The sequence below is a fragment of the Plasmodium gonderi genome, assembly GCF_002157705.1.
Source record: "Plasmodium gonderi DNA, contig: Chr11, whole genome shotgun sequence".
NCBI lineage: Eukaryota > Apicomplexa > Aconoidasida > Haemosporida > Plasmodiidae > Plasmodium > Plasmodium gonderi.
This window is the reverse complement of record NW_021628936.1, coordinates 2,081,565-2,225,743: the sequence shown is the minus strand read 5'-3', so window position 1 is coordinate 2,225,743 and position 144,179 is coordinate 2,081,565. Positions and strand designations below refer to the sequence as shown.

The 144,179-nt window shown below is 28.0% G+C and overlaps 25 protein-coding genes across 25 annotated transcripts; 10 read left to right on the top strand and 15 right to left on the bottom strand.

Annotated features, from left to right (window-relative positions):
- Positions 1-7,137: 7,137 nt before the first annotated feature.
- PGO_114620 (Plasmodium exported protein, unknown function) lies at positions 7,138-8,066 on the bottom strand (the record flags this gene model as incomplete). The annotated part of the gene is made up of 2 exons (XM_028688796.1): positions 7,138-7,815; positions 7,977-8,066. 2 exons carry the CDS (start codon positions 8,064-8,066, stop codon positions 7,138-7,140), a joined length of 768 nt encoding a protein of 255 aa, XP_028544597.1.
- Positions 8,067-11,748: 3,682 nt separating this feature from the next.
- PGO_114610 (variable surface protein) lies at positions 11,749-13,424 on the bottom strand (the record flags this gene model as incomplete). The annotated part of the gene is made up of 3 exons (XM_028688795.1): positions 11,749-11,964; positions 12,170-13,132; positions 13,416-13,424. 3 exons carry the CDS (start codon positions 13,422-13,424, stop codon positions 11,749-11,751), a joined length of 1,188 nt encoding a protein of 395 aa, XP_028544596.1.
- Positions 13,425-24,048: 10,624 nt separating this feature from the next.
- Positions 24,049-25,446, top strand: PGO_114600 (Plasmodium exported protein, unknown function; the record flags this gene model as incomplete). Its single annotated transcript, XM_028688794.1, has 2 exons — positions 24,049-24,183; positions 24,391-25,446. The coding sequence occupies 2 exons, from the start codon at positions 24,049-24,051 to the stop codon at positions 25,444-25,446; spliced, it is 1,191 nt and encodes a 396-aa protein (XP_028544595.1).
- A 3,713-nt stretch (positions 25,447-29,159) lies between these two features.
- PGO_114590 (hypothetical protein) lies at positions 29,160-30,080 on the bottom strand (the record flags this gene model as incomplete). The annotated part of the gene is made up of 2 exons (XM_028688793.1): positions 29,160-29,684; positions 29,994-30,080. 2 exons carry the CDS (start codon positions 30,078-30,080, stop codon positions 29,160-29,162), a joined length of 612 nt encoding a protein of 203 aa, XP_028544594.1.
- A 3,377-nt stretch (positions 30,081-33,457) lies between these two features.
- Positions 33,458-34,308, bottom strand: PGO_114580 (hypothetical protein; the record flags this gene model as incomplete). The annotated part of the gene is made up of 2 exons (XM_028688792.1): positions 33,458-33,946; positions 34,258-34,308. The coding sequence occupies 2 exons, from the start codon at positions 34,306-34,308 to the stop codon at positions 33,458-33,460; spliced, it is 540 nt and encodes a 179-aa protein (XP_028544593.1).
- A 4,698-nt stretch (positions 34,309-39,006) lies between these two features.
- On the bottom strand, positions 39,007-40,122 carry PGO_114570 (hypothetical protein; the record flags this gene model as incomplete). Its single annotated transcript, XM_028688791.1, has 3 exons — positions 39,007-39,407; positions 39,544-39,691; positions 39,979-40,122. The coding sequence occupies 3 exons, from the start codon at positions 40,120-40,122 to the stop codon at positions 39,007-39,009; spliced, it is 693 nt and encodes a 230-aa protein (XP_028544592.1).
- Positions 40,123-48,943: 8,821 nt separating this feature from the next.
- On the top strand, positions 48,944-49,363 carry PGO_114560 (hypothetical protein, conserved; the record flags this gene model as incomplete). Its single annotated transcript, XM_028688790.1, has 2 exons — positions 48,944-49,135; positions 49,346-49,363. 2 exons carry the CDS (start codon positions 48,944-48,946, stop codon positions 49,361-49,363), a joined length of 210 nt encoding a protein of 69 aa, XP_028544591.1.
- A 4,061-nt stretch (positions 49,364-53,424) lies between these two features.
- On the bottom strand, positions 53,425-55,697 carry PGO_114550 (hypothetical protein; the record flags this gene model as incomplete). The annotated part of the gene is made up of 3 exons (XM_028688789.1): positions 53,425-55,201; positions 55,437-55,492; positions 55,656-55,697. 3 exons carry the CDS (start codon positions 55,695-55,697, stop codon positions 53,425-53,427), a joined length of 1,875 nt encoding a protein of 624 aa, XP_028544590.1.
- A 4,427-nt stretch (positions 55,698-60,124) lies between these two features.
- Positions 60,125-64,450, bottom strand: PGO_114540 (hypothetical protein, conserved; the record flags this gene model as incomplete). The annotated part of the gene is made up of 1 exon (XM_028688788.1): positions 60,125-64,450. One exon carries the CDS (start codon positions 64,448-64,450, stop codon positions 60,125-60,127), a length of 4,326 nt encoding a protein of 1,441 aa, XP_028544589.1.
- A 7,851-nt stretch (positions 64,451-72,301) lies between these two features.
- On the top strand, positions 72,302-76,836 carry PGO_114530 (ATP-dependent RNA helicase; the record flags this gene model as incomplete). Its single annotated transcript, XM_028688787.1, has 2 exons — positions 72,302-76,419; positions 76,701-76,836. 2 exons carry the CDS (start codon positions 72,302-72,304, stop codon positions 76,834-76,836), a joined length of 4,254 nt encoding a protein of 1,417 aa, XP_028544588.1.
- Positions 76,837-78,730: 1,894 nt separating this feature from the next.
- Positions 78,731-80,064, top strand: PGO_114520 (hypothetical protein, conserved; the record flags this gene model as incomplete). Its single annotated transcript, XM_028688786.1, has 3 exons — positions 78,731-79,287; positions 79,505-79,622; positions 79,963-80,064. 3 exons carry the CDS (start codon positions 78,731-78,733, stop codon positions 80,062-80,064), a joined length of 777 nt encoding a protein of 258 aa, XP_028544587.1.
- Positions 80,065-81,438: 1,374 nt separating this feature from the next.
- On the top strand, positions 81,439-82,359 carry PGO_114510 (liver merozoite formation protein; the record flags this gene model as incomplete). The annotated part of the gene is made up of 1 exon (XM_028688785.1): positions 81,439-82,359. The coding sequence occupies one exon, from the start codon at positions 81,439-81,441 to the stop codon at positions 82,357-82,359; it is 921 nt and encodes a 306-aa protein (XP_028544586.1).
- Positions 82,360-83,446: 1,087 nt separating this feature from the next.
- PGO_114500 (elongation factor G) lies at positions 83,447-86,870 on the bottom strand (the record flags this gene model as incomplete). Its single annotated transcript, XM_028688784.1, has 4 exons — positions 83,447-83,523; positions 83,736-83,828; positions 84,021-84,108; positions 84,243-86,870. 4 exons carry the CDS (start codon positions 86,868-86,870, stop codon positions 83,447-83,449), a joined length of 2,886 nt encoding a protein of 961 aa, XP_028544585.1.
- A 1,138-nt stretch (positions 86,871-88,008) lies between these two features.
- PGO_114490 (geranylgeranyltransferase) lies at positions 88,009-89,124 on the top strand (the record flags this gene model as incomplete). The annotated part of the gene is made up of 1 exon (XM_028688783.1): positions 88,009-89,124. The coding sequence occupies one exon, from the start codon at positions 88,009-88,011 to the stop codon at positions 89,122-89,124; it is 1,116 nt and encodes a 371-aa protein (XP_028544584.1).
- An 862-nt stretch (positions 89,125-89,986) lies between these two features.
- PGO_114480 (hypothetical protein, conserved) lies at positions 89,987-95,136 on the bottom strand (the record flags this gene model as incomplete). Its single annotated transcript, XM_028688782.1, has 5 exons — positions 89,987-90,176; positions 90,496-90,971; positions 91,243-91,506; positions 91,812-92,164; positions 92,403-95,136. The coding sequence occupies 5 exons, from the start codon at positions 95,134-95,136 to the stop codon at positions 89,987-89,989; spliced, it is 4,017 nt and encodes a 1,338-aa protein (XP_028544583.1).
- Positions 95,137-98,460: 3,324 nt separating this feature from the next.
- On the bottom strand, positions 98,461-99,786 carry PGO_114470 (hypothetical protein, conserved; the record flags this gene model as incomplete). Its single annotated transcript, XM_028688781.1, has 1 exon — positions 98,461-99,786. The coding sequence occupies one exon, from the start codon at positions 99,784-99,786 to the stop codon at positions 98,461-98,463; it is 1,326 nt and encodes a 441-aa protein (XP_028544582.1).
- A 928-nt stretch (positions 99,787-100,714) lies between these two features.
- On the top strand, positions 100,715-102,940 carry PGO_114460 (hypothetical protein, conserved; the record flags this gene model as incomplete). The annotated part of the gene is made up of 1 exon (XM_028688780.1): positions 100,715-102,940. One exon carries the CDS (start codon positions 100,715-100,717, stop codon positions 102,938-102,940), a length of 2,226 nt encoding a protein of 741 aa, XP_028544581.1.
- A 404-nt stretch (positions 102,941-103,344) lies between these two features.
- On the bottom strand, positions 103,345-105,327 carry PGO_114450 (hypothetical protein, conserved; the record flags this gene model as incomplete). The annotated part of the gene is made up of 2 exons (XM_028688779.1): positions 103,345-103,744; positions 104,048-105,327. The coding sequence occupies 2 exons, from the start codon at positions 105,325-105,327 to the stop codon at positions 103,345-103,347; spliced, it is 1,680 nt and encodes a 559-aa protein (XP_028544580.1).
- A 2,959-nt stretch (positions 105,328-108,286) lies between these two features.
- PGO_114440 (hypothetical protein, conserved) lies at positions 108,287-109,852 on the top strand (the record flags this gene model as incomplete). The annotated part of the gene is made up of 1 exon (XM_028688778.1): positions 108,287-109,852. One exon carries the CDS (start codon positions 108,287-108,289, stop codon positions 109,850-109,852), a length of 1,566 nt encoding a protein of 521 aa, XP_028544579.1.
- A 1,468-nt stretch (positions 109,853-111,320) lies between these two features.
- Positions 111,321-112,865, bottom strand: PGO_114430 (hypothetical protein, conserved; the record flags this gene model as incomplete). The annotated part of the gene is made up of 1 exon (XM_028688777.1): positions 111,321-112,865. The coding sequence occupies one exon, from the start codon at positions 112,863-112,865 to the stop codon at positions 111,321-111,323; it is 1,545 nt and encodes a 514-aa protein (XP_028544578.1).
- A 3,294-nt stretch (positions 112,866-116,159) lies between these two features.
- On the top strand, positions 116,160-117,602 carry PGO_114420 (mitochondrial chaperone BCS1; the record flags this gene model as incomplete). The annotated part of the gene is made up of 1 exon (XM_028688776.1): positions 116,160-117,602. The coding sequence occupies one exon, from the start codon at positions 116,160-116,162 to the stop codon at positions 117,600-117,602; it is 1,443 nt and encodes a 480-aa protein (XP_028544577.1).
- Positions 117,603-118,250: 648 nt separating this feature from the next.
- On the bottom strand, positions 118,251-119,927 carry PGO_114410 (dihydroorotate dehydrogenase, mitochondrial precursor; the record flags this gene model as incomplete). The annotated part of the gene is made up of 1 exon (XM_028688775.1): positions 118,251-119,927. The coding sequence occupies one exon, from the start codon at positions 119,925-119,927 to the stop codon at positions 118,251-118,253; it is 1,677 nt and encodes a 558-aa protein (XP_028544576.1).
- A 2,666-nt stretch (positions 119,928-122,593) lies between these two features.
- PGO_114400 (trophozoite exported protein 1) lies at positions 122,594-126,001 on the bottom strand (the record flags this gene model as incomplete). The annotated part of the gene is made up of 1 exon (XM_028688774.1): positions 122,594-126,001. The coding sequence occupies one exon, from the start codon at positions 125,999-126,001 to the stop codon at positions 122,594-122,596; it is 3,408 nt and encodes a 1,135-aa protein (XP_028544575.1).
- A 4,398-nt stretch (positions 126,002-130,399) lies between these two features.
- PGO_114390 (cation/H+ antiporter) lies at positions 130,400-131,725 on the top strand (the record flags this gene model as incomplete). The annotated part of the gene is made up of 1 exon (XM_028688773.1): positions 130,400-131,725. One exon carries the CDS (start codon positions 130,400-130,402, stop codon positions 131,723-131,725), a length of 1,326 nt encoding a protein of 441 aa, XP_028544574.1.
- Positions 131,726-132,889: 1,164 nt separating this feature from the next.
- Positions 132,890-140,991, bottom strand: PGO_114380 (ARID/BRIGHT DNA binding domain containing protein; the record flags this gene model as incomplete). The annotated part of the gene is made up of 2 exons (XM_028688772.1): positions 132,890-133,039; positions 133,372-140,991. The coding sequence occupies 2 exons, from the start codon at positions 140,989-140,991 to the stop codon at positions 132,890-132,892; spliced, it is 7,770 nt and encodes a 2,589-aa protein (XP_028544573.1).
- Positions 140,992-144,179: the final 3,188 nt, after the last annotated feature.

Genomic DNA, 144,179 nt, shown 5'->3' with positions numbered 1-144,179 from the left:
AACATTTCATATAATGATTATTTTTTTTGCAGTTATGTACTTTTCCATGTTAATATTGTGTCATTATATATTTTTCAAAGTGATGTAGCTATTGTTGCATGCAATAAGTTGTTTGTTTGTGTCATTATATTATTATAAACACACAATTAAGTGGTAGTAAAACTAATAATGTAAGGTTAGCTTCAAAGAACTGTTCATTACCCTATAAATGAATAAAATAAGAAACGAAAAAAAGTAACTTTAATGTATTATAATAAGTATATTTAAAAGTAATCGTGCTTACCGTATAATGAAAATTCTGTATACTGTCATAAAAGTTATAGCAAAGTAGTAAATGAAAATATTAAACTATGTCAGATAGAAAATGAAGTGATACGTGTATATTATAATGTACCAATAATTAAATTTTTAAAAAAGTAAACTTCCATTTGGAAACAAAAATATTCAATATATATATTGCATAGAAAATTCCAAGTATTACAAAGAAATTGCTAAACATATATTTAAAAAATTTATGTTTAAAAAAATACTATTCTTATATATTCTTCAATTAGAATTTTTACATTAAGATATTTTCTATGTATTTACAGATCAAATCCAATATGCACACATTATATTATTCCCATTGATATCTAACATAATAGACGCAATTTTAAGTTTTTGTAAAAATTTCTAAACATTATAATTTCTTATATAATAAAGAAAAATTTAGTTTTTATAATTATGTTTGAATCATTTGTAAAAACTTTTTGTGAATATATAAATATTGTAGACTGCCATATTATTAGATACATTTTAATGTACGTTGGTGTAGAATAATTTATGAAAATATATGCATGAATAATGTTAAAATATTCTACAGGAAACTAATAATATATATAATTAGCATAACCATCGTTTTATTAATTCCTTTTTTTTTTTTTCCCCCATCTATAACACATTATTTTTGATATAGTTTCTTATTTTATCATGTTATTAATGTATATAGGAAAAGATTTTGATTGTTAGAACTACTTATACATATAACTCTCAATATACCATATGAAACTATAAGTGATATGCTTAATACATATGTATTATTTAAATTGATTTCAACTTTTTTTGTTGCTATATTGGAGTTAATACATATAGCAAATCTTACATAATATTATTTATTTCAAGTTTTCATATATACATATCTTTATGAGCAATGTTCCCTATTAATATTTGAACTTACATAATTTCTATTTGTTTATGTAATTATCCAATAAAATAAAAACACTTTATTAATTTTAATCTAACTATTATTGAGACTTATTTAATATTTCTTTTCACGTATTTAATAGTTATCAACATTTTCGCTCAAAATTTGGCATAAGGAGGATAATAAATATGTTTTTACGGTAATCATCATTGTATCATATTTTTGTTTTCTTTGATTTGTTTTTGATTTTAAAATAAAATGTTTGTGTATCTAATAAAATTTGGAAAAAAAAGATTTTAATGAAAAGTCAACTAACCTACTTTTTGAAATTATAATACCATCGGTTTATAAGTAATAGAAAAAAATATTACAATAACTCATAAAGCTACGTATATCTATGTCTCCCTTGTGTAAATGCATTACCTTGAAAGGGACATTTTTATAATGAAAATAAAGTATATTATAGATAATATAAAATATAAATATATTAAACAAAATAATACATATATGTTGTGTTAAAGAGGTTTTAAAATAAAATTTATGGCTAAATAGATACACTTGTCTATGGTACATGTTCATTTTTATGGTATTCTTAATATTTTCTTTAATGACAGTTATAAAGATTTATAAGTTATTCTATAGAACAAACAATAATAACTATCAGTTTATTGTAAAGAATGATAAATAAACCTAAATTTTATATAATTATATTACAATAAATAAAATATTTTGTCCTTAATAAGCAATAATAGAACAAAATAGTCTTTTCCAATTAAAGATGTAAATTTGTGCCAAAAGTAAAAACACAATTTACATACTTTTTTTGTACTACTATTATGAAATATCGAATAAGATATTATAAAACGAATGATTTTTTTTTTTTTTTTTTTTTCTATAGTTATAATTAATTTCCTCATCAGAATATTTGTTGTAGCATGAGTAACAAACAGGTTGAAAGTTACATATAAATTATAAAGGAAACATTATAATATATGAACTATCATTATTATGAACCTCTCAATTTTAAAACATAAAAATTAAAAATTGATATCACCTTTTCTATTTCAAGCAACTTACTTAATATTGCGAAGTTTCCATTAACCTAATTCTAAATTTTTCTTAAAAATATTTTTTTATTAATACTTAAAAAATGCTCTAATTGGAGGTTTTATTAAAAAAAACCCAAAAAACAACAAAAAACATTTTTTGAAAGGATTTCATAAAACTCCTTATTTTTAAAACCACATTTATTAGTGTCTTTCTCAAAAGTATTTATTTACGTATTATAAATAATTACCTGAAAATGTTTATGAATTTTCTATGATAATACATGTTTATTCATTTAATCGGTTTTGCACTTTGTAAGTTTTTTTTTTTTTTTTTTTTTTTTTTTTTTTACTCTATATAAAATATTTATTTTATTAAAAGAAAAAAAAAAATCATTTATTATTGGTTCCTTCTTTAGTATATTATTTTTAACGTTCTAAAGTTGTTTTACTAATATAAATAATTAATTTTTTATATAATTTAATAAAATGTATTTATATGTAGTAGGTGGTAAATTAAAAATATAAAATTTTCATTATTCTATAATATATAAAAAACTTATTACATTTTTTTTTATGTCTTTATGAATTTTATAATATATAATTATAATTAAAGGCATTTTATAACTTTTATTTTTTATATATAGGAACCAATAATGTTGAAAAAGATTGTCTTTATTTTCCTTTGACAACATTCAAAATATTGGGGTTCTTTAGAAAAAATTTCATTATGACGCTTAAATGTTATTTTAATTAAATGAAATATTATTTTTTACTTTTATAAAACATTTATCATACCTGATAGATTATTTGAATTATACATATACCATTTTATTCCATTGTTTAATTGACAAATATTTCATGTGGCAATTACATAACTTACAATTTATTAAACTAATAATTTATATATTCAGAATTTGTACATGTCAGTTTAACTATATTTAATTGAAATCCTCTTATACATAAAAATAATTTAAGCATGTTAATTTTGTCAACTTATTTTAAAAGATATTCACATCTATTTTTATTGCATTAAAAAAGAATACATATATACGTATATACATATATTAATAAGCTATTAGAAAATTATAAGAACCTTGTTTATATCATTGTGGAAAATAATTAACTAATTGCGAAATGTTATATTTAAAATATATTAATATAGATATAACCATTTCTTTACATAAAACATAACAAAACAATATTAAGAACAAGATAAGATGGTGAGAAGTATTAAGTTTCCTTTTCTTAGTAAATTTTCCACATTTCTTCTTATAATTTCGTTATATCTTTATCACAATAATGATGTAAAATTAGATTATTTTAAATTTATTCTCATATTTAATAATTTTCTTTGCTTTTAAATGTAATTATTTAATGCAGTAAAACCACAGATTTGTGATTAAAAATTGTTATTTTTATTATCATTTCTTTAGGATTCTCTTAATGGGGCTATTAATGTAGTAAAGAAACTAGATAAAACATTAGATTCAAGAACAAGTCGATTATTATCAATGCATGGTGTAATGTATAATCCAAAGCATGATTACTTAAAGGGTGGACAATTGAAAGAAATGAACTTTACCAAAGGAATGTGTAATTATGAACCAAAAGGAAAAAACATTTTAAAAAAAGTTGATAGACACTTTGAAAAGCGATTATTCAGAAAAATTAGTGAAATAAGAAATATGTCAAAGAAAAGCAATATTAAGGAAAAAAAAATTTTTATAATAATGTTCAAAGACGCCGTTGCCTTATCGGTTATACTATCGATTGCAAATTTTTTTGGATCTTACGTTTTAATGAAAGCCCCTTTGTTTTTTCCAAGTTTAATTCCTATAACAATGATATTTCCTTTTTTACCCATGTGCATTGTTACATATATTTTCGCAAAAATTTTAAAGCATAAGTTAATATTAAAAGGTATATTAAAACCAAAATTAGCTGATTACATTTCTTATTTTAAACAAGAATATAGAAAATCTGAATATGACTACGGCTCTTTATGTTACATATAGCATTAAGTATTATTTGGATTCATGCTTAGTATCTGTAAAACAATATATATATATAATCCTGTCCAATCTGTCAATAAATTTATTAAATATATTTTTATATATAATTAAAAAAAAATGTGTATTCTATCAAACTCCTAGTTATATTATTTGCCGTTTTTTCAGTATAATTCATTAGATGTACATTTATAAATACATCATGTTTTGTAGAGTTTAATATTATTGCACACGTTTATGTGTGCAGACAATTATGAAAAATATGATCTTCATATATATATATATGTAACTATTTAAACAAGCTGTTAATTGCTAATTATTATGTTGATTAGATAACGATGTGTAAAAGATAGTTTTCTTAAATCATCGTTTTTTTGATTACATCTATTTTAATAAATATTGATTAATTTTTTTTTTTTATGTTATGATGCACTTCATTACATTTGAGTTGTAATAAAGTAAAAACTTTTCATTTGTTTTAAAGTAAATGTAAAAATGTCTAATTTGGTTCTTTAAAAATATATATAATTCATTCATATTTTTTATTCAACTTAAGAATAAATATAATATAAATATCTCTACAAACTTTATTAACTGTAAATCATTTAGACACATAATACACATGTTAATATATTTTAAAATATATTAGTCAAAATAAAGGTTATACCGAATCTCCCATTTTTCGTGGCATTGATTCGCAATATCTAAAGTTAGTTGGGATTTGAATGTAGAAGTATTTATTTAAAATGTCCTAAATATTATAAAAGTTCTTATAAATATTATACATATTAATAGCAATACGACGTTAAATGATGTATTGGCATAATAAAAAAAAAATCAATGGATTCATTAAATCAAAATGAAAACATAAAATTAATTCACAACCACATTACAAACCCTTCAATTATTAAAAAATTATATTAGGGATAATTCAAAATAATAGAGAAACATCCTAAATTATATCTACATTTATATTCCTAGCTCGAATTATGTCATATTTTAACCCGCTTGAATATGCTTTATAATATTAATATATTAGTCAGTTGTACATAAGCATATGTTAATTATACTATCTCTATTAATAATATATTATTGCTATATACTAACGTTTTTAAATATATAATTATTTTTTCTTATTATTAATAATTTATCTATTTTAAGGTCTAGGTATACACTAGTAAAAATCAAAAAAAATAAAAATAAAAGGGGAAAAAAAAAAGGACATGATGTACAATCGACTTAACAAACAATTTAATCTATTATGGATCTTTAACAATATAAAAATGTACCAAATCATTTAGCTCTTCAAACAGTGTAAAATATAATAGAATATGAAACATAGTATTACAATTCCTGTGATTTTTATTTTAAATTTGGAGGAAAAAAATTTTTTATAGTACTATTGATACAAAACTGCAAGTTAAAACATCTATATAATGATAATATACAATTGTCAGTTAACAAAATTTAACATTAGCAGTTTAAATTTATATGTTTGTAGAGAAAAACAAGTAGATGTGTTTTTGTTTAAAATATTCATACGTACACTAATGAATAACATGTCCATAAGGTGTCAAAAATATTTTTATCCATATGACAAATATTCACTAATTTTTCACTTTCCTGTTGTTTCTGTGGCTTCTTTTTTTCGTGTTATTTAAGAATATATAAATTAACCTCATAGTTATGATTTCATTTATCTTAATAGTTTTTTTTTTTTTCTTTAACTAAAAAAAAATACTTTCTCAGAAATTTCATCTCAAAAAAAATTTCACACACTCTTTGTACCTTTTGGAAAAATAAAAATTATATAATAATAATTCTTACTAATCAATTAAAATATTTTATCACCACTATGTTGTAAGTGCCTTAGCATTTACAGCTCTGCCGAAATTTTCTGTGATGTCTTATCAAATACCAACAACATATACCTACTTATTAAAATTATGTATTCTCTGTTTTATAGCAAAGGTGTGTGATGCAGTATGCGGACTTAATAAATCCAGAAATAATTTCTTCTTCTTTTTAAGTATATGTGGATGCTATAATTTTATCCGTCGCAATATAATTATAATACACTATAGTTCTGTATATATTTCGAAATTATAATATTCCTTTGTGGCTTTTAAATAATAGTAATATGTAAGAGTTATAAGAATTCATATTAGAAATGAAAATAGGAAAACTTATCGTTTCATAGGTTGATATTTTTTTATACCAAAGTATAGATGTTTATGTTCACATATATATTACTGCAATTATAACACATCAAAAAGCAAATGACATATATATATATATATTTTTTTTTTAAGCTAAATAACTACATCAAACAACAATTTTACACAAAAAAAATCAAAAACAAAATTTTACTTTTATCATATAAAAGCTTTAATTAACTCATTAATTATATTTAACCCTATAAACTGTTGCCACAATTATTAAGCATAATACCCATAACTCATATTTTTCATAAAAATATACAGATATATGAAGAAATTCGTTATGTGTAAAAGAAATGATACATGCACACAAATTTTATGCAATGTCAAATTATTCACTTGTATCAAAGAACAAAATTGCTTGCGTAAATGATATATTACGTCAAATTAATAATTCCATTCAAAAATATGTTTTAAATTAAAACATGAATAAAAAAAAAAAAATTATAATTTTCGTAAACTTAATGATATATTTGTGCATATATATATGTGTGTGCAATTATTCTGTGACAAAATAGTTAAAAATATTTATGCCACATTTGTTATATTGTAAAAATTAAGTATTCAAACATAAGGCATTATCCTTCTTTTCCATTTCATGTTATGTGTAAAATGTACTAAAATTTTACAGTTTTGTGATCAATCCTTTTACCAAAATTAATTTAATCGGTTAAACCTTATAAATCATGTCTTCTTCCATAAGAATTTTTGTTTTTTTTTCTATAAGCATATCCTATCACACCACAAACGGAACCAATAAAAGTGTAAAACAATAAGGTAGACGACATAAATAGTGACAATATAAGTAGTGGAGATAATGCTGCTACACCGTGCGCAGTCAATTCTTTCATAGAATTTTTATTTCCACTTTTTTTCATGATTCTTTTATCCACCCAATAATATCCTTCATAATTGTCTAAATCATCCAGTGAATCAAAAATATTATTTTCACTAAGATTATGATTTTTTTCATTTCTATTAGAGACATGTTTTTTATTTTGAACTTTCTTATTTTTTTCTCGTTCATCATGTAGTCTACCATTTCTTGATGATGATCTGTGTTTTGAATTCATCTTTTCACTCTTAGGTGTGTCCATGAAATCGTATTCGTGTACTTCATATCGTGATGATAGATAATCATCATCTTCTTCATCATTATCATATCGTGACGTCATATGATCATTGTAATCAAACACTTCTCTCCCTCGACTATGATGATTACCTGCTAACAAGTCCTCAACTGAATCTGTAAATATTGAATCTCTTCTCCTTTTATTCCCTGCTAATATTCTTTGAATCTTAACACATTCGCCATTCCTATTCACATTTTTATTTAATGATATACTAAAGATATCCTAATAATAAAAAATACACAAAAAATTTTATTATTTACACAGACATAAGCGTCAATCAATTTCTACATTGTATCAGTACTGTTTTAACTAGTAAAAATGTTAAGTTAAAAAAAAAAAAAAATATATACTAAATAGTATTTTTATTGTCATTATTATATTACCGAATCACCATAATTCTCACTTTTCCAAACTAAAATGATGATAGTTGTAGCAACTTTAAAAAAATTAAGAGATTTTATGTTTTCCATCATCGCACTCTTAATTGATAATACTTGAATATTCTCTATATTATTTTAAATTAAAAATATATATTACAATACTAATATATAATAAAAAAAAAGTATAATAAGAATTAGCAAATTCCTTTGATTTATTCGTTTCTATGTTTCTTTTTTAAACCACATAAATTCTTCCCCACATATATATAATATTAATGAAAAAACTACAAAAATACCCAACTAAAAAACAATTTATAATCAATTTTACAAAAATGATTCGTAAAAAACTAAAAAAAAAATTAATAAGAACTTGGGAATAAATATTCAAAACACTCAATTTTTTCAAAATATTCAAGTTCTTCAAAATATTCAAGTTTTTCTAAATACATAAAATTAATTCTTTTGTCTCTAGGATATGTAAAAAAACTTTTTTAAATATGTTGTTTTGAGAAAAAAAAGGAAAGCAAAATAATAACCAGTTTCTAAAAACATTATAAAATTATTTGTAACATGGAGAAAAACAAATTAATAAAAGTGATATATATCCCTCCTATATTCTTTAAATCAATAATTTCGGGGTACAGGCTTCCTTACTTTTTCTAAAAATTATATTCCTAGAAAATTAATTCCGTAGCAAAACACCCCATTTATTCCTTTATACATATAATTAATTTTAATTATAATAAAATAATAATAAATCAGAAATATAAAATTTAAAAGAAAATATTTTTATACTATAATAGGCGGCACAAAACATTTAAAAACAGTAACCAAAAAAAGTTATTGTATGTTATATTCATTATTTATAAATTGTAGAAAATTCAATGATGGGTAAGAATAAAGTTTTAAGGTTTTGACTGTAGTTAAATTAAATGATTTATATTTTTAAATTAATGCCTCACAAAGTAGTGTTTTAATTCTGAATTATAATTTTTGAAAGCTTCATTTCTCATTTTATTCAATTTGAAAAAAAATTTCTTATTAATAAGGCTATAAACAAAAAGATTTTATAAATCTCTATATATTTTTTTTTTATTAATAAAAAAATATATAATATATAAAATGTTGCCCCTAACATAATTATTATAACTTCTTAAGGGGTACTTTTATAATATTAAAACTTAAAAGCAGAATGATTTGCTGTGCACAAGGTATAATTTTAAAATTAATTTACTGATTTAGTTTTAATATTGATAAATAACTGATGCTTCATATCAGTTTTAAACATATATATATTATACTAAATCTTATAACAGCTGAGCCACGCTTTTATCATACATCACAAAAATTTTTATAATAATATAGAAGATAATAATAAAATTTCTATATTTTTGTAATTAAATTTTTCCCATAAAAAAAAAAAAAAATGTAAATAACAATATATTGTATATTTATTATAAAATATACTATGAATGCCTTAAATTAATAATTAATGAATTAATTAATTAAATGAAAATGTCAACAATACAAAAGTGTTTAATATTGTTAATTAAAAATCATTATATTTCAAATAGTGATGAATAAATTAAGCAAGGAACACCAAAAAAAAAAAAAAATAAAATAAACAAACAAATAAATAAATAAAAAATTATTTTTTTTTTTAATATGTACAATAAATTAATATAAAATATGCAAACATGTTTATTGTCTATACATATACAATAATCTAATAAAATGTCTGTAGAGGCACGTAATATCTAAATATCTTGTACTAATTTTTATAGAATTTTATTAATTCAAAGGAATTTTCAATAATTTAACCCCCAATAATGAGCACGTTTTAAAGCATTTCAATTTAATGTACTATTTTTATTAATTCATGAATTACGGATTCGTCTTTTCCTTAAAAGTTACCCAATAAATTATTAGTTTCTTCCTACCGTTTTCAAATATTCTTCAATTAAGTGTATCTATTTTGTTTTCTTGAATATTATGCATAATTACACATTGTGCTATTCTTCTTGCTCTTAAACTTTATTCATTTCATTCTTTGTAAAAAACACAAAAATAGGTCAAAATATTAGTGAGGGTGAGAGCCCAAATTAGTGGTTTTTAACATTTGTTTAATTTTAATAATTAAGATAAATTATTAATACTGCCTTTGAATAGCAAAACTTAACATTCCACCATATTATTTCATGTCTTAACATATTCTTTATATTTGTTCTCATAAAAATATATTCATATTTTCTCCAATATTTCAAAAGAAAAAAATAATATTTGATTCGTGCACAATAAAATAAAAATTTCCCACAGAAAAATTTCCTCACTTTTTTTTTTCATCTTCTATGTAACCACAATTCATTATATTTTCATACGAAATGATGAATTTAATATTTACTAAATCAAATAGTCACTATAATGTTAATTATAAAAAAAATAATAATAATAACTGTTATATTTAATATGTGTCATGGTCTTTGCTGTAGTAACTTTTGTGTAAACGAACTCAGAAAAAATAAACATCACAAAAGTGAAATCTAGTTTATAATGCATAATTTTTCGTCCACATTTTTCACGAATTCATAAATATATTATAGTCTATTTAAAGGTATGTATCATTTATCTGATCATCAGAGGAACGCAAATTTCTCAAATTATATAATGTGAAACTTTTATTTTGTCATACGTTATAACATCTTTTTATAGTACCCTTGTGTCAATACACTTTTCAAAACCCTATAGAATGTGCACTAACTAATGTTCCGTCCCTCGGTTACAATTCTGTGCGATAATATTATCAGCTAATCAATGAGAATTATATGTGATATGCCTTGCATAAATTTCCTATTTATATATTTACATCTTTCTGTAACTTTTCATAATGTCCAATATATTGCCATTTTGCACAATTGCTAACAATCCATAAGCTTATTATAATTGAATCGTCAATTTTTACTAAGCCTATTCCAGTATACTTTATTGCAACAAACTTATATAACAATATTACATAATCATATGTGTGTTTTTGTATGAACACGATTTACAGTTTTATCATGATGACTTATAAAAGTATACGATTATTTGATGTTGTTTCTACCCACAAGGAATTTCTTCTGTTTACCACAGAAATTTATTACTACCACAAATTATTTGTAAGCGTCTCCTTTAAGTAATTTCCTATGCAAACAACAAAAAAGACAATATAGGGAAATCAATTCGAGCTTATATTTCCAATCCATTTCAGGTGTTTCTTTCTATCCCATGAGAAAGATAATCCTTTCTTTTAGTATTTTTCACATTGCTGCTTAGCAAAAGTGTGAATCAAAGGGTAATTGATGACACAAGGGTTGTGTTCCTCTCCCTCTTTTGGCATTCCGTTCTGTTAACTTCAAATTATTTATTCAGAGAATGTGTTTACGCATTTTTAATTTGCATGTGTGCTTCTTCTTTTTTTTTCTCTTTTTTCTCAGCCCACGTTCTGCATCAATGTCACCATAAAATGTTCTCTACATTACTATAGATACCTTAAATTGAGGTGAGTTTGCATAAAGTATATATAGATATATATATATATATATATATATAATGTGTACAAATATATACAGTCTCTTCATTGTTTCCATTTATCTATTTTATAAACATTCTTTTTAATTTTGAACTTGAAATGTTACTAAAACTTTGCTCTCATATTATAATAATTAAAACTGTTTTTCAGCTAAACTTATACTCCATTTGGTAAATCTGCATTTGATCTTTGTGATTTTATGTTCCCCTAAGAAAGACTCTTTAATGAATCCAAACTTTCACTTGATGATTTCATGCTGCTGTCATCATCATCATCATCATCACCATCATCATCGTCGTCATCATCATCATCATCATCACCATCATCATCGTCGTCATCGTTTTTATCATCATTTGTGTTTTGACTTAGTTTGCTTTTTATTCTCCCGTGGGTATATAATATAGATTTCCCAATTGGAGTAAACTATGAAAAAAAAAAAAAAAAAAAAAGGAATAAAAAGTTAATAATAATTCATATTTATTCTATTTCACTCAAGTAAAAACATAGTAATATGAAAAGTTCAATGTATAAATGTAAATTTTTTCACAAATAAAATAACATCATATATACACATTTATTTTATTTTATTTATTTACTTATTTTTTTATTTATTTTTTTTTTTTTTTACCTTATACAAGACATATATAAATAAAAATAGGCTCAAAAGTGAAACACTCAATGGGGCAACCATTCTGAGCACATAAGAGTTGAATTGTTTTAACACAGTAAATACTGAAGTAGCTAAAGCATTAATGCCAATTAACATGTTTCCAGGTTGGGATGTATCACTTCCAGATTCTGCTAAAACCCTACCCCCTACTTTTACTATAGAACTGTCAGGTTGCCCTGTTATATTTCTATGCTTAAGTTCAGTACGTGGAGGGATTTTTTCTGCTTCTGAAAACAGATTTATAATATTTTGATAACATTCATTAAATATGGATGAAAACGCAAGACTTGCTACAGACAAATTTTGCAATACATTTTTAGGATTATATTTTGGATACTCATCAATATATTTTGTACATATATTCTCTTCCTCCATTGTGCATATTCCACTCCATTCATAGTATAAAGGGACCTTTTCTTTAAGATGATCAATATACTTATAACATGCACTATTGGTATCCTTAATAGCTTCAGATTTAATGGTAGAAAAATCTTCAATAAAGTCAAACAAGTGTTTAACATCTTTTAAATAATGCATATCAGTTAACGTCTTATCAGGGTAGCACAAGTTATTTTCATTGGGGAATTTGTCTTTATTTATATCTGACCATGCATCTTGAAGACCGTCAATAATTTTATAAAAATTTTCATCATTTTCATTGTTATTAAGATTTGCATACACCTGTTCATATAACCAATAGTTTAAATCATAACAATGTTTCTTACTTAGATTGTCTTCAGCACGACTTTCATTTATTTCAGTTAAATTTCTTTCCAGTTTAAAAAAAACATCGCGAATCCATGGCGTTTCTTCAAACGATGATTCTATGGAGTTCCAATATGCATTTTCATCATCTTCAACTATATCATCATTCAATTTATCGTAATATACGTAGGAAGGTAAATGGTGATATTTCGAGTCCTAATGCAAAAAAAAAAAGGAGAATAATATTTTGGATATTACAAATAACAACACATTCGTAAGCTCATTAATAAATTTACATTCAGACGAAATTGTAACACTAGGTGCCTTTATCCGAAAAGCAAATTCATAAAAGGGCTGAGACACTTAAAAATGTATGACAAACACAATCATAAAAAATAAAAATGATAATAGTTATATGCATACGGATACTAGCAAGAACAAATAATGCATATAATGGAAAAAATGGAAATACAATGTTATGCAATAAAAAGGGGCTTACTTTTTCCATTTATGAATGGTCCTATTGTAAATTTGGATATACATGAATTGTATTTAAATGAATAACATTTGTAAGGCATTAATTGTTTATTTCTAATAAATAAAAAGCCTTCATTTATTGAGACACACAGCTTATAAACACAATTTTTTTTTTTTTTTTAATGTATATAAGTAATCATTTATAAAACAAAAGAATTGCAACGTAATATGTCCATTGCGGAATAATCCATTACAATATTAAAACTATACTAATCATTACACAACTAACAGGGGTATTTTACATACAAAATATAGCTTATTTAAGTAAAACAAAGTGGTAAAAATTTGTGATAAAATCATACCTTAAAAAACATTTAATAAAATCTTTATACACATTTATGAAAAAAAAAAAAATCACATGGCTTCTACTTTTAAATAAGCAGATTTACAATTATATAGATGTATATATATAAATAATCCGTATATCATCAGCTATTCAAATGGATTATTTCATAGAAATCTTTATATATATATCTACATAAATATATAAATACTATTTTAATCGTTGTTATAAATGTTTTATTAATAAAAAAACTGATATATTTTTTTGTTAGTAACAATAGAAAGACGTAAAATTATTATATCTTCACGATAAATGAGTTATTCGTTTATTTTACATTATTACATATATATATGTAACTATTTTTATACAATCACATTCGTAAAAATTAAATAGTGCCGTTAATTATGTTAAAATAACATTATTTTAATCTTTATATATAATAATAATTAAATTTAAACTTTTTATATAAAATTAATCGTTACATACTTATAAACACAAAAAAATTTGTAGAATATTTTTTTAAGCACTATATCAACATATATATTTTATTATAAAATACATAAAAACAGGGAGGGGATATATAATATATATTATTATAGGCTAAATTTTTATTTTTTACCAAAGCAAATTTTCAATAATTTATTCTATTCAGGACTAGATTCCACCCTGAGAAAATTTTAAATCATGAATCGACTCTTTTTTTTGACCTATAACTTGCTCATTATTATTATATTTTTTATCCTTTGATACTTTTATTTTTTAATTATTTGGAGCCTTTTTTTTTTTTTTTTTTTTTTTTTTTTTACAACGTGCGTTGTTCATTACTAAAGCAGTGTTGCATATATAATATATATATAATATAATACTTGTATATATACGTACGTATATGCTTGCATATATTATACATTTGGGGGGTTCTTAAAACATAAATATGAACCCATACATGTATTGTGCACAAACGCAAGATTTAAAAAATATAAAACAAAATAATTAAACCCATCTTTATTTAAAATATAAATTAACTCTTGTGAATCTATGATGCAAAATCTTTTAAACCTCAATTAAATTGGCACAAAAATTTAGAAAATTTGAATATTCTGGTTAAGCAGCGATATATATATATATATATATATATATATATATATATTTTATACCACAATTATGTATGACAAGAAATATAAAAATTGTTATGCATTTAAGCACGATAAAACAAGAGACTAGTAAATAAAGACTTCCTATTTTTTTATTATATATATATAAATGAATAATTTTACATAACACTAATTTTAAATGTCTTATATATATACATATTAGCTAGGGAAACATATCTAATAGTATACTGTAGGCTATATACATTACTTAATTATTTTATACTCACATCAAACAAACAAAATATTGTTATTTCACTTATATACACACGCAAAAACGTCTCATCCAATAATACATTAAAATGGATGGACTAATAACATTAAATAGATATTGTGTTACACTCACTAGTTATTAATTATATTTTTTTTTTTTTTTTTGTACTAAATTGAGAATGGGGTAAATATCATTATATAGTACCGTACAACATCATAAAATTAAATAAATATGTATTTTGGTTCCTTACCTAAATATATACATATACATAAACCGTAAAAATGATTAATTTATTGCAAAGACCAGGGTGGTGTACACATAATTCTATAAAATGGGCTTGCAAATTCTTTTAAAATAAACGATTTAATACATTTCCATGCATGTAATGAATATTTAATCATATCTTACAAATGTATAAAAAATTTTCATAAATTGAATTTATGAAAATTCCATTAAATAATATGTAATTCCACGTTGGCCTCGTAATTGGGGGAATTTATTTAGTTTACGTGTTACGTTCGCTATATTTACTACATTTGTCATATTTTCTAGATTTGCCATGTTTGTCACACTTACACTAATTTTTTTTAATTCTTTCCCATTTTGTTTACCGTTGTGGAATGTAATTTTAAATATTTTTTTTAAAGAAAAATAAATCCAAGGAGTGAAGAGTAGGAGCCTCGTTATAAGAAAATATAGGGTATATTTCATATAATTCCACGAATAATGGGTGTAAATCTTTTAATAATTATTAATGTGCATAATATAATTTTTTCAAATTATATTTTTTCTGAAAAAAAAGTTTACATATGTGCATATTATAATTACTGGATCATGGAATTTTATGTCAGTTAAGCCTAATTATTTATGTGTACAAATTTTAAATTTATCATCCGTTTCTCATTTTTTACACGCTTGGATGTTATTTATTTTGCTTAATGCCCTCTTTACTAATGAAAGTTTTTTTTTTTTTTTTTTTTCTTTTTTTGCATTATTTTCTACGTAACAATTGTTAATAAACGGGGAAGCACTATTTTTTATGAAATTTACTATCAAAATATAATGTTATATCGTTATTAAAATAACAAGTTGGACATTTATAAATTTTTGTTTTTCTTTTTTTCATAACAAAATTCACTACTTACAATTTCGTGCATCTCTTATTATCTGATTTATGACGATGTTTTTACTAATGATTATTCCATTTTTATTCTTCAAGTGAAATAGACATTTTATGATGATGGAGTCTGCTAAAGACATATTAATTCAATTCCCATTAATACATGCTAATGTGACATGATAATAAATATTTTAAAGCGCTTAGGACGCATTCATTTCAAACAAATCACAATGTTTGAAATATACACATATAAATAAGAATGAAGAAAAGGGTATTTAAATTAAATTTTATTATTTAATGAAAACCACAATATCCTAAAGAACAAGTATCAATGGCTTAATAATCGATTATATTTCTCCCGTGGAAAAAACTAAATGATTTCACGTTATAAAAAAAAAAGGTCTTCTTCGAAAAGCACCAAACTGTTCTTAATTATAACAAAGAAAAAAAAAAAAAAAAAAAAACAATAAAAAAATATAATAACAAATTATATAGTTATTACTTTTGTTTTATAATAATCAAATAAGCGGAAAGGATTTAAGATGAAAAAGATAAAACGATATTTTTTTTTAATTATATATTCTTTATATAGCCATTATGTATGTTCCACATATTTATACCTCTGAGAACGTTCTTTACGAATTTATGATTTTTATTTTACACTTGTGTAATAAAATTATAAATATTAGAATCATAACAAACCATATGTTTACTATTAATGTCCTAAAGCCTTTAATACCATTTTCATCGCAAACAATTAGACTGTTTAGCTAACAACTTTAACTATGACAAATTAGATGAGAAAGTACGTCTTTAATTACTTCCTCTACTAATTTTACGATAATCCTTTTTTTCTTTTTTAAATTCGCCATGTCAAGTGAAATTGTAAAATGTTCAAAGTTTTCCACACTGACACATTATTACAATTTTTGTGAACACATTTAACGCTATACAAATATAAGAAGTTACTTTTAAAAATGTGTAAATTTTTTATGAGAATATATTTCATATATGAAATATTTTTTTCACGTAACCCATTTAACGACTTTTCATATATTACAATTTTGTGCACATGTGTTTTTTTTAATTTTCTGGTATACTTTCTAATAAACACATAAGATAATAACATGCATGTGTAAATTAATAGATATTTGATCACTAGGTGATTATTATTAAGCTCTTATTCAGTAATAATTTTATTATTCTAGTAATATTGTGCTGCATTAGCTCATAAGGTAAATAAGCTTAATACTTATACATTAGGACATCCTTATAACATTTTACAAAACACCACTAGAGGGCCCATGGCTTCTTCATTTACCGTTATTATCGTCCCATGTGGTTAATAATGTATGTTCAAATTGAGTCCATCCTTTTTTGAATGAACCCACAGAAAAATAGCATATGTTTTTCATACGCTATTTATGTATATACTATTTACACTTACTCTCAAATTGTTCACACGAATTAGAATTATTTTTAAATAATCACAATAAAGTAAAATCATAATATTTATAACTTTTCACCAATATATTTAATTAGGTCTATTCTTTAATTACATTGTTTAATAAAAATGTTTCATACTGAGAAAGAAGGAAATTTATCATCATTTATACAAATATTTTTCCATAAAAAATTGATCTATCATGGATATTTTGTTCGTCTAAGAATATATTATTTTTAGGAATTACAATATGTTCAATGCTTTATTATAATATTATGTTTATGCTTTGTAAAAGATAGTGCCAGTAGCAAAAAAAAAAAAAAATAATAATAATGATATAATAATAAAATAGTTATATATTCACCACTACTCAGACATAGTTGCCATGACAATTTAAATTTTAAATGTTTATTTAATTATGCTACACAGAATAAAAAGTTAAATATTATATATATATATATATTTTTTTTTTTTTTTTTTTTTTTTTTTTTTAACGTAACTATTTTAATTTTTTATTTTAATTTTCCTTTATAATATTTACTATTCCGAGACATAGGTCACTTTTAGCTACGTCTTTAAAAAGTTCAATAACTTGTACACTACTTTTGACAATGGGTTTTTTATGCAAACTTATACCTATAGTCAGTACAACTGTAATTACTAACAGATTTGTTAAAATGTACTAATGTTTTTATAGGGTAAACATTATTATATATATTTCCCTATTTCACTAATTTTTCTGCTAAACTGTTAGATTATCAACTTTCACTATATAGAACTGCTTACAACTGAGTACATTTATTATTATTTTTTTTAACTTTATTCGTAATGTAATAGGATGACATCTAACATTGTTTTTACAAAGCTATGCACACATTTATTAAATTTCACAAATGTTTAAAAATAGTTTAATATTTTGCTCATAAAAATGTGTTTAACTAGTGTCCTGGTTTTGCAACATTATTTTAAATTTGCTTTGAATTTCATGTCAATTCTTGCTCTTTCACAAGTTAAGCGTAAAATAAATGAGGACCATTTCTTTGAATGGATGAGCAAAAGTCAGTGATCCTTTTTTTGTTTTTTATTTTCCTTTTTTGCAACATTTTCAAGCATATGCTTACCCTTACACAATGTAAAAATTTGTAAAAAACAATAATTACAAATTATAACATGCCATATTATGCGATAAAAATAATAAAATGAAAAAAATAAAAATTTATCACTTTAGCTAATTTACTTATTTCATAGGCACATGTAGTTCATTTTATTTTTCATATTTTATTATATACTCTAATGTAAATAAATACAGGACGTTTGCTCCTCTTATTAAATGATGAAAAAAAAAAAAAATAATTTCATAAAATATGACTAACACATAAATGCTGATACCCATTTGTACAATGCCCTACGAGTAACAGAAAATAGAAAAATCTTATATTTTTGTTAAGGAATATTCCAAATTTAAGTTATTTTTAAGTGCTCATTTATGTTTGCGAATTATATGCCTCATTTCAAAGGGCTAATAATTTTATAAGTACTTTTTCCCAGACACTCCATGAATATTTTTAAAAAATGCTCACTATTTGTCTATTCTTTTACACTCCAGCGCACTAAGTGGCTTAATATAATTTTAAAAGAGCTCCTAAATCGAGTTGAAGTATTTAATAGAGTTATCCTATATTCTTTTAAATATTCGAGCAGTTCAAAACAAGTATTTTTACAATGCTCTACAATTATAATATAAATCGTAATGAAAATATAAATATTAGAATAAGTATCAAAGGCTAAAAAAATATATGTTTAAACAAAATGAAAAGCTAATAAAAAGTTATACTTAAAAAATTACAAAAGATTGAATAATGAATAGATAAAGAATTTTGTTTTTTCTGCTTATTCAAGAAAAATAAACAAATTAATTTTCTTAAAGCAGAATTATTTATTGTGGACATACTGTATAATAGAAACTTAACTAAATTTAAAAAAAAAACTCCATAGTACCAGTAAAATTTTTTTTCATCTAATATTTGTCATTTTTTTTTTTTTTTTTTTTATTTCTTCATCATATGTGTATGTACATGCGTTACGTCCACTTATTCATGTGTATCTTTATATATGTATGCGAAACATAAACAAGAACTTGTTTCAGAATTTTCTGTCGCTTCAGATCACTGAAATTCCTCTAAATTCCATTATTTTCTATAAATTAAATTCACAACTAAAGTGCATAATTATACATCGTTGCTTTACCAGTTTAAACTGAAAGTAAGATCTGACTTTTACTAGTTAATAATAAAATTGAGAACATTTTTTTTCTTACTTTACACATTATTATATTTTTGTCATTATTATGTGTTCTCAGTGCTTTTACAACAGATCTTTGTCATTACTACACATGTCAAGGTCACCTCCATTTAATATTCACTTCTAATATGTTATAAAAGAAAAGGTTCATGCACAGCAATAGATGTTGATATGTTATATATAAAATTATTAATCCCTTTATCCATATACCTTTTCAATTTTCTTATAATTCGGAAAATATCTTTTATAATTAGTAAGTGAAAATTGCATTGAAATGTAACAAATTATATTAATAAACTACAATTTGGTTTATTTCAAAGGCATATTCTTACTCCTTGTTTATAAGAATTCATTAAGCATAAGCATGAATTTAATTTAGTGCTCTTAAAAAAAATTTCATATCATTAAGCTCCATTTTTCAACAACCTTTAAACCTTATTCAGCATTAACAACAATGTTATCAGTACTAAGAACGTGCATTTGCTTGAATACAATTAAATCGTGTATATCATTAATAATATTCAAGATATATGTTTTCTTTCAGCTTTTCCTGTAACTCACCAAGATAGGTCTAGTTACATGCTTCTATCTATTTTAGATTCTTGTGTAGAGACGAAAATATCACCACTATTTTGAGTCTCTAAATATATATAACAATTTTTATAATCTTCCATGATTAATGTATAGCAGGCATTTAAAACCCGTCATATTTGATGTCTATATTATGATTTGAGAGCACTTTATAATACATTTTTCCTATACTTCACATTTATGCACTTAAAAATTATGAAATGCATTTAGAATAATTCAAATATAAGGCTATAAATATGTACATATGTATACATCCAAAATAATATAGTTTTTTTTTTTTTTTTTTTTTTTTTTTTTCTTTTAACATTAATTAGCTGTGTCTTAATATATATTGAATAAAAAAAAACACATGGCAGACTTGGACTGAGCACTTGTAGAAGCAAGTGCTATTTTATAATAACTATATTGACGTTTTTTCTGAGGAGCACAATTTTAACTAATCAAATAATATCTGTGATCCCCTCAAACGTGTGTCTTCCGTAAATAAAATATGAAACAGTTATTACAAAAAATGAATCATTATGAAGTGATATTTGCACAAGAATGAAAGACAAATCTTATAATAAAAATGGCATTTTTAATAATATTTCATATACTCGTAACTAGAAGAACAAAATTAATATTTACATTTATGCTATATATTACTAAGATACAAATAAAATAAATAAAGAATTGTTTATAATATTATATTTTTTTTTTGAAAAAATACTAAAATATAAATGAAAAAAATTGAAAAATTTGGTTACTCTTTAGTACATTAACATATGCTTTTATTTTTTTTTATTTTTTGTGTACATATTATCCTTTTTTTGTTATTACGGATCTGCGAAAAATAATTATATATAAAGGGATATTCTTCTGATCCACAATAGAACCTAAGAAATCTAGTTAACTTCTTTTGAGTTTAAAATAATATTACGTGTTCCTCCCATTTATACTTTTTATGGGGTTCTGAGATGTACTTGTGTTTATTTAACTTAATCTGCATCCCTCAAATTGTTACACATATACATATTAAAACATTATATAGTTTCAGTGAAAATACATTAAGAAATTTAAAAAGGTATTAACCTAGAACCATCAAATATAATGAAAAGATAAAATGAAAAGTATTTGTTATTAAAAACATAGTAGCTCTAATATTTATAATAGGGAAAACTGAAATTTTAATAAAAAATGTTACATAATAGCGCATTTTGAAAGGTTCCACACACCAATTTATATGTAATTATTCTAAAATTATGGAAAAAGTTTATGAATTACCCGAAATATTCAAGAAAAAATCTAGTACAATACTTCATAACATTTTATGAACTAGAAAACACATATATAAAATATAAGATGTTAATTTTCCATATACCCAAAGGTAAAAGTTATTCAAAGCTTGAATATTCAAAATTATATATATATATGTATGTGTGTATACATATAGGCATTCAATTTTTTTTGTTTTTTAAATAATACTAGCACGATACTCCAACATTAAAATAACAAATTCGGTTTATGCGGAGTAATAACATTCGTTGTCAGAAATACCTCTAATTGTGTATATTAATCTGTATCTTATATATATATTCACTATTACACATGTAGCACATACTAAAAACTATCACTGTAAATATTCTATATTACATAATCCTTTATCATGGGGACCACGTGCAGAGATACAGGAATGTTTTCAGTGCAGTGTTGTTCATCTTAAAGTGTTATTATGTGTGTATAACACACCTGTGTAATACTTTCCAACGACAAGAGCAGCGTGTATTATAACTAAAAAAAAATTAATATTTTAATAGCCATATGTATGCACAATAATTTTCAAAGAATTACATTACATTACAAATTATCATTCTTGTCGTATAATGTGTCAAATATTTTTTTTCTATGTATCATTATTGGAGAATTTTTAATCCCTGTTAATAAGTGTAGATTTTTATTGCTTTTTTATTTTTTTCTATTGAAAAATTATAACTAATTAATAATGTGTTCCACCTATTCATATCTAGTGTGACACAATAATTGCTTTCTTTGTTCTACTATTATTATAATTTTAATTGTTTTTTTTTTTTTATCCCTTTTACTATATTACATTATATAATTTTATAATATATTTTCTTCTGTTTATTGTTTTTTTTTTTTTATAGAATAAATCAAGAGTATACATAAAATAAAATGTGCATAGAATTTCATTTAATTCCTTTTAAAAAAAAATATATATGTGTATAATATATATGTTTATTGTTTCATTGGAAAGTCCTTTTTATTTTATTATCTTTATTTTTTGGCCTGTGTCATACGTAAATTATTTTATGATTCTTTCGCACAACTCCCTTGGATTGAATATGCATTGGGCTTTTCCATCGTCAATATTAAGAAAAAAAATTGTAAATGATATTTATTTTTATATTACATAAATATAACGTTATTAAATATACGTATATCATTGACATAGAAAAAAAAATTAGGATCATTTATATATATAATTTTTTTCTTTTATTTTATATCAATTGTTCTTTTATTTTCAGCTTGAAATACAGAAAAAAAAAAAAAATTTAATTTTAATATAATCGAAATCACAAGTTTTATAAGTAAATGTAATGATATAAATATATACACATAATTATTTTGTTATTTTTTATTTACACCCCTTTATTTAGATTTTTTTTCTTTTCATTACTATTCTTTTATTACATTTTTTTTTTTTTTCACCAAAAATGTTTTTCTAAAAATAATATGAAATTTTTTTTTAAAATCATTCATTTTATTACAATTTTTCTAATTCTAAAAATAAAAATAAAATAATTTCATTAAGTAAAAAAAAAGTATATATATGTTATATCCATTGAATTACTTATTTCCCCTATAATTAATGTAATAAAAAAATTAATATACATGTTTTTATTCCATATAAAAATGTCATTCATTTTATATGTACTTTTTAAAAGAATGTAAATTATATTTTAATAATTTACTATTTCCACAAATAACGCATATAAAAATCACAACTAAAAATTTTGCATTTTTTAGAAAAATAATTATTTCACGCTACATATTAGTTATTAAGAAGCATTTTTTTTCCTAATTTTCATTTATTTCTTAGTAATTTACATGAAACATTATAATAATATATCATTTAATATAATATTCTTTTAGGAAATTTGCTAACGAAAATATTTTAGTTATTTATTTAATTTTTCCCTAATTTACATACATAGTACCCATTTTAATAATTTTAATAAAAGTTTATTTCAGCCCATAAAAAAAAAGTTTGGTAATATATAATAATAAAAAAAAAAAAAAAAAATACTTTTAAAAAGTTTTAAGAAACATTGTATAAAGAAAAATAAATAAATGAAGCTATAAACGAATATACCACATTATATGTATAATATATAAATACATGCATATTAGTTGAATTACTTCATAATTATTCATATACATAAAAAAAAAATTTTGATACACAAGATTTTAGGAAATTGAAGAAATGTCACAAGATGAAGGAACAAAGCAATAAATTTTTTCTTTTTAAAATTTTTACATATAATGCGCTAATATGGACGTGGCAGTATTATTCCAATGGAGTAAACAAAAAAATATTTTATATATATACATCTAATGGCCTAAATGTAGTTTTTGCGATTTCACTTTTTTTATTCCATGAAAAATATATTACATTCAAGTATAAAATAATGTCGTTATATATATTTTTTATGCATTTATATACATGTTCCTACCCTATATGTATGCACACACTTATGCATGTATACCTACCAAGCATATATGGCCCCTAGCTTGTGTACACGTCCATTGTATATATTTTCATAATTTCTCTATAGCTAATGTTCACACTTCTAACACTTATTCATAACACTACTCAGGTGACAACTTGTGGCCAATCATTCGATAACGAGTTTACAACAAACTATGCTATAGATGCCAGAACTGGCAGAATATTAAGAGCAGGTGGAGATGTGGACGTACAAAGCAAGAATAATTCCATACATGGAAGATTAATGGATATAGTAAATGAAGATGATGATAGTCATTTTGAAAGGAGATTAAAATTATTGATAGAAGATGATGACTTCAAAAGTGAGTTTAAATCCTTAATGAGTAGCAAGAAAAATGGAAAAAAATCTAACGCACGCAAATCTCATGATAATAAGAAAGGGAAAAAAGGATCCAAAGAATTCTTATATAACAAAAGTTCGGAAAGCTTATCTGAAAATAGTAATTATTCAAGTAAATCCACAAGATCAAGAAGCACACGAAAATATGAAGATATAGATGAATCTAAAAATTCCTTAGCATCCACCAAATATAATGGTAATGAAACTGCAGATGAATCTGCAAACAATGACGACGACAAGCAATCATCACGTAAATCTTCATATCGTGACGATGATTATTATGATGATGAGAAATCCCATTCATACTATAAAGATTCCGATTATGATGACCAATCAATTATAACTGCAAAAACAAAAAAATCTGCAAAAGGAAAATCAGACATTTTAAACATGTCATATGAAAGAAAAAAAGATAGAGATTTAATATCCTATTTAATGAAATTTTTCAAAAAATCTGATGCTTTGTACGAAACCGAACTAATCAAATTGATGTCTACAGAACATAAGGATCACATCTGTGGTGGACCAGTTTCTAGAAAAAAATATAGCAAACTTTTCGCTGTTGCATCTCCAGTTATAGTAAACATTGTCTTCATAATCATATCCCTACTAATGACATCAAATGTAGGTATGATAACATCTGTAATACTTTTACTTTTATCCGTATTATATGTATCGCGTAAAAGCAGAAAGTGCCGTAGAATGGTATCAAATTATGGTTCCTTTAACGACATGAAATCTGTAGAATATTACTTTGATTAAAAAAAAAAATTAAAAAATTAAAAAATTAAAAAAATTTATATATATATTTCAAGAAATCTTTAATTTGAATAAAATATATTATATTAAGAAGGTCAAGTGTTCCTAGATTTTAATAATATATTATACCAGAAATGTGCATATAAATATACATGCAAATATGCAATTATTATATATATATATATATATATATATATATATAAGAATCACAATCATTTTGAAGTTTTTTTTTTATTTTATTTTATTTTTTTTTTTCATTCGTGCAAGTAAAAAGAAGAAAGCAGAAAAAAAGAAAAGAAAAAAAAAGAAGAAAAATTACATTATGATTATATATATATATATCCTTTAAAATTAAAAGATCCTTTACAATGGAGACTATATATATATATTATTAATTTTGTATAATTTTATCGGCAAGTGCATGTTTTAAAAAATGATTTCCCATGTGTATAATACATTTATGCTTGTATCTAGTATTATGACTTCTTTACCCTTTTGTAAGAAATCCACGAAGATTTATGCTTTTTAATATATATTATAAGTTATTATTATTTATTATACTTTGATTTATAAGTTTATAATTTATTATTTTTTCATAATTTATGTATTTATTTATTTTTACATATTTAGAATTATACATATAAATTTAGAATGATATATAGTCCAATGAGATAATGCATTGATCTTCTTTATCATAGAAAACACGTAGGGAACAAATTATAAATATATAACTCGTGATTTTTGAAAAAAAAAAAAAAAATTTTCAGCAAAAAACACAGTCCAACCTAGTATAACACAATGCACAATGTGAACAAATTGCAGTTAAAAAAAAAAAAAAATTTTTGTAATACTTTTTATCATTCCTTACAACAGTAATACAAAACATATTTTATAACATTCATAATATCCACATTATTCAGCAAAAATATATATAATTTGTTCACACGGATGATCTTACAGATATGTCCTCCTAATCCCCCACATGTGTTTCTACCTTTGAGGAATATCATAAACATTCTAAAATAACGAATTGTTTTTAGTGTGGAAAGTGAATGAGGAAATGGGCTCCACATTAATATTACTCCTTAAAGTAAATACGTATTCAAAGGAATTATGTGGTTTACAATATTTTTGAACCATTTTACATTTGGTGCACGTACATTTCAGAGATATTTTTGGTAGGTTCAAATAATTTTCCCTCATATTATTAGTATTTTTTCGTTATTCTGTTTTTCTGCTCAAAGGGAAAGGGACATATTATTAATATTCATTTAAACGGGAATTTCACAATTGAATATTAGGTTTTATCAAGAACTTTTTTTTTTTTTTTTTTTTTTACCCTTCCCCCCTTTTGTCACTTTGCAAATTATATAATTACAAAAATGAACATATTAGATACTACGTAGGGGTTTTAACCTAATTTGTGTAGACACTTGTTATACGCATAAAACTGGAAGAAAAAAATTCAGACTTTATCTAGTCCATTTACGAAAAGATGTCTAACAAATTTAATGATTGAATAAATATCTGTGTAGTTGTACATGCACTTGTATGCACTATCCCCGTGACAGCCCCTCTTTATTGTAATATGCCTTCTTGCTTACTCAATGTATTACTGCATATTTGTTTAATGGTAAAATAAATAAATAAATTAAATGCCTCTAATAATTTTAAGAAGACTCGATCTAAAGTTAAAAATTTTTAATAAAGTGTTATTTTATTGATTCTGAAGAGTAGACACAATGAAGTTGTCCAATATCTAAAAAAAAATTATATAGGGTAGGAGATCCTGTCAATATTTTTATATAAAATTTGATTAGCTACACACGTAAAATGAAAAAAAAGAATAAAATAAAATACATTTCATTCTTAAAACAGGACCACTTGGGGTGGATACTTAAGTTTTTACATATGTCTGAATAATTAATTCTACAATTTTTATGCTCAGTGAAAAGGTTAAATATGGGAATGTGAAATGTGCATAGAAAGATATACATGCCGACTGAAAGAGGGAGTAGATAATTATTATGCTTTTTTACATGCAAATTTGGGACCATTAAATCATGGACTCATAAAAAATGTATTTAATTCTTCCTCACTTTTAACGTTAAGCTATTACCCTAACTTAAGTACCATTTTTAACCTGTTAAGAAAATTAACACAGCGTAATTTTACATTTCTGTATGTCTCATATTTTAATAAATGGTGGAAAATATTTCATCCCCATCCCCATGCAATTCAAATATCTGTGGAGATTCCTTTCTTCTCTAAACCTCCTTTTCTCTTTTCGCCGTCTTGAACTTTTAAGAAAATATATTTAATAAAAGAATATGCTCAAAGAAAAATAAATAATAACACTACAAAAGTAATATAGAGAGAATTTCTAATTTTTTATCCCTTTAATAAATGAGAAAGACGTTTATCTTTAAATTTCTTTTACACAAAGGATCATAAAAATCGATCGATATTCAAATTTTTATATCGGCGAAAAAAGGAGACGAAAAAAACACAGTTAAAAAAAGAAATGTTGATTTTCTTTAATTATTTGTTATTTAAATCAAAAGAACGAATTAATTCATCAGTTCATAGTGGCCATATAAAACATTGTAAAAATATATGGGAACTAAAATCATTAACACATATAAGGTGCAAGGATTTATACACACTTTACATGTTATATATACACAACAGTTTTTTGTACGTACAAAAACATGTGTTTTGGGGGTTTATCATCAGTGCACAGGAGGTTATATATATGTGTATGGACAGTAATATTAATTAAATAAACACGAATAAAATAACATAAATGCGAATTTACCAATTTGAAAAAAACATGTATATACAATACAAAAAAAAAAAAATTTTTTTTTTTCTAAGTTGAAAATGTTGACAATCATGTCCAAACTACAAATGTAATGAAAAATATATACATATAAAAAAAAAAAAAAAAAAAACTCAATATATAAGCAAAAAAAAAAAAAAAAAAAAAGCTCAACAAGTAAACGTATTATAATTTTATTTATATAACAAATTAAAAAGAATGATGTGCAAATATTTTTCTTAAAAGCTAAAAAAAACCTTTATTTATCTGCAATTCCACACTTCTTCCATTTCAAAAGAAAATATAGTGTAGAAATATATACTCTGCACCACACTTAAAATAAATATATTTAAATTATATATAATACATAACATATATTTATTTTAAAACTGGGTAATTCTACTGTGTTCCATAATGTTATGGGTATTTATTAATAGCAATGCAATATATCTTTTCGTCTAATGTTTACTCTGTGCTTCAGACATTTTTGTGCTTTCTTAGGAATGATATATATATTTAAATTATTATGTCATATATTTTGTTATATATACACATATATGTATATATTTTTGCCAACTGCCTCTATTAATGCCATTATGATTATTTCATGTGTACAAATAGGTATTAAAAAAAAAGGAGAAACGAACATTGCTTTATGCACAACATCTTGAAAATTATAATTATGTAAATCATTGTATATATCACTGTTTGCACATATTTAATATAATTTTGTTACGGATGTTCAAAAATGCTCAGTGCCCAATAACCATGTGTTGTTCAAAGCATTTTCTATTTTTTTTCTTCTTCTCATCATCCATGTCTCGTTAATCACACTTAAAAAAGTACATTTTTGCATATACGATATGGGGGCGTGGATATATAAAACGAAAATCGCTTATTTTTTATCAGAATTATGGCGTTTTTTTTGTTCTTTTAGACAGTATTTAAGTAATTTGTTGGTAGCTTTTTGGGCATTCTTTTTCATTTTCGTTTTTTTTTCATCACTCATACCTTTAGCATATGATTCTATCAATGAATCAGCTAAATTTCCAAATAAATCCTTACAAAAGTCCATATCCAAACTTTCTTCATTACCTTCTTCAAATTTTTTTGCAAACTCTTCCATTTGTCCTTCATACTGCTTTAAATGTTCACCAACATTTAACTTTTCTGATAATTCTTGAAATAAGTTTCCTAATTGTTCCATGTCTTCTTCCTTAACTTCTAAATTTTGTCCACTAGATTCTCCACTCTCTACTGGGAGATTTTCCATATCGCAACTTTTCTTCTTGCACTTTCCTCCTTTTTTGCTTGATTTTTTGCTTAATAATCCGCTTTTTTCTGCTAAACATCTGTTGGATTGTACAGTTTGAATAGTTTCAATGTTAAGTTGATTACTTAAGCATCCATCGTTCGTATTCTAAAAGGGAGATAAAACCATTAGAGAAAAAAGACATGTACATATATATATGTATACATATATTATGTTAATCTATGTATACGTGGTTCAATTATGTAAACAGTACAGCACTTTATAAGACCATTGTATTTTGTAAATAACACACATCTAGCACACTACATGAGTTAGAATAAAACAAAAAGAATTCTACATATACATGATACACTACTTCACCCCATATCATCCTCTCATCCACACAATTAAAACAAATATTCCCCCCCCCCCCTCCCTCCTCTCTCAGCATTGTTTTAGGATTTTTTATTTTCTTACAAAATTAAAAGTATTTAAGGTTCCAACGAAAACAGAAAATATGGCCAATTTCGTAAGTACAGAAATGCCTCTTGTTTTCTTTGCCATCTTTTTGTAATTTTCTAAAATTAGCAATTTTGGTGTTTCCAGTAAAAATTTTTAGCCTTGAGGGCTTATATTTTTTTAAGAAAAATATAGTAGAAAAAATTTTGGACTTCTTTATTTCAAGTTTTGTTTTAAAAAAAAGGTTTTCTTTATCCCTCTCTTCGAAATCAAAGAAAAATAGAAAGAGTTTTAATAATAAGGTTATATTAAATGTTTATAAATAAAATTAAAAATAAATAGTAATTGAAAATTTTTCAATTCTAAAAAAATAATATAATTAAAATAAAAATGTATTAAAAAAAAAACATAAAAAAAAAAAAAAAAATTTCAAATATTCACGCTAAAAAATTTTTTTATATAATACAAACCTAATTTTTCTTTCTAGTGATTTTTTCTTTTTTTTTTTTTCTTTCTGCAAAAAATAAATGGTGCATTTGAATTTTTTTTTTTTTTTTTTTAAAATACGCTAATAATATATTAAATTTGAATTAAAAATATAACAGGTAAGACGTTAAATATAATCTTAAAAAATATTAAAAAACAAAAAATAAACAATGTATGGATGGATAGAATAAGCTAGCTCCTTATTTTCTTTCTTTTTTTTGTTTAATCTGCATTTTATGTTTATTTTGCATGCAATTAGATGTGTGTTTGTATTTTTACCATAGAATAAAGCATGCTTATCGCATACTTTTAAGTGAAGAAAAACATATGCTGTATTTAGAAAGCTTCTGATGTTTTTGTTTATATATTTATTTCAACCGTTTTCATAAGAATTAATAATTGTCCACGAGACTTCTGCTATTACAAAAGGACAACCACAAGAAAAAAAAAAAAAAAAAAAAAAAAAAAAATCAGAACAAAAAGATATCTGTAAAAAATAGAAAACGTTATATTATACTTTGAAAAATAATATGCAATAATAAGAAAAAAAGTAGTTGTATCCATTTTTATAAAAATTAAAAAGAAAAGCCCATTTCTTGTATTATTTATCTTTTGAATGGCGCAATAAAAACCCACTTGACAATTCTTTCATATGTAGGGTATGTTAATAATTGTTAAGAAATAGTTTTCTTTCATACAAATTTTAAGTGTATCTCAAAACCGTATGTTGAGAAGCAAAAAAAAAAAAAAAACAAAAAAAAATAGCTATCAGGTTGTTTCTATAAATCACCTTTTTTATTTGCAAGAGGGGGGGGGGGGGGACCATTGCTGTATTTTTTAGCCCACGATAAAATGCATTACTAAAAAAAAATTCAGAAAAGAAAGTATTAATTTTAATTCCCAAAAAAAAAAAAAGGGAAAAAAAATTCTTCTGCACCGTCTGTCCCACCACGGACTACTCCTAAATCGATTGCATATAAATTGGCAATTAATGCAATCACCCATCCCCATCAATATACATACAAAAATTTATAAAAATAACTTCAACTGATGTATTCATGATAAATATAGAATGTAAAATTAAAGAGTTCAAAATAATTTCTATCATTTTATTGTACCTCTTTGTATTTTATATATATTCTTTATGCTTCTTAATTCTTAAGTTGAGACAGCACTAGAAACTATAGGAAGTTCTAAAACATTACTTCGAAATAATGCTTTTCGGGCTCGTTATTTATTTTATTCTTCCTCATGTTTGTTTACCACTTTTAGAAATACTTATTTTTTTGTAATATTTCAACATATATTTATATGCATTTCCAACCATTCACTCTTCTGCATAGATTAAATCTAGCCTTTTTTTTTTTTTTTTTTTTTTTTTTGAGTGTGTCCATCACATTAAAACCTATTTGAATAGTAAATTTAAAAGAAATTCGCATGTATTAAGCACTATTATTGATTCAACAATCCAAATTATACCTATTCCAACAATTTTAATGTCTCTAATTTTTTAAGAAGTATGTAAAAAACAATGTAAACAATTTACCCAATTAATAGAGACCATTAGTTTCCAATACACAGCTCCTTATAATATTAGTATACCATTTTTCATCACTATTAACATTAATAGTTTCATGGTTTTATTAATATCGTTATTGAAACTTATTATCATGAAATATCTCATTAGTCAAATTACAAAAAGAAAAAAATTAATATAAATAACTTTGTGATAATTCTTACCCCCTTCTTTTTTCCCTCGCCTTCTCATATTTTATTCTTCTTTTGAGTTTCCACGTAAATGTTACTCTATAAAGGAAAAAAAAAAAAAACCTATCCATCAAATCGTCAACCTGTCTTCCTCCATTTTGAACAAAACAAACACATTCTAATTAAATATCAAATTTTCTGTAAATAGTCCTGAATTATTCCTTTTTATAAAATATATATATATACATATATAATATATCACTCCTCCTTGTTTCATTTCCTAGAAATTCATCGTTCTGCCCTCAACGTGTAAAACTTTGTTCAGGTCATACATAACAATTTCATATTTTCTTCGTATTCCCCTTAATGTTTTTAATGAAAAAAAAACATTCCTTCAATTAAATTCTTATACAGATAAATATTTTACATATTCCTAAACAAAAATGGGTCCTTATACTGCTTTATTTATTTATTTATTATTTATTTGTTTGTTTGTTTTGTTTTTTTATTGTGATTTTCTTTTTCTTTATTTTTGCCCTTTCATTATTAATACACAGAGTTAAAACATAATTTAAAAGAAATAATTTTAAAAAAAATATTTTAAATACATCAATTAAAAAAATCTTATTTTTTTATGTAAAAATTGTAATATGTACGTTATTTTTCACATGTGTATATATATATACATACGGCACTGCTGGAATTTTTCTACTGCTACATAATTTTTCTATGTTACTGTTATTTCTAACGAACATAATTGTATGTATGTAAATACATATAAATAAATGCATAAATGTGTGTTCTTGTTTATATATTTTTCCATACAAACAAAATTAAATGTTAAAAATCTTACACAGATAAATTATTTCTACATGTAGCGTCTATAAATAATAATAATAAAATAAATAATACGGTAATAAAACAAAAATAAAAGCAACTAGGAACAATGTATTATTGGGAAATATACACATTTTACTTCGGTTTATTTGATAACTTCTTTTTTTCTATGTATACAAATGAAAACAAGAGGCCTCTAAATAACTTATGTAAATTAAAACAAAACATGTGCATTTATAAAGAAAAGAAAAAAAAAAAAATGTAATGAAAAAAAAAAAAAAAAGTGCATGTATATGTACATATATATACGTCACTATATAATTATTAAGAAGATACTGTATAGCGTATCAAAAATCAATGGATCCCTTTTAATTAAAAACATGATATCTACGATTTCTTTTTTTTTTTTTTTTTTTTTTTTTTTTTTTGCTCATTAAATTGTATTATCCAACTTATTTAACGTAATGGTGAGTATACATTAAAATACCACCAATAGCACCCATCATTAGTAAAGTTTGCATTCCAGTATTTCTTAAAACATAGAATCCAAAAAGTAAAGCTGGGATGATAAATACAGCATTAGTCTTTAATTTTTCAAATAATTCTTTATTGAAGTTATCTCCTTGTGCTAAGTATCTAACGTTGTTATTATAATAATCGGGGGCTTCAGTATTTCTATATACTCTTTCGTACATTGGTGATTCAGAACCATTTTGTTGATATGTATTACTCCAAGCACCACTTTGTGCAGTATAACTTTCTCTACTTGCATCTCTTTGTTCATTTAAGCTATCTCCACTTACATATTGATTTTGTTGATGATTAGAAGTATAATCAGCTCTCATGGAATTTGCATTCATTTCTGAGAGGGATCTAATGTGTCTTGCATCTAATACTTTTCCTAAACCATTTTCGTTCATTGAGAAGTTATATGAGTTGTACTAAATGGGGTACATTTAGGTAAAAAAAAGAAAAAAAAAAAAAAAGGGATGAAAAATGTAAATTCTTATTTTTCTCTTACGGGTACGTATTTATTAGAGAAATATTTATATGTATATAATAAGTATGTAAAAACAAGCAAAAATTAGATAAAAAATAGGAAATCATTCATTCATAATTTTAATATATCATACATATAAAAGCAAACATAGCAGCATGTAAGCACAATATATATGTATATATATACATATATATATATATATATATATATATATACAACAATGATATATATTAAATTATATTAGTTTATTACGATGAAGAGGGTAAATAAGGAAATCCTGGCTAAACAATTTAACATATTCATTTTTTCAGGATGTTAATATATTATATATGTGAATAAAACTTAGTTCAGTTTTCTAAAGGTCTGAGTGATACTATTATCAACCAAGGACACTTGTATGTATATATATATACATATATAGGTTCGGTTGCTGTATGTACGTATCTATTTATTTGATTTTTCGATAGATTCATAAACTATGTTAAACACTCGAAATAAGAATGTAACTTTTTCTTGTTTTATAACAAATTTTAGATGTTTCAAATATATATCTAGAAATAAACTAAAAATTTTAGGATAATTTTTAAAGCAACAATTTTGGGAATAATAAATAATATTTTTGCAGGTTAGGAAAAAATTTATAAATATATTTAGGGCATGTAATCATTTGGAAAAAACAATATATATAAATAATATTATATATATATATATATATATATATATATATATATATATATATATATATATATATATATTTTATACATAAAAACGTAATGAAAATAAATGAAAAATTTTATATGCTACGTATATATAAATTATTAGAATGTTATTTAAATTTTTTTTTTTCTTTTTATACGTAAAAAAATATACTTTCCTCCTTTATTTGTGGAAAAAATATATTGCCATTTAAAAAGTTATATTTTTAAAAAATTATATAGTTTTTTTTTAACATGTTTATATAGTTCATATATACAAATTTGTTCATTAAAACTTTTTTATATAAAAAGTGCTAAAAAAAAAAAAGAAAAAAAAAAATGGCGTTCCCCCAATTTTTCATCTAATTTTTTTTTTTCAAAATATAAAATAATAAATAATTTAGGAAATACGAAGAGGGGTGGAGCGGGCGGTTGAAGCATATATATTACTTTACCAAATTACATATTTTTTCCTAAATTAGTTAATTTGTTTTATTTTTTTTTTTTTAATTAAAAAAAAAAAAAAATTTAAGTTAAAAATAAAGACTTCATTAGAAAATTAGAAGGTTATTTATTTATGTAATAAAACTATTTTTACATAATGGTCTGCTGCATATATATTCATACAATGTTATTTTTTTATCTATTATATAATTATGTTTTTTACAAATTTAAAAATTGGAGCAAATTTTGATTAGTATATATTTATAAAAATTTGCATGTCTTATAGAAAATGCGGTGAAAATAATAAACAAAGATAATTTTATTGTGCTGCTGTATCTGTTTAAATATTTCATTATATAAACATATAATTTTATAGAAAAAAGGAAAATGAATAAACTCAAGTTTTATATACGTAACCCACGCATTAGTAGAAATTGGTTCCCTTTCAGTTAATATGAATAATGGTTTATAACTTTTTATATTTTATTTTATTTTTTTTTTTTTTTTTGTTACAAATATGTCACATTTTAAATATATGTATAATTCATCAAATCATTAATTGGTAAACTTTTAGGTTGAAGTAAAAGAAGTTAAAGTTCTAAAATAAAATTCATGCACGCATAAAAAGATTTGTATACCAAAAATATTTTTGTAGCAAGAAATATGGTTTAAAAAAAAAAAAAAAATTATAAAAACTTTTGCAAATACATTAATTAAGTTTGGTCCATATATATTATTCCAACGTAAAACACAGCGATAACATAACTAATCTTAATTTAATAAAAATAAATGAATTTTCTATTTTTTATTTCATTCAGTAAATGAATAATTTGATATCAAATCATGTTCATAGGACAGAGATTGAGAGAGAGAATAGGAGGAGAGATAGGAAAAGAAGAGGGTTATGCTTTGGGGAGAAGAAATCTCAGGTAAAAATGTTTTCTAAAATTATAGAAATGGTGTTCCATTTTATGATTTACAATTTTTAGTTTATTTTTAAAACTTCAAAGGGAAATTATGCGCACATATTATATAAGTAAAATGTTTTCCCCAAGTCAACTTTTTTTATTAAAAATAAGAAAAAGAGGTTATGAGGGGTTATTACTTATTGATAGACAACCGTTTTTTCATTTCAAAATATTTTAATCTTTATTTGTCTTTTTGTTTTTGTTCACTAAGCGTATTCACAATGAGTAAAATTTTGCGTCGAATTAATTTAAAAATTGGTGCAGTAGAAAATTAGACACAACCCACAAAATAAATGAAGGGATATATATATTCACGTTGTTACATGCATTTGTATTTACATCCATGTAGTTGTTTCATTCAGAAAAAAAAAAAAAAAAAAAAAAAATTCCCCTGTCTAAATTCAGGAAAACATTCATTCTAATCTTTATAGTAAGTAAATCATTCAATTCAAGCATGTTTCCTAATCTATCAGTTTTAATAAATTTCACATCTAACTCCCATTCTTGAATTACTGCAAAAACATGTTTTTTTCCCTTTTGAAATTATTCTTGTACCCTTTAACGAAATGTAAAGAGACGTTTTTTCATTGAACATACGGTAGACACATTTATACAAATACCTTTTCTTAGCTATAAAATGAGTATCATTTTGTATATTAAACAAATTTTCTTATAATATAAAAAAGGATATATAAGTTTTAATAACAGAAAAAAGGTTCCCATTGTGATGTTGCTGATTCGGCAAGTTCTTACCCTGCAGGGGACTCTCTGAATAGCGCTGACACTTCTAAATATTCCTAACACTTCTAAATATTCCTAACACTTCTAAATATTCCTAACACTTCTAAAATTGCTAAAACTTCTAAAATTGCTAAAACTTCTAAAATTGCTAAAACTTTTAAAATTGCTAACTCTATTTATAAGCATGGGCTGCATTACTGAGCCCTTTATAGAAACATTTGAATATACTGATGTGAAATTCGTTTATGGCCCTAAATATAACTTCCCAGCTTTTATATCAGTACTGCCTTCTAAAGCACTCCTAAATGTAGCACATGCAATGATCCATTAATTTAATCAGATCGATTATATTAATTCAATTTGAATTTGTAACAAATGAAATGAGTATATTTCTTCATGTAGAGAAACTAAGTGTTGATATGTCCCTAAAATTTAAAATACTAAAAGTTCAGGCAAATTAGCACAACTATATGTTTTTAAATATGCATAAATAACTAAATATAAATATGCAAAGAAGCATATTATACACTTTTTTTTTTTTTTTTTTTTTTTTTAAAGAGAGACAAAATAAACTCCAAAGCAAATGATATAACACCAAAGTGGCACGTAAAATTCCAAATTTCAGTGCGATAGAGAAACTACCACAATTATGTGCATAAAAGACTTTAAGTGTGTTTGTAAAAATGATGTGTCTTTTCTTCTATACCTCCTTTAAGCAATAAAATCATAGATATTGAAATGTAAAAAAAAAAAAAAAAAAAAAAAAAAAATATACTGTTGTGTTCTAAAAAGATACAATTATTCTGATTCAACATTGCTATACATTCGCTCTTTTTTTTAATTAGTTCATGATGACTATATCAAGATGGTTCTATTGTAATGTTTTTTTTCTGTTTTTTTTATTCTATTTTACAAAAACTCGTAATCTGTTTTACATGCAGTTGACATTCAGCAACCAATTTGTTAATGTTTAAACGAAAGCAAAGGTGCAAACTGTGCATCTGACCTTTTATATATATACCTGTACCGATGGGCATACACAATGCATACCACATTTAAATAAAGGTGCCATTTGAGACTAAGGTAACTTAATTTGAAATGGGTTCTAAATCTTAAAAGGAGAAAAAATATTGTAATTTTTCTAATTTTTTTAAAAAAATAGTAACAAAACATTACACCGAACATTATGTGCTTTAAAATATACTCGGTACATGAACTCAAGTGATTATTCTTTTATAACTTTTATGATTAGTTCTCCTAACCTATATTTTTATATAGTATATATGTGCATGTACTTATTCATATGCATAAAAAAGCTAGGTATTTATGCTTGAGGTATGGGTGCCTATTCTTGATCTATTTTATTATAATTGTCTCTCTTTGTTAATTCAAAATAAATAAGAAATAAAATAAAACTTATAAATAAAAGTGAAATAAAACTAATAAGTATAAATGAAATAAAAAAAAAATTATGAACATGTATTCTGAGGAATATATATATATATATAACTCGAATAATAAAAAAGCATAATATTATTGGCATATATCATTATTTGTATTAAGCACTAGAAAAAAAACCAAAACATGGTAAAAAAGGTGCATGTAATTCTACAGGCCAACAAAATTATGAAATTTGTATATTATATATAATATTAACCTCTTCTATATTTATGTATTGTGAATAATAATACCAGTAAATTGAAAAAAATATATAATAAAAAGTAAATAAATAAAAATATATATAATATGCTTATAAAAAAATTGATTCTTTTTAACATCTAAAAAGTTGTCTTATGTGAGGAACCCAAAATAGTGTACATAAGCTTCATTGCATGTATAAAAAAAAAAAAAAAAAAAAAAAAAAAAAAAAAAAAAAAAAAAAAAAAAAAACTACAGCACATTTTATTTTATACTCTTTTAGCTAATAATATTGTAGCAAATTTTTTTTTATTTTCCATTATTGCATGTTTTCTTTTCTTCTTCCGTATTTTATCCTAGGTGTGAACCTCATTATTCTTTTATTTTACATGTATAATTATTTATTATTCCTTGTATTAAAATATAAATTTTCTCTCTTTCAGCAGAAAGTCATACTCAAATGTATGTACTTTTAAAACACACTTCCTCTTTTTTCCTTTGGACTACACTGAGATTTATTTAACATTTCTTTTAATGTACTTGACTAACAAGAAGATACAGTATATAAATATTACTCCTGATGCGTAGTATTTACCATATTTATATGCAGCAAAAGCAGCAAGGACAGCTGCAACAATGTAGTGGTGTTTCTTTAGAAATCTAGCTATTCTGTGGCTTAATTTTCCTTTTCTTCTGTAAGCTCTTGCATCTCTCATGAAATTCTGTTCATATTCCATATCTTCCATTGTAGTTTCTCCCATTAAATTGCTACCATAGGTGTTGGATTTCGATGATCTTCTTCTTTTTTCAGGTTTGCCACACTTAGATTCTTCAGGATTTTGTACATCACCATGGATTGTGCTGCACAATGAGATGTTTCCAACACTTCCTGGATCAGCATCGTTTTCATCATCAACTATAAATCAAAAAAACGTTATTTTTATTATTAAGTAATTGTGTATTAGTAGTGCTGTGTGAAAGTATTTATATTTCAATCCATCAGTATAAAATTTTCCCCTCTTTTACTTTCATTTTACTTTGTATACACTTACCAATTCCTAATGAATTTGTTGAACCTTCCTCTTCTTCCAATGAGGAAAGTGTTCTATAACCGAAATTTGTTTTTAATATCCTTCCATCTTTTAAGTCAAATGAATTTCCTAAGCTCTTTTCTATAGATCCAGAATTTTTAAAGGAATACTGCGCAGACACATGCACAACAAAAGGCAAAAAAAAAAAAAAAAAAAAAAAAAAAATGATATGAGAAAAGTTCATTCTTCATAATTATAAAAAAAACTTTCTTCTCTTCTACACTGGATGTGAATATATTTGTTTGTGCTTTTCTATATATATACTCTTTATAAGTCATGGATATGTATAATATGCACGTAAATATGAAAATAAACTATTTGTTTTCTAAAAAAATCAGAACACATAGATATACGAGGTGCTTTACTCATAACAAATTATTTTCTTATTATACTCACGTCTTCATTAAAACAATGGATGGCGAAAACTGCTACGCTGAAGACTAAAACTTTGAGGTAATGGTTAATTCCATTCATGCTTCCTGAACTCTCCTTTTTAAATCCAGAGGATGTATTTGAGAAGTTTTCCTTATTGTATGTCATTTTGAAGTTAATGTATAGATTATGGTATATTGTGTAAAAGTTTTATTTATTTTCTAATTTGGAAAAAAAATATATATATATGTATAATATAAAAATAGTTTATTGCATTCGAAAAAGGGAAATTTTAATATATATATTTTTTCTTTCTCTGTGAAATATAGTAGCGTGATGAGAATTACTTGCTAAATATATTAATATATATTTATTCATATCATGTAAATTAATAGAAATAAAAAATATATTACACGAACTCAAATAACTAGTTCATTATATCTAAAAGAAAATTAGCAAAATGAAATATCTATTTCTTTTTATTTATTACCTTTAGAATTAGAGAAAATTGCAAAGATTCAATTGTGATAAATGTTTTTAGAATAATCAGAAAAATTTTAGATAATTTTATTTTATATTTTTATTTTCTATTTTTTATTTATTATTTTTTTTTATTTGTTTATATTATTATAATTTTTTTTTTTTTTTTTTTTTTTTTTTTTTTTATTTTAAAATTTTTTAAGCATAAATGCGAGCGCTATTCCGAGATATTAGAAAAAATTCAATTTGCAAATGTATTAAAAATATATACATATATATATACACATATATATAATATATAAATATATATATAATATATAAATATATTATAATATATACATGCATTTATAATAATTAACAATCAATCATATGTATTTCACCAAAAAAAATTTACATGCATAAATGAGATATATATTTATATATGTAACTCATGTTTATATATAAAATATATATTTTTTTTTTCTAAAATATATATTTTATATATATATATATACTATAAATAAATAATATTATACAGTATAATATAACACGTCACATTAATTAAATAAATATATTGACAAATCAACGATTTTTATTTTTTAACTGTATATATTTAATATTTTAAAGTGTTTTCTTCTTTCAGTTTTTGCAAAAATGCACATTTTTAGTCTTGGCATCAAGAATTTAATTATGTTATTCCCTAAAATTACCCAACATATATAATTCACATACCGGTTTATGTGTTCATTTTTTTATTTTTTATACCCATATGGCAAAATATATTATAGTTCCTAGTATACTATACTAGTAATAAAAATAACGGGTAGATAAATATGTAATCTATCATTATTCTAATTCAATAATTTCTTTTTTATATTTTTTTAAATAATTAATATTAATGTATGACAGGCCAATTTTTTTTTTTTTTTTTTTTTTTTACAGTGATTTGAGGGGTTTTGTGTAATTATATTTTTTAACACAGCATATTTTCCCAAAATTAATAGCAAATATGTTGATATAGTATTTTTGCTGTTTTTATTATTTTTACCATTTTAAAAAATTATTGCAATTTTAATAAACTTTTATCACTTTACTATTTTACCACTTCTACTATTTTGCCACTTCTACTATTTTGCCACTTCTACTATTTTGCCACTTCTACTATTTTGCCACTTCTACTATTTTGCCACTTCTACTATTTTGCCACTTCTACTATTTTGCCACTTCTACTATTTTGCCACTTCTACTATTTTGCCACTTCTACTATTTTACCACTTCTACTATTTTGCCACTTCTACTATTTTGCCACTTCTACTATTTTACCATTTCTCCGAATTCACCATGTCTACTATTTTATTTTATTATTGTTATTTTTTCCGTTTTTGATACTTTTTAATAATAATAAATTTTCATTTGTAATAATAATTTATAATTCTAACGCAAACAAATTTTACTAGGGTAGCGAATTCAAAAGGCCACAATTAGATCAATATAAAAATAAAGCATTAAGTAAAAAATCATTTTTTCCTTTTTGCTACAATTGCTTTAGTATAATGTTATATTGTTGTCTAGCAATTAATGCGCGAATAATAATTTAGTCTTAAAAAAAATATGAAAGAAAAGTAACTTGAAAAATTTAAACCTCCCATTTTAGTAAAAATATGGAACCAGTTCATTAAGAAAGCAAACGGGTGTGCTAAAGAGACGGATTCATCATATCACCATTGCACCCCAATCCTATCCTAATAAAATTTGATTGCAGTTCATGCATATCAAACGGTTAACCCCAGAAGTTTTATTTTAACTTCCAAATAGTGTAAAAAATATAACCTTTTCCTCTGAATGACTCTTATATTATATCGATGAGAAATTTGCACAAAATGGAAAAAGCAGGTTTAAATAAAGGGCGTTAATATTAACGCTCCTATTTTTATGTGTTCTACACTTTTTACAGTTAAAAAAAATAATAAATATATTTTTTTTTTTTTTTTTCACAAAATTTAATTAAACAATATGATTGTGAAAATTATCAAATGGATTGTACACAAAATTTACAACTATCCTGCAATGCGTACGCAACTCCCAAACATGCATATATTCGTACAAGTATGCGTATTAAATATCTGAATATTTTCATTTTGTCTAGATAATCACTTGTAATACATATCTATAGCACTTCTTCTTCAAGAAAAAGAAAAGAGATATGTGGGAAAATAACAAAGAATCTTTCCCAATTGGTAAAGAATATAATTCATTATACTGTGAAAAAAAAACACATGTAATGTGTTTCTCACTAAAAAAACTACCGGAGAAACGTTACATCCAATATTTACCTATTCCCAAATCAAATTCATCAAAGATCTAATCTTGCAGAAGATTATTCAACATGTTAAATTGTTAAGTTTTATCGTGCATGTAAAAAATGCTTCTTTTAAAAAAATTCACATGAATCTTTTTACCTATGATCAGCGTTAAACGCTACTATATCCCATTTTCTTTTATTCTTTTTTTTAAAACATTCCTCATGCGGGTAACAAAGAGATAATTAGAACAAGTCACCCAAAATGGCTTAAAATTTATACATTCCTTATACGAACACTGCTCTTTGTGCACATTGAATTCTGATGTTTACACAAATTTGAAATAATTTCCTTTTTTTAATTTCTTACAAAATTAAGAAATTCTAATAAATTCAAAATATATATAGTAAAACACCTATCCTTATATCTCATCAATTGTTGAAATACAGTTTGTACAAATTCTTAATTTATTTTAATTTTTACGTGAATTTTTTTTCTTCTGAACAAAGAAATTTTTTCCTTTTTTTTTTTTTTTTTTTTTTTGTCATATAAAATGTACTAAATAAAAACTTATAAATCATGTAAATAAGGAGATAACATATTTTGGATTCCTGACTTCCTCGTACATCATATATTTATGACAGCTTCGCCAGTAGATGAAATGGTTATTATGTAATATAGAGCATTATAAAAAACAAAACATATATAGTATGCGATGAAAATGTATGTACATATATACTTACAAGCAGACATATATAATTTGTTTTCCAATTATAAATCATAAGTATGATGCATTTTATATCACTCTATCCTGAGCTTGAAAATAAGTTTAAAGAATCAATTTAATTTTACTTTATTTTTTCAAGATTGGAAGAATTTCAAAATTTTATTTAAGTAATTGTGGCAAATTATACATAATTTAATTCCAGCCCTTCAACTAGTAAGCAAAATGGACTTGATGAAAATATTCATACAAACCGAATATACAGTGTATCCTCCCATTGACAAGTATCCAATTTGGTAGATCGTTTTCATTGCACTATATTAAATAATAATTTTCCTTAACGTGGTGGAAAATCTTGCATTTTGAACAAACTGAAAAATTTACTACACGTCATTTAAAAATTCTACAAATATTTTAATATTCAAGGAAACTTTTCTAAATATCATTACGCCTTTTTTCCATCCCACAAAAACACGAAATTCGAATTTGTTTTTAACCTTCAGATACCTAATTGTTTATTCATTCGAGTACTAAACAGTAATAATTTATTTTTGATTGTCTTTTTCATCTTCTAAACAAACATGTAACATTCACTAAATATTTTTTTGTAACTTTTAACAAAAATACTTCATAAGTTATATTTAAATGATGAACCAGTATTGAGAAGAAAATTTTTTTTTTTTTTCCGTACAAACTTGCTAAAAGGGATGCAGCTGGAATATTTAATTCACAATTGCATGTATGTGTTTATTTTATTATAAGTTTTATCAAAAAACACCAAGGGGGTTTAAATGTGCAAGCGTAAACAAATAATCCATTTGTATTAAAATGTAAACAAATTTTATGAATACAAATTAGCATAAAATGTTAAAATTTATTAATTTAATTTTCATCAAATAAATTTTTTTTTACCAAATTAGATATGTACACATAATTTTGAAAAAAAGTGTAAACCAAATATGTAAATCGATATCAAATAAAAGATAGGTATTGTGAGTCAATTTGTGAAAAATATATAAATAGCTCACCCATATACAAATCTCTACTTATGTACGTTCGAGATATTCCGTAAATGTGTGACAAATTTGTATTTAACAAACATAATGAAAAATAGAAAAATAAAGATTCCCAATACAATGCACATGGGTATAAAAATTTAGCGCTAACCCATGTGTATAGCAAATTTAAAACATACACATAAATAAACTCTTTTTGTGCTACTATACAACATTTTCGAGTAATATACCTTTAAATCATAAATTTTTTTTTTTTTTTTTTTTACGGATACTTAAAAAATAAAATAAAAAAAAAAAAAAAAAAAAAAAAAAAAAAAAAAAATTTTAAAAAACCCAAAAAAAAAAAAAAAAAAAAAACAAAAAAAAAAAAATTAAAATAAAAAAACAAAAAAAAAAATAAAAAAAAAAAAAAAAAATAAAAAATAAAAAAAAAAAAAAAAAAAAAAAAAAAAAAACTAAAAAAAAAAATAATACAAAAAAAAAAACTTTAAAACATAAAATTTTTTTTTTTTTTTTTTTTACGGATACTTAAAAAAAAAAAAAAAAAAAAAAAAAAAAAAAAAAAAAACTACAAATATTTTCAATAACCCTAAAAAATATACATATATATACCCATTAAAATACTTCTTTACTATTTAATCTTAAAACGCCCATAATTCCTAGAAATATATGCAAACACTGCTGCAATCACTAAAACGATTAGAGAATATGATCCTAAAAGTATAAACAAAAGTGTTACCAGACCCGATATAAGAAAAGAACAAAGAAGAATTATCCTGTTCGCTCGCTTCTCATATGCAATAATCGGATTCATGTGACAACCAAATTTTCTCTTTCCAAAAATGGTACACTTTTTGTTTGTATTAGTTTTCTTACACCTGGGTTCAGCATTCTTATAATAATAATCCTCTACATATTTGTTACAACATAGTCTATCCTCATAACTTGATGGGATACTTGAAACAGTTTCACTTGATTCAACATCTCTCCATCTGTACTGATTACATTTTCCTGATAATGATCTTCTATTCCTTGAGTCTGAAATTACTCCATAATGAATTTCGGAGATATCCTAAAAAAATTCCAGCAAAAAATTGAAAGGCTAAAATAGCTGTATAATTCACTATAAAAATGAAACCCATCATAAGCACCCTTAAACATCAAATAAGCACATATATACGAATTTATGAATGCACATAAATGTCTATAAATATGCACCTCTTTTTATACATAAATAGGAACACACAAAATAGCAAAAATAAAGATTTGAAACCCCTTTATAAATGATATATTATTTCTTACATTCCAATTAGAATATACTAATGTGAGCATCAAAATGGAAAAAGTAATAATATTCGTAGATAGACTAAACATTATTATTATAGACCATGGTTTAAAAATTACGGAGATCTCCCTTTTACATTGGTAAAAATATTTTTAGTATTAAATATTATATAACTGTTTAAGCGTTCAATACATACAATCTACGGTTTCACCATGTTCTGTTAAATCCATTAAATTTTTTTTTTTTTTTTTTTTTTTTTTTTCTTATTTTTTCCTTTTTTTTGTAATTGTTTTAAATGAAAATTTAAAATTAAAAATTTTTAAAGCAAAGGGTATAAAAACTAGTGCGTAGAATAATGAATATCGCTACCAGAAGTATAATTTTATTGGTATTATTTTTAGAATATCCTCTTCTCTTTTTTTATTAATTAAAACTCTGATTTCACGAACAGAAAAAAACAATTCCTCAATACTCATATAAGAATATATTACATATATATATATAAATATATATACATCCACGTGGTGGATGTATTCTATAAAACAATTTTAAAAAGTTTATTTCCGGAAAAGTGCACAAATCTACATTATATGAACTGTTGCGTGGTTGAAGAAGTAATTTATAATTTGGGAAATTTTCCTTATTTTTATTTTTTTTTTTTTGCATCTCTACATTTATTATATATGGATAGTGAGACAAAAATTTTGTGTACTTTTTCTAAATACAGCTTTAGTAATATTATAATTAATCTTATTATTAACCTTATTACTTTTTATCTATTTATTTTATTTTTTTTTTTTAATTACATATAATTAATGTGTTCCTCCTCAGGCATCGTTACACAATGGCATGTAGTAGTCCTTTTTTTTTTTTTTTTCTTTTCTTTATTTTATAAAAGAGGAAAATAACTTCTAAAATTCATGCAATGCATGCAAATAAATTAAAAAAGCTAATGCAATAATAATACAGAAACGGGTACCCATTGAGACTCTACTTTTATTACATAGAATATAAGAAAGAAAAAAAAAAAATGTTGCACAACTAACGGTAAACATTGGTATATATATTATTACCCATTATTGTTTCTATATTGGCACTTTTTTTTTAATTTTAAGTTCATTATAAATTTTAAAATGTGTTAAGATATGTTTTCTACTCGAAATAACAAAATGTATCTGTTCATCATGATAAAAAAAAGAAATGAAAAAAGAAGATGACATAAAAATAGTGGTTCAAAATTGTTTAAGAATTTTTATTAAAGATTTCCCTTTACTATAACAAGCACAACGATGTAGCTATATATATGGAGTTGTCCATTTCACTATCCAAAGTGAAAAATAAAAAATTCATATATAGCACACATATATCTGCTCTCATGTAAAATTCAGCAAAATAATGAAATCGATAGTAACAAAATAACATAAAATTTGCTTCATATTTCTTATCCTTTCAGTATCAATTTATTTAGTAGTACACGATGTAAACAGAATAGAGCCCTTTTTATTACGGTGTTAGATTCTTTTTTTTTTTTTTTAATATTTCGAAATAATAAAATATGCATGTAAATTGTAACATAACAGTAGCATAACAATATAAGTAAATATTCATACAGACACATGAACGAACAACATGTCTTTTATTATTATTCGATTCGATAAACATCCAACTTATTTTTTTTCTTTTTTTTTTTCCTTTTTTTGATAAAAACGTAACAGACAACATTAAAAAAGTTCATTTAAAATGAGACAAAACAATAATAATGAAAGTATACCATACTTCAATTGTATTATTTGTCAAAAAAATACATATAAAAAAATCATTTTCTAATGGTTAAACGGTTAGAACATTTTTATTTAAACAAACATTGAATATAAGATGTCTTTGTAGTATATATGTCTCACAACCAATGAGCACTTTTTTGTTTTTTATTTTTCTGCATATCCTGAGAAACTACTATCTCAGGGAGACAATTTCTTTTAAAATTCAAATTTTTCTTTTTTATATTTTTCCAAAATTATTATTTTTTATTTCATGCTTGAAAAACGTGCTTTCTCCTAAAATTTAATTTAACATATACTACTTGTGCATATATAATATATAGTCGTATGTTTAAATAGACCAACATATATATATTTAAAAATTATTCACCTTAATCATTTTTTCATGCAAAAATTAAAAAGGTCTTATATATATGTATTAAATTTTTCCTCCCAAAGTTATAGCATTTTTTTTTTTTTTCTTTTTTTTCGTAAATAGGGAATGTTCATCTTTTTTCTCATTTTTTTTAAGATTTTATTTTTTGTAAAATAACCATAAAATGAAATAGTAATGGGGGAGGAAATAAATATTAAAAATATTTGCTTTGATTTTTAATGTTATTATAATTATATGATATGAAAATGTATTTATTATCATTTGCTCCAAGTATTGTATTTTTCATTTTTTAGCTTTTAGAATTATGCTTGAAAAATATTATTTTTATTCTTCGATATTTCGTAGTTTTTATATTATTAAGGAAAGAAAAAAAAAAAAAAAAAAGTAATATAGCGTGTCCATTGCGTAACATGTCGTAATGTGGGACATAACATAAAAAAAATGAAATTTTTTAAGTTGGAAAAATACAAATCCAAAAAAAAATAAATGCATTTGCAAATAAAACATAGATATTGAAAAAAAAATTAAACAATATTTAAGGAACAATTTTAGAATTCTAAAATTTTCCAAGAATTTTATTATTTTTTAAATTATACAAACTTATTCAGCTAATTAATTTATTTTTTTTACATAAATATTTATTTAATTTTATTACCTTTTTTTTTTTACCCTTCCCTTATGGAAAAAAAATATATAAAAAGAAAGAAAGAAACAGTATTTTTTTGAAAAAAAAAAAAAAAAAAAATGCTCAGTTTAAAATAAAAAATAAGGAATGTTTAGATATATATACAAAAAAAAAAAAAAAAAAAAAGGCAAGTTTTTAAAAAAAAATTAACTTTTTATTTTTGTATTATTACAAGTTTTTAAATATTAATTGCTATTTCTTTTAATATAACTTGGCGTAATTTTTTTTTTTTTTTTTTTGTATATTATTACATATGCAAGCATAATAAAAAAAAAAAAATTAAGCTTAGAAAAATATAAAGTGTCATTTAACCACATCCTTGAAATATAACGTACTGAACCTACTGATTATATATACATAGCAAAAATGGCAGAAAATATAAAAGATATTGATATTAACAATTTTGGACCTCAAATAGAAGCAGTTGTAAAGGAAGCCTTTAAAACTTGTATGGTGGAATCAGAAAGGTCATGTCAACGTAGCTACATACCAGCTGTTGTGGTGGCAGTCTTAGTTTTTAATGCTCTTGTATATATTGGCCACAAATTTGGAAGAAACGTAATATATAAAATTCTTGATTAAAATTTAGCTTATACCGAGGAACACATTATATATATATATATATATATATATATGTGCCAACATTTTTTCATACCCAATTTATGCACCCGTTTTGGAATATCTTCCTTACCGATACATTTCTAAATATGTCTCTTTATGTTATTTTTATTTTTATTTATTATTTTTTTTCTTTTTTCGTCTTCTTAGTTTTTAATCCAGTTGTAGACTTATCCTAGGAAAGTTGAAATTGCAAGGAATATGTAATTCACGAAGGGCAGAAAAATTGACAGTTAAAATTTTTGGTAAAATAGAAAAATACTAATATTTCTTGTATTAGTGAGATATATGCAACATATAAGGAGCAAACATGAAAACATATCCATAGATGCATATTTTAATTCATATCAAGTTATTCGAATTATAGAAAACATAATACATTTATAAGGTTGTAATGTCAGCGGTTCATAGTTACTTTTCCAGCACAAATGCTAATGCCCTTAAACATGAGATACAACATCTTGCAGTGCATTGCAAATATGATATTAACACTTTGGTCATATTGCCTTTTCACCCTTTTGCTTTCAAGGATCCTACACCTCAGCGAATCATTAGTAGAATTATCCCATTCTTAAGGCACTCTTTTTACCGCATATGTACAGATATATATATATGCAAACATATTTGTATTTATATATGTGCATATACACCTCACGAACCCACAAAGGAATTAAGATGGAATTTTGTGCTGTATATCGTAATTGAATTTTCATCAAGGCTTATTCTTTGGGGAATTATGTTTGTACTAATCTGAAAGAAGCGATATGTATTTGTATGCATATTTATACATATACATATTACTTGCCCACTTGTCTTTTATGTATGCATAAAAATATATATTTATATATACATTTCAACCATGATTATTGCCATTCTGCTAGTGGCACTATCTATCTGAATATTATTTTTAAACAGAAAATACTTGTTGAATATCGAAATGTGAAAATTATTAAACATTATTCTAATTGAATTACAATTTTATAATTTTTTTTTTTTTTTTTTACATGGGGTTGAATATGCGACGTTGTGGTTCTCCATCGCACGTCATACACATGCAAAATATATACACATACATGCGCATGCATATGTGTACAAGTGTGTGTTTTTGCAATGTGTCGTAATGTGTCATTTTTGCTTCATTGGGAACATTTCTTAAAAATAGTACTTTATTTTTGTGTATTATTTTATAATTTATAATGACAAATTTGTTTTTAATTTTAGTGATTTTATATATAACATTTTACCAAATTGTAATAATTTTATTGATAATGTATTATTTGATTTCCCCACTCCCCCCTTCCCTTTTTTTTTTATTTACTTTTTCGGTTATATATTTTATACACATGTTTGAATTGTGCATATCTTCGTTAGACACCGTAACAACTTTTATAAGTGTTCCCTTTATTTTTTCTTAATTTTGTTTTACCATTTTTTAGAAATCCAATTTTATATTCATGAAGATATACATACATGCAAATATACCTACATGCAAATATACCTACAAAAATGCATACAAATATACGTACAAATACACATACACAACTTTGTTTTCATTTGTTTGAAAAATTATATCTTTTTACAATTAACTTCTCACATATTTGTAAAGTAACAATTATGAGCGTACTTGTGTTCTGTGTGCATTAGCATATACACAGATACGATGAACAATGTGATTCATAATGTAACCAATTGTATGCACAAATATTACAAATTAAAAAAAAAAAAAAAAAAAAAAAAAAGGAAAAAATTCTGGTAATGAAAAAATAGTGAAACAAGTTTTTGTGAACATGTATAGATCATGTTTTGCATCGTCTTATATTTTTTTTTTTTTTTTTCATTCATAATGCTGGCGAAGAGTCCAATTATTCAACAATGCAACTATATTGTCTTTCCAGAAAAAATAAAATAAATAAAATATTTCCCATTGATGGAAAAATGATATAATTATATAATGCTTATATTTTATTTCTTATACAACATTAATTGTGTTATAAATTAATTTTCTCTTTTTATTTTTTTAAAATTAAATATGGACTTAAATTTTTAACCTACAAACATATTCAATGATTTTTAACATAAAGGGATTAATCAGCTTTAAGACAATTTCAATGTTCCTAAATAAAATCCTTCTTTTATTGATTTATACCTCTAGAACGTGAAGGAGGGAGTGACTGTTTTATCTTCAACATCTACATAAAAGAAATGAATGTTTCTTTTTATCACAATTTCTCAATAGTAACTTCCATATGTGTTTGTCTTGCATTTCGTCAACTTGTGTTGGAGGACTAAATTGCCTTATATCGAAGTACACCATAATTGTATAAGTATGTGTGTAATCTCCTTTCTTCATTTCATATTCTCTGATTCAGCAAATTTTTCGTCCAGTTGGTATTATACAAATTGGGTATATTTTTTTTCTTATCACTTTTATTAATTACATAAATATGAACACCATATTTCCTTGTATGCTCCTCTGTGTTAATACATAATGAGGGGGTGGGGGGTTAATTTATCCCTTTTTAATATATTCACATTTAGTATACTTCCCATATGTATTTACCACCCTCCAGCTTGAGTAATTTGTCATGTCTTTTTTAAAATATTGTAATTGCCGTTCTAACAATTTTATCCACCAAATAATTAACTTAATTTCAGTGCCTTGAAAAATTAAAAAAAAAAACGAAAAAAAAATGAGAAAAAAATAGAAAAAAAATGGAAAAGAAATGAAAAAAAAATGCAAAAAAAATGAAAAAAAAATGCAAAAAAAATGAAAAAAAAATGAAAAAAAAATGCAAAAAAAATGCAAAAAAAATGCAAAAAAAACGCTTTTCTGATTTATTACAAGTACCATAATGTCAATATTTTTTTGTACCTTTGTTTTTCACGTCACCACTTTAGCATCCTGTTCCTATTTTTTTGCTCTTAATTTAGCTTTTTTTTTTTTTTTGCTCTTAATATAGTTTTTTTTTTTTTGCTATTATTAGTTGTTTTTTTTTTTTTTTTTTGCTCCTTATTTATCTTTCTTTTGCTCGTCATTAATTAATTTTTTTTTTTTTTTTCTAAGCTGCAACTTTACACTGCAACTCAGATTATATTATTACAACATCCCCCCTTTTTGACTGTACCATAATTTTGTGCAACTCTTTTTGGTAGTATAAATTTATGCTGAATGATTATTGGATTATATGATTTTCTTAAATCATATATACCCCTTTTGAAGTTACACAACTGTAAGTAGTCCATTAAGAATACATGACTCATTGCTGATATAACCCTCTCTTTTCTTTTTTTTATTTACATGTACACGTTGTTTCTAAATTCTGCGAAAGTGTTCAGTGTTTTTATTTTTCCTACAATTTTGATGTAGAGCCCATTTTATTAATTATAAACAAGGGGAAAACATGATAAAACGGATTCAGAGGGTTCCACAGAGTGATTATCAGAGGGTTCCACAGAGTGATTATCAGAGTGTTCATTATAGTGTTCGTCAGAGTGTTCGTCAGAGTGTTCCTCATAGTGATCATCATCAGAATATTCTCAAAGACCATACCCCTAAAATTAGCGCATAAGAGTCGCATGATTGCTGGAAAAAGACAATTCTAACTTAATTGACGAATTGAAAATATTCGAAAATATGCAAATATCACCAAACAAGCTGTAGAAGCAGTAGAAGCAGTAGCAATGAAGGAGCAATCACGATATTTAAAAAACTTGGAAAACAACCCCCAAAAAATATATTAATAGTGTGCTGATTGGAAAATTATTAAAGTCTTTATAATTTAGAGAAGAAAAAATCAGAATAGAAAAGACAAATAGGAACATATTGCAAAGCAAAAAATATGTAATAAACAAAATGGAGAGTAAAAATTGACTTCTAAAATGTACATCAAACAAATGTGCACGGATATATTCATATAAACATGTACATATACATGTACTTGGGGGTATGTGTACATGTTTATATGAATATGTAGATGCACATTCGATTGCACAAAGTCATATTGATTTGGACATGTTCTCCGCCTTCGTCATCTCCAATGACTATTTTAAAAATCTTGTGCATGTAAATTCTACAATCCCAAATTGGGATATATATATATATATATATATATATATATATATATATATACATATGTGTATGTGTGTGTGTTGGAACGTGAGAAGGCTCATTAAACAGGATTGCAAAAAAAGCAAGTAAATAAATTAATATATATGATACGAAACTAAAATTAATTAAGCTTGAATTCTTTAATTAGACAAAGGTAAAATAAAATAGCATTTTTATTCGAATCTATAGCTAATTTTTTAGATTCTAATTTTTTGGTCCATTCTTTGAGTGCCTTTTCATATGCTTCATCTCTTTTTTCTTTATCTATCTCCATATTACCATAACTTTCCTTTTGCTTTTTTTTTTTCTCTGTAACAATTGCATCATATTCTGCATTGAGTTCCTTTGCTAATTTTAGCTCCTCTATTAATAAGTGCAGTATTTTTATTGAAACTCTATATCTATAGAGAGTATTTTTTATTTGTTTCATCAATTCGAAGATATTGGTATCACTATCTTTTTCTTTCAAATCACAACAATTTCTTTCTTTGATTTCAAAAAATTTGGACATTAAAGGAATCAACTTTTTCGTTTCCACAAATATAGAAGAATCATTTTTCTTTGTTAGATAACCTGACATTCTTCTAAAATATGATATTACAGTTTTAGAATTTCTTTTCATTAAGTTTAATAAATTAAAAAATTCAACAACTTGTTTTCTGCACAATAATTCATGTACAATAATTTTAAATAACTTCATAATTTCTTTTTTCTTATCTGAATTTGATATATTACTTTTTAACATTTGTACATTTTTACCATGTATGTTGAATCCAAAATTGGTTTTCATAAAATCACTAAATCTGGATACGGAAGTTTCTATGTCTTTTTTTTCTTCAGTATATAAAGATTCTATATCGAATAAAAAATTGTTGTCATATACATCCCCTGTTTTTTCACTTGCTATAGCATTCAAAATAACTTCATTTTTTTTTCTTTCTTTATCAAAAATATAGGTAAAAAATCCTAAAATGGATTTCAAATCTCCATAAAATAATTTATTTAACATTTCAAATAATTTATACGTTTTCTGTTCAATAGTTGATTTTATTATATCATTTATTGCTTGCAAAGTTCCATTTAAAAAATGCATGTCTATTCTTGTTACTTTAGATGAATTACCTTTTATCTTCTTTTCCAAATCATAAAAATAATTAAAAAAGTCATCCAAAAATGCTCTTACTGCAACATTTTGAGTGATCTTTATGTAACTATTATTCCAATGCGTGTAATCCAGAGGAAAACGATTACCACCCGTGACTAAGTATGCTTTAATATCCTTTTCAATTTTGTAAACCTTTTTTATATATTCTGAAAATATACTCTCGTTATGATTAAGCAATTCTGTAAAATTCTCCAAAGCATTTTGCGTATTTATGGGAATTTTCTTCGAAAATTTTACTTCCATTATGTAAAAATACACATCTATCCCATTTACTAATAAAACATCTTGATTGCCATTTATATCTAAAAATAAATTCAAATTCGATATAGATTCTAGTTCTTTTTTATCTAAAAAATCATAATTTCCAAATAATTCATCTATATCTCTTTTTGCTGTACTAACCAGTTCTTCTATTTTGTCTTTTATTTTCTCTTCCATAAATGTTAAAGTGCGATAGGTGAAGGTAAAAATCTTCTTCTCAGTTTTTACATGTTCTTCATAATCTTGGTATAAGACAAAATTTGTTATTTCTACAAATAATTCTTTTGTATCGTATAATGATATTCCATATATTTTATTTGCGAAACACGGGTCCCTGTTCTTGCATAGTTCTTCCAATTCATTTATTGTTAATCCTTTGTCGTTCACAATAGTTCCATCATTTCCAGTATCTCGTTCTGTCAAATTCCTGATCCATCTTGTGTTTCCTCTTGCGCTAATACTCTCTCTGCATCTATTAAAAAAAAGCGGGGGATGGGAGGGAAATAAAAAATATGAAATAATTAAAGAATTATAAAAAGAATCTAGTATCAAAAGGGAGAAGAGGGAGAAAAAGAAAAAGAGTACACCAAATTGTGATAAACTTAGACACACGTGGAACCTTATAAATCCGTCTAAAAAAAACGTTTTTCTATTATTATTTTGTAATTTTTTTTTTTTTTTTTTTGGGGTGTGTATGTGTTTGTTACTTTAACAAAAATTGTGAATCTATGCCAAAAATGTGTATACCTAGAAGCACTTCTATCTATAAAGAGTTAAAAAACAATGCAACCAAAAATAAGCACATTGATTAAAATTTAAATAAATGAATTACGCGCTATATGTGCAAAATTTTAGCGTTCCTAACGATTTCTCATAAAAATACACAAAAAAGAAAAGTATATATATTTGGAAGCATTTCAAATTACCAGAAAGTTCAAATAATACAGACAAATTAAAAAAGTGGGCATTTGAAAACGAGATAATTTAAATTAACGGGGGATGAAATGGGGGTCCAAAAAAACAAAAAAATCATCCATAATTCAGTGTATTTTTAAATTACTATCCTAATTTTATTTTATCCTTTTTTCATTTCTTTAGAATGAAAAAAAAAAAAAAAAAAAAATATAATAAAAAAAAATGAACAGTTTTCTACCTACTGGTAACAACTGAACAGTTCCTTATTAATATAAATATATGTATGACTCAATACGTTTTTGTGTATATTGGATAAATTCCCTCACCCCCAAATGTATAGATGTGTGTATAACTTTCGTTAAATAGCATGTTTCAACGTATTTTTTTATTTCCATTAAAAGCTAAAATGAGGAAAAATGTGTTAACATATATTAAATAATAATTAAATGCACCAAAAGTTCTCCATTTGTTTAGTTAAATATTCGCCAGTGTATAAACATCACGGGTAGTTAATTATTCTCTTTGCAAATGTGAAATTTATAATTCCATTAACAAATGTGTGCCGTGTGTTGACAATAAAATTTAAAACACTTTAACCTTTTTTTCTCCTTTTTTTCTTCTTTTTGCTTTTAATTTCCCGCTTTTTTCTTTATTTTCCCGCTTTTTTCTTTATTTTCCTTTTCTGATTTTTTTTTTTTTTTTTTTTATATAATTTATCAGAAAAAAAAGTTACAAAATGTGGTTTCAAATTTCGAACAAATTACGAACAAATTTAAAAAATTTTTTGTACCACCTCCCAGAATGGTACGACAATTTGAGAACACATTTGCACTTTTTTTTTTCTAATTTTGTGTTATAAATTATAATAATTCTATACCCTCAGGGAGAAACATTTCACTTATTGATCTATGTTTTGCTATTTAGTGCTTATATATTAGTGCATGTATACTTTTGTGTACATTTATTTTCACGTAAAAAGGACTCTACCTATCTGTCAACTGAACACACACATGCATGTTACATTTCAACAAATTCATCTCTTGCTATATACTTTATGTTAAAAAAAAATTGTCAAATTCTTGTTGATTTCAATAATGATTACTTTTTTTTTCTTTTTTCTATTATCACTTCTTCATGAGTGTATACTTATATTAAGGAGCAACACGAAACATTACCCTGTAAAATACATTTCAATGACATGTAATAAATTAACTATGCAGCACATATATGATCTTCTACATAATTGTAAACAAATGAAAATTTATTCTGCACTTTTACAAATGCTGCGTGAATAATGAAGCATAAATGAATTAAAATTATGGAAAAAAAAAAATTTCACACTTCAAAAAACAATTTAGAGATTGCTCAACCATTTCTTTTTGCACATGTACAATTTTACCCCTCCATACATATGTACATGTAAAAATTGTGTACCTCAAATATATTTTTGCATCAACATATTTAGGAACATATAAATGCATACACTTATGCATGCTTGGACTACACTACTTCCTGATCTTACCAATACATGTGATAGAATACTCCACTATTTGATTAGCGCACTTTTCACAAATTGAATAATTATATGATGCTATATCTTTAATGGATCTATATGTACATTCCAATTTGGAAAAAAAAAAAAAAAATTGCACTTGTGTGCAAGTACCTGCAAATATTTGTTAGCGTATATACTTTTTTTCGTTTTTTCAGCTTTTTCGTATTTTTCTACTTAGGCCCAACTTTTTATAACAAACAAAAGAACATCATAGGACTCCTCATGAGAGTATCAATTTAAATTCAATCTACCAAACCAGTCACACTTTTACAGTTTTGCTTCTTCCCGTTTTATTTCTACTTCCCTCATATATTCCCTGTCTCAACTATCACCCATGAAAAATCTATATACGATCATGCACTTTTCTTCATAGAAAATAATAATGTTTCAGTTTTTTACACAACACATTCGTTGCTACTATTATCTTGAAAATTTTCCTATTTACAAATTCTTTTCAATATCTTTTTGGAATGTAATCAATATAACTATATTCCTTCAATATATGGCACGGGTGCTATGATCGATTCTACACAAAATAAGATTAACAAATTATTATCATTTTTATTCACTTCTCCACTGCAGTGTGTAATGTCACACTTTTTTTTTTTCTTTCCCCCCCCCCCTCCCCCCCCTTACATATAAGGCAAAAAATATATTGTTTATTTCATCTTTTACTAATTAAACGTATGTATTAATATACACATAATTTTGTATAAAGAACTCTTAATTTAAATTTAAAGCAAATCATATACGAATTGTGTGATTTGTAAATTACGTTCTCATTATAGTAGATCTACATATAATATAACACAGGTATGGATCATATTACCTTTTTGATTATATCTCTTCATTGAGGAGAAGTAATCCTGAATAAGTTACGAATGGCTATACAAAAAAAAAAAAAAAAAAAAAATCAAACCAAACCAAACCAAAGCATAGCATAGCATAGCAAAAACATTAATTATGGGACGTCCATTTTTCCCAAAATATACTTTTTTAAGCAAATACAGACACTCATGTTCATACATGTAGGACTCATAAAAAGGATGATTGTTTACACACACGATACGAATCAACAATGTTCATTTTGTTCTTTCGTTGGTATTTTCTCCCCATTTTTTTAATCTTTATTTGATGCAGCTCGATGTATCTATTAAAAAATTTACATTCACATGTAGTACGTCCTTGAGAATATGCTTATGTCTATTTTGTTTTTCAAAGGTTCCTGTGTAAATATTGTTAAAGTTGGTTTATTTCAAGCAAGGTCTAATTTTACTAAGAGCATTAAATCACAAACTAGTTAAATGAATCTAACGAACACCTATGATAGGAAAGTACCTGTATATATATATATATATGTACATCCCTACACGATCGTGCTGCCGATGGCTTGGTAAATAATTTAACAAGTGCACAAATAAAACAATAAGTCTCAAAAATGACGGATAAATGTAAGTGCAAAATAAGAGGGGAAAAAAAAAAAAAATAAAATAAAATAAAATAATTGTACAACTCGTGGGGGATAAAATAATTGAAATTCATCAAAACTGAATAAAATTTAGCAAATATCGGAAAAACGCCATTAACCGACGCTAACCCATGCAGAAGACGAAATGAATGTGCAATGAAAGCACAAAAAAAAAATATACAATGTGTGTACAATATGATTCCATCTGTACTATTCTACAATGTGTATCATAAAGCATGTGTTATGTTAAACCGTGCTTCTACACACACATGAGAAAATTCACATGTTATTCCACGTAAACGTGAAATTGTAGAGCTCGGGTATAACGTGCATGACTCTTTAAAAAAAAAAAAAAAAAAAAAAAAAAAAACACACATTTATTCATGAACGTTCATATTTACATTAAAAAAAAAAAATAATAAATAAAAATACACACATATGCATGTATATATATATATATATATATATATATATATATATATATATATATATATGCATGCTTCTGTACATATGGGAGCAACAAAACCCAAAATGTCCTTTTTACCACTTTTATAAAATCATCTGTAAAAATTAATAACTTCTATGTTGCTAAAAGGGGGATCGATGATTTCCCTCGGTTTGTTCATTCCACGGGTCCAACTCGATCTCGCATGTTTTTATTTTTATTTATTTATTTTTTTTTTATTTATTTATTTTTTTTATTTTTATTTTATTCTTGGTAGTCATTAATTCTAAATCATACTTCGGTAAAGTTTGAAAAACGAAACAACTTGATTCTCTGTCAAATGCAAAATGGTGTGAGAACACAGGTGGAGCCTGCTCTACATCCCCCATTTCGGATAAAAAAAAAAATTAAAGTAAAAATAACCAAATTGTGTTTTTTCTCTTCTGTCTGGGCTGTAATTTTTTCCAAGCATTAATTAAGCAAAGAATTACACACGAAAATACGTTTTACAAATTTCTGTGGGGCCTCATATGCTTCATAGCTGGGTTCTGCATCTACGTGTGCGTTGGACAAACTAGGGCTACGTATAGGGAATTGTGAGTAAGGTCACAAATATAAGCAAACGAGTATAGATATACGAATGTTTGCACGAGTGTTAGACCAATACACATTGTTATCTGCAAGTGCATCTGCATGTACATCTGCATGCATATTAACACACACACATTCGACAGAACCCTCTACCTCCTCCCGATAAAAAAACAGGCAGAGCAAATTTGCATCTTGCCAAAACAATTTTCAATGAACCATTCGGATCTGTTCTCTAATGTCAAGGAAATCAATTTTTTTTTTTTTTTTCCTTTCCTATTTTTCCTTTCCTATTTTTCCTTTCCTATTATCCCTTCCTTATTTTTCATTTCTTACTTTTCCTTTCCTATTTTTCCTTCCTTATTTTTCATTTCATACTTTTCATTTCTTACTTTTCCCTCCTTTTTAATTTTCCCCTGACGCATTAATCATTTGCCTCTATAGAGGACACTAAATTTTTGTTTTCATAAATGCCACTACAACCTTTGGTGCTAGTCCAATTGTAACTATAAGAATTAATTTTATTCTTATTATTTTCATTTATTCCAGACCCAATGATTATCTGCTTGTATTTGAAAAGTTCCTCCCGTAAAATCCTAATTTGAACTAATAAATTTTTAATTTCATTTTTGTAATGCTTGCATTGTAAACATGAAGGCCCTAAAAAGTTGTAATTTCCAAAAGGGTTGAAATTATTCGAAGACGAATTAAACAGATCATATATATTTGTCATACTCTGTTCCATATTATTAATTGGGTTCATATTATCCTTATATTCGTTAAGATGTTCCTTTGCATAATCATTTGTGGGTTCAAAATTTTCATTAATGCTATTGCATGAGAGAAATATATTCAACAGGTTATTTGTATAATCCAATGATTCATTTGTTTCGTTCTCATATGGGTTGTATTCAAAAGATTTACTAGACTCCACAAAACTGTTACTTTTCAGTGGGTTAAATGACACATCCCTTAAAAAAAAATTTTCGTACGTGTTGTTCGACACATTTCTTTCTATGAAACTATTTTCCTTGTTCGTGTTAAAAATGCTATTCTCATTTCTATTCTCATTTCTATCCTCATTGATATTCTCACTACTCTTCAGTTTATTGTGCATTTCTTGAACCATCCCCTGCATACTCGTACTTGAATTTATTCCTTCCTTCGAAATAAGCTTTGAAGTATTACTTTTCTTATCGAATATTATATTCCCTCCTTTATTACTAACATTTTCAAATGATACTGATTTATTGTCTGGATTCATGAAATTATTTATGACACTATCCATGCTATTTCTTGTATAATTACAAAATATGTTGTCCTTAGGTTGAATAAATTCTTTATTAGAAATGTTATATTCATTCGATTCCTTTTCCTGTGTATTATTTTCTTCACAATTTGTATAATTAATTTGCTCCAAATTATTATTATTCTCTACCTCTTTCATATCATCCATGTGCTGCTCATTATTTAAACTTGATTCTGTGGTTGATTTTCTTGTAATGTTAATCTTATTCGAGGTAACAACCCTATGAATGCTACTGTTGTTGCTTTTATTGTGCTTATTATTTACACTGTTAAATGTTATGTCCTCATTATTTTTTTTTTCCTTCTCTTTATCATTCTTAATATTAGTCCAACTAAAGACTTTATTTGGGCCACTACTACTACAACTACCATTTCTGCCATCATTATTACTCCCTTTCACGTGATTCGTGGAATTTTTAACACTGCAATTTTGGTTCCCTTTGATAACAATATCCCTTGCGCTCATTGGGCTGTTTTTATTTTTCTCATTTGCATTTACACTTTTGCTTACTTGGCTTGTGTTCTGGTTCAAGCTGATTTTTTCTTTTCCACCATTGCAATTGCCGATGGCACTACCGCTACCAGTACCAGTACCACCACTGCCGCTTTTACTTTCTTCTTTTCCATTTCTGCTGTCCTCCTCCTTGACGATATTATCATTCTGAACACTGTGCACACCGACATCACTGTGCTTCTTACCAGATTGGGAGTTCTCACTTTTTGTTTTATTCTTTTGTTCATTTTCGTGGTAACCTCGTTCGAAATTGTCACTTTCGCTGTACTTTTTGTTCTTTGACTCTCCTCCATTATTGCCACTCTCAGCAGAATTCCTTTTCGAGTTCTTACTTCCATTTTTGTTTGTGTTAGATGTGTTATTACCCTTTTTTGTGCCTTGACTTTCTGTATTCTTCCCTTTCGTGTTTTTTTTTTCTCTTTTCTCTTTCTCTACACATGCATTCTCAATACATTTCAAATTCTCATCATTTTTATCCGTTGAACTAAAAATTTTGTTATTTCCATTTTTGTTGTCATCTTGCTCTTTTTCATTGTTACAATTTTTATTCATTTTATTTTCCTTTTTGCTGTTTTTCTTTTTCTCGTTAACTTCGTTCTTCAGTTCAACATTGCCTGAACAGAGGATTTCACTAAATGTGCTGGTCCTCTGGTTATTGCATCCGCTCACTGCATTATTATTGCATCCGACCACCGTATGATTATTCCCACTGTTGCTGTTTGCAATGGCCATAGTGGCATAGCTATTACTACCACTGTTGGCTGCAGAATTTGCCCCACTCTTCTTGTTTTTATTTTTCTTAGACGTTTTATTGGCACCTTTCTTCGGATTCACTCCTAAGGTGGTGCTATTTCCAATATTTGTTACATCGTGGGGTTTTGATTCCTTTTCATCTTTCATAATGTTTGTCTCATTCACACCCTTAATCTCGTGTTTTTCGTTCTTCTCATTCATCTGATTCGAAATTGCTACATCATGAGCGATACTCTCACTTGACACTTCATTCACAACTTTCACATCCACACTACATTCATCATGAGCAAATTGAATCACACTGCTACCCACATCTGCATGCTCATTATTAACCTTAGAATCATTCCTCTCTTCCACATTTTCATTTGGAATCAGAAAATCAGTAACCGTAACAGTAACGCCTTTCTTGTCTATATCATCAAAACTTAGGTGATCAAAGGTGTTACAATTTGATATACTTGAAAAATTGCTTAGCTTGTTATTATTATTTTTGCTCTTGCTGTTGTTGTTATCACTGTTTCTGTTATCACTGTTTCTGTTATCATTGTTGCCGTTAGCATTGTTGCCGTTAGCATTGTTGCCGTTAGCATTGTTGCTACTATCATTGTTGCTGTTGTTGTTACTATCGCTTACATCAAATATAGTTGATAAATTTGCATAATTCTCAAATATAGATGTATTGTTTGAATTGTTTGAAAAATATTTTGAACTCATTAAATCGAAGGTACTATCGGCCCTGTTCCTCGTGTCCCTTATTATCATATCATCCTTAATATCTGCTGGCAGCGTATTTGCTTTTTTGCACAAATTTGAAGTGTCTTCTCTATTTGGAATATCAGTCATGGTTGGAAAATATTCGCAGGTTCTGTTGTAAAGCAGCTCCTGCAGAAAAGGATTCTCCAATTGTGAATCATCAAAACTTTCAGTACACTTGGTATTGCTGCAGATTATATCCCTCGTGCCTCCTTCCATAAATGGATTCATGATACATCCACCCATCTCAACATCCTTATTGCTGCTAATGTTTAATGAACTTTTCATGTCTTCATCCTGAACCTTCGAACCATGTGATAAGAAAGAATTTATTGATTGAATATTCAAAATATCAGAATTGTCACTCCAACCACTTTTATTCCTATTATTTTCATAATCAGTAAAGCAAAATTCGACAACCTTATACGCATTGTTGTCTAACATATCGAAATTCATACCACATTCTGTTGCATTGCTATTGTAGCTCAATGTCTCATCATAGTATGCGTTATTTTTGTTCATAAAATTTGTGTTCACGTGTACTGTTTTGTCATAATTCAAGGTTCCCAGATCATTTAGCTCATTTATCCAGCTTGAGGTGTTACTGCTATTGTTATTGCTAATGTTGATATTGTCATTGTTATTGCTAATACTATTACTATTGATGTTTCTACTACTGCAGTTGTTATTATTTTTCTTATTATCACTCCCGATTTTCAATCCTTTTTTACCACTGTTCATAGGTTTACTGTTCCACGCATTGTTAAAAATAGTTGTGGGGCAGTGGGTTATCGATGCACTCATAGAATTACAAAGAAGGTTATTCAAGTTGTTCATTTTGTTGTTACTACCCAGACTACCACTACTCAAGCCAGTGTTCTGACCGCTACAGACGCTACTGTTACAAGTGGGTGCACTAAAATTGGGCCAAGTAGAATGAAACGATATGTTCTTATTCAAAAACAGGTTGTTTTTATTTGAATTATAGTTAACGTGAGGCATACGTATTTTCAGTATACTCTCTACCTTTCTTCTTATTTCTTTATCATTTTTGTTATGCTGTGTTAATATAGTGTCAATATTGTTCCTCCACTTATCCCACTTTTTTTCCCAAATAGTCCAATTTAAATGCGCTTCATTTTTATCATTTGAATCATGGTAAAATGCACATTTCTGAAAATAATCACAAGCTCCATCTTTAGCCATTTGACATGCTTGTGTTTTGTATACTATAGGATGAAATATTTTTTCCAATTTTGTGTGTGCTAATGGGCAATATGCATCATCACATTTTTTCATGCGTGGACAATCAACAGGCAAATAAAAATATTCGTTTGTTTCTCGTCTATCAAATTTGTTTATCTCAAATGGATACTTCTTCAGTTTATTAAATGATTTTGTTACTGGTACACCGATGCTCATCTTGTTATATTGGCAATTCTTAAATGTGTGGAGAAAGACAGGAAAAAATGTAAAAGCTGTGCAAAAAGGGTTCAGAATCTTGTATGAAAGGTTATCTTCGAATGTTTAAGAAAAATGGAAAGAAATATAAAATTTTTCCAAGTTTTTGAAAAGGGACGGTAATAGGGTGGGTAGAAATACAAAAAAGGGGTAAAAACAGCAAAAATAGAAAAGCGGAAAAAGTAACACGGGAAGAAAAACTAGGAGGGGAAGAAAAACTGGGAATGGAAGCAAAGATATCAAACACAACGAAGGGAGGGGAAAAATGGCAAACATTTAGGGAAGGAAAATTAGAAAAAGCTGTATCAAGAACAATTAGTAGGCAAAAAAAAAACATAAAAAATAAAAAAAGAAAAAAAAAAGGAAAATATAAAAATTATAAAAAGAAATTAATGCATACATATTTATGCCCATTTAATAATAGGATAAAAATAAATGCCCACTAGAATTAATGCAGGTCGTGATTGACTTTATACTAATTTTATTCTTTTTCTTTCTCAGTGTCTTTTAAATTTATTCATTCCTTGTTCCATTAAAATTATCTATCCTTGATATATCCTTGACATCCAATGTTCTTTCTGCTCATATATCTACGTGTAAACCAAATTGTTCCTATAATATTCTGCTACCGTACTGCTTTTCTTTGAAATACGAATAATTTTGCATACACAAAAAAATAAAATGAATAAATGAATAGATTAATACATGAATAGACGAATAGATTAATACATGAATAGATGAATAGATTAATACATGAATAAATGAATAGATTAATACATGAATAAATGAATAGATGAATAAATGAATAGATGAATAAATGAATAGATGAATAAATGAATAGATGAATAAATGAATAAAGTTAAAACATCAACAAACCGGTGATCACATGCGTGTACATGTCTAATAAATATGTGTGTTTACACAGGCATGCTCTAGACGTGTACTTATTTCGTTGATGAGAAAAGTAATTCAAATATGATACAGAGAAAAAAAGGATGAAATAATTCCAATAATTATTCGTGTAAAGAACATGATAGGAAAATTAATACGTGTGCGTTTTAAATTCCCCCTTTTCACAGAACTTTGTTGATTTTGCGGTTTTCTCTTCATAAGCATAAGTGTGTGTGTAGGTAATGTAAACAAGTATATTATACTTGTACACATTTGCACATTTACAATTACACGAATACATACATACACATATATCCTTGAAAATATATGCACACACCAATTAACATACACTTTTCATATCTTTCGGTTTTAAAATAAAGCAAAAATATTGTGAAATACTATATTGTGTGATAGCATCAAGTGCCTCACAATTATTACATGCTAACGCATTATAAAATTTACAAAATACGCATAATTAAAGCAAATAATATGAATTTGTGCTCGTCTCATTTCTTTAACAAATGTTAATAACAGGGGGGGGAAAAAAAAAAAAAAAAAAAAAAAAAAATAATTATTATATTTATTACATTTGTTATTACTCTTATTTACGAATAAAAATGAAAAAGGCTCACACTTTATTTAAATATACACATTTAAAAATGCATAAAAATGTAAGCTTTCTTTATATATTAACAATTTTTGACGATGGAGATCTCTAACATACATGTAATATACGTATGAACGTAGATAAAAACGTATTTATGTGCGTATGTACATATAACAAAATTTTCCTATAGACAAAGACATAAAATGGATATGTAAAATAGGAAAATAAATTTGAATAGAAGAGTTGATAAAATTAGTAAAGAGAAATAAAAAAAAGAGAGAAAAAAAAGAGAGAAAAAAAAAGCAGAGAAAAAAAGGAGAGAAAAAAAGGAGAAAAAAAAAGGAGAAAAAAAAAAAGAGAAAAAAAAAGGAGAAAAAAAAAAAGAGAAGAAAAAAGGAGAAAAAAAAAAACATCATAAAAATAATAAACAATTGCGTTAATTTTTATGTCTTCTATGTAATGAAATGTATTAAAATTCCAATAGAAGAAGCGAAAATGAAAAAAAAAAAAAAAAAAAAAAATTAGCTTATATTTTTCCTTAAAATATACGAACTCAAACAAAATAAGACATTTACTCAAAAAAAAAAAAAAAAAAAATACGCATATAAACCTTATATACACTTTTACACTTACCTAAACGTTTAAATGCTCACTTAAAACAAAACTCACATTTTTCTTTATATATCTTCTCTTATTATTTAGTTTAAAGCACTTTATAAAATTATTCATTACACATACCTTTTTTTTTCTATTTTTTTTTTTTTTTTTTTTTTTGTTCTTTTTAGTTTTCATCTTTTTCAACTAACTCATAGAAAGTTAACTGTTATATATCTTATCATCTACAACAATAAAAAAAAAAAAAAAAAAAAAAAAAAAGAGAAAAAAAAAACAGAAAAGAAAAAAAGGAGAGAAAAAAAGGAGAAAAAAAAAGGAGAAAAAAAAAAAGAGAAAAAAAAAGGAGAAAAAAAAAAAGAAAAAAAAAAAAGAAGAAAAAAAAAGGAGAAAAAAAAAGGAAAAAAAAAAAGGAGAAAAAAAAAAAGAGAAAAAAAAAGGAGAAAAAAAAAAAGAGAAGAAAAAAGGAGAAAAAAAAAAACATCATAAAAATAATAAACAATTGCGTTAATTTTTATGTCTTCTATGTAATGAAATGTATTAAAATTCCAATAGAAGAAGCGAAAATGAAAAAAAAAAAAAAAAAAAAAAATTAGCTTATATTTTTCCTTAAAATATACGAACTCAAACAAAATAAGACATTTACTCAAAAAAAAAAAAAAAAAAATACGCATATAAACCTTATATACACTTTTACACTTACCTAAACGTTTAAATGCTCACTTAAAACAAAACTCACATTTTTCTTTATATATCTTCTCTTATTATTTAGTTTAAAGCACTTTATAAAATTATTCATTACACATACCTTTTTTTTTCTATTTTTTTTTTTTTTTTTTTTTTTTGTTCTTTTTAGTTTTCATCTTTTTCAACTAACTCATAGAAAGTTAACTGTTATATATCTTATCATCTACAACAATAAAAAGAAAAAAAAAAAAATGCAATTCAAATTTTTGTTTTTTCTTACTTGTTCAAAATCAAAAGGGAGCATACATGGGAAATAATACATAATGCGCTCTATACTATTAAGTAAAACCGTGGTGAGCTTTCTCTATTATTTTGTTTTTTATTTCACTTTTTATTTTACTCTTTATTTTACTCTTTATTTCACTGTTTTTATTTCACTATTTATTTCACTTTTTATTTCACTGTTTTTATTTTGCTTTTTATTTTTTCCCCCCTTTTTTTTTCCTTTTTTTTCCTTTTTGGTATCGTTAGTGTGGTACAAAAATGTGTGTACATATTTCATGCACACGTGAGGTTACAAACAAACTCAAACATATACCTACTGGTATACATGCGCTCAAACAAACACATTTTCATGTATGTGTGTCTATACACATGTGCATACTCGAATATGCATGTTTGATCAAGATACAAAATTGTATACTCCTACACGTGTGTATACATGTATAAGGAAAAAATGCACTTAAGAGATTGGCAAAATTTATGGTAACTGTTGAAATCAAACCATATCGACTTTCTAAGGTTTATTCCACAGGTAATGTGATAAACATGCTCATTTTTTTTATACTCACAAAATACAAACTGTTCTGCGCAAAAAGAAGAAAAAAAAATTAATTAAATTAAATTATACTAAATTAAATTAAACTAAATTAAACTAAACTAAATTAAAGGCAAAAATAAATCAAAACATTCTTTTAATAAAAAATAAGTAATAAAGCAAAACTGATACATAAGGTATGTTACTATATGTTCACACGATAATAAAAAGGTACATTAAGGAGAAAAAAAAAAAAAAAAATTGGAAAAAATTGGAATTTGGCTTTCCCCACTTTTCTGTTTGTTTAAAAAAATAGGGAATAACCCCCCACACCACAGATCAGTAAAATAGGTGTTGTTTATGCAATCATTGCATATACGAGAGCTACATAAGATGTAGTTACAATTACTCACGTAATATACACACGTGTCACAAGCCATGCATACACATTTATGCTTCAAGCATGAAGAAATATTGCAAACTTATGTGGCTTTTAAATCTAGGGAAAAAAATTTAAATACGCAAAAAGGGAAAGAAAAAAACATCAAATGGGTAATAATATATAATTTTTATAGAACGCCAACTTTTCCTTCCTCAGGTGTATAATACTAGTTTCTAAACGTTTTTTTTTTTTTTTTTTTTTTTTTCTTTCCTTTCTTTCGTTTTAACAGCTCTACAAACAATTATACAGAACAAAAAAAAATGTATACGTTTATGAGTATGTGTCTATATGGGTCACGTAAACATTTACATATTCATACATTCACATATATAGTTAAACAAACACAAAAGAATATAGTTTGCACGATTTTTAAAACGGAGTTATGGGAATCAGAATGACTTTGGTTTCATGCAAAAAGGGAATTTTACATTAACTGGGAAAGGAAAAAATGGGGTGAACGCGTAAAAATGAGAAGTGTGAAACGTGAAAATGTAAAAGTAAGCATGCACATGCGTAAAAACACAAAAATAAGAAAAAGCAAAAAAATGTTAAAAAAACCTGAAAAAATGTAAAAAAAAGTAAACATGTAAAATAGATTAAAAAATCTAAAAAAAAGTGAACTTAAAAAAAAAGCAAAAAACTAAAAGTCACAACTTCCACCGATTTTCATTTGGCATCCCCATCTCTGGACCACAAAAAAAACTCAAAGAAGTAAAAAACCAAAAGTATCACATTTTATTCAGAAAGATAAACTTGATTACTTTACATAAAAATACGTGGAAATTTCCTTAGCAATAAAAAAAAAAGGGGCCTATATTTTTTTGTAGCACAAGGAACCGTAATGAATTGCCTGTGTGCTTACTAACTTGCATATATGCTTCAACATTTTTTCAATTCAAAAAAAAAAAAAAAAAAAAAAAAGTAAATAAATTCCTTTGGTGTCCATACACTGTTATGATATATCACGTTACTCTACTTTATGTTATGTCATCTCATGTTATGATTTTTTTTTTTTTTTTTTTTTTTTTTTCATTTTTATATTTTCCTTTTTGAAGCATGTCACAAGCCAACATTGTGACGACTTGAGCTTAATATTTTTAATTTCAATCACATTGTAGTATGATCAAAGGGCTTCAAATTCATTTCCACATACGTCTATTCTTACACATGCACATCCGTTCGTTAGCACCTTTCACCATTACATAGAAGTATTTGCAAAAACAAAGCTTCAATAGAATATAAATGAACAAATTCAATCAGTAGAACATGTAAGGCAAGGAACCAGATTAGAATAATTGGAAATTTTTCGAATGAACTTCAAAAAAAAAAGAAACACAACTTTACCCAAATTAAACATAAAATAAATAATCACAATAATTTACCACACACATTCTTTTGCCATTAAGAGCAGGAAAAAGAAAATATTCCATTATAATATGTTGATATAATTATATACATTCATCGTTATGTTCTTCAAAAATAACGAATGAAAAATAGATAATCAATATAATTTCTCCACGTGTAATAAAAACCATACCTATTTTCGCTAAAAATAAAAAATGTGTATTTAATTTAAATATTGTTCATTTAACAAGTAGGTAAAAATTCTCAGGAGGAAACGACCCTCTAAACTTTTCCTTCCCACCTCGAAACCATTGAATTGTTTGGAGGCAAATATATATATATATATATACATATCAAGTATTGGGGCAAGAATATCATTATTCCCCCCCCCCCATTTACAGCCAACGTCCATGGGTTGCACCATTTCGCTAACACAATGCAAAGAATTGTAAGTATGCAGGAACAGGAAAAATTCGTCAAATATCTCAAATTTATTCATTCGAAATTAAAAACATGCGCAACATTTTGTAAAAGATTAAATGAACGTCATATTCTTTACTGTATTATCTATAAAAAAGGGGGAAAAGGTAAAATGCTGAATTGCGAAGGTATCGAAATTGATTTTTTTACCAACACATGGTCTCCTTATGTTTGTCAGCCTTAATCAAGGATTTTTTTTCTTCTTCTTCATTTCACATGTCTTTATAACTCCCATATATACTTTTCAAAACTAATAAAAATTTGCATTTTCCAAAAAAACGATTAATGAGGAAAATCATTTTGAGAAAGGTATAAAAACTGAGCAAACGAAATGCCAAAACGATAGAAGTTTTTTTTTTTTTTTTTTTTTTTTTTTTTTTCCCAACACGATTTAATATTCTTTTTCCCCTTGCTAAATATCAGCTGGATAATTCCTTATCTTTCCATTTAGGCATTCATGCGCATTAAAATAGTGATATATACTGATGCATAAATGTACGTATACCCTTTTTTACGCATACAAATTACATAATACAGTTTTTTTTATTGTCTATTCCTGTGTATAAGAACCTATTTTATGCATGATATGACCACCATATGGTACAAAGTGGCACCATAAAAGAAATATTAGCCCACCGCATGAATCCACGTAATGGGGTAACCAGAATAACTTCATTTTAATTGTGACAATATGTGGCATGGCATGCAAAGCGTTAAAAATGAATGCAATGTACAAGTTCATACATATGTAGACAATAGTGTGCCACTTATCATCACCAACAAATCGATAGCACATTTTTTTTTTTTTAATTAATATGAATATAAATCACACATTCTGTTAAATTAATGTATATACGGGTTCATTTCATTTTAGCGTAAAGAGAGAAAACAAAAAAGTGTATATGTATCACTCATGTGTCCTTTGTATAATTTGGAATTCGAAAAAAAAAAAAAAGCCTTGTTTTATCTCACAACTAAGAAAATAGGAAAATACATAAAAAATTTTGTTTACGACAATGGTATAATATCACACGTGGAAATCTCGAATTGATCCAATGTAAAAAGAGAAAGGGGGGGGGGGGAAAAAAAAAAAAAAAAAAAAAATTCCATAAAATTTTACCTTAACATTTTTTCCATTAAAACATGTATTAAAAAAAAGAGAACATGTTAGAAACGCATAGCCACTTTTTGTGCATTACCCAACCCCTATTTACCCGCTAAACTCCAAATAGTACATTACATTGATATTCTGTATACACAATGCTCCTCCCCAATGCAATTATTAGTACATAGCGTACTATGAAGCCCATAAAAGAAAAAAAAAGTAGTGAACGTTTGGGTATTGTGCCAAACGAGGGAAAAGAATGATATATAATACATAGTCAATTATTTTGTTTTTATTTTTCTATTTTTTATATTCTTTTCCTCAAAGTTGTAACTAAAATAAAAATATGCAAAATGATAAAATCCTTTCAGGAGTATATATATATTTTTTATTATTTACATATGTTAAAAATAAAAAAAAGTACAACGCATTATCAGATCAGATAGATTCGTTTTAATTACTTTATTTTACTTTATTTTTTTTTTATTTTTTTTGGCAAGATAATGAAGAAACGAACAAAATTGTGAAGAAACGCATAGGGGAAGGACATAGAACCAAAAAAGAAAAAAAAAAAAAAAAAAAAAAAAAGCCCACTTAATTTAATACACGTTACGTGTACATACAGTAGCGTCTACAATTTTACCGAATCATTGATAGACATGTTCCTTTAATTACAAATTATACAAACCAGAAATCTCTTTATTCCTACCATCAGAGTGATACTAAGGTACATTTGACTAAACATTTAACCTAGCTTGTATATAAATATATCCCTCACATAAAATCCAAAAAAAAAAGAAAAAAAAAAAAATTGTCACAATTTTAATATGTCTGGAGGCAATATAGATGATCTATTTAACGTTTTTGAGGAAAATGACATAACAGATAATGTTTCTACAAAAAATGGAATGAACGAAAAGAATGATAATAACTCCCAAATAGACATCCATTGTCAAAGTGAAATAAAGAAAAATCATCATCTCAATAAATTACATATAACTGAGAGCACGGCAGAAGAGGAATATCATCCCTGTGTTTCTAATCAGAGAGGGAATTCTAACGACAACATTCTTAATGTACACACGGAAAGAAGTATACAAGATGGCAGTGCACACTCCAGAAAACAGTCTGAAGAACAGTCCAACATGAAATCTCGTATCCCTGGGAGTGAAGAATCGAATCAGAAAATCAACATAGAAAACCTGATTTCACACAAAAAAAGGGATAACAAAGTGCAAAATCAAATCAAGGAAGAAATATATAGTAGCATACAAAATTTCGATGGTACAACCAGAAATGTTAACAACAAAATAAGGAAATTATTATGTGAAGAGAAAAAAGGAAAAAATCATCCAGATATCAGTGAAAAAGTGGAAGAAATACTTATAGAAAATAGTAAAACAATAAACAATGATGATGTACTAGTGTTAGAAGAATTTGGAAACGATGTTAATTGCATTCACAAATGTGTTCGTCCAAGAAGTTATGTACACAACAAGCTTAATGATCCCATCATTCCTGCCAGAACTTACAAATTTGAATTAGATACATTTCAAAAGAAATCTATTGAATGTTTAGAAAGAAACGAAAGTGTTCTTGTATCAGCACATACATCTGCTGGAAAAACAGTCATAGCAGAATATGCAATAGCCCTAGGACTAAGGGATAAACAGAGAGTTATTTACACGAGCCCTATAAAAGCATTAAGTAATCAAAAGTATAGAGATCTAAGTGAAGAATTTAAAGATGTTGGATTGATAACAGGAGATATCTCAATAAATCCTGAAGCCTCTATCATTGTTATGACAACAGAAATATTGAGATCTATGCTTTATAGAGGTTCATCTCTAACCAAAGAAGTAAAATGGGTTATCTTTGATGAAATTCATTACATGCGAGACAGAGACAGAGGTGTTATTTGGGAAGAAACTATAATTTTACTACCACTAATGGTTCGATTTATTTTTCTAAGTGCTACAATTCCTAATGGTATTCAATTTGCAGAATGGGTAAGTAGTATCAAAAGTCAAGCTTGTCATATTGTGTACACAGATTATAGACCTACACCATTACAACATTACATTTATCCAACATCTAGCGAAAGTGTTTTTCTAATATGTGATGAAAATAAAGATTTTAAAAAAAATAACTTTATTAAAGCAGTTAATGCTATCAAAGAAAAAATGAACATGTCAGAAGATAGTCACCACAGTACTAATAATAGACATCCCAAAAAAATGAAAAAAAATATATATGATATTGAAAAAATTGTTCAGATGTGTCATTCTCGTAATTACACTCCACTTATCGTTTTTGCATTTTCTAAAAAAGAATGTGAAGTAAATGCAACATCAATGCATAAAGTAGATCTAACTGACGACACAGAAAAAGAAGTAATAAAAGAATTGTATGAAAATGCTATTCAAATTTTAGCAGATGATGATAGAGCTTTGCCACAAGTTCAATTTATTCTTCCTTTACTCCTTAGAGGTATAGGTATACATCATGGAGGATTATTACCAATTATTAAAGAAATAATTGAAATCATGTTTCAAGAATCTTTATTAAAAGTTTTATTTAGTACAGAAACTTTTTCTATGGGGATTAATATGCCAGCAAAAACTGTTGTTTTTACATCTTTAAAAAAATTCGATGGAGTTGAAAAAAGGTTAATAACATCAGGTGAATATATTCAAATGGCTGGAAGAGCTGGAAGAAGAGGATTAGATGATAGAGGAATCGTTATCATTATGTTAGATAGCCCATTACATTGGAGAGAAGCAGAAAAATTGTTCGTAGGAGAAGCAAACAGACTCGTAAGCCAGTTTCATCTTGGTTATAACATGATTTTAAATCTTCTAAGAATAGAAGGAATTACCCCAGAATTTATGATTGAAAGATCGTTTATTCAATATCAAATGAAGAAAAACCTTTTTCAAAAAATTCTAGCTAAAAAAAAAGTGGAAGAAAAAATTAAAGAAATTTACAACCAATTAACAAGCGTTTACATAGACCAAGATAATAAAGAAATAACCAAAGAAAATATTCTCAAAAAAATTATGTTAGATAATTATGAGCGCACTTCACTCCAGGAGCAGAACCACGAAGGCATCAACATCACGACGAAAAATGAAGACTCAAAAATTGTAGCCAAGGAAATGATGGAACGAGGGAAATCTAACCAGATATGTAATGGAAAAAATGGAAATATGAAAACTATGCCTCTAGGTAGCAAAACAGAAATATGTCAAGGTGATATAGAAGCAACTCAAGTAAGAAATGGTGAAATGGATTACACACATCTAGTGAGTACCAACACACTAAACGGTGAAAGCCATATTCTTAATGATCAGCTAAAAAATTACAACACAGTCTTTTCATGCATATCCAATTACTACATAATAAGAAATAAATTAATCGAACTTGGAGAAGCATATAGGTCTATACTTACGGCTAAGAATAACATCACCCCATATTTATCAATGGGAAGGCTTCTCTATCTTGTTGAAGACGATTTAAAATGGGGATGGGCTATATGCATTGAAGGGAAAATTGTGGAAAAAACGAGTACGGGATTTTCAAATCGGAATGGAAATCTTGGCATGGAGACAAACCCTAGAGATAACGTGCAGAGTGATGACCACAAGAATTACTGGAATAACACATCCACAGATATTCTCCTTGTGGATTGTCTCGTGCCATATATCCAAAACAGAAAAAGAAAATTAGACGAGAATGATGAGGAAGAGGAGGAAGAAAAGGAAGATGATGTGGGTAAGGAATATACCCCAGCTAACGATAGATTAAAGGCAAAATGGAAACTTATGAGTTTTCACATTAAATGCATATACCAAATATCAGCTGTTGTATTAAATATAGAAAAACCATTTGATAAAAAAAATGAAGATGAAATTGAAAATGCAAAAATGAAATACAATACTATGGTTACTTGTTTGAAAGGAGAAAAAAATATCCCAGTCATTAACCCATATCAAATGGATATCAAAGATGAATCATTTTTAAAAGTTGTAAAAAATATTAATTATCATGAAAATTTGTTAAACAAAAATAAATTATTAAATAGTAAAAATTTATATAAATATTATCAAATATATAATATGTATGTTGCTTTACAATTTGAAAAAAATATTTTAGAGTCCAACATCGAAAAGTGTCGATTTATTGTTCTAAAAAAGGAGCTCAAAAATATGCTTGTACTCTTGGAAGGTTTGGATTACATTGAAATCTCACACAATATAGAAAATGTTAAGGACGAAAAGGGCCTTAATTCAGATCCGAATCAGGGAAACCATGTTAACAACCATGAACTGTTGGAAAACTGCCAAAACCAGTTAGACAACCACCAAAACCAGTTAGACAATCACCAAAACCAGTTAGACAATCACCAAAACCAGTTAGACAATCACCAAAACCAGTTAGACAATCACCAAAACCAGTTAGACAACCACCACACTGATACCAAAAATAGCAGTCTCAATACCAACAACATGCATAACAATACAACATCTCCCCATAATGAAGACAAAAGTTATATTGTAACAATGAAGGGACAAATAGCTAGTGCAATCCTCAGTGTAGACGAGTTAGTAATATCAGAATTATTTTTCTCCAACTTCTTCAGCAAGTACAGTTACGATTATATATGTGCCTTCCTATCCTGCTTTGTGTATGATGAATCAACAAATAAAGAAATCTCCATTAACGATCCAATTCTAGTTGAAGGCTACCAACAAATAATTAAAACTGCAACCCATGTTTCAAATAAAATGAATGAATGTGGAATGAATATAAATTTAAAAGACTACTTGGACAAATTCAAGTCTGCCATCATGCCAATAGTTTTGCTCTGGGTTCGTGGTTATTCCTTTATGGAAATTCTTACTGACTCTCAGATTTACGAGGGATCTATAATAAGGACACTCAGGTGAGTAAAACAATCATCCCCATCAACATCCACACCTGTGTTAATTGAAAATTATGTGTCTGCTTAAAAATTCTTTGCAAAGAATGTGTACAAATTTTGTCCACTTCTGTAGACGTGAAAAGTGGAGGGGGGAAGCGTGTTGGTGAGCTAGTATTCCCTACTCCCTCCTCCCTTAGTCCCATCCATTTCCGAGTTTGCACATGTGTATGATTATGTATATACATATCTTCAACATGTAGTTATAGTAACTACACCCACTAACAACCTTCCCAATTATACAGACGTCTGGACGAACTTCTAAGACAAATGATCTGTGCATTCAGAGGAATTAATAACGAGAGCATGTGCGAGATTTTGACAACAGCAACTAAAAAACTGCGCCGTGGTATCCCTTTCTCACCATCTTTGTACTTATAACTGGGTAAATTATTTTTTTGACAAAATATTTGAATGCGTTTAACAAAAATTGTGCTTACCTGTATGCACATTTGTATGTACACCCCAATACATATATGTATATATACGTATGGATATGTATATATTCCCACGAATGAACTTTTTTTTTTTTTTATGTTTTTCAAAGTTCATCCAAAAATTGCAACACACTTTAACACTTCATATTTGTCGTCTCATATTGTTGTCCTTTTTAACAAAATTTTTAATAAAATAAAAATGGGGTCAGAACTGATAACTTGTTCTTTCATATATCTCTTGTTAATAGTTTTTTCCCAGCTTGTCATTATTTTTATTCATATGTTGTATATAGCAACACAAACATAGAAGATATGCTCTTACGCTATAAAAAGGTGCGAAAGGTGACTAGAAAAAAAGGAAAAAAAAAAAAAAAAAAAAAATATACACACACACGTGCTTATTTACGTGGGGGTATAAAAAACTAAACGGGTTGTACTATTCCAATTGAGTCATAAAAAAATACACATTCCCTTTTTTCGCCAATGTGCTTTTCTCTGACTGTCCATTTGATTTGCTTTACCAAATACACACCCAAAAATGTGCCCAAATATATATATATAATATGTACACACATGAGTCTACATATTTATGTGCACATTCTTAACAAAACTGGGGGACAAACACAAGAAAAAGAAAAAAAAAAAAAAAAACGAACAATTTTTAAACAGTTGGTGATGGATGACAAGAACGATCTTGCCACCTTCAAACTTCACCACAATGGAAGATTAATAACTACAGTTTTAAAATGAAAAGCGAAACAATAGTTTTTCCCGTATATTCAAAACAGGAAAAAATATCCGCTTTTTTATGCCAAAGGTGAAAGAAAGCAAAAATAAAAAATGCTAAAAAAAACAAGAAAATTATGAGCACCATATATGTGCACTTTTTTTGTTTTTTTCTCTTTTTTACCTTCCTATTTTTGTTGTTGAAGAAAGCGCTCAGTGATATTGGGTGGGGGTAAGAGCATTTTATTGGACTACCATAACAATAACTGAATTAAAATCACATATTTCCAACTTCTCTTCCACCGCTTCTTTTTCCTTTTTCACAACAATACATACCATACATGTAAAATATGTGTATACAAAAAAAATATATACACATTGCGCGTTATTTACATTTTTTCACTACAATTGCTTCGTATTCTGGGAACGTTTTTTTTTTTTTTTTTTTTTTTTTATAATTTCAAAATTTGTTCAATTAATGCAACTCTATTTAATCGCAACAATGTCAGAAGAATAATTTTTTGTTCTTATGCTTTTTTAAATCCGCGTTAGAAAAGATAAAATATTTGTAACTAATCCCCAACTTTGGCAACCATTTGTGCCTAACATTTTTTCTTTTCTCCATTTTTAATAGCTAAAGCTTGTCAGCATAAAATAGCACTCTTCTTTCAAGTTAACAATTTGTCGATCTTTCACAAGCATGTACATATATAATATATATAGGTTTCCCATGACATTCGCACATTCACCTCCACGTGGCATAACATTTTATAAATATCCTGAATGTATATAATTATGCTTCCATTTGCATTCTACACCTTGAGGTCTATACCAAAATTGAAGAACACACAACTCTTGAAAAAAAAGAACAACAAAAAAAAAAAAATAATAATAAAATATAGAGGAATAGTATAAAATAAAAAGGATTAATACAAAATAAAAAGGAGTAATACAAAAATAAAAAGGAGTAATACAAAAATAAAAAGGAATAATACAAAAATAAAAAGGAATAATACAAAAATAAAAAGGAATAATACAAAAATAAAAAGGAATAATACAAAAATAAAAAGGAATAATACAAAAATAAAAAGGAGTAAAGCATTTTTGGAAAAATGGCAGATGACATTCTCAAATGCATTCACAAAGAATTTAAATACGTTTTGATAAGTAGCGATATAAACAATCAAATAAAAGAATTAACTTTTAGTGGAAGCGAGCAGAAATTTCAAAGTGTTTTGGCGTCCTATTTTAGAAGAATAATTTTTGACGAAAAAGGAAAAAATGAATTAAAAGAATCCATAAAAGAAAAACTTAAAAGTAGTAAAGAAAATGATAATGAAGGAGAAAATAATATAGAAAAAAAAAATTCCAATACAGTAACACCAGATCTAATAGATAATGCAGTGGAATCATCCCAAACCTATCAAATAATACCTTTAACTATTCCTTCAGAAAAAACAAATTATTTTGCTGTTAATTGTTATATTGATGATATTGGACGCATAAAAAAATTGCCTTACAATAGTAGGGCTTCAAGAATATGTAGCACAGAAATTTATGGAGATGCATTCTTATCAAAGACATATGATAACGAGGATTTCAGGAGGTGTGATTTTACAATATCTGAGTATGATGAGTTTTTGAAAAATCCACCCAAGGCAGAAAACAGGTATTATATAAAGGAGCATTGCATGTAAAATAAAAAAAAAAAAAAAAAAAAAAACACTAGCTTTTTTCCTTGTCATTTCCGTTTTTGAACCTTTAAAAAAATTACCCTCAATCATAGTGTCTCGAAGAGAAATGATTGACAGGACAGTCAAATGACCCATCATAAATAGCTCCATGTTTTTATCTCCATTTTTACACCCATTTTTACCGTCCTGTAGGTGGGACCAAGCTCAAGCAATGCAGGACCTTCTACGACAAATGAAAGCACAGAAAGAAGGGGACAGCAGTACCAGTATACAAAATGAAAAGCCGAACGCCTGTGAACATTGTTATACGGTAGGAGTCTAGCGTGGCTGTCTGTCGAACGGGCAACCGATTTCTCCAAAATGAAAAGAGTACCCACCAATAGGGGTAAAAATAAGAGGAGGAAGAGGAGAAAGAAGAGAAAGAAGAGAAAGAAAAGAAAGAAGAAGAAGAAGAAGAAAAAAAAAAAAAAATTATCCATATCCCCAGCTGCATATTATACCATGCCTATTATCTCTATTGCCCCTATTTAACATCGCCATTTCGTGTTTGTTTTATGTGCATGTTCTCATATTTAGCACCTATGCTTTTAGATCACACAAGACTTAATACACATTCCTCCCATTTTAACACCTTTTTTATTTCTTTGCAGGAAAAAAACCTAAAGAGATGCGGAAAGTGCAAAAAAGTATATTACTGCTCGATAGAATGCCAAAGAAAGGACTTTGTTTTTCACAAAAGAATTTGTTTATGAAGAGGTGCATATGTTTATGGATATCCCACTTAAAAAATATCATCTTTTTTTCTCTATTTTGCAATTGTTTGTGAAATTTTTAAGACAACAGATTTTTGTTTTTATTTATTCATTTTATTTATTTATTTTTTTTTTTTTTTTTTTTTTGGTATGTATAAATGGGGTTTACACGTTCTTGCAAATAACCCGTTGCAAATCATCCACGCAAGAGTCTGACAGTAGGGATAAAATAAAGATATTATCCATGCTCATGTAAACCTATACACACATATATATATAAAGGGTATACAACAGATTATTGCTCGTATGTCGTTAGTAATTTTTAATATTCCTTTGGGTTAGTAATTTTTAATATTCTTTTGGGTTAGTAATTTTTAATATACTTTTGGGTTAGTAATTTTTAATATACTTTTGGGTTAGTAATTTTTAATATACTTTTGTGTTAGTAATTTTTAATATACTTTTGTGTTAGTAATTTTTTTTTTTTTTTAAATTCGCATATTTAACCTTTTCATATTAACAAATAAAAAAAAAAAATAAATTAAATTAAAAGTAAAAATAAAAACAAATGTAAAAGTAATAATTTTTTACAACATAAATGATAAATTACTTGACAAACTAAATAACACTTTTAGTGCATTTTAAAATAGGAAACTTTCCTCTCCACCCTTTTCATTACATACACATAACGCAAAGCACGCATGCTCGTACAACCAAACAGGAAGAAACATAAAATCCAGTTGTTCTCATATTTTCCATGCATGTAAAACAGACTTACATTTTGACCTGACCTTTCGTTTTCTTTTCCTTTTAACATTAACTTCCACTCTGTTTGGTACCTTTAAAGAAATTACTCGCAATGATGCAACATCCATTCTTAAACACAACCAATAATGTCGAATGTGCAATTTTTCCTCTCTATCGGACGTGCCTTTTAAGCAAATATAGAAGTTTTTTTTCCCCAGCCATTTACCAAAGGAAATGCCACCTGTACTCACCAGTTAAAGAACATTTTAAATATCACTTAAATGATGAAAAAATACTTAATTTAGAAAAAAAATTATTACACCTCCATCATATGTTCATTTGATTAAAAAAAAAAAAAAAAAAAAAAAAAGGTTAAAAATGGAATAACTACATTTTATCAAATCAACCAAAATAAAAATAGATAAAATTTCACACAGTTATGTATCCACACACATGAAAAAAAAGAAAAATATATAATACAAAACTATTTGAAAAAATAATAAAAAAAAAAAGGATAAAAACAAAATCACATAATTTCACATAGAGAGTTTCGCACATCACACACTTACCATTCATCATAATATCAAAAATACAGATCTTTTATATAAACATCTTTCCACAGTAATTATGTGGAAAATCATTCCCTGCTGCTTTTTCATAGCATGGTGTTCCATTTTCCTTAGAGTATCCCGTTGCAAAAAAATACTCTTCCTAGACTTACTGAATGGGGGAAATATAATGTTTAAAAAGAAAGTACACATAAATAAGAGACCATTGAACAATCGGGAATATTTCTCAAATCATCCTCTACATGTAAATCGAAACGCAGAACAAACAATAACAAAAAATGATGAAACTTCCTACACAACCAACGATGACAGAGATGAAAACATATTGCAACATTATATTTATACCTTATCACATTTAACCATTTTCGATATAGATAGGGAAAAAAATATACCTTTAAATATAGCTCTACTTTTAAAAGCATGCTTAGCATCCCATAACTATATTAAAAATGTTGAAATATTCACATCAGATGTACAGAACAAAGAAGTATGTTCATTTATATATGAAAACAGAAAAAATTTTGAAACGTTTTTTAATTTACATATTATGAAATATGTAGAATTTTTTGAAACCCCTAAAATAATGGAGACATTAAAATCGTATATTGATGATAAGAAGGTGTATGAAAAGGAATTAGAAATTTTTAGACGAATCAATACAAATACTAAATTGAGAAAAGATATCTTACAAGACATACTATTTGAATGTACAAGATTGAACAAAATCATTCAGTATTCCCTAGCAATTAACAAATTAGACTTATTTTCATACCCTGTCATGTTTAAGCTATTTGCTTACTTTAAAAATAATGATATATATTATTATATATTTATAAATAATATCAACAAGATTAAATATTATTATGAAACCAAAAACATAAAAGAAGAAGATAAAAAAAACATATACAAAATTGTAGATTCTTATTTATACATATTCGATCGAATGAATGCCACGTATCAAGGTTCTGATGTATCATGATTTTACTATTCATGACTATGCTCAATCTGGATTGCAAAAAAAAAAAAAAAAAAAAAAAAAAAAAAAAATTAATAAATAATAACCCATCTTCTTGTCGAAGTGCTGCAGGATGTAAGGCTGATACACATATAATCTCTTATTCGCAAATGTAGGGATCACCCATAATATGTTCTACACACTAATGGGGGGAACCCAGTTCCTAACAGAAATTATAAACACCCCTGTGTACAAAGATATTCATGCAACGTATAATTATGTACGAGTTATACCTCCCTACCTTCGTCCAAAACTGAAAATATATTGATAAAATCACTACACATTACAGTTCGTTCAATGGCGTATCACATACGTTCCCAAAGCACAGTTCTACAAATTTTTGCACACAAAAGAACTTTTTAACTGAAACTTGTGATACGTGCTTCGGAAAATGATAAAAATAGAACAGTTAACCCTTTCTACTTCTGTACAAAACGGGAAAAAATAAATACAAGCATAATAAAAAAAAAAAAAAAAAAATGCATTTTACTAAAAAAAAGAACTAACATTCATTTTCTTTTTTTCTTTTTTTTCTCTTCTTTTATTTATTACTATTTATTATTATTATTATTATTATTTTTTTTTTTTTTTGCATGCTATTTGTTCACAATTTCGGCCAAATATGTAACCAACGAAATTGATTTAAAATATAAAAATTTTCAAAAAAATAAAATCATTGAATATTTACTTTCAAATTTTAAAGGAATACCCCAATTCAGTATCATATGTTGTATAATAAATGAGGGACGAAGGAAAAGAGAAAAAGAAAAAAATAATAGACAAAATTTGGTTGAGGGGGGGGGGAAATGAGAAAGCCAACATGTTAACGGAGAATAATGCAACGGAAAAATATTTATGAACAAAAAAAAAAAAAAAAAAAAAAAAAAAAAAAACATGAACAGTTCATATTTTAATTTTGAAATAATTTTTGTTTCAAAAAAAAAAAAAAAAAACGCCCAAAATTTAAAATGAAGAATGTTTCATCTTGTCAACGTTAAAAATGAAGGGGAAAATAGGTTCCAATATTTCAACACATCAACACTTCACCATTTTACTCCTTTTGTAAAATTTGTTCCTGGATATACTGTGGCACTAGGGCATACTTGTGAAGCGTCATGCTGTAGTTGCCTAAGGGGGAGGGGGAAATAAAAAAAAAAAAAAAAAAAAAATTAACAGCTGAAAAAAGATACAAATGAACAACGTGGTGAACAGGATAATACTTTAGCTCCAGAAATTTGAAATCCTCCACAGTGCACACCGAATTTATCCCTCTATTGTTATATTCTTTGTTCATAACTGAATAAGAGAAACAAAAACATTTTAAATGCAAAAGTTGTAACCTCTTCCCTTGGTTATTTTCCTAAGGTCGCTAACGTAGGACAAAATGGAAGCCATGGGTGCTCTTGCAACAATTTCCTTGGTATATTCGTCACCTGATTTGGGGCGTGCACAAGTAGGGGTAAATGAAAGTGTACATATATATATGTATATATATATATATGCATATGTACATGCATGCGTGTGTGTATTTAACCCTTTTTGATGGTTAACTTAGATCATGCCACACATTACACGCAAACATGCACAAAAACTTTTTGGAGCGTCTATCTCTGGGCTTTTCTTACTTTCATCGATATGCTGTATCTTCCCCCTTTTTTTAACCAAATCACTAATGACATCACCCAAGTATTCAGTGGGAACTGACACATTTAACTGCAAAAAAAAAAAAGGGAAATTTCACGAAAAAATGTATATTGTGCTGCTGTATATGAATACTATTTGGAGATATTCATACAGAAGAAGAAGTAGTTCCTTCCATCGTTTATTGAGTGATCATTTCGTTGTACATTCATCATGGGTTCCAACAACCGAACAGACGTCTTTCTGGCCGCCTCCCGAATGGCCATCCCCGCTGCCAACTTGAATGCGTGTTCATTACTGTCAACAGGGTGAAATGACCCATCGACTATTCTAACGATAATATTGATCAGTGGAGAATTTGAGAGAACTCCCAAATTGCACTGTTCCCTTATTCCAGTATAAATTGCATCGAAATATGCAGATGGGATTGCTCCACATGTGATTTCATTCTTAATGATAATGTTATTATTTACTTCGGATGTGTTAATATTCATGCTATTTCTTTCTACACTTTGTTCATCATTTCTACCTTGCTTGTTTTTAAATTTCGCATCATCACCATCGTTTCCATTGATTCCATCCCTTCCATTCGTCCCATCGCTGCCACTTTTCTCCTCCTCGTCATCTTCCTCTGCATAATTATACATGGGCTCAATTTTAATATGCACATCTCCATATTGTCCTCTTCCACCCGATTGCTTGATGTACTTTCCCCTGGCCTCCACATTTTCAACAAAAGTTTCCTTATATGAAATTTGTGGCTGTCCGTATACAATTGGTACATTAAAATCCTTTTGTATTTTATTTATAATAATTTGTAAGTGTAATTCTCCGACACCACTTATTAGTAAGTCTTTGGTATCAGGGTTGATGTGGTAAAAAAAAGAATGATCTTCTTTTTTAATTTTTACTAATGCATTGATTAACTTTTCATACTCATTTTTATTTTTGTTATATATATAAAAACTTATAATTGGGGGAATATCTTTAATCTTTTTTAATTCTGCTCTAAGAAAAACATTACTAAGCGTATCGCCAATTTGTGTATCTTTCAGCCCAACCAATCCAACAATATCACCTGCACGTGCATTTTCCAATTCGTGCTTTTCGCTTGAGTGAATAAAAAAAATCTTTGAAATTTTATCACTCCTTTTTGTTCTATTATTAAATATATAATCTCCTCTATTTATTTGTCCTTCATAAATACGAGCATAATTAATGTTTCCTAAATGTTGATCATTCATAATTTTGTATATTAGAGCTACAACTTTTCTCTTGTAATTTTTTATGTTTACTTCATTCAATTCTTCAGAAATCAAATCATTCTCCTTTCCACTATTAGCACAAGCATCATTCTGTTGGATGTTGTTATTCACTCCTTTTTTAGCCCCTACTTCTTGCGTACATTTCTTCTCCTGACTCTGTTCCCCTCCGCCACCACTACCTAATCGGTTGCTAATGTTCTCTTTCGTTTCATCACTTAAATGAGAATTTTTCAACATGTTATGGGTTTCTTCCTTCCTATCATTGCCATGTTCCTCCTCCTGTCCAATTTTTTTTCCGGTTCCTTCAGTACACAAATGGAGTGGAATGATTTTTTCTCCCCTTTTGTTAACATCATGTTTATATATAACTTGCTTCTTGTAATTCTGAATTGAATCTATAGGAGATGGTAAATACTTAACAACTAAATCTAGAAGCATATGTATATTTTTGTTTTTTAGGGCTGAACCACATATAACAACATTGTATTTTTCTTCCACTACTAGTTTCCTAATGTAATGTTCTACTTCTTCAATTTTCATAACTCTATCGTTTAAATAATTATCGAGAAAAGAATTAAACTTTTCAGCAATTTGTTCATATAATAAATTTTTATATTTTAAAAAAATGTCATAATATACCTTAGGAATATTTTCATATACGAATTCATGAGAATTTTTATATACAATAAGTTTTTCTCTTAATATATCAATTGTGCTTATAAAATTATTCATTTCAAAAACTGGGACATATAAAATGAGAATTTTTTTATTTAATTTCCTTTTTATTTCTTCTATACATGATTCGAAATCAGCCCCGACTTTATCTAATTTGTTAAGGAATATTATTCTGCTAATATTATATCTGTTCGCTTGCTTCCATACAGTTTCAGATTGGGATTCAACACCTTCACTACTATCGAATACAACTACTCCTCCATCTAAGACTCGTAAACTTTTTTCTACTTCAGCAGTAAAATCTACATGCCCTGGTGTATCAATAATATTTATCCTATAATTTCCTAGATTCTTTTCACTTCCATTCCAATAACAAGTAGTAACAGCTGCATTGATAGTTATTCCCTTTTCTTTTTCTATGTCTAAATAATCCATAGTTGATAATCCCTCATGTACTTCACCAATTTTTTTAATCACATTTGTGTAATATAGTATCCTTTCTGTCGTTGTTGTTTTTCCTGCATCTATATGGGCAATTATACCAATGTTTCTGTAATTCTCTAGTTCTACATTTTTCTTAGCCCATGCATTGCTACTTAGCTTCAAACGAAATAAGTTAACTTTACTTCTCTTTTGTTTTAAATGGTTAAATAAAACATCTTTTGTGTGCCTTCTACCAATGAAAAGTGGTTTCACAGATGATCCAAGAAAATGGAAAATTCTCCCACCTCTGGTCCTCTTTCCTACATTTTCACGCCCAAAAATATGCACATCACTTCTATTACACTTGCTCAAAGTCCTCACAACTGCATCTGTATCTCTGTTCACGATTATTAATAAAAGGACTAGCACTACTAAAGTGTCGTATCTTTTTTTTAAAAATAGTTTAAGCATTTCTGTTTTTTCAGCCTTTCATTGTTTTAATTCATTTGTGCTTTGCATAAGTGTTATATATGGTTAGGTTTTGTCACTTTTTTTTTTTTTTTTTTTTTTTTTTTTAAAGTGTTGTTGGGGGAGAGGTAATGAAAAAAATGCCTAGCACAAATTATATCAATTTTGGAACAATATAAACATTTTACTGAAGAAGTCCTATCATATTCACAAAAAAAAAAAAAAAAAAAAAAAAAAAACATATATTACTATACTTGCTCCTATTTCGTTGAAAAGGGATGCACAGCGTGGGTAGTAAACACGTTATGGTTCTATAGTTTCGTCCAAAAAAAATAAAAATGTTGCGACTTTCTCTCTTCGCAGATCCTACATATGGGATGAACCAAAATACCAGTTCATCTGTATTCGTACTTTGTATCAAGGGGTAAAAGTACTGAAATATGTTCTGAGTTATGCTTTTCTTTATTCTGCTCAACATTAAGAGCATCCATAAGCTTTATATAGTCACATGTATTCTTTTTTTTTTTTTTTTTTTTTTTTTGTCATTCTTTTATGGGCTACGTATATATGCGTATTAATGTCACATCATTTTTAGATATGCTTTTTCAAATGAATTCACGTGTTAAAATATTCTAATTCATCACTTGAAGAGATGGAGGATGTAGGATTTATGATAATGTGATCTCTTTTATTTCTCTATTTTTAACAGAACAACTTAACTCTTTACCAATGCTGCCTGATAGACCTACCGAATACCATTATTGCAGGGAATTAACTAAGCTGTGTGTATGGGAAGAAAAAAAAAAAAAAAAAAAAAAACCTATAAATATCCACATACATGGATAGATATAATTATTCCTTACTAGCTGCTCATTTTCTCATATTACATTATGGAAAATAAGCAGCACTTTATATGCTTCACACAAGTTATACTTTTCATTGTACAAAATAAATAACCATCTATCTCATGCTTCTTTTTTTTTTTTTTTTTTCGTTTTCATCAGCCCCGTTCATTAATCTAGATCGAATAAAAGCTACCCACTTGAACATATAGAAAAAACGCATAAAAAATATATATGTATATAAGACTCGTCTACCTCTGCACAAAATATAAGACGCACCTTCCTGTGCAAAAGAAAAGATGAACGAAATACAATTCGTGAAAGAAAAGCATGTAAACTACCTGAACACGTACACAACTACGTCTAACGCAGAAGAACTAATATTCAATGAAACTCTCAAGATGTGTGGAGTGTTCTACTACCTTTGTTCATGTAAAATACTATCGCACAAAATAAATAAAAAAAAAGAATTCATTAATTTTATTTTGCAATGCCAGAATCCTGATGGTGGATTTGGTAACAACGCAAATTATGATTCGCACGTGGTGTCGACACATCACGCTATATTATCTCTTCTTTTACTGAACCATTCTTTTGACGAATTCAACCCTTACGTCCAGCATGATAATGATGTTACAGATAAGGTGGTAACAAACTCGGATTGCATAAATGGATGTAATGCATCGATTAGTAGTCCCAGTGTCAACCAACACACAAACTCTAAAAAAACCATAAGAGACGCAACGTGTGATTATATATTAACGCTGTTCAATGAAGATGGATCTTGCAGAGGAGATATTTGGGGAGAAGTTGATACACGCTTTGTATATAGTGCAGTTAGCTGTCTTACCATACTAAACAAACTGAACATGGTTTCAACAGAAAAAATAGGATCTTACATTTTAACTAATTATGCTATTTGTGAAAATGGATTTTCATGGACTAGTGGAAATGAACCCCACGCAGCTAGCGTTTTTTGCTGTGTTGCAACTCTATTTCTAATTCAAAAATTGTATTTAATTAATGAAAAAAAAATAGGTGATTGGTTAAGTCTACGACAAACTAATAATGGTGGTTTCAACGGAAGGGCAGAAAAACTAACAGATACATGTTATTCATGGTGGATTTTTTCTTCATTAATACTTTTAAAAAAACACAAGTGGATAAATAAATATGCCTTAAAAAATTATATCCTTTTTTGTCAAGACTTAGATAATGGTGGTATAAGTGACAACCCAGATTGCTTACCAGATATATGCCACACATTTTTTGGATTAGCTGCCTTAAGTTTAATAGATAACCTGAACCAATCAGACAAAAAATTAACACTCAGAGAAATGCACCCAGTGTATGCCATTCCTATGCACATTGTACAAAAAAGAAAGTTACCTTATCGAGACTTGGAAATGGCATAATGTTGGCACATTCAAATGGGCGAAATGGACAAGAATGGGCGAAGTGGACAAGAATGGGCGAAGTGGACAAGAATGGACAAAGTGGACAAGAATGGACAAAGTGGACAAGAATGGACACAGTTAACAAGAATGGACACAGTTAACAAGAATGGAGTGAAAAAAAAAAGAAAAAAGTCCACAAAAGAGGTAAACCCATTTTCCCTGTCGAACAAAAACACAAAAACGAACCAATTAACAGAAAATTCTCATTTTTTTTACCTCAAAAATTGCCAAACTCAGATTTACACATTTTTCACACGTTTTATTACACTCCATGTGAAAGGGTACATAATAGTATATATTCTATCTCAAAGCAAAAAAAAAAAAAAAAAAAAAAATATAACTTTCCAAATTTGCACAAATCTTCTCCCCCCTATGAGATATTCTCAGTAAGCTAGGGATATTAATTTAATTTTAGTCGGGTAAGACAAGTCTTTCTGTTTTATTATATTGGTACGTACATAAACGTAACAAGTGAATTATACCGTCTGTATGGGCGTAAATACAAAAAAAAAAAAAAAAAATAAAATAAAATAAATTGCTTGCACGAATGATGAAAAATGTTGCGAAAAAATCGCCAAAAAATGGAGACTACATAATCAGAGCACTTTTGCGTAAATGTTAAAAAAAAAAAAAAAAAAAAAAGTGAGCTCATGTTTGCACATTTTACATATGGGCACATATATTACATGCAATGTATAAGCATGTGTAAACATACTGTACCCCTCCACACACAAACGTGAGCTCTACACGCTTGTACGAACTCGTGTACACTTCAAAAGATGGACATTTATGCACACACACACACACACCTGTGTACACTTCACCTGATGTGATTAATGTATTTATTTTTGAGAAGCGGGGATTTCATGAGATTATCCAGCGAGGGCTTACTAATAACTTCATTATTTTTCAGAATTGTGTTAACTTCTTCCAAAAAACTTAAGCAATGTTCATCGTTTTCAAAATTTAGCAGTTTCGTTAGTGTGGATATACTGACTTTGATACTAGTCCTGGAAAGGAAAAAAAAAAAAAAAAAAAAAAAAAAAGAGAGATGTGATGAGTTGGCATGAAATTAAACATTACTAGGGGAATCGTCAGATGTGTGGCAAAATATAATCCATCTATTTGGGACTAACGGACGAATGACAACGCAGAAAGTACACACGATTATACATGCACACACGATTATACATGCACACACGATTATACATGCACACACGATTATACATGTACACACAATTACACACGCATACAGGAGAGTCCTCATGATGCATGCAAACAGGTGTGGCACTGTGGAAAACAACGAGCGCACCGTATTTTACGCCTTACATGCATATATTTATAAGAGCCAATAGTCTATACTTGGGCAAAAACAAAACAATCAAATAGTTTGTGAGGTATGGCATTTTGATGGGGTCCCTTTTTTCACATTCATTTAGAAATTCTGCATTTTCCTCAGTTTTCACTTCACTGTGCTGTTTTACAAATTCAGTTAGAGAATCCAAATTTACATTCAAATCAGCATTCTCGTTTAATTCTATTAGATTGGGCAAATATGATAATATATGATCGTTCACATAAATCCTGTAATATATATATTCATGATTTACTTCATCATCTAATGGCGAAACCATGTTGATATTTACTAAGTACATTTTATTCTTTATGCACTCATTCAAGTAATAACATAATTGTATGTTTTCATGATTCTTTTCTTCATCACTCAATGTCACATATTCTACCAGAAACTCTTGGTGCATATTTTGTAAAGTTAAGTATATCAGCTTGTAGCATAGAAATTCAATCTGCAACAAAAGAAAAAAAAAAAAAAAAAAAAAAAAAAAAAACACAGTAAAAAAAAATATTTATATGTATTCGCATATTTATGCACAAAATATGTAACATACACTCCTGTGCTTGTATGAGATAGCAACAATTCAAAATAGTCAAAAGGTATCTTCCCACATATCTTATCTCTCCTTTCTCAAAAAACCATTCCCAATCATACTTTTCTCTTATATTTTGTTATAAGGAGAAAAAAGAGGGGGAGATGAAGGAGGAAAAGCATTATTTTACCTTCGACTTGTTTATGTTAAGCCGTCTATACAACTCAAATAATTTGTTAATGCACTGAAGAAACTGAAACAAGTCATTATTCACAATACATATTCTGATATTCGTTTCATATATATTAATAACATCGTCGTGAAAAATATTCTGTATGTTCATGTCTTGTCGCATAGATCTAAACTGCTCATTGATGTATTTGTAGTTCCTATCAATGTTGTACTTGTGCAGGATGTAAGCGTACGTGCATTTCAGAACTGAAAAACTCCTCACCTGTACAGATGTCGTGGTAAAAAAAAAAAAAAATACAACATAATGGGATGGGATAGGATAGGATAGGATAAAATAGGGTAAGATGGGATATAATTGGATACTCATGTAAAAAAACACTGAACGCGTATGAACAAGCCCAGAATCCACATAAACAAACCACTTATACATGCATAGGCGATACATGTAAACAATGCAAATGGATTATAAAAGCTACGCAAAGTAGATGCACGAAGTAATTTCCAATCCTTAAAACATGAAACTTTTTTATAGACCTTTTTTTTTTTTTTTTTTTTTTTTTTAATTACATTTTTTCTCTCTGGTAGGGATGTAAGCCTAAAAAAAAACTTCTGAATACTTTTGCATAAACCAACAAAGTTCTTGTTCTTATAACAGCTTGAATAATTGTATTTATCAAGCAATTTCTCCAAACTGTTGAAATCATCTGGTCCTCTTTCACTTCCTCCATTGTAATTAATATAATATGAATTATATGTTTGTTCATTCTTCTTCCCTTTACCTGTATCATAATACTTTTCCAATCTCTTATCTCTCTTTTCAATTTCTTCAGCACTCAATTTCTTTTTTTTCTCACTAGAATGTGTGTTATGTTGCATATTGTTCTCTTGATCTCCGTCAGCAGAAAATCGTTTTCTCCATCCTGAAAAGGGTAAAAGTGGGAATGAAACAGCATCAAAACGGGGCAACAATAAAAACGGGGAAGCTTCAAATCTGGGCAACTTCAAATCTGGGCAACTTCAAATCTGGGCTGCTTCAAATCCGGACAACATCAGAATGACAAAATGTTTCCCACCCCTTTCCTGTGGACTTTGCACCATGGGGACAAAATTCTATCCCATATAAAATGTGAAAAAAAAAGAAGAAAAAAAAAAAATTACTTCTACGCTGAAAGAAAAAGACATCCAAAGCAAGAATATCTTCCTTGGTTGGCATTGTATTGCTAGCCCAAAACATGGAATTCATAAACCTCTTTCTATTCCAAGTAATTAATTTGTTTAAGAATTCATTAAAAACCTTTGAAAATTCTTTATTCTTGCATTCATGTTTAAACTGCTCTTGTAAGTTATTTATATAAGTTCTTAACGAGTCACATGTTTCAGATAATTCGTTGTTATCTTCCTTTTGAAGTTCTTTCGATCGTGTTATGTTCGTTCGGGTCTTATTAGTGTTATCATCATTGTCATCTGTATAGTCTCTATCATCGTCATCATTACCCTTCCGGCCTCCCTTATTACCACTCTTGTACATTTTATACCTACTACTACTCATTTCTTTCCTATTATTCCGATGCATTCCATGACCTGCATCCCTTACATTTTTATAAAATCTGTTCTCATTTCCATGTTCATTCTCTTCATGCTCCTGCTGCTCCTCCTCTTCTTCCATGTTACCATCAATGTAGGATTTGTGAGTATTCTCTTCCTCATTCGGTAACTTATTACCATATTTATGTTTACTACTTTGCATAAACTGTTCAGTAGTATTTGCTCCTCCATTCATCATACGATTCCCACGATTCATATTCGCCTTGTAATTCCATTTGTTATACAATCCATTGGAAAATGCGTTTAGTTCAGTTTCATTATTATACAAACCACAATTTATATTATTGTAATCTTTATTATACTGATTACTATTATCCTTACTATTGTTTATCATATTATCCATATTGTTAAAATTGCTCATACCATTTTTAATATATTTATTATTAGTGATACTTTCACTATTATGTATTTCACCATTCCTGTTTTCTACATTATAATCATTCATTTTCATCGTTTTTTTGTTATACTGGTGGTATTCATTGCTATTTACCCCTCCTCCTCCTCTTCCTCTTTTTATTTCTTCCCCTTGTTCCCTTTCTTCTGCTTCTTCAACTTCTTTTCCAACTGCATATTCATGAGTATTTGTAGGGTCATAATTGAAATTCCTATTTGTATTATTTTCTCTTGTTACACTTGTGTAAAGTCCACTAGACTGTTTCATCTGATTCCTTTCATTCATTTCATTTCTCTCATGCATGTCATTACTTAACCCACCACTCGTGTTGTTATTATTATTTCCTCGTTTGTCGTATGCCATCATATTTGCAAAGCTCTTGCTCATGATACTATTTGTATCCTGTACTCCCATGTTCGAACCTAACATATTTATGTGCATCTTCCTTTCCTTAGTTTTATGTTCATCAACCAATTCATTCACTTCACGAATTTCATCATTTGTCATCCTACGATTGGGATCATTTCCAATTCTGTTATATGTCTGGAATATTTTATTTCTAGATTTATTTAAAGTAAAACTGATTTTTTTTTTTGTTTCCTCATTTTCATTATAAGAATAATCGTTATTCTTTTTATGAGAATTATACAAACCATTGCTAACATCCATACCTTCTTCACCAATATTGTATTCATCAAAATTTTCATTGTTCATATTCTTATTCCTTGATACTAAATTGTTTTGAAACTCCATTGATTGTTCAGCTGGAGTTAAATCAGAAAATGTTTTTCTTTCTTTTTTATTCTTGTTTAACTTTTTCATTTCTTCAATTGAATCAATCATATTATTAATTTTGTCTGCCTTGAAATTGTGCACATTACTTGAGTTCCCTCCACTTTTCATGTCCCTACTGTCATTTGTATGAGTCTCATTGTTACCTCCACTAATCCCGTTGAATCTATGAGAATCATTTATACCCTCAGTTCCCTCAAGGGAACCAGAATTTATCTTGGACAAATCTCCCAACTTCTCATGATCTGTCAAGGGTATATTAATATTTCCAATATTCAAATTGCTTAAGTTCATACTCTGCAAATTTACCTGCTGATTTAGTAAAAATTCTTGTAAATTTGTTTGCTGTTGATAATATGACAAATTTGATGAAACACAATTATTTATCTGGTTGATAGATTCCGGGGATGATAATATGGCATTCTTAACTAATAAGAAATATCTATTTAAAGTTAAAAAAATGTACTTTTTTGATTCTATTGCAGCTTCTTTTTCTGGATATCCTAATTTTAAGTAATGATAGAACACGTGAAAATAGTATATTTCCTTTACCTTATTAATATATAATTCTACATAATTATCACTGTTATTCATAGGATTCGTGGACATGTCAATATTTTTGTTTTGTTCCTCCTTCTTTTCCTCTTCTATTTGTATCTCTTTACTACTATTTCTGTTATTACTTCCTTTTACTCCTCCCATTCTACCACTATCTTTTTGATGATAATAATTTGTGTTATCCTCGTCGCTCCTGAAATTTTGGTAATAATTTTCATTCTTGTTATAAAGATAGTTATTTCCTTGATAATTTGCATAGCTACCCATTTGGTATCCCATATTCTGGTAACCACCACTTGAATACAGGTTCTGAAATCCATTTGGGTATCCATTGTGAGCATTATTCATACCACCAAAATTCTGCAACCCGCTTAGCCCACTCACTGAAGAACCATACATTCCATAATTGGCATTGTTATATAAGTGCTTGTTAGCCTCGTTTGAATTCTTATGATACATACTCCCGCTCTTGCCAATACTGCCGAATGTTGTTCCATCGTTTTTTCCTCTCTCCTCCTGGCCACCTCTGTTTGCCTCATTCATTTTTTACCTTACTCTACAGGAGTTTTAACCGTCTATATATGTAAATATATACATATATATATATATATATATATATATATGTTTGTGTGTGTGCCTCGGAGGGCAATACTGCTAAAATGTTCAAGTAAACTTCCTATGTCACTTCGTTTTCGATCCAGTTTACTCCGTATGATGGTCGTATATGCACGTGGGTGTGGAAAATGTATACATGCCTTCATAGGCGTTGCAATGCATTGCTTTTTTTTTTTTTTTTTTCCCTTTAACCCAATCGAGCAAAAAGTATAATTCAAATTTATTGCACAAATTAGGATAAAACACAATTTAACAAAAATTGTTATAAAACACTCTATCACAAATTTATAAGGTCACTGTCCAATTTTGCTCATTTTATGGAGAACCTGTGTATAACACCCCAAAATTTAGGAGTCTAAGCAAAATTCAACAGCTCGCGTGGTTTTTCACTTAAAACACTATGTATAACAATACAATAGCTACATAGTGAATGCACGTTTATTTGCTTTCTTGCATATGTACCTATATCTACGTATATGCATAAATATATACATATATATAAATACACGTTTAATGGCTTTTATTTGCCACATAAATTACTCCTATGTGTGCGCATATATGTATATGAATGTACAAATATATACACATAACACATACTATAGCATGCTTCAAATTCGTTTCTCCACTTGGTACATTTACATAACTCATAGTTTTTTAATTATTCATAAAATGTTCTTTACAAAAACGAATATTCATATGTGTGAAAACGTTAAAAAATGTAAAAAAAATGTAAAAAAAAGGAAAAAAAAAGAAATTTTCTTTCATCAATGAAATGGATACGAACATAAATATATGTTACATATACATCTTCGTAGTAAGGCAAACCAACGAGTCAAAAAAAAAAAAAATATTCACATAATGTGGGCGTCAAAATTTGGGAAAAAAGCGTAAAAGGTTGAACCGAAGAGGTTTATAGGAAAACGGAGAAAAAGAAGAAAAAAAAAATGTGAATGTAAAAGAGAACAGAAAAACACATAATGAATGTATTATATGAAAAAAGAAAAAAAAAATATATATTTACAAAAATAAAACAAAAAGGAGTAAAGAGGTGAAATAAAATTAAAAAGTGAAGGACGGAAAAAGAAAAAAAGAGAAAAGAAAAAAAACACTTTTAAATTGTCGTGCAAAAAAATTAAAAAAATAATAAAGCAAAAAAAAAAAAAAAAAAAAAAAAAAAAAATTGTAAAAATAGGCAATATAAATCAAAGTAAAAATAACATTTTACCCATTTAATATGACAAAAAGGGTTCTATCATGGAGAGATGGTCAACATATGTTAAGATATATATAACCCCTTTCTCTCATTCTGTTTATATATACATATATAATGTATATTTATATAAATATATGCATATACATGAATTTACTTCAGGAGTACATCTCCTTAATGCAAAAGGCGTACACTTGTCAGTATTGTAGGCCCGTATGGCATTACCATGTATGTACATATGTAGTATAAACCATACCTGCAATAAGTACATGATTGGATATAAACATGAAGCATGTAAATACGTACACAAAACGAACATCCCTATATCCTCACACTTATGCATACTTACATTCATACATACTTACATTCATGCACATCTACATTCATGCACATCTACATTCATGCACATCTACATTCATGCACATCTACATTTATGCACATCTACATTCATGCATATCTACATTCATACGTACACACATACATGTATAGTCGCATGCAAGCACAGTTACCAATCCACTTGTACACAGTTATGCATAGCCCTCCCCCTATTATGAGTTCCCATATGGTTTCTACAATTATAACTAGAATGTGTTACCCATCCCACCATATTCTTCGCATTCCTTCCTATTTACAATTTACGGAATTTACAACAACTGGTCACAATTCTCGAAACATTTCCCACAAGTAGAATTCAAAGAAAAAAAAAGAGTGATATAAAAGGGGGGGGCAAGGTGTAAAACTTGTTTATACACCAATTTTTTGCTTCATTCTATTTTGATATGTTGTGAAAACCTACAAGCCTTTTAAAAATAATTTAATACCCTATCCTTTTTTTTGGAGCCGATAAAGTAGGGGTGCTCCAGCACCTGTTGTATCTATTTTGACGAATCGGACATGTAGGCACCACGCTTTTTTTGGGGGGGGGGGGGGGTAAATTTGACAACAGGATTTTTGGCGCTAATACCCTCCCCCATAGAGCATACAGAACCTAGGTAAAAACAATTCAAAGTATCGAGAATGGTAAATACTAAGCATAGCCTTTACCATGAGTTTTTTTTTTTTTTTTTTTTTTTTTTTTTTTAATTCGTATTTATTCTTCAAATTGACCAATTTTCATCTCTTTTTCTGTCATTTGTACAATATGCAATTAAGTATATAAAGACACCTTTCCACCCCCACGCACACATGCTATTTACCGTGTGCTAATATTATTCATGTATAAAGAACTAAATAAATATATATAGTCATAAATAAGCACGAGTATTTAGCATATCCATACAAGGTGTTCCCCAATATTTTCCCCAGTTATATCACATAACATTTTTTCATTAAATTGTCTTGTTGTGCATAAACTTATGTCCAATCATCAAACATGTAACACTACCTTAAGGGATATTACAAAGAGTATGATATGTAATATATAGCTATCCAGCTAGCTAGCTAGCTATTTTTTTTTTTTTTTTTTTTTGTTTCATCCAAATTGTTCATATATTTATTAGTTATATTGGGTTTTTAAAAAAAGTGTAACCGCAATTATGCATTCGAAAAAATATGACCACTTAAAATTTAATAAACGAACACAAATAAGCAAATCAAAACGAAAAACCAAAAATGGAATTTCGCCAGTGTTAAGGTGATAATATCAGTAACACTCAAACAAGGGTTAAAATATGGTACGACGAAAAAAAATACGACAAAATTGACCAAATGGACCAAATCTTTACCTCAATATCATGAATATTACATATGGCTAATACAAGCTGTGTATATTTACACACAAATTTGCAACTTTCCCATTCAAAATGTTTCTTAACAAGTCAGGTAAATCCAACTTAATGGCGCTTTTTTTTTCTCCCCCAATTTATATTTAATTTACATTAGCACATATTTTATGGTGCAATATAAAAAAAAAATAATTTACATTCTTACTTTTTCAAGCACGTTTACATTTTACATAACCTCCCTCAGACGCAGACGCAGACGCAGACGCAGGAACACACAAAAAAACACAAAAAAAAAAAAAAAACGCCTCGTGGACCGCTCTAGAGATCCATGTCTAATTCTCGAATTGAAATGGCTCTTCTATTCCTTAATGTATCACGCCAATATATTTTCTTCGGATTTACATGTCCTTGATGAATTATATACTTCAGTTCAATCTCTCGTTGGGTGTTATTTTCGTGATACAAATATTGCAAATCTTTGAATTTCGCTAAATGTGCATTGTGATTTTTTAAAGAAACTTCTTCTGGCAAATGTAACGTTCTTTCAATTGAATCGTCTATATCATATGTTATGGTAAGTGGGTTATATTTCTTATTAATTTCTTTATTCTCATTTAATTTTTTTTTATTTATTTCTAATTTTTTATTTAACAAATATAATGGTTTCTCTGTAAGTTCAGGATAAAATGTGCATTCCTTCATTTCTTTATCATTCTTTTCCATCTTTATACTTTCTAACTTTTTTCTCGTTTTTTCGTTAAAATATTTTACATGTGTATCTAAATCTGCATTTACTAACTGCTCATCCAAAATGCATATACTTTTCAATTGTTTCTTCTTTTTTTTAATTTCCAGCTCTTTCTTTTTCTTTTCACAATCCTCTTTTTTCAAATAATGCACATAACTATAAAATTTGGTTATCATATTTTGTGGATATTTCATCATTCCGTATATATCATTATCCCCTTTACTATGTCTACTAGTTCGTATGAATTGTATCACAATGTCAATAAAAAATTCCTTCTTTATAAACTCGTCCATATGTTCAAAAACCGACACTTCCCTTAAAATGATTAGCAAAAAGTTTGCAAACGATTTTGTGCAAAAAAATGCTTCATCGTTTTCTTCTTTTTCTTTTCTGTTAATTTCGTGTAAGTTCTCATTCGTACCTCCTGTTTCATCTTCATTTAGCTTAATATTTTCTACCATAAAATTCACATCATTTTCGTAAATCATTTGAATTACATAGCAGGCATATTTCTTTTCGATATACCCATTATTATCCTTATCAAACAAAAAATATACATTTAAAACATTCTTTATAATACAAAAATCTTGTAGCTTTTTATTTATCTTCCAATTCTTACGTGTTACGTGTCCCCATCCATTGTTTATTCTTCCATATGAATTTTTCTTCAATAGTGAAAATGCTATTGCATTATCCTTTGGATATAATTTATGTGTCTCCGTGTGGACTGCCTTGTTTATATGAACTTCTTCCCCTTCCATGCTTCCCATGTTAGTCCCTAATTTAAAACTTTCGAAATATCCTTCGTTGTAAATCTGTACATTATCATTTATTTTTAACACATCATTTTTCTTTTTGTTGGATATACAGTGCTCTTCAGAAAAGGAAAAACTCATTCGACTTTATGTTTTATTATGCTTATTATGTTTATTTTGTTTACATAAAGGAAGATGAATTATGGATTAAAAACTCACGCGGTCTGAAATAATTTCACATAGACACCTTTCCCAGGAATTTTCTACTTGAAGTTAAATGGATATAAAAATAAAATTTATCCTTTTAATTCCCTCAGTGAATAAATTTTCTTCTTTAAAATAGTTCCATTCGAAATTTCCAATGAAACATTTATTGTGTAACTGTTGTGCTACATTAAAAAAAAAAAAAAAAAAAAAAAAAAAATGCAAAGTATAACAATGTACAAAATACAATGTATTATAATGTATAATATATTGTTCATAATGTACACTGTATAATGTACAATACATAATGTGTAAAGTATAAAGTATAAATAAAAAAAAATCCACTTTCTATGTGCATAGATCTATACAGAGGGCTATGCAAAAATGTAGCGAAAAAAGCGGGACCCATCACCTAGCAATGTAACAATGCTCTTAACAAAAACATGACAACTCAATCCCTCCAAGTTAATTTCTTCGTACCTTTTGCCATCATAACATGCACAATTATACGGTTTTCGAGCGTTTAATATTAAAAATTCGTAGCATAGTTACGTAGAAAGCATTTGTGGCATGTAACCTTTATATTCCTTTGCAATTCGCATAATAAAAATATGTTTTAAAAGAGTCTGAAAAAAAAAAGGTAAAGAAAAAAAAAAAAAAAAAAAAAAAATTTAAAGGAATGCTACATTGCAAGGAAACAAATGAAAAGATGGTGAAGTTCAAAAAAACTAGAGGTTACCAAATTGCAAAAAAAAAAAAAAAAAAACGCAACAGTCAGCAGAAGGCGAACTTGTAGAAATATATATACCCAAACTGAATAAGTAAATTATTCTCCCCTTCTCCTTAGAAAAAAAAAAAAAAAAAAATGAAGGAACCCATATCAGAGAACTTCCACAGATACTGCAAACTGATTGAGAAGAAAATAAAATATATAAACCAAGACGAAATAGAAACAGCAAAAGTTTTCGAAAAACTGATAAAAAAATATAATATAAAAAAAGTAAAAAGAGTCTCTCTACCAATGGGAAACACAAATGAAGACATAGGTATTGGTACAGGTATAGGCACAGGCGCAGACAGTTATTCCTATTCTTCATCATCTGATTTTTTCTTTAACTACTATTATGAAAAACGTGAACCGATCATCATAAAAAACTTGAGTCACAAAATTGGAAAATGCATAAAAACATATAATAACGGAAATATCATTAAACATATAGGAAGTACAAAAGTAAGCATACACATAAGCAATTCCAAATTTTTGAACAATGTAAACAAAAATTTCTGCTATACATTATCATCTATAACAAAATTTATTCAACTAATTGGACAAGAAGATAAAAAAAAAAAAAAATTTTCACTTCGATATGATGAAGGTAGAAAAGAGATATACATAACCTTCTGCAAAGGTGATATCCTTTGGGAGAAGAAAAAAAATAAAGAGATTGATGAATCTACCAATGTGATTAACACATCGAATAACAAAAAAGACGACATAAGAACAAAAACATTTCATACATTTACTTACCCCAAGAGTAAAAAGTTCACAACACATAATGATGAACAAAGGACGTTGAAAGATGATTCCACTAATCAGTACGGAGAAATGAAAGTAAAACAGAAATGTATACCATTCAATTGTACCATGATAACTCCAAATGAGAAAAGAGAAAACAAAAGGTATGGCAATCATAATACACATAAGGATAGTGAAAACTATTACTACTATTACAGATCATTAGGGACTAATCAATTTAAAGATGTATCGAATATTAAAAAAATGAATAATTTTGTCAAAGATAATTTTTTTTTACCTGCACAGATTTATCCTCCTCATGATAAATTTGAATTTTTTTCATCCATTTTAAGAATAGGACAAACCAATATTTTTATATGGCTGCACTATGACATCCCAGACAATTTTCTAATTCAAGTAAAAGGAAGAAAAAAAATTTTATTAATTCCACCCAAGTTTGTAAAATATTTTCATATTATCAATTCTTCTTCATCGTACAATTTATTCAACATTTTGACAAAAAAAAAATTAACGAAAAAGGAAAAAATCGTGAAAAAAATAATACACAAATTTGCATTCGTGGCAGATTTATACCAAGGGGATATTCTGTTTATCCCTTCCTTATGGTTGCATTATGTGTACAATATGCCTGCACATACACATGTAAAAAAGAGTTATAAGTCCTATCATCAGTATTTGCATATCAGAAAAGAGGAAGGGTGTACACAATTCTCCCATCCAAAAAAAACGAAGAGAAAAGGAAAAAATGCCACATCACGCATTTATCAGCAAAGTGGAAATTTCGAAATAAGAAAAAAAAAGAAAAAAAAAAAAAAATCAACACTAAAGGCAGCCGCAACTGCAACTGCAAAACCATACATTTGTCAATCAAATGGACATGTGCCCCTAAACCTTTTTATGCGTCTAAAGAGAAGAAAGACACGTGCCTTAAGGACATTATCACATAACACAGAAGACAGACGCAAGCTTCGATTACTTCCTCATTTGTACAATTTACTCACACATAAGAATACACCAAACGTATTCATAAGCTCATCGAATGATATGGAACCGGATGAATTAATCAATCATTATAGCCATTTAGAAAATTCTGAAGAATATTTGAAAAATCGATTTAACATTCTTATCCCAGAAACGAATCTGCAGCATTTTAACATAGAAGAAAAACATAGCAATATGAACAGAAAGAATAACACATCTATTGGCAGTTGCAATCATAATACAAAATTATGTGTCAATGAATATACACAATCAAAACCTTGTGCTGATGTGAAGGAGAAAAAAAATAACGCAAACAATAGTGGAGAAATTTATTATCCTTATGCGAAATTAAATATTAGCATAAATTACTTTTTTAGAAAAAGAAAAGAACGATACCTATTTAATAAAAAGGATCTGTATGGAAATCAAGACATTAACTGCGCTAGCCAGATATTTAAAAAAATTCAAAATGATATACAGCCGATACTCCTAGCACCTCCAAAGTACAAAAATTTTTATTTGCAAAAATTACAAGGCCTCTTTTACTCCAATCTTGATGATGATTACATATAAATATAAATGTGTAACGGTATTAAAACATGTTCATCCAACGTATATAATAATAATATATCTGGATTCTACCAACGCACACTTAACATATGTGTTATTGAACTACATTACAATGATGCATTAGTGTATAGCTTAAAAACAGATAGATATGTGGAACTTCAAATGAATATAGAAACATTTCATCGCACATGCAAAGGAGCGAAAAAAACGTGAAGGGGTATGAAACAAGGAACATTATTCACTGTAAGCGAATATATGATGTGCCAACGTTGGAAGAAAAAAAAAAAAAAAAAAAAAAAAAAAAAAAAAAAACAGGTAAGATATTACCAGATAAGATGCTACTTATACGCAATATTATTATGTGCGATATTATTATGTACGATACCACTGGGTGCACAAGCATTCAGTCAAAAATCGATATACTTGAGCAACGAAGAATAGTTTCCTCTGCGCTCCCTCTTAACAGGTCTATTCTTAGAACCACTATGATTTGTCAAACCGAGATTCTTATTAACCATGACATAATCATACTCATTTGGTTGCGTACTGTATTCATCATTTCTCTCATCGGCATACAATTTTTCAAAATTCATATATGCATTATTGATATATGTGGGCATTTCCTTTTTATGTGTATTGAATAGAATCCCATAGCCTATATTTGATATTACACTTCGTAATTTGTTGTATTTTTGTTTGTAGAAATGTACTTCTTCGTATAATCTCGAATTTTCTTTTTCAATTTCTTCCGTTGTGTATTTCAACATTTCCTTTAATTCAGTGTACTTTTCACGTTCAATCAGAACACTGCACATGGAAGTGAAAAGTTTGCACAGAAAATGAAAAATGGAAAATTTTTTTTTTTTTTTTTTTTTTTTTTTTTTTTCCTTTTTATAAACTTTGGAAAGGAATCCTAAAATTGGAACACACACTCCTTGTTCCACTTTTCCTCTTTGGATGTCTGCGCAATTCCCACCACCTCGTTCTCTCTCTCTCTCTCTCTCTCTCTCTCTCTCTCTCTCTCTCTCTCTCTCTCTCTCACTCTCTCAATCATCCCATATCCATATAAACGTGCGTGCGAGTGACCCGCCGCTTATCTTCCCAACTTACATATTTTGGAGATTCCTAATGACACTCAAAAAGTCGTCCACTTCCCGCTGATAAAAACTCAAGCTCAACTTCGTTTGGTTCAGCACATTTAGAATATCATGGCCCCCATAATTCGAGTACAAAACGCTTTTTTTGAATAAACTGGACTTAACTTTTTTTTTTATTTTATTTTTTTTCTTTCTTCTCTTGTATTTTTCATGCTGATGCGTTGTGTCTTCCTTGGTCAGTTCCCCATCTTCCGATTTTCTGGTTGAGCAATGTGGACCCAATTCATGTGCACGTCCCTCGTACGATGCCTTCTCCTCTGCATCTTCCATTTCAATTGCCTTCTCCTCTGCATCTTCCATTTCAATTGCATTCTTCTCTGCATCTTCCATTTCAATTGCATTCTTCTCTGCATCTTCCATTTCAATTGCATTCTCCTCTGCATCTTCCATTTCAATTGCATTTTTTTCCTGATCTTCTACCCCATTTTCCACCACATATTCACGCATCTCAGTTTTCACGATTTTTACGCTTCCGTCTAATATTACTTTATTTTTAGTACCACATAGCACGTTTCCCTGATTATCTGCACAATTATCATCTCTTCTGCTACTCTTTTTTCCCTTACAAGTATGAACACTACTCCTAAGACTAGCTTCTCCATTAGACAACTTTTTCATATTTTTAAACTTGCAGTTTAAGATATGATCTCCCCTCCAAGAGTTATTACTACGCAACAACACTGTGTTGTTATGTGCTTCTTTCTCTTCATTGCATCTTAAATTGATTTCTTCTTTTGAAGGCTTTACTAGTTCTATGTTATTCTGCAAATGACATAGAATCGCTTTCCCTTCTTCCTTTTTCTTGTTTGTGACATGGTCGTAATCTATTTTTTCTCGATTATTACTATTTTTATTGCTGTGGCTATTAAGTGCATTAATGAAATGGTTGCTACCTATGCCCTTATCACATCCCGACTCAACCCCTGCATCCACCGCACCCACTGCATCTATCGCATCTATCGAATCTATCGCATCTATCGCATCTACCGTATCCACCGTGTCCACCTCTTTCTTTTTAGAACCTTTTTTTTTCTTGCGCATCTTATTCCCAGTAATATTTTGTAATCCGTTGGGGCGAGGCATAGCCAAAGAACAAGAAGACTTCATCAACTTGTTCTTCTCCTTATCATTTATTTTTAGCACATTCTTTTCATTTGTCTCATCAAGCAACATCACATTTTTAGTCTTATCTGTATGCGTCAATTTGGTGTTACGATTATTTTGTCGAGTCATTTCGTTCTTCTTTTTTTTTTGGGATGTCAAGGAAAGTCTTTTCCCTTCGTCAGGTATATAAATTTGTTTATGTGTGCATAAAAGGACATATATACATGTATACACATATGCCAAATCGCTTATCCATGCATCTATTATACATCACTTTGTCCTTACATCATGTGTGCACGTAACGCGTACATGCACATATCTATATATTCACAATATTATGTTTGTTCATGGAAGAAAAGGAAAACCAATGGGTATGTATGCATTCATGGGTGAGGAGAGGAACGAAAATGCATGTCCTACATTGAAGCAAATCATATGGGGTTTTAAAAAAAAAAAAAGACTTATGCTACAAGCCATGAATATACGAAAACGGAGAAAATCCTTATGCAAATAATCAAGAAGTTTATTTCTGAACTTCTCATAATGGGAACCACATTTTTAAAAATTATATTTTTGTACTATGTATGTGCAATACAAGTGGGAGTAGGGGAGTTGTATCGTTTTTCACTCGGTTTACTAAAATGGGTATAAATTAAAAAAAGAGAGAAGCATTATATAAACGTGTGTACATATATACATGTTTGTAGATATATACATGCGTGTGCATATATACATGTACACATATATACTTGCTTTTACAAACCCAGCACCCTTGTGAGCGTGTAAACCAAGTTTGCTACTTTAAAAAAACTTAAGCATATTATACATATGTAGGTTCCTAAAAATCTCTATATATTGTGCTTAAGCCATATATCATAAGGTGGTATGTCTGGGATATTAACTTGAGGAATGTGAAAATGTGTGCGCTGGACCTCCATTCCATTTACCCACTAGACTGAAATGATGTTTCATTGATAATTTACAAGTCATAGGAGGATATATATATATATATATGTATATATATATAACCCACCTGTGAACTGTGTTGTAGCTTATCAAGTGACATATATATTCTTTTCCCACCTCATTTTCGCTTATTTTCTTAACAAGGGCTTGAAAAAAAAAAAAAAAAAAAAAAAAAAGCAAAGCAAAGATACGATCAGATAAGGGAACAAAAGGGAAGGACGTGAAAAGAGATGTAAAAAGCAGAACTCGCTTTTTTAATTATATTACTTTTGCCATGTTTTCTATTTTTCTTCTCTTTTCTTAAGATTAATTCGGAAATTGGTGGGAAATGACAATAGGAAGAAAAAAAAAAAAAAAAAAAAAAATTAAAAAAGAACTGCACCGAACTGAGCTGGACAAAGGAAAGAATCCCAATAAACGCACGAAATAAATGGAAAAAAAAGGTGCGTGACAAAAGTATGAAAAAAATATGTGACAAAGATATATGACAAAGATATATGACAAAGATATAATAACAAAAATATATGACAAACCAAATGCATATAATGAAATTAAACATAATTAGCTTAAAAATAAGCAAACAAAATTCGACCTTTTTTTTTTTTTCTTCGTCCGCTCCCAAATTGACCACAACTTGCAGAGTTCAAAAGAAAATCCTTTTAAAATATTTTTTTTTTATTTTGTTTTTTTCTATTACGAAACCTGGCATATATGTATGACAAAGGGGAAAAAAACTTTCCATACACGAAAGAAGAATTTTACCAAAAGAGAGAATAAAAATCCGTTAATATTTTTTTTTTTTTCATTTCTTCTTGACACTTTACATATGCTTTCTTTTCATGTGCCTTCCTCTGTTTCCTTTACTGGCATCACCTTTTTATCTGCTTCTCTTTGAAACAAACCAAGAAAGAAGCATAAAGATGCCCAGTTAAAAAAAAAGAAAAAAAGAGGAGGTGGAGGATGAGGAAGAAGAAAGAAGGTTATATATATAGTAGAGGATAGGGATGATGGATATTGTTAGCACTGTATCTTAACACATCGTAGGCACCAAAAAAAAAAAAAAAAAAGAAGAAAAAAGAAACGAAAATTCGCAAGAACCTAGCACTAATATAGTATGATGCATGATGACAAACCCTTTCTTTTAAATCAGATAAAATGTCTTTTCCCTTTGAATGAGTATGTATGTGTATGTATATGTATATATGTGTGTACATCCTAATCGCACACTGCAAATGGCAAATGTATATTTGTTTTTGTGCCCTGGGCGTATGTGGAACGTGAAGCAATTTAATTGATAACCTTCCCCTCCCTCCCTTTTCCTTTCCCTTTTTTTTTTTTTTTTTTTTTGTTTTGCCTCCATTTTGCCGTCGTTTTACTTTTTTCAAATTGGCAGAAAAAATGTGAAAAAGATAAGCAAGACTTTTATTTGCCACATGTCGAGGACATTTCCCATTTTATTTTCTTTTTTTCATTTCCCATCATCGAATAGGGGAATTTTTATTTTATTTATATATATATATATATATATATATATATATATATATATTTTTGTTACTTCCGTTTTTTTGTGTACGTAATATAAAACATCTAACATTTTTTCACCAACCGAAAAAAAGTGATAACACGTATTATTTGCATATAAAGAGCTCAACACACACTATTTACATTTTCCTGTATTTTTTTTTTTTTTTTTGTGACATCTTTATTGTTGTCTCGTTTTTGTGTGTCACCATATGTGATTACACGTGTATACATCTATGCGTGCATCTGTATGAATCTGTGTATATTTCATTTTGAAATACAATTAATTTTGCACATTCCAGAAGTTACTCTACCACATTTCAGGAAGAAGGGAAAAGGGGAATGGTATACGTTATATTCCGTTTGTCTCTCCCGCTCTCACTCTCACGATCTCTCTCTCTGTATATATATATATATCATATCTTCCAAATTTCCTTGTTAACTTTGTTTTGCGTATCAGCTGATAGATTACTCTACCCCATTCCACTACCTATATAGTATACTCAGACCTTTGTCGTATATCCGTACTGATTTCTTTATTAGCCCATAAACAACAAAGAGCAGAATTTTATTATTTTTTTTTTTTTTTTAATTCTCCAAGATGACATCTAACTATATTATACACATTGGAAACAATATCGTGAACAAACGATTAAAGATATACGAGTACCTGAACAAATACGAAAGAAGGATACTAGAAAAAAATGCAAATGCATTTTTCTACATTTTAATTAATTTAATTTTTGATGTACCCATTGAACGGTTCCGATTAGTTATTAATAGGAAATACATTTTTTTGAAAAAAAAAAAAAAAATAGATACTGTCTTTAACATAACGAAGAAGTTACTTATACTAAATAATATCAGCATAAAGAAAAGATTCAAAAGCGGTGAAGAGGATGAATACATGGGATGTGCTGTAAAAACCAGTTATGTCCAATGTATCAATTATTTTCAATGTTTCAATGATTCACATTATACCAAGAACTCTCCCAGCATCATCGAACATGGACTATTGTATCCCATGTACAAATCTAGCAATATCTTGTCAGAATGCACACTGAAAGACCTAGAACTGAGTCAAACACCCACCTTGTGCTACTCTGCTAGCTCTCTCTTACTAGACAATGCAAATAAAAAACATAATTTATTCACAAATGAGAAAAAAGATACTTCGCACCATAGTATTATGTCAGATATTCTTATTAAGTCCAATCCAGAAAAATTAATAGACTCGAAAAGGTTCTTCTATGAATTTGAAGAAGATCCATTTCAAAATACTAGATATTCAACTAATTATTTGAATCATATTGATAACAGACGAAATGAATATAAAAAGGAAATAAAAAAAAAATTATCATCTTATAATTCTTTCCATTTCAAAGAGATCAAAAATAAACTGAACGAATTTAAGTGGAAATCAAATGAAGAATATTATTATCCCAAAAAAACAACAACCTATTGTGACAGTAACTTACATAAACAGAATAGTGAAAATAATTATTGTGAAAAAAAAAGCATTATATTGATTAACAAAAATGAAAACAAATCAGGCATTAATATTTTTGATGAATTTCTTGATATCTATTTATTATTTCGTTTGAGGGGTGGTAAAGGAGGCTTTGGTGCAAATTTAAGAAATAAAAAAAAAAAAAAAAAAAAAAAAAAAAAAAGTAATTTAGATGATGCATCAAGGAATGCTAGAGGAACAAGAACACTCGTGGATACCATAATAAAAACAACAGAAATTTTGGCAAAAAAAAAAAAACACGAACAAATGTTAATTGAAAAACTTAATACTGCTGCACCTTTTATTCATCGTTTCTCCTATGACAGCTCTGATGAATTGACTAACAATAACAATCAGACCCTTAAATCGGAAAAATGGAAAGAAGATAAACTTGGGGGAAAAGTGGATGGTCATGATCTACCTGAGGAACATCAAGCTGATGAAGAAAATGCACAACCCCGGGCCACGAACAACCAGAGAAACCATCTGCACGACATTGTTTACAATGGAATTGTTCAAGAAAGAAAGATAAAAGATGAAGTGGCTAAAGAAGAAAAGAAAAAAAAAGAAAAGACAAAAAAGAAAATTGACAAGGATAATAAAATGGGCAAAGATAGGAACCTCAAATCGATTGAAAATATGTATACGTGTTTGTGATGAGGGAATGAAGATATACACTTGTTAAAGAATTTTTTCTTTTTTTTTCTTTTTTTTCTTTTTTTTTGCACATGTACATCCCCCAATTGATATTTAACTCTTCCTAGTGGACGTATATATTTTCTTGTTGAAATCAAAAGGGGGAATATTTTTATTTATTTATTTATTAATTTATTTATTAATTTATTTATTAATTTACTTATTAATTTATATATTAATTTATTTATTTTATTATTATTTTTTTTTTTTTTTTTTACCTACGTATGCATGCATAGTAGCAAAAGTTCATCAAAATTATTTTTGGTTTATTATTACCCATTGATAATATGGTATTCATTTGATCATTAGTCAATTTGATCAACCCAGTTTACTACCTTGTCCCATCAATGTTGGTATTTTTTATTTTTTTTTTTTTTTTTTTTTCCCACTTATTTCCCGTCTGTAAATCTATCCCACGTAATCATAAAAATAAAAAAACGGTGTTAATTTTATTTTAATTTTGGATCCCAACCTTTTGTATTTGTTATGTGTCTATGACACTGCAAAATAGATTTTCCTTCGCATATACATTACGTTATATATGTATACTCCTCCACACATGAGGATTAGCAAATAAAATGTTTGGAAAAAGTTGCTAAAGGGAGAAAATTATAGTAAGTTATATATGAATTAGTCATTAATGAATTAAGAATGAGTTAAGTATTGCGAACTGGCCAATGTGTCTTCACATATGTATATATATACATGTGTGTGCATGTGTGCAATAACAAATCTCTAGGTTTTTTTTCCCTCATTTTCAAACTTCGCTTCCACCTTTTGTTGTCTTGTATTTCACCCATCGGTTGAGCTAACGTTGACAGCAAAATTGTTATTTTAACACGGGGTAAAACACGCGCGGGGAGGGGGAAATAAAAAAAAAAAAAAAAAAGAATAGAATAAAATAAAATAAAATAAAGCAAAATAAAATAAAGCAAAATAAAATAAAGCAAAATAAAATACAATGGAATGTAAGGAAGCGAGAAGAAATAACGCGATATGGAGCAACTCAAAATGGAGTAGCGCGAAATGAAATAATAAGAAAAAAAAAAAAAAAGCACTGACTCATCAGACGTACATTGATATTTTTCAATTTAAAAGGGAAAAACAAAGAGTCGCCTCATCAGACACATCGTCGTATACGTAAATTTTCCAAATTAAAAAAAAAAAAAAAAAAAAAAAAAAAACACAAGCGCATAAAAAAAAAAGCCGGCGAAGAAAACCTAAAAACTGGGAGCCGCTTCAAATATGTCCTATTTGAGTACATTCCATGGTACAACACGTAACGTGAATTGATGGAAAATTCAAACTAGTGATGAGAGTGATAACATTGGATTTACATAAATTGTATTTTCCTTACGGTTCAGTGTGTTCTACATTCAACTCAGGATTATAAAGTAACACACACACACATACATACATCTCAAAAAATTCAATTCGCATTTTGTCCATCCGTATCATCAGGAACAAACTCTACATTTATATTATACATATTGCAATTTTTGAAAACATTTTTTGCAATATTTTCATTATTGTATTTAATAATAGCATATTTTTCCCCAAAGGAAAATAAAGAAAAGTACGATATGTGTTCATTTAAAAAAATAGAATTATTCTGAGCAATATAATTGCTTAATTCTTCATTATTTTGAATATTACTCATTGAGTTAATTTTTATAGTTGTACTTGTAGAGGTCATTGTGCTTCCTCCACTTGACGTCTTAGCTCCATTGATTGTTTTCTCGCTTAAAGTTCCAGAACTAAGATTTCCTACACTCGTATTATTCCCTGAAGCACTTGCTTCATAATTGTTAAATGAAGTGGTATTAGAAGAATTTCCCAAATTGGTAGCATCACCACATTGATTGTTAAGCATTTGTATTCTGGCTTTCAAATGGTCAATCAAAGATTTCAATTTTTCTTTTGTTTCATCAGTTATACTTTTATTATTAAACATGTTGATATATTCATTTAACTTTTCCTTACATTTACGTAACAACTCTTTCTGTTTAATATTCATAACTTGTTCTCTCTTCTCCAAACTAAGAGAAAGGAATTTCTTTTCCGAAATATTTGGTGAGATATATTTATTGCTGTTAGCCTTTTCATTAAAATAACTTATTTTCCTTGATTCATTTCTTAGTTCTAATTGTAAATTTTTAAAATGTGTTGGTAGGTATTTATAAGCACTGAATGCACTATCAGATGATTCAAATTTTACAATAAATATATTTTTTCCTTTCATATAGCTAACTGACTCTACGTTTCCATAAATAAAACATACACTATATATGAAATTCTCATCCGCTAATTTATTCGTTATATTATGTATGTATAATATTTTAGCCGCCTTCTTATTAAGAATATATTGTTCGCTTGGAAATGAATTTGATGACATGTTCGTCGGATTGTTTGAGTAGTTATTGTTATTACGACTATTATTCATCATCTGAAAATTTATGTTGTTGTATTCATTATTATATGTTGAGAAATTCCCTGGGTTGTAATTTGGGTTATTGTTCATGTTAAAGTTCGTATTATACATGACATTCGGGTGACTATTCATGCTGTTCATGTGCATGTTGTTCATGCCGTTCATACTCCTCATACCGTTCATATTGTTCATACCGTTCATATTGTTCATACCGTTCATATTGTTCATACCGTTCATATTGCTCATACCGTTCATGCTGTTCATGTGCATTCCGTTCACATTCATGTTCATGTTGCTTACACTGTGCATATTATTCACACCGGAATTACCACCGCTTCTCATCATTCCTTTCCCATCTCCAATATACATGTTATTACTTCGATTCATGGAAGAAAAGTTTCCTCCCTTATCCTCCTCATAGTTGTTATAGTATGCTTTATTATTCATCCCATCTATGCCATCATAATAATTTTCGCTTAACTCAGCATTAGTGTTCATATTGCAGTTCCCTCCTTGCATATGGTACGTCCTGTCCTCTTCCATTTTGTGTTTAAAAGTGTGAATACGTGGGAGTGGCAATAGCAGTGGCAGAATGAAAGGGGGACAATGGAATAATAAAAGCGACAAAAAAAAAAAAAAAAAAAAAAAAAAAAAAAAAAAAGGCAAAAAAGAAAAAACGTAGCAACAAAAGTGCTAGTACAAAAGGTTGATTAACACGAGCTTAATTTACAGCGAATGTGGCAACATAAGGCATTTCATGATGGCTCAAATTCGCCGTGATATAATAACAGACTTTTGCCTTAACGTGCGTTCGTTCAAATGCTTAAGGGCGCGTACATATATATAAATAAATATGCTTATACAATATATATGTACTTGTATGTGCGTATATGTACATATATCTTTCTTATATGTAACATTTTTTTTTTTTTTTTTTTTTTTTTTTTCCTGCTTATCTTATTAGCGATACTCAATGCCTCACTTGTATTTACCATTTTAAACCAATGAAGGAAACGGATTCGCAATGATGCAATTCAGAAGGCATTAAATGAAGAAAAAAATAAGCGTTTCACACATTCCTCATTTTTTTCACATTCGTACAAGGCAGTGTAAAGGAACAATTGGGCAAAAATAAAATCCACATAGGTTTGGAACATGTATGTACAAAAATGCTAAGGCACGAAATATGAACGAGAAGCTATACATATATATACATATATAATATTTATATTTATATGTATAATATTATATAATAAAGTATATCTGGATGTACGCAATTATATGTGTACATGTAAAATATTGCATGCATTCATTTTCTTAAGCAATTCCAAGAGAACATCTCGCATACCAGCATGTGAACAAATACCCAAGCTCGCTGTGCAAAAAAAAAAAAAAAAAAAAAAAAAAAAAAATAAAGAAAGAAAGAAAGAAAGGAAGGAAGGAAGAAAGAAAAACAGAACTACCTCTTTGTGACAGTTTTCATCAACGTGCAATTATTTAATCCATTCCTGTCAAATGATTTTTTTCTTCTCCCCTTTAACCAAAAACATAAAAATAAATAAATATTTCAACAATACATAATTGATCTTTGGGAAAAATATTGTTCCTCCTTTTTACCAGTATTTAAGGATTATTTTTTCTTACCCTCCAAAAATATGTGTTCTTAGTTCCCCCTCCCCGTTTCTTTTTTTTTTTTTTTTTTTTTTTTTTTAAGCACACCTAGCATGGATGATGGGCTGCTACAAGGATTGTGAAGTCGTGCGTAAAAACATTGGATTTATGGGTTGATTGATTGGTGGGTAAAAGGAAAAAAAAAAAAAAAAAAAAAAAAAAAACGCAAAAATGCATGTTCAGTAACAGCGTCGTGAAGGGAAAGCCTAAGTAGCAAAACAATTTAAAGAAGGCTTAACTGTTGAGCAATTTTTTGATGTATTATTTTTTTTTTTATTACCCACTTTTATAATATTTCCCCATCCTTTAAAAAATGAAAAAAAATTAAACCTCACATATGACCCCCACAACATATGCTCTAAAACAATGTTTTGAAAAGAATTCAATAAAATTTCATGAACCTCCTTCATAGCACATCACAACAGCATTTATAAAACTTCCCTAGAAGAAGAAAAAAAAAAAAAAAAAAAAGGGTAGAAGTAAATAGTTTCATCCTTTTTTCATTTCTACATCCCCGTTTTTTCAAAACTGCTCAGAGGTATAACTTATTGGTGATTAGTCTTATCATTTTTTTCTTTCCTTTTTTCTAATCATACTAATTATACTACTCAGGAGGATTTGAATTCCTACACCCCTTATCTACATCCCCATTAGGAGAAAGGGGCGTCTTAAATGAGATAAGCAAAATTGAAACTCCTTTTTTTATTGTTTTTTTTTTTTTTTTTTTTTTTTTTTTTTTTTTTTTCAATCCCAATTGGTTAAACAATAAAGAAAACTTTTCACAACGGTTTTGTAAAATTAATTCTCATGTACACTTATAGTTTTATATGTGCATAAAAGTAATCTGCTACAAGAGCAAGGAAAAGAGCTGTTTCAGTAACCTCTCCTATTTTTTATATAACCTTTTTCTGTATACATTTCCTCAATAAATAGTCGATTCGCGTGACCATTTTGCAGTTAGTCCAATTGCATAGGTGGTTCATTACATATGAATTTTAACATCTAATGGTAAAAATGTAAAAACGACATTGTTACTTCATTGGGTTTTACTTAATTAAAGTTTACTTGATTTCACTTAACCATGTTGGATTTAACTACTACACGTCCATATTTCCATCTTGTTCAAGCTTTGAAAAGCACACCCATCATAAGCGTCCGTGAATTCGGATCATTTCATAGATGAATGTGCATGCGAATGGGTACTCGAATGTGTGCTCGAATGGGTACTCGAATGTGTGCTCGAATGGGTACTCGATTGTGTTCTCGAATGTGTTCTCGAATGTGTATAAGAACACTTAACTTACAACTCTACAGATACACACATAAATGGGCATTTGAAAGGAGAGTTTTACTCCCCACCCTCCCCTTCCATGTCAAACGCAAAACAAATTTCTTAAGCAGTGAACGAAAAAGAAAAAAAGGTGGATTAACATAAATCGAAACTAATTTTTCAATAAAGAGAAATGTTTTCCATAAAATAAAAATTAAATAATGGATCATTTTACACATAAAATCAAAAGAGAAAGTTTGTGTGCTCATGAATAAGTTAAAAAAAAAAAAAAAAAAAAAAAAAAAAAGCAGGATTGATTCAGGCTTTGAACCGAAAAACCTTTGAAGCGGTCGAATGTTCAAACGCGAGTATTCTCCTTTGTATGCTCAGTCTCGTACGCGCAAAAGATTCCTTTCCTCTCACCCCAGTCATTGAGGGAGAAGTAGATTCATCTCTTGACAAATTAAACAAGGAAAAGAGGATATCAAAACCGATGTCTCTGCAATGTAAGCTATAAAAATGTACACAACGGTGGATGTAGCAAATAGGGGCGTTTAGAAACCCAAAACGATAAACGAACATATAAAATAAACTCAAGTGAAACGAAACAAAGTCAGGTGAAGCGAAATAAAGTCAGGTGAAACGAAACAAAGTCAGGTGAAGCGAAACAAAGTCAGGTGAAACGAAACAAAGTCAGGTGAAACGAAACAAAGTCAAGTAAAACGAAACAAAGTCAGGTGAAACGAAACAAAGTCAAGTAAAACGAAACAAAGTCAGGTGAAACGAAACAAAGTCAAGTAAAACGGAGAAGAAAAAACACCAAATAAGTTAGAAGATTTAATTGGGAACGCACACGAACGAATCCAGCCCCATGCATGCATGTGTAACTAATCCAGATGCAGAAGCTTATTGTGAACAAAGGATATGAGAGCACCACGGATAAGCAATCCCCCATCGGATCAAGTGGAGTAGAGGAAAGTGGAGGATTAATAGAATCCATTTTTAAAAATATAACAAAAAATGAATATTTCAGTGCTGGAGTTGGAATAATATCAGTGGGGGCATTCGTCACAGTAGCTAACAGATTAAACAGTTACATCTACCAAGCAGTGAGAAAAAACATGTTTACATCTTTAGAAATCACAATCAACGATAATGCATATTATTGGATTCTAGAATACATTGTTAAGAAAGGGATTATTAGTAGACATCTGAGCTTAAAAACACAAATGTTAAATGAGAAAAATAAAAAAAATGTACTATTCTCCTTCCTACCAAGTGTAGGGAATCACCTACTCATATATGATAACAGATTTATTTTTATTGAAAGAAATCGAGAAAAAACCATGACATCTGATATAAATAGATCTGTACCATTTGAAAATATAAAATTAAGTACATTTATATGGTCTAAATATATTTTTGAAAAAATATTAACAGATGCAAAATTATATATAGAAAAAAAAGAAGAAGGAAAAACGCTACTTTACAAAACTTTTGGACATGAATGGAGACCATTTGGAACCCCTAAAAATAAAAGACCAATCAATTCTGTAATACTTCCACAACATTTAAGTGAACATATAATAAACGATATCGACACATTTCTTAACTCAAGTAAATGGTATATTGAAAAAGGAATACCTTACAGAAGATGTTACTTGTTGCATGGACCCCCTGGGTGTGGTAAAAGTAGTCTCATAACAGCTTTAGCAGGTTATTTTGATTTCAACATATGTACAATTAATATTAATGACATATATTTAACAGATGATAGATTCATACATCTACTAGCCACTGTACCTCCAAAAACTATTCTCATTTTGGAAGACATTGATTTCATTTTTGTTCATAGTTCAAACGAGATAAGCTCAAAAAATGAATCTGCATCATCCCCTTCTATCACTTCTTCAATCAATTCGAATTCTTCATTTGGTAGTAACAATATAAAAACCCTAGGAGTTTCATATAGTGGACTCCTAAATGCCCTAGATGGTATCGTCGCAACTGAAGAAAGGATTATCTTTATGACGACAAACAATATCAATAAACTCCCAAGTACTCTTATCAGACCAGGTAGAGTAGATTTAAAAATTCTCATTCCATATGCAAATACTTATCAATATGAAAAAATGTTTTTACGATTTTTTCCCCAACAGGAAGATTTGGCTCACCAATTTTCTAAAATATTTCAAAACTTCCATCTAAGTATGGCAGAAATTCAGTCATTCTTTATGTTTTCCAAACATGATCCTCATAAGACCATTCAAAATGCGCAGCACTGGGTCCAGACCTACGCACACAAGGATTCTCAAACGGGGGATCCCTTTCGACCATGATCAAAGTTTTCGTTCATATCAGCCCTGAACCCAAAGAAATTTCGAACTACATACTTTCATATTTGTATCAGAAAATAAAATTATATGTATGTCATATGGAAAAGATATATAATTCGCTATTTTTTTTTCACAAAAATCAGTGTATGAGTTTAAAGGAGGACAGAAGAAACGGGATAAAAGAAAAAAAAAAAAAAAAAAAAAATTTTTTATTAAATATAAAACAAATGAGCCATCACACGTATAAGAACAAATCAGAACAGGAACATCATAGAAGTGTGAACACATATACGAATGCATATACACATGAACTTGATATGTGCACTACAATGATGCTCTGTCTGGAATCGCTTCAAAACTCGCATCAAGACTAATTGCAAGTACACTATTTCCATCCTTCCTGAAACAAATGCTGCATAACCCTGTTGCAAAAAAAATTGCCAAAGTGGCCGTTATCATCTGTAAAGCAATGTGAAGCCATGTGAAGCAATAATGGGAAAAGTTTCCCCTAAATGGATCCACATCTGAGGTGTGGGAAAAAATAATTTTCATGAGTACACGGTTAATAGAAATTTTTTTTTTTTTTTTTTTTTTTTTTTTTGAGTATACTAACTTCATATTTTTTTTCGAGAGAAATGCTCCAATTTGGAACTAGTAATTCTTCTTGAAACCCTTCCCAATGGCATCCTCCAAGTTGTAATATCCCCTCTGATACAACAGATGATCGAATTCGCGTTTAATCTTAACAGCTGTCTTCATCCCATTAAACACTAAACACGAGTAAAGCTGACACACAGATGCTCCAGCCTCTATTTTTTCCAACGCATCTGCCCCACTGAATATTCCCCCAGATGCAATAATTGGGATTTTTTTATTTGTATAATTATACATTTGTGAAATAAAGTTAGTAGACATATCTTTCAACTTTTGCCCACTTACACCTCCTTTTTTATTTTCAAAACTTTTTATGTTAAAATTTCGTGTCGTCGTGTTACAAATTATCATACCATCGATACCTGTTTTGACGAGCACTTGAGCGATTTTCTTTTTCTCCATTTCTTCCAAATCTGGAGCAAGTTTAACAAAAATAAGCGGTTTCTGTTTTGTCGTATTAAGCCAGATATCCTTTAAATTCTTATTCTGATTCTGACTCTGACTCCTACTATGACTCTGACTCGGATTCCCCTCCTTCTTATCTTTTGTGCTTTCCATGTGTCTTTCCAACTTTTCAATTTCTTCCTTTGTTTGAAGAATGATATTGTACAATTTTTCCGATTCTTGATTATCCCTCAATCCTGGGGTGTTAGGAGAACTGACGTTGATAGCTATGTAATCAGCATATCTAGCTATTTTCCCAATACAATATTTCAAATCATCCAAAATGTCTACAGAATCTTTGTTTTTTCCCAAACTCACACCAACAATATGCTTACTCAGGAGCTTATCCTTCTTCTGCTTATCTCTAAAGTTTATCAAATTGTTAGTAACTTCATCGCAACCCATGTTGTTAAATCCACAAGAATTTATTATACTTCTTGTTTCTACATCTCTAAAAATTCTTGGCTTCTCATTTCCCTTTTGGGGTCTAGGTGTAATGGTTCCTATTTCGATAAATGAAAAACCTAATTTCAATATGGCATCAATACATACACCATTTTTATCAAATCCTGCTGCCACCCCAAAAGGGTTTATGAAAGATATATTTTTTATTTTAGAACTTGAATATATACTATCTCTACTTGTGTCATATGGAAGCATGTTGTATTTTCCCAAAAAAAGAAAAATGTTGTGGCACGTTTCACCATCAACATATTTCAAAAATAATTTTAACATTATATCATACATAAAAAATTCTGGATCATACGATTCGAAATACATATATAAACTTAATAAACAAAAAAAAATAAAAAGTAAAACTTTTTTGTGTTTTCCTCTATCATTTATCATCTCTTCCTTCAATTTTTTCATTTCTTCTTCTATTAATTTTTTCTCATTTTTTATATTCATGTTACTTCCTCCGCTTTCTGAATACATTTCTCTTTTCTTTTCTCCCTTTTGACATTTAGATTCCTTTTCATAATCAGATCCATTTGTAATTGTACGCAACTGTGTCATAGTCTTTGGAATCTCTTTTGAACTACTTCTACAATGTCTACCATCAGATCGTCCTACTAACACTTGATGGACAAAAGACCTATGCCAATTTACACTACGCCCCTTGTTCATAATGTTCATTAAACCACACAAAATGATAGTGTTCTTTCCTCCACAGAAATTTTCCCCAATTTGACATTTTATTATCTTATTAGCAAAATTGTTTCGCAGCATTTTCGTGAAGCCTTCAAGGAGGGAAAAAAAGCAGTTTTCTCAGAAACCTATGTTGTTATTTTATTTTATTTTTGCACGCAAAGAGGAGACAGTTCCATTGATCACGACTAACTTCGCCCACTCAACAATCGCAGCTAACTTCACCCACTCATTGGTCGAGACCAACTTCAACGATTCCTCAAGATGAAGTTGTTCCCTCCAAAAATATTGCAACAGTGTGAATTTTGTAGATGTACATATCAAACGTTAGATCAATCCCCTGGCAGAAATCATTTTCTCAAAGATACTCTATAACAGTGCCTCCTCTCTTATATGTCGTTTGCAATTATAACTATAGGAACATTTCTCTTTCTTTCTTTTCCTTCTAATGAAAAAAAAAAAAAAAAAAAAAAAAAAAATCAATATTTTTAGAGATCAATTTTAGTAATGTTCTACCCATATGGAAGAGAAACTAGGTGAAGGATGATGATAAGCGATAAAATATATACCCTAAGAGAATATATCAACTTGAATTTATAACCAGTAAAAATAAGAGCGGAGAAATATGCTTATAAATAAAATAAGCCAAAAAAAAAAAAAAAAAAAAAAAAAAAGTAGTTTTTTAATTGAAAAAAAAAATATAAAATTTTTTTCTCTCCAAAAATGTAGTTTTATTTGAAAAAAAAAAAAAAAAAAAAAAAAAGAGGCAAAAAATCATGTGTTGCAAAAGTTTTCTTTCATATTGGAAGTTTTCCCTAATTTAATGTTAGGAATTTGTTTCTAGTATAAAAATTAGAAAAAACATTGTCGATGGAGCCTACATTTGTACAACAGAACCAGTGCACACCTCTCAGCCCTAACTTTGTACAAACCGTTATGGAAATTCTATATTTATATAAAAATATCCCACCCCATATAACCAATAACATGACCTTTGGCTACTGCATAAATGGCAAACATTGGTCTAATGTTTCGAAAAACAAGAACTCTCATGAAGTCAACAGAATTTTTTTCCTCAACAGTTTTTAACGTTTCAGGACAATTTGTTCTGCTCTTTTTTTGAATCGTTTATAACTTTCGTTTCTTTATTATCTTCTGTAACTTTAGTATCCTTTTGAATCCCTTTTTGTCTTCTGCCTTTTTTTTTTTTTTTTTTTTTGTACCTATTTCCAACCTTTCTCTTTTTTTTCTTTTTTTGCAATTTTGCACTAGGACTCATTCACACAGAAAATGTACATAAACAAACCTCGATATAACTGAGGCCACAAAAATGTGGTTAGGACAAACAAATGAACCAAAAAAATTAGCAAAAGAATTTGCACATCATAGGAATAATTTGCTACATAATCCACACGCCTCAATTACGTTTTTACATGGTGACGGGAAATTTTCTTTAAACACAGAAGAAAAAGATGATTCAGTTTTGTATCAAAATTTTGCTTTACTTTGAATTGCTACAAACTGGTACAAACTGGTACAAACTGGTACAAACTGCTGCAAGCTGCTTTCCCTTTTTTAAATAAAACTAGCCAAGTGTGTGTAGGCATGGAAAAATGTTTTGCTTTCCATGTAGACACACCAGTAATACACTTGCCCTGTCACAATTGATTAGTGTCCTCGATTCATCAAATAAGGTTAGACGTCCCATATATGTATGTGTGCCCACAATCAATTATAGACTTATACACAACCCAGAATAAGCAAATGCGAAATGTTCACCCCCGAAAAAAAACACCCATGCATGGCTTCTTATTCTATTAATGTTCTATAAAATGTGAGTATACAACAAAAGGTTATAACAGTTGAAACAAATGATATTCGCTGTTTGGTTCGTATATAAAAATGGGATCTCATTGATAAAAAAAAAAAAAAAAAAAAAAAAAAGGAAAAAGTTAAATGTAAAGCTTGGTGGATTTAAAAAGTCGAGTAACAAAAAATATGCACGCGCAAAATTTTTACTCAACATTCACCCTTTGTATAATTGTTCGTCTAATTATGAAATATAACGGGGACATAAAAATAGGAATAAAATAAATTTATATATACTTAAAAAAAAAAAAAAAAGTGCAAATTTTATTATAAATTTTAAATTTGGGTCAACAAAATTTGCATATTTGCATATTTACATATTTGCATATTTGCATATTTACATATTTACATATTTACATATTTGCATATTTGCATATTTGCATATTTGCATATTTACATATTTGCATATTTGCATATTTGCATATTTGCATATTTGCATATTTGCATATTTGCATATTTGCATATTTGCATATTTGCATATTTGCATATTTGCATATTTGCATATTTGCATATTTGCATATTTACATATTTACATATTTGCATATGTACATGCACATAGAGACCTCTCCATTTTCCACCCTATGGTTTTCACCCATATTCACATGAAAATTAACCCCAAAAAATGTTGGAAAACACTGTATTGGTATCTTTTGCCCTTCCCCTATTCTGGTTTTCCTTCCAAGGAATATGCTTTATCATAACAATATATTCCTCCGTTCTATTCCATAAAAATACACTTTGTATAACACCATATATCTACACTTATGTACATCTGTGTAAGCTCAAAAAAAGCATTAAAAAAAAAAAAAAAAAAGGGTAAAATTCCTACTTTCCCAGGCACCTCCCCCTCCCTTTTTTCCAGATGCATCATCTCAGTTTTAATCTAAAAATATTTTCTGGAGATCCTTCTTATCGAAGGGTATTTTACATTGCGGACATTTTCTATTCCTCGTCTTCAAATTACTAAAAATGCAATTTTCACAATATATATGACCACACTTTACAATAATGTAATTCCTAAAGTTTTCCATGCACACACTACAAATTAATCTTCTTCTTAGTTCATTATTTTCCTCAATTAACAAATGGTTATCCTCCTCGTCATTATTTTCATCCTTCTTCTCTTCTTTCGTTTTGGAAGAAACATTTTTAGATTCTTTTTTCCCTTGACTTGAAATAATGGTTTTCTCTAAATGTTGATTTTCTCGATACAACAAGTTACATTTGTCTATCAATTTCTTGTTAGAACCATATACCTCGTGTAAAATTTGTGCAATTTCATTTTTCTTTTGAAATATAGATTCATATTTTTCTTTCAATTTGATGAATATACTCATCTGTTCTTCTCTTGCGCTATCAGATATAACTGCACTTTTTCTTGCATAATAAAATAAAGTTAAATATAAATTCACAAAATTTTCATACTTTTCATATATTCGACTTATGGATGAAATTTTCTCTTCATAACTAAGTTCAAGTTGTTTTAAATTTTCTTCTACATATGCTTTATTTATCATATTATTGTACTTTTCCAATGATTCTAATTCCTTATTCTTTATTTGAATAATCATTTCATCTACTTGTTCTTGTTTCTTCTCAAACTCCTTTGTTATTTCTTCTATTTCTTCACTCATATCATCGTAGTTTTTCTTCAAATTTTCCAATTCTTTCTCTACATTTTTTTTTTTCTCCAAAGCATGTTTCAGCTGTTTGTTTTCTGTCAGAAGTTCCTTGTATGAATCCATGGTTGGGCCATTCTCTGCGCCATGCTTCAATCCTGAACCTGTTGTATGTCTTCCTTTTCCAGATTCTAATACGGGTTCACACTTACCATTTGGGAGCTTTCTTCCCTCCTCTTCATGTACCACGTGCGATCCTACTTCAGTTATATCACTAACTTGTCCTTCAATTTCCATAGATTGAATTTTATTCATCAAATTATTCTCCGATAGCTTTAATTTCTCAACAAGTGCTTTCATTCTTGAAATTTCCTTTTCCTTCTGATCTAATTGCATCGTTTGATTCTTTTCAATTCCTTTCAAAATGTTAATTTCATATTCCATTATATTTATTTTCCCCTGCATTTTTTCCTTATCCATTTTGCATGTCATAATATCAATTTGTAAATTTTTTATCTTGTTAATTAAACAATTTTTATCATTCATAGTTTCGTTAAGTAGATTTTCATATTCTTCATCTCGTAAATTTTCCATTTTCATAATTTCTTTTTTTAAAAGAGAGATTTCATTTTCTCTTTCTTTTAATTCTTTGTAAATCTGAGTCGATTCATCTATTAGTTGCTTAAACGGTTCACTTTTTAGAATTTTCTCTTTTGTTATAATTTTTTCAAAATTCATTACATATGTCAAGGATTCCTGGGAGTTTTTTTTCTCATTACTACTGCTACTGTTATAGCTGCTGTTCATCATTTCCTCATTTTCACTACCTCTTCTTCTCCATTCCCCTGAAATGTTTTTCTCGTTTTTGATAATTGAAGAACAGTTCTCGCTTCTCTTTTGGTCCTTCGAAATAACATCTCCAACATTGTTATTCTGAAATCCACAATTCGTGCATGTAATTTTATTCACCTCATTTTGTAACAATTCATCTGTTTTCACAATTTCATTCAACGTATTTTTGTTCATTGTATCGGGTTCATCATCATCATCATCTTTGTTCAAAATATTCTTACATATGTTTTCATTATTTAATTTAAAAAGAAGAGAGGCGATCTTTTTTTCAGTTCGATCTAATTCAATTTTTAACTCATCAAATTTATTTTGCACATCGTTCTTTTTCTTTTTTTCCATAATGTATTTTTCATAATATATATTTTTTTCATAATTTATTTTTCTTATATATTCAATGTTGTGATTTACTACAACAGTTTTCATTTCCATTAATTTGTTTATGAAACTGATGGTTCTTTTTATATTCCCCAGAAAGGTCATTTGCAGTTTCTGCTCGAATATGTTTCTCTTATCGAAAACCGGATCATCTAATCCTTCTCTGTATTCACTTCTTTCTTTCTTCACTTTGGCATTCGTGGAGAACCCATGTGGTTGCAGGTTTGTCACTCGGCCTTCCCTCTGATGTGACGTCTCATTTGTGGCCTCATTTGCTGCCACATCTGCTTCACGCAAAGTTGAGAGGCACCCCGAGGGATCCCCTCCATTTTGTGACATCTCTCCCTTGAGAGGAAGATTTGCAGGAACTGTTACTTCATCTCTTGTAGGAGAGAAAAAATTAGACACAGTTCCAATTTCAGACCCCAAATTGATTTTCTCATGAGAACTCAAATGAATTCTTTTTTCATCCTCCACACCATTCTCAGCCGTCTTTTCATGGCCTACCATTTTCCTAAATTTATTGTCTTCTTGTTTTATTTTTATCACATTCGACAATAATAACTCATTCCCTTGTTTCTTATTTCGTTCTTTCTTTTCGTTTTCACTGAGTATAATATTCTTGATCTTTTTTCCTTTATGGTGCTCTATTTTTTCAGTTACATAATGAATTCTCCCTTCTCCTTTCTTCGAGCTCCTTTCACAATTCTCAGCTTGTCCATTATCACAGTCGTAATCATTACGGTTATTATTGTAATAGGTATGCTTTTCATCTTGATTATAATCCTTTCTTTCTTTTTTTACCAACTTTTTACCATTTGAAAAATCTCCCTCCTCCATTCTGTTCTTTTTTTCCCTTCCATTAACCTTTATGTTTTTTCCTCCACAAATATCATCCTCAAACATGGATCTGAAAAAATCGGCCTCCTCCTCTTCGTCATTTTCCTGATTATGTTTATTTACGTACTTTAAAAAAAGTTTTTGAAATATTTCAATGTCATAGTAAGGGGACATGGGTTCATTATTCCCTATTTCACAATTCCAATTACATTGAGATGAATTATTTTCTTCTTTTCCATCATGTGATTTATTACTAACAGAATCATCTCTTCCTCCTTCTGCATCGTGTGGATTATCAATCAATGCAGCTTTTTCAGAGTTATTCCGGAAATGTTCTAACTTTTTATAATCACCTATTAAGGTTAATAAATCTTTATTAAATATATTCCATACTATGTTAATATTGGTCAAAAGACATTCATAAAAATTCAAGTCAGCTTTAACATCAACAATATGTTTGTTTTTTTCTTGTATTTCCTTCCTATATAAATTTAATGAATTTTTTAAATTATGTATATTTTCAATCAGTAAATCTGTCTTTTCTAAGGGTAATGACACACACTCGCTTTTTTCATACTTGCTTCTTTTCCTATTATTCATTTTTTTTTTAAAAATGTTCATGAAATTTTAACAAGACGGATGGTGCTCCTGCTAGTAGCACTAGCAGTAGCAGAAATGTGTACGAGAGGAGTGGGAGCGATTGATGTGTGGGAGGTTAAATATATATACGTCCCGCGAACACTCTTGATTTATTTTATTCTATTCCTTTTGAGTAGGACTATATGTTGTTTTGTTGTCATAAATGCAACTATCGAGGAATGACATTCCTGCATGAACGTGTAGGTGCAACGTAGATGTGCATATATGTGTGCACGTGTATATTTACACTTGTGCATTTGCATTTGGGTATTTACACTTGTACATTTACATTTGCGTATTTGCATTTACGTACCAATATTTATGTATGCATCTCGCAGAGTCAGAAAGAGGAGAAAATGTTGCAAATTTTCTTCCCATCCTTTCACTCTTCTAACATGCAGCAAATCAAGATCAATGAGTGGTGCAAGTCATCAGAGAAGACGTCATGCGAATATGCAAAAAACATTTATAGAAAAGCGTTATGTTATTACAAATAAATGTATACATCTACAAAACCTTTATAACATTCACATGGACTAACACATATATAAATATATATATGCATACGCGTAATTCCTAGCATGCGTGACATGTGAATATTCCTGAGTAATCATATACATTTCCATGCTTCTGCATAAATTCGTTTAAAGATATATGTCCCCTCCTTTGAGCCGGATGTTATGGTTTTAAAAAAAAAAAAAAAAAAAAAAAAAAACACGTCATACCAAATTTGACAAATGGGACTTGAAATTTTTAGAGCAAACTATACATACATACATGCATGTATATCCAAAGTTTAATTACAAAAATAAAATACAACTAAAAAGAAAAGTCAGCAAATCGACGTACTGTACATGAATGCTTTTCACAAGAAATGGTTAAATTTTCTCATCTCTTCCTTTTTTTAAAAAGCAAGATAATTCTCAACTTTTTTGTGTGGGAACCAAAAAAGAGAAAAATAAAATCAAATAAAATCAAATAAAATCAAATAAAATAAAGTAAAAATAAAGTAAAAAAAAAAAAAATAAAAAGTAAAATAAAAAATGAACAGCAAAAGTAAAAATAAAAATTAAGCAAATTATTTTGCCTCATATCAACATTCACAATGTTGTCGCACTGGCAACATGAAAAAATCACAACTTTTCTTCCATGGTAAGATAGGGAAAAAAAAAAAAAAAAAACAAAAAAAAAACAGCTTCCCTATATTTCTATTGAAGCCTTTTTTTTTTTTTTTTTTTCTTTTTAAATAGGTTATTTATTATACATACGGATGAACATGAGGGTATAAAAATATATTTACACCAATTTTGGAGAATAATATCTTATTTTTTAAAGTGGGAGGAAAACGAATGATCATATTTACACAGAAGATATTTAGAGAAAGCCCTCTTTGAACATTTTTCAACAAAATTGAACGGAATAACACTCTACTTGTGATATATCCACTTATGTTTACGTCCACGAGCTTGTTCACAGACCTTAAAAGCTCCCAACATGATTCACGAATATACAATTGAAAAAAAAAAAAAAAATACATAAATTTTAATTAAATTGTTTTTGCTTGCAATTTTTCCAGCAAAATTTCCAACAAAATTACCATCAAATTCTCATATGTACTGACACATTACCAGTGATACGCATCTACCAATAGGTACGACATTCTCACGTCCGCACGTTCTTACCTTTTTCATGTTCCTTAACAACAACTCCCATGTATATCCCCTCTCCTTACGTGCGTATTTGTGAAAAATCCACTTTTCATTTTTGTTTGTTTATATATGTAGGAAAAAATTTTAAATACTATAAACTCATTATGAAAGTACAACAAATCTGTCAATAATCCGATTGAGTTCTTTTTTAGAAAAGTTTATTTTGAAACCTCTCCTCTCCGCACCCAGTAGAATTTCTTCAGTCGAATTTGAGTTTATCTTCACTACGTATTAGAGTTGATACAAATATATGAAAAAATGCTTTTTTTTTTTTTTTTTTTTTTTCTTTCTTTTCTTCCCTCTATTCTCTTGAGTTGTCTTTTTTTTTCACCATTCCAGTTTAACAGGCTGAACAGTTCATATTGTCATCTTCGAATTTAACAAAAGATATGAAATAAAAAACTTCGCTCCTTCGAATAACACGATGATTTTTCAAATAGGGTTCATCATGGGCCACGGTCAATTTTGTAGAATTATATATCTACACATCTTTCATCTACATATTAAAGATGGCTTTCCAACGGTTTCTTTTAAAAAAAATGCTACTTAAAATTTCAACAGAATATGTACCATTAGCATCTCCTTGTCATATCTAGAACTCGTGTTAATCAGAGACCTCTCGTGCACTACCCTTTGTAAAGTCTTCTCTAATTTCAATCACCCGCTTAATCTTCCACCTAATCATTCACTAAATTCATACATTTTACAAAAATAAAAAACATACCTAAAATTATATACACATATATTTCAAAAAAAAAAAAAAAAAAAAAAAAAAACAGCCCTTCATCTCGCACAAATCAAAGCATTCTTATATTTTTAAAATGGAATTTCCACACAATGCAAGTTAACTTAGATTCCAGTCTCATCAGACACTCCTGTATAGTCACCTTTCTTTGCTATCATTTTTTACATTCGATGGATTATTCTGCATGTTTCTTCTTTTTTTTTTTTTTAACCTACGTAAATGGATAGCAGTGTACCCACCCAATATACCCATATATGGAAATCATTTCATTTTGAAAATTTTAAATTAGCTCCAAATGTAACATAACATGATGTGAAACAGTATGACCTTACAAGACCTTGAGAAAAATAAATAAAATAACATAAAATAAAAGAACGTCTCCAAACTCTATGCCTATCTTAGTAATCCAACCCACACTGCCAAATGTACACATACTCAACCCTATAAGCAAAACATTCTTAATTTCCTCTCCACAGGATGAAATGGCACATAATGGGTGCTACAACACCTGAAAATGGAATAAGTCAAAGAACACTTTCTGCTTAGTAGTTTATATAATGCACATTTTTCTCATTGCCAATGGGGTAAAAAACGTTCATATATGGATGTACATATATGCTTGTACTTATATGCTGGTATATATATATATATATATATATATATATACATGTACATACATGAATTTACATATATATGTAAAACATGTGTACATTATGCATGTCCTGAAAAAAGGCGAATTCACTTTAGAATCACCTTTATAAAAAGAAAAAAAAAAAAAAAAAGATGACCTCTCATATGTATGCACCCATTGGGAAAAGAGAAAAGGGAAAGAATTCCTCATCTTGCAAAAGTACTCATGGCTGCATTGTACACATACGCATTGGGGAACTTTTAAAAAAAGACCTTTAACATTCCTCATTCACTCCACACATTCACCTAACAAGAAAAAAAAAAAAAAAAAAAAAAAAAAAAAGATAAAAATAAAATAAGTAGCAGAATGGTATGGAAAATTTTAAAAATACATATTTTACACAAGCTATTTTGCATGATCAACTTTGAAAGCTTAAGCACACATCTTAAAGATCTCCCCTAGGATAAATTTTGTAAATCATCTGTTTTTTTTTTTTTTTTTCTCTCTCTCTCTCTCACCAATTATCCACCGTTTTGTGCACATACAGTTAAAACAGGATAACCATTTTATTAGAGGCAAAAAAGAAAAAAAAAAAAAAGGGACAATTTTGTTTTTAGCACATTTTACATTTCCACCTACACTCACATGTAACACTTACACGAAAATATCCTTGCACATATATATGGGTAGGCGATGTGATAAATTTCCATATCTGCTATTCCATACTCTTGCTCAATTGTAATGAATATACGTTAATGTTTACATGCTTAAATTAACCAAGAAAATGGATATGTATAAACATATACATATACAACTGTGCACGCATTTATTTCGCACCCCTAACTTAACCACATGCTCTTTTTACAATCTACCTTGAGTACGTAACCTGTAATCTGCTAAAATGTAAAAATAACATGACTTTTACACTTTTTACAATTATCAAAATAATTTTTAATGAATCATCTTATTTTTCAGCCCTTTTTTCCCCCTCATTTTTGAAAACGAGAGCTGATTCCCCACCTCCATCCCCCATTCCTCTCTCATTTATTTTCTCATACCTAGAATTTTCTACCCATTCGTTACGTACACAAATTTTCGTATGAATTTCGAATTTAGCACATAATAACTAGTAGAGATAACTACACCAAGTCCCTATTGAAGCATGTCTGGTTAGCATACGACAAAATTTGAAGCATCGCCAACCACAGAAAAGACACGGTTCCTTATTATCCCTATTCATTACACTTCATCAGTCCACATAATCAAGATTCAAGATGGTTATGGGTAGGGTCCGTGCGACATCGTACGTAAGACGTACGATATCACAGCCACTGAATAAAAATGTGGCACAAATAAAAAACACTCAAAACACAAGAGGCTTAAAAGATACTAATTTGATAAGAAACAAGAATCTACATTTACAATTACTATGTAATAACAAAACCCCCAATGGTATATGTGATGATGATATGGAGCAGAATTTGGGATTCAGAGAAATTGGGGGATATTATTCCCTTAAAAAAAGTGACCTAACAGGAATATATAATATGATGAAAAATAAATTAAATATATTTTTAATATTTGTACCTATAGGGATAATAAGTTATCTAATAGGTTGTAAGGATATATATATATTTTTTTTTAACTTTATGGCATTAATACCCTTATCAGCACTAATGGGTCATGTAACTGAAGATTTAGCTTTGCACACAGGAGAAATAATAGGTGGTTTATTAAATGCTACGTTTGGAAATTTAATGGAAATGATTTTTTCAATTCAAGCTTTAAATGCTGGTTTAATAAATGTCGTTCAAGGAACATTATTAGGAAGTATTTTATCAAATTTGCTGCTAGTACTAGGTATGTCTTTTTTTGCTGGTGGGTTATATCACCACATACAAAAATTCAATGAAAAAGGAGCCACATGTAGCACATCTCTATTGCTTCTATCAAGTCTAGCCATAACAATACCAACTGTTTCATCAGTTACAACTAATAATAATGTTGAAGTACTTTTAAAAGTATCCAGAATAACAGCAGTTTTAATTTTTTTAACATATTGTCTATTTCTACTATTCCAATTATACACACACATATCGCTATTTCAAGATAAAGAAATGACTGAAGAAATTCCACAACTCTCTGTCATAGCAGGATCCATTTTCTTAATAATCATCACAGTTCTTGTAAGTATTCATTCAGAATATCTTATTAATACCATCGAAGCAGTTGTAAAATATTATAACATTTCAGAAAATTTTATTGGAGTTATTCTTTTACCCGTAGTTGGTAATGCCACAGAACATTTAACAGCAGTTACTGTTGCTATAAAAAATAAAGTAGACCTAACAATGGGAGTAGCTGTTGGTTCATCTGCACAAATTGCACTTTTTGTTGTCCCAGTTACTGTACTTTTTGGATGGATTTTAAATAAACCTATGACTCTTGCCTTTTCTCCATTGTCAAGTGTTATTTTAGTAATGTCTGTTATTGTTACTATGGCAATTGTTCAAGATGGGGAGAGCAATTGGTTGGAAGGAGTTTTGCTCATCACTGCTTATCTTATAGTTGGTGTTGTTTTTTGGTTTGATACATCGTAGAAGCTTTTGCATGTATAAAAAAAAGAACAGGGATATGGATAAAGAAAAATAAACATGCACACTTTAGATACCTATCTCTTCATCACTGTAAAGAGAGAATTAAAAAAAAAAAAATATATATATATAAATACCTCTTTTAATTGGCACATTCGGTGTCCATTTTTTGCTTTCTTCTCATTTTTTTTTTTTTTTTTTGTTAATTAACATGTTGTTCTACAGTAGACCATGTTCCACAACACACCACATTTGACAAACCCCTATATCCCTTTTCTTAAAATTTAACCTCTGCCCCAAAATAAATATTTATGAATTCCGTTTCTTAATTTTTCCTGCTTTACACATATGCAACTCTGCATGCTCATACATTTTTTTTTTTTTTTTTTTTTTTTTATTTCACTTTATTTTATAAGTACCTTTGGTCTAACCACATAATATGCAAATTGAAAAATTATATGTCTACATCGCCTTGTTATTTTAGGGAATTTTTACAATGGGGCTTTACGCATGATTTTGTAAACCTTTGTATCAACTTAATTTGCAATTTGCACAAATATGAGTATGGGTAAAGAATTTTCATGGCAGGGGAAACCCACTGTTCAATATTTAATTTCCTTCCTCTCCCTCAAGTCATAGTCACCCAACATCAATTTGTTAAAAAAAAAAAAAAAAATTGTACACACACAAGATACAAAAGATACGTACTAAATTTTGCATTGTATTGAAATGTGGTAGACATGCACTTAGCATAAGCTTAGGGATTAAAATAAATGGGTAAGCTAAGAGTTGGATAAATGGGTGAATAACTGTTTGAACAAATACGCAGATAGCTGCATAAACAAATACACGGATAGCTGCATAGCAAATACTAGGGTAATGGCATGGACAAATATGTGAACAACAGCATGAACAAACACACAAGCTAATACGGAAAAGGGAAGTTATCCCTCGTTCTGCTTCTTTAACAAATGCACAGAAAAAGAAAAAAAAAAAAAAAAAAAGCTGGGCTTCCTTTTTAAACACATATATCCACATACACACACACAAAAAAAAAAAAAAAAAAAAAAAAAAGGAAAAAACAAATTGTATGTATATATATATATATATATACATACCTAATGAAAGATCAGCGATCAAAGTGCAACCCTCTTATCACGTCACTTTATTTCACTTTACCCTTTCAATTTTCACCAATTTTGAATCAAAGCACGAATTGCATTTTTTCACACTTCTCCTCTCTCTCATGAAACTTCTGAAATAGTACTCTTTTAATATTACCCATAGGGATCTACTGATGTCCGTCTGAATAAATGCCATCTGAAAAAAAAAGAATAGGGAGGTTAAGAAATGATGTGAAGTGTTTGGTTAACAAATGGGTAATGCATGGGGGTAGGGTGCCACTTTTCAGTTAAAAAATAGGTTAACCAAAAGTGGATATTCACAAAATTTTCAACGTGCTATACATGAGCATTATTAATTTCCACATACACACACACACAGACACAAAAATTAAAAAAAAAAAAAATCAGTCATTGCACGTATATGCATATAACTCTGCTCGGGCGATAAAAATTGCATATAAAAGGGATATACACAAAGATATAGATATGCACAAGCATTACAAACACTGTGAATAGAATGTTAATTACCTGAGTTAGTACGGGGATATGAGGTGATAAACATTGCCACAGGATACGGTGAGATGATAAAAATAAAAAAATTTGCACTATGGAATGAGCATAAATGCTTAGTCTTTGTACCTCAATATTTTCAGACATTAAAAAGTCATAAGAAAAAGCAATTGTTGTACAATACTGATTGATAAACTGATTTCTTATGTTTTCACACATTTTCATATCCTTAGCACTGCTTGAAATAGGAAAATTGTCCAGAGCATATAAAAGTAAATTGTCATGTAAATAAAAGACTTTATTTTCAATATTGGAAAAACAAAAATTCTCTTTTTCTTTTTCCATTTCTTCACTATTCATCTTCCAATTCTTTAAAATTACTTGAACTCTTTTGCTATCTACCATCATTTCTTCTTTCTCATTTATATTTGCACAATTGAAAATGCTTTTAAAATAAATGGACTTTTTTAAAAATAGCAACATGGTTTTCATAAAAATTTTTTCCAGCAATTCTTTTCTTTCATCTGTTAGTTCTTCTACATTATTTCTTGTCTCCCCATTTGTGCCTTCATTTAGTTTTTCATCCTTGTCCTCATTCGGTTTTTCATCCTTGTCCTCATTCGGTTTTTCATCCTTGTCCTCATTCGGTTTTTCATCCTTGTCCTCATTCGGTTTTTCACCCTTGACCTCATTTGTTTTTTCATCCTTGTCCTCATTTGACGCTTCGTCTTCCCCCGATTTTGCTGCACAATTTTCTGAACTTTGAAGATCGCAAACTTTTCTTTTTTTGTAAATCTGATCAGCGCTGCTATGTTTATTGCCACTAGATAAATTATCATCGCTTCTGATGTTCCTGCTCAAGGAATCAGGAGTGTCACAAGATTTTGCATTAACAAAACCCGTAGCTAAAAAATCAGGATCGTATGTAACTAAGAGGTATAAAGCAGACAATGATGTTATAATAAGTGTGTGTGAAACAGGGATATCAAAGTATAAATATATATATAATGGAAAGGAACATAAACGAAGAAATGATAAGATATATGAGTGTAAAGGCATCATATTATTTTGAATCATCCGAATAATAAATTTCATCATGGTTTCAAGAAAAAGAAATCCGTTATAATTTAAAATACATAAAGGAACACTTAAATATGTGTATGCACATTTTACATTAATTGTTTCATTTAATATCCATGGAATAAATGACACGTGAAACATCTTCTTAGGTAAGAAATACAATATATATGTTAATATGTTTAATGATAAAATTGCCATGTTCAAGTGGCTATTAACGCGCTTATACACTTTTAACAAAATTTTTTTCGTAATTTCATGTAAATCGAGTATAATAAACTTTTTATGCTTCTCTTTTTCTTGACAATTAAATGGACCATAATATTTATACTTCCTTTTTAAATATTCATAATCGATTTTTTTATATATATTATATTTCTTGTTATTTTTTCGAAAAATTTTTAAAAATAATTTCTTTATTTTTTCCCTGTATTCCACCCCGCTCAATTCGTTCTTTTTTCCATTCTTGTAATTTTTTTCAACATAGCATTTCTTCTCTTCAAAATTACTAATCCCCTTTTTTTTCTCTTCTCGTAGCAGAGTACTATTTTGGTTTTCATTTCTCACCTCTTCAGGTGCAATGGGTAAGTTGTTACCATCTAATGCATTCTCCTTTTGTGACAATTGCTTATAGCAATAATCTTTTGCAATGCCTTCCATGTTTGGGGTATTAACTAAAAGGTTAGGAGAATGGTTTATTTTTTTCTCCCATGTACATTCAGCTTCATTTTGAAGTGTGTTATAAATTTTTCCATCAGTAACTTCCCTCCCTTCACTAATGTTATGCTTAAGTTTTTTGTTTCTCCCTCCTATAACTGGTAAACCGTCTGATTTGACAAATAATCTGTTCTTCTTATCAAAATGAGCTGTAATTTTTAAACGTTTTGTACTTTGTAATAAATGTGATGGAAAAAATATATACTTCAGAGATATACTTCTACCCAATTCGTTATTTAATATATCAACACATATGAACATGTTCATGTAAATATTTTGTATTGCTTTCTCATGAAAAATAATATTTTCAAAATTTTTCAAAAAAATTAATTCGAATATACTAATAAATTTACTTAAATCAAAATAATGTAATAATTTGTTCTGCTTTATTTTTTTCTCTTTAAATATTTTTTTCATTTCTTCATATATCTCTTTTTTCATATTTCTATAAATTTCTTTAATTTCTTGTTTGTTACGATGGCCACATGATTTATCCGTATTTTTACAAAAATGTCTAGCCTTACTATCCTCCTCATTTCTACGAACATATCCCTCAGCTTCTAAGTTTTTAACATAATTTGCTGTCTTATTTTCATCTTGAAGCTTATCTACATTATCCTCTTCCTTCGTGTATACAGATGTGTTGTTAACTCTTTCGATTCCAGTATGTTCTTCTTTCTTATTTATTTTATTGCTGCTTCTCATATCATTCTTCTCACCCTCTTCATTCGAAGTGTAAAACGCATTTGGTCTTTCCTTGTTAGCGTTAAGCATATTGCTTGGTTGCACATTGGGGAATCCTTGCCCGCATGGATTGTTCATGTAGGGGCTGTTCATGTAGGGGCTGTTCATGTAGGGGCTGTTCATGTAGGGGCTGTTCATGTAAGGACTATTCATGTGGGGACTATTCATGTAAGGACTATTCATGTGGGGACTATTCATGTAAGGACTATTCATGTGGGGACTATTCATGTAAGGGCTGTTCATGTAGAGGTTGCTCATATTGGAGTTATTCATATTGGAGCTATTCATGTAAGGATTGCCAATATACGGACTGTTCATATATACACTGTCCACACAAGTGCTGCTCATATAAGCGCTTCCAATCTGAGGAGTGGTACATATATGGAGCATGTTAACATTTCCACTGTTGGTCCTGTCGAAGTGAACTCCATCATCTGAACCTACATCTATCTGACCAGTCAACAATGGACTCACATGGCTAGTCGTATTAAATGCGTTGTTGATTAAAAAGGGATCATTTAAATCATGCGTCATTTCCATCACACGTGTGGGATCATACCCCCCCCCGTAATGGTTGTTACTCATCTGAAGGCATGCAATTCCTTCACTCATATTTTTGTTATACCCATAGTTATTAAGTGCGGTGTTATGCATACCATTATGCATGGTATTCTGCACAGCGTTATACTTTTTTTCTCCTGACTCACTGTAATTTTCTGCATTGCATTTATTACTTAAAAGGTGATCATTCGTACTATTTCCATTTACTCTTATGCAGGATGCGTTGAAATCTTTAATTTTATTTGCACACTCTTCATACACCCCATGGTTTGCACCTTCAAAGTTCTTCTTTTGTGTGTCCACTTCATCATTCTTGATATTTGCAAGCTCATCATTATTACTCAATCCGGAACCATCGTTCCTTGCATTGAATCCTGCGTCAAATGAACATTCCTTTTTCCCTTTTACTGATCCTCCTGTGTCCACTGTGGGTGCATCGTCGTTCTTGTTCAAGTCCGCGTCCTCCTTTTGATTTTCTATTCCATTTTTGCTTTCATTTTTTATCCTATTTTCATCCAGATGACAACTCCTCCAATCACCGGCCTCCATTTTTATCGCTTCTCGCTCCTTCGAAACATCTTTACGACCACTATTGATCTCTCCACTCAGGTGTTCATCACATTTATTCTCTTCCTCCTTTAACCCATCACAATCTGTTCTTCTTTCATTTACGTTTATTATTCCTCCCGCTCTTGTGGCATCCTCTTCAGTACAGTTCCTCTTTGCAGCATTCCCTTCATACAGATCATTATCACGTAAATTGACATTATTCAAGCAAATAGATTCACTATTGTGGTTCTCCTGACAACTTGTTACATCTATGCAGTTCTTTTGCGTTTCGTTCGTGCTTTGATTTGGGAAATTACTACTGCATGCGTTAACATCCTCTGGGTAAGGTTTCTCAAGAGTAAAATTCATTCTGTTCATGTTTTCAAAATTTACATTATCACTAGTCTGATGAACAACATCTGTGTTGATTCCATTGGTTAAACATGGGGTTATATCTCCTAACTTGTGAAAATACTCATTCTCTGGAATAACACAGTTTTCTGTGCGCACAGATCCCCCATCATGATTGGGAAATACTTCACTACTAGGAAAAAGCGAGTTACCACTGCTCGTGTTCAAAAGGTTGCTGTTAAACACGTCACAAACCTTAGTCTCTTCAGTTATGCAGTTTGTGTCTTCACCTACGCGATTGGCCTCTTCACCTACGCGATTGGTCTCTTCACCTACGCGATTGGCCTCTTCACCTACGCGATTGGTCTCTTCACCTACGCGATTGGCCTCTTCACCTACGCGATTGGCCTCTTCACCTACGCGATTGGTCTCTTCACCTACGCGATTGGCCTCTTCACCTATGCAGTGTGCCTCTTCCCTCAATTGTGTAATCAAAGTGTTCTGCACTCTTTCGTCCGTTCGATAGTTGGTCATCACTTCTGCCTCGTCTCCTTCCTTTTGTGAAGATTTATTTTCGTCATTTGGCATCTTAGCGTATGTTCTGGTCATGGCCCTGCTTAGTCTACTTTCTCTTTTGTTCACACTTTTATGACTGCACATGCTGCACACAGAGGTCGAACCTGATGAGCTATCTGACAAATATTCACTCTCAAAAGTTCTATTTGATGTAGGACCTCCTCCTTCTATACCTCCACAGAAATCTTCTACATAATCCTTACCTTTGGTTTCATAAAAATCATATTCATGTATATTTATCTGTTCATTTCCTTGGTTAATTCGTCTTCCTACTCCTACTCCTCCTCCTCTTCTACCCAATTCGTTCATTTTTATTTCCTCAGTTAAATCATCACAGGAATAATTCCCACCAAGTACTGTTTTTTCCTTGTCCATATTTTCTTTATTTTTCATATTAGCCCATGTATGACATGTACCTATACTGTTCATATTTTCATAATTTTTTTCCCCTTTTTCCCTTCTCGTTTCTGCACCTTTATCTTTCCTTGTTTCTGTCTCGTCCTTAACAGACTCATTTTTCCTACTACAAAAGTACAAACTATATTTACGAGATTGAAATATGTTGTTCATGATATACAAAATCAGAAACACAAATTCTTGACTACTTTTTTTTATGAGCGATTTTTTCTTCTCCTTTTTATCTATGTAAAAATTATTGGAATGTTTAATTCCTCTACTTGCACTTTTACCCATGATTATATTTTCTATATCTGAGCTGTTCACGCTGCTTGGGTAGTTGGAGTTAGAAGAAATCGATTCTTCCCATTCTTGATCCTCATTCGATGTGCTCGTTACATTTCCTAAATTTTTTTCATCTGATTCATTCTTTTCACCAGACATGATTTCTTCATCATGTGTACAGATCTCCCCATCCTTACCAAGTCTCTTGATTTTCCTGCTCTTATGCCTGCAATACCCACTATAAGACAAATACAAACGTATGATTTCATGCACGTTTATATTTTCATTTAACAGTGCACCCATAATAACGCTAGTACCACTTTGGAAACATCTCTCCTCGGATTTTCCTTCACTATAATTAAATTCTTTTCCTCTGAATCCGCAACAAACGGTACACCCAGTTTTGAGGTACTCACCAATAGATCCGACAAGGTTGTCATCTTTATTCTCTATGACATTCATTTTATCAATTCCATTTACTTCTTCATCTAATAAGTAATCAGGAAATGCTTTCATCATTATATCTATTGCCCTCTCTTTCATACTCAACTTTGAGTAAAAAATAATAAGCATTTCATCTAAAATTTGTAGAAGCATACATATAGTCATATTAATTTGTTTTCGAGATATCAGCATATCATTCATCACAGATATCGAGTATAATATGTTCAGGCAAAATATGAAATCAGCTATTTTTTCTTTTCTTGTGTTCAATCCCATTAGTAGTCTGTATATGTCAATGCATTTTCTAATATTCATATTATTGTCACATCTTCCTTGCAAGGAATATCCTTCTCCATCTGGGGGGTAGCTTACTGGGTTGCCATAATACCCAACTGACCCAAACGGGTTCATGAATCCATTAAAACCTACCATCTGATCCCCGTCCGAATCTCTTTCGAAAGAGTTCCACTTAACGTTTCCTTCGTGCATAGAGTAGGAATTACCACCAAAATGACCACCAAAAGTTGATCTATAATCGCTTCGACAATTTGTCCTAAATGGGACTATCATGCTTAAGCAATTATAACCTTCTAATGAATTATCAAAAGCCCGTGGTGTCTCAGTAAAACCAACATTCGCATAATTAAAAAAATTATTGCTCATATTAACATTTCTGATAATTCCATTGCATGCACCTGTATTTTCTAGATTAATCACATGGTTCTTACGCAAGTAATTTTCCTCATTTATTGGACTGTGATCCATCCAACTGTTTTGATCAAGGGTTCTAAAGCTGCCATAGGGGAAATTGTCGTTGTGGTAATATCCTCCATCAGTAGCATTATTATTGTGAAAATGGTTTAAATGTTGATTTGGGTAATTTCCATGATTAGGATAATTTCCATGATTTGGGTAATTTCCATGATTAGGATAATTTCCATGATTAGGATAATTTCCATGATTTGGGTAATTTCCATGATTAGGATAATTTCCATGATTTGGATAATTTCCATGATTTGGGTAATTTCCATGATTTGGATAATTTCCATAATTTGTCACGTTCGCATAATTTGACATATTCAGATCTGTGGCACGCGTTTCATCCATTCCCATTTGCGTGACGTCTCGACCCATCTTAAGATTCCGTTTCCTATTGATTCCCTTCTTGTTTGCACTCCTTCCTTTGCCCATATCTACTTTGTTACTGTTCATATTCATTCGTGACTCGAACACACTATCTCCATTATACCAGTTAACAGTAGAGACACCATTATTTTCCCAGTAATATACATTTCCCTTATTAAATATGCTATCCTTAACAGCGTCTGGGTTGTTATGAAATCGTAGATAATTAGACATAACATTATTACTAGCAGTAGCATTAAATAAGTTTAATGTTTTGCTAGAACCTTTAACATAGGGAAATAAGTTATTTACATTATAGATAACATTTGGGGGAGAAATATCTGTTGTGACATTGTTAAAATTAGTTATATGTCCAACACGACGTAAATTGTTAACATTGGTTTCTACCTTTTCCTTTTTTTTATTAGTTTTATTAATCGATATTTTCTTTTTATATTTCATTTCTACATTATTCGAATTTTTTGCATTTCTACACTTTTTCGTTATAATTTTCCCCTTTTTTATGTTTTCATGTATCCTTTCAAATTCTCTAAGATAAGTCAAATAATATTCCTTAATACATTTCGTATCTTCTATTAGTTTTATATTCTTTTCTTTATTTATAAGCCCAAATTCTTTCGCTATTTTTATCCATTTTGCATTTCTGCTAACACATGAATACCCACCATGACTTAGTACACTTAAATACAAATCATACAATTCAATATCCAGACCCTCGATTAAACGTGGGATCTGACTAATATCGCTTTCATAATATTCCTCATACTTTTTGTAGAATTCGTCTCTCTCCATGGTTCTCAGCTGAATAACAAGTGGTGCCTAAGTTTGGGCCAAGTGTCAGTGCAGAAGAAATGGAATAACCACCGTTCATAACAAATGGAGAAGTATATCTTCCTTCTCTTCAAAAAAAAAAAGGAAATGAAAATTCTTGTATTTATTTGCTATTATTTGGTGCAGTTTCTAAAAACTATTATAATATATTGTTATTATTGCTATTATTACTGTTGTTATTACTGCTATTATTATTGCTATTATTACTGTTATTATTATTGCTATTATTACTGCTATTATTATTGCTATTATTACTACTATTATTATTGTTGTTATTACTGCTATTATTATTGTTATTATTTTATTTTGCTTTATTTTTTCTCCCTCCCTTTCCTGCTTCGAAACTACCAGACGCGTACTCCTATTCGCTTGTGTAACACCAGGGTGGTGAGGGGAGAGGAGAAAATAATACAGAATATCTATCTTACACCATAAGGTGTAATAGCTGAAAATGTACTGTAAATTCTCTAATGTATTAATGATATGATACTCTTTTCAGAATTATTCCAATGTAGAGAAATAAAGGTCTAGGATGTATTAAAGAAATTTCGTATTTCCTTCTTCTATTATGTATAAAGAATGGGTACAGAGGAGGTGACAAAGGAAATTAAGAACAAAATCAGAAAGGTTACAAAAGGGTGTTCTGTTCTATCGGTTTTTTGCAGCGATTTTTTGAGGTAACTTTTCTACCGGTATTGTTAATGAAAATGCAAAATTGGGGTGAACACTGATTTTAACTCTATCACTCATTTGTTAATGACATGAAGGTTAATTCCTTTCACTCAAATTTTTAACAAAAGCCATAAAAATAAGAAAACTGGGCATGAGAAAAGTAAAAACAAGGCATGTCGATCAGGATGGGTAAAAAAAAAAAAAAAAGTAAGGAGATACTTGTGGGTGTGGGTGTGTGTGGGGTGCGATTGAGAGAAGGAGTTGTGTATACATAAATGTAGGATAGATATGCAATGAAACTACTACTCTGTTTTGTATCCCCCAATTAAACTATACGTGTATATGCCTTCGAGCATTGTGCATCAATTGTAGACTAATATGGTTTTCTGATAAAAAAAAAAAAAAAAAAAACCTTGGGATTCTGCATGTAATGGTTGATTGGTCGTGGAACCAGTAGCTTGTATACTTCATCTATTTACCAATAAAAAAAAAAAAAAAAAAAAACATACATTGTATCCATAACACTATATATAAGTACATATGCCCATATGCGTAAAGATATACACGTGACATATATATACATACATATATATACATACATATATATATATATATATTCGTGTTTTTCCTTAAGCAATTTTCCCTCACAGGTGAAAATCAAAAAAAAAAGGGGGGAAACTAAAAATTTTGTAACTCTTTTCAGCATACGAAAAGAACACGCTATTTTATATATATATATATATATATATATATATATATATTTTTTTTTTTTTTTTTTTTTTTTTACATCTTTTTAATTGTTTTTTAAGTTTTTCTTGGCTTCTTCTTCTTCTTAACAATTTTTTTCTCTTGCCTTTTGTTAAAAAGTTTTCCCTAATTATCTCGACATAAACAGTTGAAAAATTCCTAAACAAAAAGGGAATTCTTTAAGAGAGAAAATGACATGCATAAAAAAAAGAAATAAAGAGAATTAGGAAAAATAAGGAACAAAAAAATAAGAACAAAAAAAAAGGAACGAAAAAATAAGGAACAAAAAAATAAGGAACGAAAAAATAAGGAATAAAAAAATAAGGAACGAAAAAATAGGGAATAAAAAAATAAGGAATGAAAAAATAAGGAAAGAAAAAATAAGGAAAGAAAAAATAAGGAAAGAAAAAATAAGGAATAAAAAATAGGGAAAGAAGAGATAAGAAAAGAAAAAATGACATAAGAAAAAAAATTGCAATTTGTTAGAAAATAGTGTGGCACACAAACAGCATAAAACAAAACCATGTTTAACGATTAAGAAATTTTATATATATATATATATATATATACAAATTCACTTCCTATTTGATTCCTTTGGAAAGTGTAAAGAAGGGAGAAAAAAAAAAAAAAAAAAAAAAAAAAAAAAAAAAAAGCACAACATTCACTATGTTTATAAGACAGACTAAATTAGATGAATATTATCTGAACCATGAAACTTTTTCTAGAGTCAGAATACAATATAAGTGCTCTTTACAAATAATATAGTTCCTTAGTATATAATTGCCAATTTTTGGTACTGTATAATAAGTTCATCTTTATGTGTATTGGGGTATATTTTTGGTTTGTCATATCTCTAACTTTTCCTATGAATTGTAATAAGCCATTTCTTTACATGGGATGTGCAAATGGGTAGAGGAAAATGTTTCTTTCAAGTGTTTATATAGCCACAAGTGTAAGTTCAATTATACAAAGTAACACTTTGGACAAACATTATTTTTTATGCACATACTTATAGGTATGTAGAAGGGTTGCGATGGCCGTAATGGCAGTGATAATGGGAGTAGGTAATAACAGAAGGTATTTATTTGGACTACATTGTGCAAACACTTGTAATGGAATATGCTGAAGAAGAAAAAAGAATTAGTGGTTAAAAAAAAAAAAAAAAAAAAAAAAGAATATCTTTTTTCCTTTTCTTTGAAATAAACCAAGTATTATTTTGTATTTAGAAAATGGAGTGTATATATATGAACACTTTTCATATATAGCTAGATTTACTTGTACATATATAGTCAATCCAGGTATATTATTTATGTTTCTCATTTTTCTTTTCTACATTGTTGTAAAACCTTTTTTATTTTATTTTTTTTATTTTTGTACTAGACTACAACTATAAGTAGGTGTTTTACACTACCCCCCCTCCCCTCCCCCCCTTTTAAGAGCCGTTGTGTATGTGTAGGGGTGTGGGAAATGGAAATTTCTTCTTATTCAAGTTAGAACATTTTAACAAATTCAATGTTTAGAAATCTTGCATGAAAACATGCATATTATAAAGGTAAATAAGTGCATACATTTGCAGCACACATAATGGGTAAATAGGATTAAAAAAAAATCCAAAATTCCTCGTAAAACCCAAATGATTCCATGTAAAATAGTCCTGTATGATGAAAGGACATGAGTAATTCCAGGTCACTTAGGTAAGCATCATCTTATTGGCACATATACTCAATGCA